This window comes from Notechis scutatus, chromosome 9 (genome assembly GCF_049901735.1).
Source record: "Notechis scutatus isolate UNSWTSFEM ecotype Mainland chromosome 9, rNotScu1.2, whole genome shotgun sequence".
NCBI lineage: Eukaryota > Metazoa > Chordata > Lepidosauria > Squamata > Elapidae > Notechis > Notechis scutatus.
In genome coordinates, this window is record NC_142017.1 from 16,493,011 (window position 1) to 16,637,189 (window position 144,179).

The following is a 144,179-nucleotide window of genomic DNA, read 5'->3' on the forward strand; positions in this document are numbered from 1 at the left end:
TCATCGCTCTGCCAATAGCTGCCCGCAACTTGTGATAGTTTAGCGTCTAATATCATTGGGGCTCATCGTCTATCACCGTTGGCAACTCCGACCCAGTGTCGGTTGGCCGGCAGGTGTTTACTACTGCGGTAGAATACCCAGACGCAGCGGAACGCTCGGTGTCACGGCTCCAGCATGTCACGGGGCTGTGACAGTTCTCTGAAGTGTCTCTGGACACAAGAATGCTCTACTAGATAAACTTTTGCTATCACAAACCCTCACACACACAAAATGTAGGTTGCGCTACCTGCCTCTGATTCTTTTAAAGCAATAAAGTACCACTTATATTCACCTACAAGGAATAAAAGGAAACAGGCAAGGTTTTGTTTCCCTGGAACTACAAAAATCCTAACTACTAGATGGTAGCAAAGAGGCAGAGTTTCCTATATCTCTTTGCTGCCATCTTCTGGATCTTTGCAATGTCTTCTGGATCTTTGCAATGTCCTCTGGATCTTTGCAATGTCTTCTGGATCTTTGCAATGTCTTCTGGATCTTTGCAATGTCTTCTGGATCTTTGCAAGCCAAATTTAATAGCCCTGAGCCACATATCTCTGGAGATTCTCCGTCATCCGGGTCATGGTTGCCCCAACAGTGCTTTTTCAAGAGGCCACTGGAGTTCCTTCATTTTTTCTTTGAAAATGTTTCGCTTCTCATCCAAGAAGCTTCTTCAGAGCTGAGGATGAGAAGCGAAACGTCTTCAAAGAAAAACCAGAGAGTCCAGTTTCCTCTTGAAAAAGCAGCTTTTTGGGATCTTAAGCAACACCTCAAAAACTAACATCACAACTGGAGTTTGTAAACGACGTCGTTTCTGATACTTAAAGTTTGGGAGCCGCAGAGATGCCACAGTAAACCACATCAATAAAAAAGGTTCATTTTAACAGGAGGAGACATTGCCTTCAAGCTAAGGACTTTCAAGGGATGGATGGAGACTTACTGTCGCTACTTACCTCACCCATTTGTGGGCATGATCAGGTCCCCTCCTGATAGTTTAGACTTCAGCTCCCATCCAATGCACCCTGCAGGGCCTGTGGCAAATATTTTTGAGAGTCACGGCCCCACACACCCTTTCCACTGACGTCAATATTCACTAGCCTGTCTTTTTCTCTCCTAGCTCAGTCTCTGTTTTCCATCCTTGGACCTCTGCCAGGGATAAAACATGGAAACCTTTATATTTCCACTGGAAACGTTGCCTGGGCTGCAACCGACCTTTCTCGGTCCATCCTGGTGATGCATGGCTTGTGTCCAGTTTTTTAAATGTCGGTTTCAATTACTCTGCTGCGATTGTGTGCACCGGGGCGGAGATCAGACGCTGAGTGGATCATAAATCTCATGGCACTCAAAGGATAAACGAGCGAGTCTTTTTTCTCCTTTGAGCCTGTGTCACACTTGCCAAAATAAGATGGGCTTGGAATTGTCCCACCCAGTGGTAGGATCAGGATGCGGCTGCTTTCAAAGGCATCTCTTTAATGGAAGACAAAAGAAGCTCTTCAACTAATAATGACCCTGGCAGCAAAAGAGGAAGACCAGCTATTCTGCACCCAACCCTTGTACGTTCTGTCTCCTTTAAGCATCGACCGTGCAGGTAGCCTTCGACTTATGACCTGTTGCTAAGCAAGACAGATGTTAAGTGAGTTCTGCCCCCTTTTATGAGTGCCACAGACTGGACAACCAGTGTGTAAAATCTATCCCAGCCCACAGAAGGAAGGAGGATGTAGGAAGCATTTTCGAAAGGACCGTTCCTAGTTTTCCAAAGACTAAAAAGAAGGAGAAGAGAAAGACTTTCAGTCTGGCAAGATTCTGTTAAGGTGACCTTACAAGAAAGACGGAGCCACGTTAAACATTTTCAGTGTGTGAGTATTTTCACAAAATAGCTGCCATGGTGGGTATTATACCCATCACAGAAAATGAAACCCATCTCGCCCACCTTTTGCTTCCCGGAATAGCCACTTTGTGTATGTTAGGCATTTGTGTGCCTACGTGTCTGTCCGGAGGGAGAGTCACATTTCCCAGGAAAATGCCAAGATGTGACCTCTTGATATTTCTTGAGAATGTTTTTGGGATTAGGCAGACCCTAAAGCATTCTTAGAAATAAAACTGAGGTATCGAGCTGAGGTTTTGTGCTTGCTCTTCATTTTAAACAAAGCACTGGACTATATATAAAAAGACAAACCAGGAAGGACAAGGTACTGGGGGGAAAGGGTGTCAACACCAGCCTCTCCATAGAAAGATTTGGCTTTGCAAAGGAAGATTTATGTCTGCAAGAAGGATTTGCGTTCGCAAGCATTACACTGGGGACATGGAGCATAAGACGCAGCCAGGGACAATGAAAAAGCATTACAGTCCCTGCCATGACATCAGTGAATTGTCTGCGGTCTTGGCCAGCCATCTATCATCCTGGCCAAGAGATCTGGGCTAGCAGATGCAGACAGACAGCAGGTGCCTATCCTTCTATCACCCAAGCTCAGACTCTGTTTTCAACCAGAAAAGGCTGCAGGCAACAAATCAATCAGTTGAGGGAAGGGGAGAGAGGAGAGGAACGGAAGAGCAGCCTAAAAAGCAACTTCAAACCGAAGAGGACAAACACAGCAAGTTAAAAATAACTTTTACCTTTTAGCAAGCTAAACCACCATTTAAGTTAGGCAGAAGTATTCTTGCCAGGGTATTTTATACCACCATGTACCCCAAATGCCATACAGAATAAGAGTTGGAAGGGACTTTGGAGGTCTTCTATTCCAACCCCCTGCCCAAGCAGGAGCCTCTATACCATTCCAAACACATGCATGTCCAGTCTCTTCTTAAAAACTTCCAGTAATGGATCACCCACAACTCCTGAAGGCCAGCTGTTCCACTGGTTAGTTGTTCTCACTGTGAAGAAATTTCTCCTTAGCTCTAGGATGGATCTTGATAAGTTTCCATTTGTTACTACTTGCCCTGCTCTCAGGTGCTTTGGAGACTAGGTCAATTCCCTCTGTGCAACTACCGCTCAAATATTGGAAGACTGATATCAGTCTTTACCACCTTCTTCTTTCTTCTTCTTCTTCTTCTTCTTCTTCTTCTTCTTCTTCTTCTTCTTCTTCTTTCTTCTTCTTCTTCTTCTTCTTCTTCTTCTTCTTCTTCTTCTTCTTCTTCTTCTTCTCCTCCTCCCTCCTTCCTTCTCCTTCTCCTTCTCCTTCTCTTCTTCTCCTTCTTCTTCTCCTCCTCCTCCTCTTCTCCTCCTCCTCCTCCTCCTCCTCCTCTTCCTCCTTCCTCCTTCTCCTTCTTCTTCTTGATTCAAAAAATTTCATTACTGGTTCTGTGTTCATGGCTTGGTGGGCCTGGTTTGGTGGTCATGTGACTGGGTGGGTGTGGGTGAGTGGTCATGTGACTGGGTGGGCGTGGCCAACTTGACATCACTCATGTTAAGGGGCACCTTACCTGGCCTCTCCTTGCCTCAAAGAGATACAATTTCCCTGTTTATTTATTTACTACTACTGAACATCCCAAATACACTATTTAATTCTATGTATATATGCCATATGTGCACATACATATTACATAGTATATAGAGTGTGTATAGACACACAAAAAGATACATTATCTACTATATATACAGATAGATAGATAGATAGATAGATAGATAGATAGATAGATAGACAGACAGACAGACAGACAGACAGACAGACAAGGAGGGAGGGAGGGAGGGAGGTAGTAAGATACATGCACCGTTTCTGTCCAACCAGTTTTATTAAAAATTTGCAGCTTCCTCAGAGGCAATGGCATGGCTAAACTGATGGAGAATGTAAACTGGGATCCAACATGAGAAGACAGGCTGATTAGCAAGATGCATGAAAGCTTTGCCTTTTAATCAAAATTTATTAGCGGGAAGGGGAGGGAAGACACCTCTTGTTTGATGGTCAAATGGATGTTGCTTTTCTTTTGGTTTTAGGGCCAGAAGGAGAGGAGAGCAGGGCTGTTTTCCAGCATTCTCTGTGGGAAGCAGCTTGGAAATAATAGTTGTGTCAGCTGAGGCTGTTATTTTCCCAGTGAGTGTTTTGCATCAGAGCCATTCAAAATTAAAGTTATCAAAGGGGGGGGGGGAAGGTTTCCTTTAGACAGGTTTCATAAGAGGCCCCATCCATTCCAGCAGGTGGGCGAGTCTTTAAACTTCTCTGAGCAGACCAGTACTAAAAGATGTGGCTTTTTAAAAAAAATTCCTATAGGGCCTTTAAGGACCAGTCTTCAGAAGTTGTGGGGTGCTTCGTCACTGAAGGTTTTTAAGAAGAGAGTGGACAGCCACTTGTCTGAAATGACACAGGATCTGCTACTTGAGCAGGAAGCTGGACTAGAACAGGGGTTGCCAATCTTTTGGACCCCAGGGACTACCAAACTCATAATTTTAAATTCCGCAGACCAGAGACCCCGAGAAAATCCCCCCAAAAGTCTGCAGGAAAATTCCCCACCCTGTTTTCCTATCGATCGATCATTCTTTATTTGGGATCAATCATTCTTTATTTGGGATCGTAGGATACCAGCTCCAGCTCCATTCTCGGGGAAGTGGGGAGAGAGAGACTTTTGGCTTCATGCAAGGAAAGCAGCAGAAGTCTTTCTTTCTCTCCCCCAAACTCCACCAGAATGGCGCAGCCTCTTGGAGCAGGATGCCTTGCAGGGTCCCAAAGACTCATTTCTGATGGAGTTGTTAAGTGATTCACTTAACAACTATGGCAAGAAAGGTTGTAAATGGGGCTAAACCCACTTAACCACTCAGCAACAGACATTTTGGATTCACTTGTGGTTTGTAAGCCAAGGACTATCTGTATAGATCAGTGATGGTGAACCTTTTTGTTGTGGTATGCTGAAAGCGCGCGTGTGCTGGCACCCACAATGCAATGTGCCCCCCCCCCGCACACGCAACACTCCCGCCCTACCGTCTTATCTGCACTGCGTGTGCCTCCCAGCTGAGATTCGCCCCGTTTGAGGCCGTTTTTGCCCGCCCCCGGAGGCTCGAGGGAAGCCTCTGCAGCCTTGGGACGCAGAAAAACAGGCCTTCTGGAAATACCAGAAGTGCCGAAACGGGCCCGTTTTTAGCCTCCCAAGGCTGCACAGGCTTCCCTCGAGCCTCTGGGAGGGAGAAAACAGCCTCAAACGAGCCGAAAATCAGCTGGGAGGTGTGCGCATGCACAGTGCAGGTAAGTTTGGCTGGGGCTCGCATGCCCGCACAATTGGCTCTGCATGCCACCCGTGGCACTTGTGCCATAGGTTCGCCATCACGGGTATAGATCCAGAACATTCTTAGCAGAACATTTCATGCATTTGAAAAGCTTTTCCTCTTTTAGCGGGTGCACAACTTAGGAACTGCACTTGTCATAGAACAAGAAGGTTTTTTAATGACCAAAAAAAAGGCTTGATGGTTTGTTTTGTGAATCGCAACCTCTCCCTGCAGATCCATAAAGGGACAATTTTCTCTCAAAATGTACTTGACTCCTACTGAGACTGCAGACCAATAAAAATGGTGTACTTATGAGTCATCACGGTTTTCTGTTCTATTTTATTTCTTAAGGGAAGGTTTTTGAAGAAATAAATCTTTCTGTTTGATAGAATAATGCAGTCTTGTTTCTGAAATTATACAGACAGACAGACAATAAACATATGAGATGCCAGTGAGATGATAGAGAGATGGTAGAGAAGATAGAATAGAGAACGAAAGGAAGAGAAAGAAAGAGGGAGGGATGGAAGGAAGGAAGGAAGGAAGATGTATCTTTCATTCCTAGTGTTTTTCGAAATATGTATACTGTTTATATCCGTGATGGCGAACCTACGGCATGTGTGCCGGAAGTGACATGCAGAGCCATCTCTCCAGGCATGACAGCCATTGCCCATTGCTCTTCTGGGTTCCGGTGCATGCTGGCCACCTGGTCTTCCGGTTTCTAAAGTGCATGTGTGCACAAAGATCAGCTGGCCGGCACACATGCACACAGGAAGACCAGCTGGCCAGCATGCATGCGCGTTAGAAAACGGCCGGCCATCTGGTCTTTCGGTTTCTGATGTGCATGCATGCAAAGACCAGCTGGCTGGCTGGTTTCTAACACTCATGCGTGTGGCAGTCAGCTGGTCTTTGTGGAAGCATGCACATTAGAAGCCAAAAGACCAAGTGACATGCATGCGCACGCCGGGAGTTGCTCTTTCATTTTTCAGTGCGCACACAGGCATGTGTGTTTCGGCACTAGGTTTCTTTGGGGGTGGGTGCTCCTGTTGGTTAACCACCACTGGTACATAGGCTGATGAGAGCAGTGCAGTGATGCTCTCACCTCACAATCAGGAGGCTGTGAATTCGTTCGTAGGTAGCATCAGATATTTCTGGGTGCAATGAGTTATTGTGTGCTGCAAGCTCCACCTAGGCATCAGGGAAGGCATCCAGCCAGTAAATGCTCAAATTCCAATCAGTCACCTGAATGGTTTTTCCTTAACCCATTTACTCTTTTATGGAAAAAAGTATATAATAATTCCAAGATTGTTGTGTTACTTATTGAGTACACTGTCCAGTAGATTCCTACCAAAATGCAAATTTTTCTCATGGTCTTTCTACCTCTGTCCCTCTATGTGTACCTCTGTGTCTGCATGTGAGAGAAAAAGAGTTGTGGTGTCATCTATGAAACAACACCAAGGTTTTTAAAACTAGTCTGTCAAAGAAGCCATTGTAGCATAGTTCAGGCAGGCAATTAAGTCACAATTACATTTTGCAGCAAGTTTACATAAAATAACAATAACATGCATCCAGCTTCTGGATGTACGTCAAGCCTGGACAGTGGTCACTTATTCAGTAAACCACAACAAAACACACACATGCTTAGTAAGATATATGGACCTGGGCATTATACAGAGAACCATCTTTGCTTTCTCCAGGAAATAAATTTGAGAATTAGGTAAGACATGCAAAATAAGTAAAAAATGGACATTGTGGCACCCAAAATAGCCCTGAAATGTCTGAATATGCATCCTTCTGCCACAACTTAAGATAACCTAAGCCAGAGGTCCACAAACTTGGCAACTTTAAGACTTGTGGACTTCAACTCCCAGAATTCCTCAGCCACAGGAATTCTGGGAGTTGAAGTCCACAAGTCTTAAAGTTGCCAAGTTTGGAGACCTCTGACCTAAGCAGCACCACACCCTTGAGGCCTTCTGGCCTCCATGGGGTTAAGCAGACATTTAAGATGTTAACACATACATGTTGCTGCTTAGAGTCTGAATTTGTTCTGTACTATTCTCCCATCTTTCCCCCATGTTGGTGTCACATTGAGCTACTCATGGAATTCTGGGAGTTGTAGTTCCAACACAACCAAGAGACAAGCACCTTGGGGGGAAAAACTCCTAGTAGTCGGAACTCAGTGGTTGCTTAGCAAGCCAGCAGTGCCCTCTGCTGGTGGGGTCCAGAACCCACTCTTTTTTCTAGCAGTTGATTTCCTGGCTATTGCAAGTAGAATTTACTAACGACATTTAACTTCGTTGTACGAGGTGCAATGACAATAAAGTAATGAAAATCACAATGTCATGACATGCATGGTATCACTTCTCCTCCCTCATTTCAATTTGCAGATGTCAGGGACTGTGTTTGTCCCATACTCTGGGTCTTTTCCCACTTCTATTTTTACCTTGATATACCAAGAAGATATTGAGACCCTAGAAAGAATGCAAAGTAGAACAAAGATGATTAGGGGACTGGAAGCTAAAGTGTATGATTAACGGTGATGGGAACTGGGGTATGTTTACTGTAATGAACATAAAGACTAGGGGTTGACATGACAGCAGTCTTCCAATATTTGAGGGGTACCCAAAGTGAGCAGAGGGTCAATCTATTCTTCAAAGCACCTGAAGGCAGAATATGGAGTAACGGGTGGAAGCTTAAGGAAAAGTTCCAACTAGAATTAAGGAGACATTTCCAGACAGTTTAACCAGTTGAACAGATTGTCTCCGGATGTTGTGGGTACCTGGAGATTTTCAAGAAGAGAATGGACAACCATTTGTCTGAAATGGTATAGGTTCTCCTGCTTGAGCAGGGGTGGACGGGGGTGGACTAGAAGACCTCCAAGGTCCCTTCCAACCCCGGCTATTCTATTTATTTATAGTCCACCTTTATTTTTTACAAACAATTCAAGGAGGCGAACATATCCAACACAGCTTTCTCTTCCTAGTGTTGCGTGGATAGAAATATTTATATTAGATTTACATTTATATTTTGTGTATTTTTGTAGTACTATTCTTTTTTTGCTGACTCCAAATTATGACTCATATTTACAAGGGTTGTTGTGTCCCTTGGTCACACAATAACCTTTTGCAACCTTCTGAAGAGCCAAGTCATGGCGAAGCCAGATTCATTCAACAACTGTTACTAACTTAACAACTGCTGTGATTCACAGCTGTGGCGAGAGGTCGTTTAAAAAAATGGGGAAAACTTACTTAACCGTTGTCTCACTTAGCAACAGAAACTGTGGTCGTAAATAGAGGACTACCTGTGTGGAGGCACCAAGATTGACTTTCAAACTTTCCAATAAACTCCAAGGTCAAATACACCACCTCAGTCTTACCCACCACTTAAACTATTAAGCTACGACAAACACAGTTGGTAAAGTCAGGATTTTTTATTAACTTTCTGTTATCTTATCGGCTGCGAGGCAGGAAGACTTAGCTGGAGGTCTCCATGTCTCCAGCCCAACCCTTGTACTTTTGAACCATCTAATCTCTGAGGACTTTCACTAATATCAAAGGCAGCAGGACAGCTTCTGGGAGATGACCAACACCAGACGCCCAGGGAAAAAAATGGGTGGAAAAGAAAAGAAAAGAAAATCTGTACAAATAAAACATAGACGTTGGAATTAAGGCTGTTGCAACCAGCTTCCAGATCTATCTTATTAACCCTCTGGGTTTATTTCAGGAACAAAGCTCATTCTAGCCCAGAGAATTATGGACTTCAAACTTTGGAATTATATTCATCAGGATGGAGGGGGGGGAAGTCGAAACGATTCCTGATGTCCTAAGAGAAGCCACAAACATTTTAATTTACATTTGTGGGCTGCCTTTAACTCAATTGGAAGAAAGGCAGTATTTTTGCCCCCCGTTGAAAATTTCCTCCACCAGCTGCTGTGCCAACTTCTCTTTGTGCCAGTAATTTGGGGCCATCTATGTCAAAGAAAGTAGCTGGGTACTGGCTCAGCTTGCCACCTTCTAGCTATTCTTCCATGGATTTGATGTATTTTTCATACGCATCTTCAGTCAAGAGTTCGTCCAGTTCAGAAGGATTATCCACAGTCATTTTGATAAGCCAACCTGTGAGCCAAAAAAAGACAAATTAGGGCGTGTGTGCACCATGATATCCAGGGCTCTTGTAGTTCTAGTAAATGCTACTCTTAGGTCCAATGGTTTCTAGTCTTAACTCTACAGATTTTTGTTCAGTCATTAAATCAGGTCCAACTCTTCACCATCCCATGGACCATAGCATGCCAGATCTTCCTGTCCTCCATTGTCTCCCAGTTTGCCCAAGTTCACGTTCATTGCATCAATGACACCATCTGTGATGATTGAGGTGTAACACAAAAATAACCAAGTCACAAAAATCCAATAAAATTCCTTTAAAGCCTCCAACTTGGCCTCAATGTCCAATTATCCTCGGCTGGAAATCAAACTCTTAAAGAAAACAGTTTATGGAGAAGTAAAAGTAGTCCACACCCAAAGTAAAGTTAATTCGAACCCAACACAAACCACACTGAAAGAATTACTACGGCAGGCAAGGATGATTAATTGGAGACTTCTACCAGATAATGCAGCAACCACAATTGGGAGGAAGCCAAAACACAGATAAGTTCCAACAAGAATAATGCATGCTTTGCTTCCAGCAGCCTTGCCATGCGCAGTTTGTCCTTTTAACCAGTCCTCCCAGCTGCAGTCCATGAAGGGGATCAGGGCCCCTTCCTCCCCCGTAGACCATGCCACTCACATTTCTCCCTTATCCGTTCCTTCCTGCGTGCCCTAGGATGAAGAGGGGATGGGCCTGGATCTTCCTCTGAATGCCCAGCTGGCCTGTGCCCTTCCCCAGTTTCTTCCACAGCCACCAGAGCCACACTCCTACTCCCTGTCAGCTGTTCCATCTCTCCCTTGGAGTCAGACTCCAACAGGGCATGACACCATCTAACCATCTCCTCTGCCATCCCCTTCTCCTTTCGCCCTCCATCTTTCCCAACATCTGTGTCTTGTCCAAGGAGTCCTCTCTTCTCTTCTCATTAGGTGGCCAAAGTATTTGAGCTTCAGCTTCAGGATCCATCCTTCCAAAGATCTTGACAGGTAATCCTTGCTTAACTTTGCAACCAAACTGACTTTCCCAGAGCTACTTGCAACCCAATTTCAAAGTTCTGGCAGCCTTATACACCCTGTGGTCACATGGTTATATTTTGGGGTTCTTAGCAAATCGGCTGTCAACTCATAAAACATTTCTATGCCCGTTTTATAGTTTCCAACAGAAAGGGGAGGGAGGAAGGAGTTTGAAAGAGCAATTTGGAATCAAAAGTGCATTCCATTCATATTTTTTCAGAGATTGTAACTAGGCGACTGAAGTTTCTGCCATGCAAAGATCTAATTGGAGAACATGATTGATGACTCTTGGCTATGGACATGTTTCATTGGAGAATATGAATTATGATACACTCAGAGGGGTGGGGAAAAACCAGGCTCAAGGGTGACAGCGAATTACATGTCTCAGAGTTGGCCATATCCAGGTCATGCCAACATGTTAACTCCCAATAAATCCTTTGTAGTTTTGGAGATTTGGCTCAAGACTCATGATTTAATTGGGGTAACTGCCGGAATCCTGACATCGGCTTGCATTTAAGGCTCTTTGTAGCACCCCAGACACGTGACTACAAATTTTGGCATTATTATTTTTTTGCCAGTTTCCATTATTTACTTCCAATTCTGGGCCAAAAAACCCCCAAAACCACCCATTGGGGGACAACAGGCTTGCTTAACAACCATCACAAAAAGGTTGCCAAATCAGTCATGTGGTCCCATGGTGATCTGCTTAAAGACCATGAGTTACAATTGTAATTCCGGGTTCAATTACAATTGTTAAGTTGAGGACTGACTACCTGTCGTGTTGATCCCACAACACTCTGTTGGGTAAGTTCCAATATTATCATTGCGATATTCTGCAAGCTACTGTTCAGAATCCTTGGGATCCTTCCTCTTACCATCTTGGTAACAAGATTTGTTGACAAGTCCAGGATTATCAGCAAGGGCGGTGTTAATTTCTGTGACTTCTCCTGTGACGGGAGAGTAGATTTCACTAGCAGCCTTCACACTTTCCAAGGCTCCAAACTCATCTGGAACATTAAATGGGAAAAGGCCTTGGTACAGAAATCCCAGAACGAGAATTTGCATTTGTATGATGTGTCATGCTACAAGTGGCTGCTGGATTGATGGCGTGCGCACACACACACACACACACACACGTTCTCTGCTCTCCACCTGTCCATCTTTCTTTTTTGGTAATCATACAGTTGCATTTCTTTTTCATTGTTTTTTTCTGGATCTATTATCTTCTGTTCACGCTCTTTTCATTTCTTCCTTTTTATTGTTGTAAGCCACCAAGAGTAGCCCCACAAAGCAAGATAGGCATCAAATAAATTTAACAAATTAATAATAGTAATAGTAATAGTAATAGTAATAATAATAATAATAATAATAATAATAATAATAATAATAATAAGAAGAAGAAGAAGAAGAAGAAGACAAAAATGCCAAATCCAGTCTGAACATCTAGCTGACTCTGTGACAAACAGGGGCCTCAGGTGCAGTTCCACTGGAGCATCACTTGAAAGCCACTGGCATTGACAAACTCACAATCTGTCAATTGCCAAAGGCAGTCGCTCAGAACAGCTAACATCCTGCAAGGATTCCTGTAACACTATCAAACGTCCACATCTGAGTATCCCACTCGTCCTTGGAAAGGACTCAACAGGCAGTCAAAAATGCCAAATCCAGTCTTGAACATCTGGCTGACTTTTGCAATGACGCATAATAATAATAATAATAACAACCGTTAATCTGCAGCTATGGAACCAATCTAGTCCTTGCCTACTCCTAGTGCTTTGTCCTATCAACAGAAGCTGGTAGAAGCTTAGCAGGCTGTTCACTCTTTCTCTCTGGAGAAGGTTTAAGAGCTGCATATATTTGGGGGATGGGAGGGTACTCACAGCCTTGCTAAATAAACATAGAGGTCCACCTTTAGTTCTTTCCTTCAAAGACCTTTTGATCTGCCTTCCTGAAGCAGTTATCATTTTGGAAACAGAAGTCTTTCATAACTTGTTTCTCCTCTTGACAGCTTGTAAGACAAGGAACTGGGGGCCAGTTTTTTTTCTTAATGTAAAGAAAAAGAAATATTTGGGGCATACCCTTAAAAAAAGCCTAAAATAACTTTATTCCTCCAAAGTATAATGTTATTGCTGCCTAATCTAACATTTACTTTTGGGTGGGGGGGAGAGACAAGATTGTTTTAAAAATATGAATAATGCTCACCTTGTTTGTTCAGCTTTGTTCCAATTTCTGGAAGACTGCAATAAACAACATCCCCTAACGCTTCCTGAAATGAAAATTTCCTGCATCAGCAATCATCTAGAGAAGTGGAAACCACTATGGAAAGAAAGTTGAGCATCTCATGGTGGAATTTAAGCAGAAAACATATGGAGATTCTCAATCCTCCAGGTCATGGTTGTCCCAAGGTGCTTTTTTCAAGAGGCAACTGGACTTTCTGTTGTTGTTTTTTCTTTGAAGACGTTGAAGCTTCTTCAGCTCCGTTTCAACTTCTTGGATGAGAAGCAAAATGTCTTCAAAGATAAACCAAAAACTCCAGCTGCCTCTTGAAAAAAAACACCTTTGGGACCAGCAGAAAACAAGTTCATACCCCTCCCAGTCAGTTTGTGCCAACTGGCTGACCCTAAATATGAGAAGCTTTCTTACACTTCTCACGTTGTCCTAAAGAAAGAGAGCCAGTGGAGAGCCAGTTTGGTTTAATGGTTAAGGCTCCAGGCTCTAGAGAGCAGGAGGCGGTGAGTTCGAGTCCTGTCTTATCCATGAAAGCCAGCTGGGTGACTTTGGGCCAATCACCAGGAGACGGTGAGTTCAAGTTCTATTTTGGCCTTGAAAGCCAGCTGGTGGATGACTTTGGACTAGTCACTCTCTCTCTCTCTCTCAGGCCAACTCACCTCACAGGATTGTTGTTGTTGTGGAGAAAATAGGAGTAGCACAATTGTGTTGGATATTGTTGCCACCTTGAGTTATTTGCAAAACATAATAAAGGCGGGATACAGAATAGAAGAGAAGAGAAGAGAAGAGAAGAGAAGAGAAGAGAAGAGAGAATAGAATAGTTAGAATAGAATAGAATAGAATAGAATAGAATAGAATAGAATAGAATAGAATAGAATAGAATAGAACAGAACAGAATAGAATAGAATAGAATAGAATCCTTTATTGGCCAAGTGCGATTGGGCACACAAGGAATTTGTCTTTGGTGCATAAGCTCTCAGTGTACATAAAGAAATGATACATTCATTAAGAATCAAGAATCATAATGTACAACACTTAATGATAGTCATAGGGTACAATAAGCAATAAAATCATACTAGGAAACAGTCAATATAAATTGTAAGGATACAAGCAACAAAGTTACAGTCCTACAATCATAAATGGGAGGGGATGGGTAATAAGGAGTGATGAGAAGATTAACAGTAATAGTAGTGCAGACTTTATAATAGTTGAACAGTGTTGAGAGAATTATTTGTTTAGCAGAGTGATGGCTTTCGGGGGAAAACTCCCATCACTTGAGACTTTCAAGAAGAGATTGGATTCTCATCTGTCAGAAATGGTGTAGGGTCTCCTGCTTGGACAGGGGGTTGGACTAGATGACTTACAAGGTCCCTTCCAACTCTGATTATCTGTTTAATCTGTTTAAATAAAGTCTTAAAACACTTCAAGACATACAACTTGGAAAAAATTCCTCACCAATCCAGTGGTCCCCAGCTGAGAGTGTTCAGAGCAAGCACAGCCTGTTGTGTTGTGTTTCACAAAATAACAGCTTTTGACATTAAGAAAGTGCTGCTGACCACTTGGTCAATTTCAGGTTGACTTTGAAAATGCTGACATCATAAAACAGCCTTAGGTTCCTTCTTAGTGAATTCACACCACTTTATCAAATATCCAGAAGAAGAACCACAAGATTGCTAGAATTCCCATCACAAGATGTGCCTTGGCTGCATGGACCCCTCAAATATATCTCTCACACTTTCCAGATACTTGCTCCTTTGACCACAACTGTCAGAAACTATCAGCATCACTGTCACCAGTTTAAGATGAAAGCATGCCAAAAAAAAAAAATCTGCCCAGAAAACCCTAAAATGACATTTGGAGGAAATAATTAGGATATCTTGGCAATATCCATGGATCAGGGACAGCCTCACCTATTTTGGAGCACTGTTTAGCCATCCTCTCCACTAAAATGTTAAGTTACAGGTAGTCCTTGACTTAGAACCACAACTGAGCCCAAAATTTATGTTGCTAAGTGAGACATTTTGCCCCATTTTACGACCTTTCTTGCCACAGTTGTTAAGTGAATCCCTGCAGTTGTTAAGCTGGTGACACAACTGCTAAATGACCATGGCTTCTCCATGGACTTTGCTTGTGCTGTGGCCCGCCAGTGGCTAGCGGAGCTGGCAACAGAGTCAAACAATGAGAGGACATTGGGGAGGAACATGGGCCGGTCCTGGAGGTTGAGGAAGGCTCGGACGAGGGCTCTGCGTCAGAGGCAGAGATGGGGCCAAGGCAGACTGGCAGTTATCAGCTGCCTTCGGAGTTGGACAGCAGTGAGGCTGGGGGAGCAGCTGGAGCCGGTTCCCAGCCTGCCCATGCAAAAGAAAAGAACAATGACGAACTCAGGGTCGACGTGGGAGGAAGGCCACAGGTGGATGGTGAATGGCCCCTCCCATAGGGATTAAAAGAGGAGCAAAAGGGGAGGGGGCTTCTGCAGGAAACCATTCGTTCGTTGCAGCAGCGTGAAGATCTGTCTGTGTATCTCAGAGGCTCTGTGCAGAGTCCTTCCTTGTCAGCACTGCGTTTGGAAATACTTACTTGGCAACTCTCTAAGCTAGGTAAGGTCTGTGCTCCTAATTACAACCTTGAAAGACTGTTTGCCAGGCCTTTGGCTGAAGGTGAATGCAAGAAATTCACCTTCGTTTAATAAAAGGGGTTTTGCTGGGACAAAGAGTCTGCTTAGTGCCTTTTGGGGAAGCCCAGGTCAGAACAGCTTGTCAGATCACAAATGGTGATCGCATCACCCCTAGGACACTGCAACCATACATGCCAGTTGCCAAGCACCTGAATTTTGATCACGTGACCATGGGAATGCTGCAACAGTCGTGAGTATCAAAAGCAGTCCTAAGTTACTTTTTTCAGTGCTGTTGCAACTTGAAAACAAACCGAAGACTGTATTGCTCCTAGTGATCTAAAGGCTACCTGGCCCTCTCTTACGTGACAAATGTATTTTCTCCAACGAACCAAACAGAAACCAACAGAAACTTTGGGGCTCGATTCCCTCTCGGGTTCCTAAGCTTTTTTTGGGACGAGGCCAAGCCAGCGAGGCACAGCCAGGGCTTTCAATCGTGTTTTCCAGGCAGGAAAACACCGCTGAGGTCCAAGTCCACAAACTGGCTTTGCAGGCAGAAACGGCAGTTAGGACAATCAAGAAATCAAAGAGCAAGGCCAACCGACGAGGCCAAGATCACCAGGGAGGGCAGGAACAGTACCTGTGCAAAGTTGCTAATTCCTATCGTTCCAATTCCGTTTTCGACGGCGATCCATTCGTGCTTGTCTGTAAACCGACGAGCTAAAAAAATAATAATAACCCCAAAACAAAACAAATGGGTCAGTTTTAAGGCTCTGTATTTGCATATAGTCCACGAGTCTTAAAGTTACCAAGTTTGGAGATCTCTGTTCTAGTATAAACCCCAAAACTGAAACTCGAGCTAGGAAACTCCTTTTTATGTATGGCGTAAGTGGTAAACGATATTTAAGAATTGTTTTTTTTAATGTATTATGTCACTTATACTTCAATGCTTTCCCTGTCTGATCAAAGTGAAACTTTGTCGAATTTCCAATCTCTGCTGGATCCGGCTTTTGCTTCCTACAATACTCATACTATGATTCCCCTTCTGCATGGAAAGTACGTATCTCCATAACATGCTTCATTATTCTACATGATGATGATGAATATAATTCTTATTCATGTGCAAAGGGCTAGCTCCTTGGGAAGGCTCTAAAGATGGGAAAGGTAGAAAGAGAGACCACCACTGTACTAGCAAAGCCAAGCTATATAAAAGTTTTTGTGGTGCCTCCTTTTGGGCCTGGTGTCCTAAGCACGTGCTTAATGGTTAATACACCACTGATCACGGGCATCTCTGGGCGCATTTTATTGCAAAAATATTAACATAGCAACACTCCATCTAGCTAACCCACAGAATATGTCTGTCTTTATAGAATTACAAGAGTGGAAAGGGGTCATTTTGGTGACTAAGCCCAACCCCCATCAAGGCTGGAATTCAAATGAATTCATCCCGAAGACATTACGACCCAACTTCTCTTTAAACCTGTGCTGAGATGAAGAGATCACCCTAAAAAAATGGTTGGAAGACCAGGTTAGTGACCAAATCCTCGTTTCGGACAATCTATGTGATTGCTAGGGGTCAACAGCAACTTGATGGTACATAACCACTATCACATTGGCCTTATTGCTAGGAATGTTTTTCCAAACTTTAAATAGGAAACTCCCTTCAAAACTTGGAAAGACCTCCAAGCAGGTCTTCTCCCATGACTCATGGCTAAAGCTAAATAGTTCAAATTCTCTGTCCTCTTTACTTTAATCCCACCGGTTTACTGGGCGCCCCACGGAATGCAGGACCCAAAAAAGTATAAAGATGGTTTATGCATTTAGATCTTGCACGAGAGCAAGCCAGCATTGTTTGCAGGTTGCTTTTCAAGAGCCCCATGGAATCCTTTGAAATCTCCTGGCATGCCAATGCCAGAAATCCAAAGAAATTGTTTACGGTTTGATTGTTTAAATTGTTGGTCTGCCTTTCATACTTTATAATCAACTCAGGACCGCCAACATACCTAACACTCCTCCCTCCTCCTATTTTCCCTACAACAACAACCTTGTCAGGTGGGTAGGGCTGAGAAAGAGGAACTGGCCCAAAGTCACCCAGCCGGCTTTCTTGCTCAATTTCTCCCAACAAAATTCTCCGCACCCCTGCGGGATGAGAAGTAGCCTAGAATCCAGAATGATGTATTGGAAAGGGGGGGAGGGGGAATAGGCTACAATGCACTTCATAGTAACGTTTCGCTGGTTGAAAGATTACCAAAAACGACCTTCGCTCAACATCGGAAGCTTAGCCTTGCCTGGAGGGGAGGATCGGTACGTCCTGGGGTTAATTTGTTTTTTCCACCCTGCATTGCAACAACGGGCCTGTCCAGGTCCAGGAAGCCAACTTCCTGGGGGCGCTGCCCATGCGTGGAAGCAAAGGCCCTTGACTTCCAGGAAGCGGGCTTCGCTTCGGATTCCAGGGAAGCCTAATCCAACTCTTGGCATTCCCCCCACCCCAAAACTCCCCGAAGCGTGCAGCTCAGCCCTCGCCAAGCTGAGTTGCACGGATATGCGACCCGGATATGCACGGACTTTCGCTCCAAGTCAGGGCGCACAGAGGCGTACAGGGGCAGCAAGGGGGCTGGCAGCCTTGGAAGCTCTGGAGAGGCCTCCGGCTAAGCGCATCGGTGCCCGGGCTTTGGCTGCGATCCCTCGGCGCGGTTGGAACCGGAGCAGAGCGACGAAGGGGGCTGGGTGACTCCCGCCGCGCTTTGGCGCACGCCTCTCCTTGCAATGGCGCAAAGGAACTCCGGTTCCCCGCCCGCCGCCCCTTCAACCGCGCCCCGGTCGCCACTCACCGGCGAGCAGCAACGCAGGACTGGTGCTGAGCCGCCGGGCCTCGGGGCTGCGTACGATGCTGCTGCTGCTGGGCCAACCCAGCAAGGAACCGCGCGGCCCGGTCCGTGCGCCAAGCCCGACCCTCCGCAACGCTCGCCAAGCCGTCGCCGCCACTGCCATCGCGGGGCCGCTCCACGAAGAGGCGGCCCGGGCCGGAGGGCAAAAGCAGCCGGGGGAGAGGAGGGGAGGGTGGAGGCGGGCCTTCCCGGCCCGAGGGGGCCTGGCCTGGCTCCTCGGCCGGGCGAAGGGAAGGGAAGGGGTGCCGCGCCGGGCGGAATCGCTGCGCGCCGCCGCGGAGAGGGTGGTGTGGTTTTGCCTCCTTTGTCCCGCGCGATGCGCTCTGGAGTGGAGGGACTACAATTCCCCTCTTTCCCGGCCTGCATAAAGGAAGAATCCGGGCAGCCAGGATTAAACCTCCGGCCGGAGAGGTTTTCTGCTGCTTCAAAGAATAGCAACAAAGGAGAGAGAGGCAGTTGCAAAACTGCAGAGGTTCCCATTTTTAGGGGATGGCGACGGCCCCCCAGCTGGGCAAAATCAGGCCTGGTTTATGGACCGGGATGGAAAGCTCAGTAGGCAGGATATAGAGTTGGCCAAACATTTGGGAGTTTAATGGCCAACCAAGTCCAAAGCCCCTTTAGAAAACTGTGCATGGTGTCGACAGTCAAGCTGGACCTGAGAATGCTTTGCTAGTTAGTCTTCAGTGTAAACCTTTTTTTACTTAAATTGTATCTCTTATCGGTTTTTGTTTTTCAAAGCACTTCTCCCCAGTAGTTTGCAACATGTCTGTTTTCCTTAAAAAACCCGAATAAACATCCTCTTTTGTTCTCTGGAAAGTAGGTTGGAATCCCCAGACAAAGAGTGTTGAGGAATTGTTTTGGCTAGAGGAAAAAAATGGGTGAGAGATTTGTGAAGCACCACACGCACGGCTGCAAATCCATTCTCCCAAGAAGCGGTGTTTGGTTTAACCTTTTACATTTTGTAATTATATTTACTAGGCCTTTAGTGGAAAATGTCATATCAAAAGGACTGGTTCAGCTTTTCTTCTCAATCATTTCAATTTTTAAGGCCTTTCACTCACACATGATGACTTTTGAACGCGAGCCAAACATTTCCATGGGGAAATTTTTACAGGAATGTGAGACACGCCAGTTGCAAATTGATAGCAGACTTCTAATTTTAAATAAACTGAGCTACAATTATGCTTTAACACTTAACATTTATTACATCACACTGAGAAATAGTAACAGGAAACAGCCATGTCATACCTGTTCCATATAGCTTAAAGTATTTCTATATCTATAGTGAGAAACCACATTCAATTATTGGAGATCAAATGAAGCTTTTGATTCCTAAAAATGAGCTCACGTTTTCTACCACAGCATTTCACAAACCCCAAAATCACAACATTTACAAGTAATACAACAGCTACAAATTCACAGGAGAAGTAAAATCTTGGCTGAGTCATTAGATGTCATTCCCAGATGCTTGCAGATGCTTGCCACAAACTGGAGTTTGGTCATTTTTATATTTAATTCCAAGAAAACTGCACATTTTCTTCATCATGAGGTCCACTATCTCTTCTTCTTCTGAAGCCTTTAAAAAAGAGAGAGAGAAATGTTATCAGTGTTTTATGATGCTTGATTCCTAGATAGAAAACTGTTTCTCAACCTTAGCAAAATTTAAGATGCGCAGACTTGAACTCCCAGAATTCCCCCAACCAGGCGGCTGATTTGACAGTGAATGGATGCCACAAAATCAAGAAAGGGGAAAGAAATCCATCTTGTAAATCAAAATGTGTTATTTAATGCAGAGCATCCTACCCTGATGTTATCCAGGTGTGTTAAAATTCCAAGCACCCCCAGTCAAGCTGAATCAAGAGTTGGATTTTCCATTTTGGTGGCTTTTTAAAGAATGGTTTTTGACATTTGTGTTTGGGCAACTGCGCTGCATCCATCTTCAGCCATGCATGCTCCCCCCCTCCCCCCTTTTCATTATTTCCTTCAACAAAATGGCAAAAAAAACAAAATACTCAGAGACAGTTCCACCAATCACGCCGGGTGGTGACAGAGTTGCAGAAACTCCAGAGGCCTCTCTCGTGTCTCCTTTAAACGCTGAGATTCGGTGAACAAACCTGATAATGTTTCTGCTCCTCACTAAAAGCCACCAGGATGACAGAAATGAAGAGGTTCAGGACCACAAATGTCATAAAGATTATGCAGGAACCGATTAAGAAGGACCCCAAGATAGGATTGTAATCCAAGACCTGTAATGCGAGAAATATGATTAAGTCTACGGAAAAAAAATAGAAGAAAAAAATGTTTTTATAAAGCTGTTTAAAAACTTTAAGCAGGGCACTAGGTGCTGGATGCATCAGAGCCTCCAATTCTGAACAGGAATCTAGCTATCCTGTGTACATTGAATAGACCTATTTCAATGCTTATGATTTTATTTACCTGTTCAATTTTTACTTTTGACATAAGTGAAACAAGTTTTTTTAAAATTGGCATAATAATAAGTAAAATCTGTTTTTTAAATAGAATAGAATAGAAATTCTTTATTGACCAAGTGATTGGACACACAAGGAATTTGTCTTGGTGCATATGCTCTCAGTGTACATAAAGAGAAAAGATACATTCGTCAAGAGTCAAGAATCATCAGGTACAACACTTAATAATAGTCATAGGGTACAATAAGCAATCAAATCATACTAGGAAACAGTCAATAAAAATCACTAGGATACCAGCAACAAAGTTGCATTCATACAGTCATAAGTGGGAGGAGATGGGTGAAAGGAAGGATGGGAGGAATAATAGTAATAGTAATGCAGACTTTGTAAATAGTTGGACAATGTTGAGGGAATTATTTGTTTAGCAGAGTGATGGCATCAGGGAAAAACTCCTTGTGTCTAGTTGTTCTGGTGTGTAGTGCTGTATAGCGTTGTTTTGAGGGAAGGAGTTGAAACAATTTATGTCTGGGATGTGAGGGGTCTGTAAATATTTTCACAGCCCTCTTTTTAACTCATGCAGTGTACAGGTCCTCAATGGAAGGCAGGTGGGTAGTAATTGTTTTTTCTGCAGTCCTAATTACTCTGAAGTCTGTGTCTGTCTTGTTGGGTTGCAGAACCCAATACATACATACATACATACATACATACATACATACATACATACATACATACATATCATTACCACTATTGTCATAATTTTAGCCATTGTCTATCCACTGTAGACAATGTTTCCAACCCATACGGTCCCAAGATTTCTTTTGCCAATTGGCCCTGCAATACTTGCTAATATTTTCAATCCATTTTGTTTTAGGTCTCTTTCGTGGATTCTTTTGATCAAGTGGGATCCATTCTGTGATCGCTTTGGTCCACCTGCCATCAGTTCTTCTTGCTATGTGACCAATCCGTTTCCATTTCAATTATTTTACTCTCTTGATGATATCGTATACTTTTGTTTGTTCTCTAATCCATCCATCCATCTATCCATCCATCCATCAAACCCATTTTAATAACAAGAAGAAGCTAGCCCAGCTTCCTGTAACCAAATTATTTTCCATGTATGGATTGCAGCTCCCAAAATTCTCAAAGTGGCTAAGATGATTGGGTAACTCCGACTCCAGATAGTTGAAGGATATCAAGTTGGAGAGACTTAAATGCTACACTAGGTACAATCCTTTGCATGTACATGCAAAAATAAGCTTTGTTGTATGTGGTAAGGATGCATAGATTTGCACCCCAAGTTAGTCTATATTTCAGTTTTGATTTTTCCCCGTGATACATTTTTCTCTCTAGATCTAAACCACATGTTTCTGCTCACAAGATCAGTCCAAATTTTTCCATGCTCTAAATAAAATAAACACAGTTTGATCTTTTCATTTGATTGGTCTTATTTAGAAAGTGTCATACCTCTTCGTAGTTGAAGATTCCTAACTGAAGGCTGACCATAGTCTCAGCAGAATCAAACAGAGTCTTGTATGAATTCAGTTTCCAGCCATATATTAGATTTGTCTGCATTTAAAACAAACAAATAATCATCTTAGATGCCAGTCACTTCATTTACTCCATTATATCTACTGCTCATTTTTTATTCTGACAGGAAAATATCTCAGAATACGGAATAAGTTTGAACCACTTTGATAGGAAAATCTTCTGATTAATGGATGGTCAAGGCAAATATAACCTCATAGAATAAATAGTAGATGAAGTGTTTAACCAGTCTTCCCTCAGCTATTGAAGCTCCTTCGTGAAGTTTGAGCCAGCTGCCTTGTCTTAAGAACACAAACAACCTTGTAGTTGCAGAGAAAATTTGGGGGAGAAATGCTACGTGTGACATCTTGAGCTCCTGGAGGAAGGTCATAAAACTAATGAATGGATGAAATTAATGAATAATGAAAAAATGACAGTTTGCGGGCTGGTGAACAAGAAAGTCAAGTAAGATATTTGCTTCCATTAAGTAGCTTACTCATGCCCTCCTGTTGCTCAAAGTTCACGTGGTATGGAGAAAACATAAGAATCAGTGCAATGGCTTGCCTCCAGAATTTGTGGGTGCTCCATGTAAGGGATGTAAGTCACCTAACAGTTATTTGGGTTGGAAATATATAAACTAGGATAGACATTTTAATACTATGTCTTTAAGAGAATACTAAATCTGTAACTGGGTGTGGTTTCGCAAACGGCCACAAGATGGAGCCAGAAACCTGGGTTGTTTAGTCTCAGTCTCTCTGTTCCTTCTGTTGGAGAGTGTTGCAGTTCCTCCTAATGACTGTTACTGATCGTTGATGTAAGTCTGTTACTGAACTGTTTTTTGATTCTGGACTTTGATATTTGGATTACCCCTGAACTGAACACTGACTGCTTTACCTGTGAATGACTTGGACTGCTTATCTTAGAATTTGCTTAAACGTTTATTGGAAGTAAAGCCCTAAATTTACTGTACAGCAGGGGTCCCCAACCACCGGTCCCACCGGTACCGGTCCGTGGAACAAATCCTACCGGGCCGCTGGTTTGCTGGGCGCCGCCATCTTGTTTTGATGAAAAAGTGCTTCCGGTGAGCTTTTCCGGGTAAAAAGCTCACCGGAAGCACTTTTTCATCAAAACAAGATGGCGGCGCCCAGCTGATGCCGATACCGGGCCGCGGCATAAAAAAGGTTGGGGACCACTGCTGTACAGTGTATCTGTGCGCTGTGTGTTTATTATTCAACATTACTCTCACGACGTCTCCCTGTATGCGCTCATTCTCCTCACGGGGAATTACCTCAACACTCCATCACTGAAGGTTTTTCAAGAAGAGATCAGGCAGCCATTTGTCTGAAATGGCATAGGGTCTCTTGCTTTGGTGGGGGTGGACTAGAAGACCTTTAAGGCCCCTTCCAATCCTGTTATTTTGTTGTTCTTTTATTCTGTAGAACATGGACTAATTCTGCCCGTAATAGTCTCAAACCTGATAATCAACAGGAGCTTCTCAATAGGACCAGATTCCTCAACACATTGTCACGGTGTAATTTCCATAATGCTCCAACATCTTATAATCTTGTTTTGTATCATGAAGGATGCTGCAATGGAGCTCCCAAGGTGATTTGGCACCAGTCCTACTTTCCTAAACCAACTCATAGAAACGATGCCCCAGGAATAACTTTTTAGTTCCCAGAATAAAAGTAGACTGGAAATGAGTATTATTGAATACTCATATTTAGGACATTTCCACATAAGGATTGTGAACCAGTTTGAAATCAGTTCCAGTTCAATGTTGGTATTGGAGAACGAAGCTAGTTTATTTCTAAGGTCTAGTCTAAAGTAGAGTTCTTTGCAAAGGCTCAGGATGGGATGCTAATATACAGTTCTGCTCAGGATTTGAAGTTTGGTAAACAAGTGTCCATTTTGCTCTAGAGTTCTCTGCTTTATGAACAACCCATGTAGTAGATGCTCCCTACATTGAATAAACAAACATAGAAGAAGGCTCAGCCTGGTTGAATACAGCCTTCTGGACTACTCACAGCAATGGAATAAGCTAGGAACATGATAATAATCACGGTGGCAAATCCTGATATGTCACCCCAGGCTCTCCGCAAGGTGGAGGTGATCATGTTCAACTTGGGGTTGAGCCTCAATAGGTGCCAAAGTTTCACCGTGGAAAGGAGCACCAGGAATGCAATCAGGTAGCCCAACACTGCATCCACCGTAGCGGTTTGATTGAAGCTCACAAACCTAAGAAGAAGATTCAGGGATTGTAATAAGCTGGCATGCAGCAGTGGGGAAGGCAACCTTGGTGCCTTGCTTGTGGGAACTGCCATCCCAATCCATCGGTCGGAGCATGGGAACTGGAGGGTTGAGCCACGATTGGAGGAACCTAGGTTCAGCTTCTCAATTAGTCACAAGCCACATTAGATGATCCTGAGGGGTGGTGCTCATCTCTGTTTCCTAGGAGAGGAAGCCAGTGTTGTCTGAAGATGCTTCTGTGGTCATGTGGCCAGCATGTCTAGACACTAAGGCACACAGAGCACCGTTACCTTCTTACCAAAGTGGTACCTATTTATCTACTCGCATGCTTTTGAATTGCTAGGCTGTCAAAAGCTGGAGCAAGTAACGGGAGCTCACCCTATCAGGCAGTGCTTGGGTTTTGAACTACCAACCTTCCGGTCAACAAGCTCAGTGTCTTAATCGCTCGGCCACTGACTGCACCTCAAACTATCCTACATCTTTCTAATAAAAGAAAAACTCACTTGATTATTGACTATATCTGGGTCACCTGCATAAGTGCTGCAAAGAACATTTTCCCTGCATTCTCATTGAATCTGACTGGAACAGAAATTACTTTTCTGTTAATTCATTTTTTAACTTCACAAGAGGAAAAACTGTGTGTGTGTGTGTGTGTGTGTGTGTGTGTGTTAATGAGGGCAGGATAAGATTTGACACAGGACAAAGCTGCAGCATTGCTAGCAGGTGTGTATGAACATCCTGTCTTTATGACTAAATTCTCTTTCCAAGAATCTGCAACCTCCCCAGTTTCTCACACTTCAATCAAATCATCATGGCAGACATTTGGAAATAGTTTCTCTGAGGTTTTTTTTTTCCCCAGCCAGGAAGCGAGAATAGCCAAGGAGGATGGTAGAAAGATACCAGCAACAAAGCAAAAATCACCAAGAGAAATCTTCTCTGCCACCTCTTTTGCAAAAGAAAGAAACTGGATGAAATAGTTTAGCTTGTATGTATAAAGCACAAGCAGACAAAAATACTCATTTGTAAATCGTAACAACCCTGACTCTTAAAAGGAAGAGGCTTGCTGTTAGCAAATTCTCCTCCTTTCTATCTTTGGCGGGGCAGTGTATTTAGAAAGTGCCAGAGCATCGAACGTACTCATCCTTATGTTCCTGGTAGTAACAGATGTCCCTTAAGCCCAAGATCATCCGGCGAACGAAAACGGACAGGGCACTCCAGCTGATCAAGATGATGGCCAACTCCAGGAGGTTCCATTTGCTGTGGAAGTAATTCCATTTCAGAGCCCGCAGGATTTTTCCCTGTTGGAAGAAGACATTCATTTTTCAGTAATACAATCTGCGAGCAGTGGGGAGTAAGGCAGCATTTATAACTCACAAGAGTGCAATGCAGTTTCATTTAGTTAGTTAGATGATAGATAGGTAGGTAGGTAGGTAGGTAGGTAGATGATAGATAGATAGATAGATGATAGATAGATAGATAGATAGATAGATAGATAGATAGATAGATAGATAGATAGATAAAGAGAGAGAGATTAACAGAGTTGGAAGGGACCTTATAGGTCATCTAGTCCAACCTCCCACTCAAGCAGGACACCCTACACCATTTCTGACAAATGGCAGTCCAGTCTCTTCTTGAAAGCTTCCAGTGATTATGAAGCTCCCACAACTTCTGAAGGCAACTTCTGTTCCATGGGTTGATTGTTCTCACTGTCAGAAAATTCCTCCTTATTTCCAGGTTGAATCTCTCTTTGATCAGTCTCCATCCATTATTCCTTGTCTGGCCTTCAGGTGCCTTGGAAAATAGCTTGACCCCTTCCTCCTCTCTGTGGCAGCCCCTCAAATATGGGAAGACTGCTATCATGTCTTCCCTGGACTAGACTAGCCATGCCCAGTTCCTGCAACTGTCCATCATATGTTTTAGCCTCCAGTCCCCTCATCATCCTGGTTGCTCTTCTCTGCACTTTTTCTAGAGTCTCAACATCTTTTTTTGTAGCGTGGTGACCAAAACTGGATGCAGGATTCTAGCAGTGGTCTTACTTATGATTACAGGCAAGTGCGGATATTTTGGTCAATTTTATTTATACACTAGGCAACCCATGGCCAGTTGAATCATTGTTTCAGAGATATTTCTTTAACTAAACAGACAAACTGGCAGGCAAAAAAAAAAAAAAAGCAGAGGGGAAGACTAATGTCTGACTTCCTGCTGGCCTTCCCACTGGCAAGGAATGTCAGAAATTACGACCACGTGACCATAGCTGACCTCAGCAGCACTGAATCAAACACAAATTTCAATTCCATGGGAATTATGAATCCCAGATTTTGGGCACATTCGGTAAGTTGGCCCATTTGAAGTACATTCATTCAAAAGCTGTTTTGAAACAGACCTGAGATTTTTTAGTACATTTAGATATTATCCATCTTCATTCTTTTGCAAACAGAACCAATTATCATACTGTTTTTACAAAACAGTTAAAGGATTGGGACTGGATGAGAAGATAGATGGGGAATACAATTCATGGCTTGTGACAACTAGCAACCAGGAAATCACATTCTTCCTTTGCCAGATAGCCCTGAAGCTGAATCCATGATTATTTATCAGTTCAAATTCTTAGCTCAGATCTTCTTTAGATGTGTATGCTATGATGCCGTTGTAGAAGCCCTGCATAGTGACATCACTGACTGTGACCAGCTGTCATAAAAGCACATCTTATCTTTTGCTTACTGGCAAAAATCTGACTAGCCAATCCATCAGGCTTGTTTTCTGCCCATAATTGGCAAATACCAGTCAAGATCAGACTGGCTACAGTCTGTTTTCCTTGCAAGGTATCATTAATTAATTCATGGCCATTGTATCTCTGCTTGAATTTTTTAATAACTTTTTTGGAAATTAGTTTATGCCCATTAGCTTTCCTCTCTATAGACCAGACACCCAGAATCTAGAACTGGCCAGTTTGGTAATAAAACAATTTGCAGGCTGCCTATTCAACCCAGCAAAGTTCTTCTTACCTGCTCCACCATGTAGTATATAACAAAGAGGAAATAAATTATTTCTGCTGCAACAACAAAGATATGCAGACCATCGGTGTATGGATAAAGGCGTATACTTTGCAATTCTGCCCGTGGAAAGAAAGCTCCTAAAAAAATCAAAGCAGGAGTTAGTTGTACATAAATATTTGTTATCTGTAAACAACGGCAAGAGCTGGAAAGCTGGATTAATATTTCTTTATTTATGCATAAACATATCCCATAGATACAAGGTGAGAAGCTCCTTATAAGGATTGGGAATCACTTTATATGCAGTTCAAACTTACTGTGTTTGAAATGTGTTCTTTCATTGGTAAGCATCAATTGACTCATCTGTCATCTAGTAAGCATGCTCAGTAGCTCTAGAATGTACTATGTAATATTTCATATTCTCCCACCACCTTAGCTTGATCTTGTTAATGCCCAATTGCATATTCACTAGGTGTGGTTCTCATATTAGAATGAGTTTTCAGGTTTTCAGCTTTGGGGGGAAATTCTGGTCTCTGGCCAGTTTGAACCAGTTCTTATCTGAATGTCACATTCTTGCTTGTTACTTCAAAGAACTAGACATCTTCATCAAAAGCACTCATGGTTACTGAAAATATTATTCCAAGAGGCCTCCCTTGCTTGCTCCCATTGTAGTTTTGACCTTTAGGGTGGAAATTTGGCCAAAACAAACAAAAACAATTCTCAGATATCCTTTAGATATCTAATTATCAGATATCCTTTAGATAGCTCTTTCTTTAGCTCCCCTGAAATTGCAGCATTTTTTAAAGGTGTGATGACATGACACAGTGATGACAACTCAGAGGGAATTCCCCAGCTGCCTTAAGCAGCTATATAAAAAATGTTTATTTCTTGAGGGATTAAAATCAGGGATGTGAGAACTCACACTGAGCTGAAGTGATAGAAAATAAAAATTGGTATCCAGATCATTCCGTTTCTGCACGAGGTTGATTTGGATGCTCAGTATGAAAGCATGCAAGTGGCATGAATGTACACCATTCCTTTAGCCTTGACTTATTCTACGGTTTTGCTAGAGTTGGAAACTATTTCATTGAACCTGCAAGTCGTCTTGTCATGCAAAAGCAGAGATCAATGGCAGACTCTGGCCTCTTTAACAGCAACGCTCACGTGGACAAAGCCTTTTCCTGCATCCAGATTGCATTCAACTGCAGTCTTATTTCAGTGGATTTGTGTGTTATGCCACCTGCAGACAATAGTTCTAGAGCAGGGCAGCTCAAGTCATGCATAGTATAAGTGTAATTAAATCAACAGGACAGATAAACCTACATAGACCAATGCATAATTACACTTATATGCATGTTTCATCTTGAGAAGGACAAGAAGCAATGGGTGGAAACTAATCACGGACGGAAGCAACCTAGAACTAAGGAGAAATTTTCTGACAGTTAGAACAATTAATCAGTGGAACAATTTGCCTCCAGAAGTTGTGGATGCTCCAATACTGGAAGTTTTTAAGAAGAGATTAGATAACCATTTGTCTGAAATGATATAGGGTTTTCTGCCTAGGCAGGAGGTTGGACTAGAAGACCTCCACGGTCCCTTCTAGCTCTATTATTCTATTCTATTCTATTCTATTCTATTCTATTCTATTCTATTCTATTCTATTCTATTCTATTCTATTCTATATTTGCTGGACTAAAAGCATGGACAATGAGGGGTCCCTGGTTCTCAGGGCTCTCTGAGCTTCGTTGTTTTCAAGAACAACCAAGAGAGCACCAAAGCCCTCTCATTTCAACCCTCAGCTACAAATATACTCCTTTATTGGTAGCACGGACAACTGCCAGGAAGCTCTTTGCATCACACAAGGAGAAGAAAAAGGAGCATAGATTGCATTAGCATTCTGCATGCTTTGGAGAAAGAATCCACAGCGTTGCATAGACCTAGCCTCAAAATCCAAGGAAGACCCTTGAAGGAAGTAAGACATCAGTAATGGAAAAAGGGAAAGATCTTGGGAGACTGGGCAAGGGATACTACCAAGGGAAAGGTCAGGTAAAAGATTAACCCAATCTAGAAGAGACCCTCCTAATTTCTTGGGCTATAAAGGAGATGGGGGAGAAAATTGTACTTTCCATCTTGCAAGATTCTGTCAATCTAGCTTTACAATGAAGTAGAATTAGCTCATCTGGTTGTGATTCCTATCTGGTACATCCCACAAGGCCGCCATCAATTTTGCACATCTGAAAGTACAATTCTCTCCACCCACCCACCCATCTCCTTAACCCCCTGAGAAACTAGGGAGGGTCTCTTCTGAGCCTCTTGCCCTTCCCACTGTCTACCTATAGGGTATGCTTAATGCACTTATTTTCCTTAAGCCTTCCCCCAAGTAGGGAGAGGATAAGAAGCCAGCAGATTCTGCTCGTCTCCTTTCCAATGGCGTAATCAGGAATGTCTTCAGGAGACAGTCCAAAAAGTCAAGATGTGCTGTCCAGACAGTATTTAGTTAATTGGGAATTGGGAGCTGTCCCCTTAAGGGAATGCCTCACGGGAAATGTAGTTAATGCATCTTGGGAAATGTAGTTCATGTCATGTGGCGACATCTGTAATCCTGATTGGGCACTGAATTGACCCTTGGTTGGGTTGGGTGAGTTTCCATCATTCTTGCTTGGACCCCAGCAGCATCGTGCTGCTTTGCTCCATTGTTATGGGATGAAGATAACTGTATTTTCACACTATGAAGTCAGCTATGCAAAGATTTGGACATTAGATGAATCTCAACATAACTGTGGGTTATACCTTGAGGATGCCTTGTGATCCAATAAAGAAACTTTGTATGGAAGCCTTTGTAGAGTTTGCCTGGCTGTCTTTATATTCAGCCAGCAATTTAAAGACAGAACACAAGACGATGTGAAGCTCCATCAGTTTGTTTGTATGTGTTGCAATCCGGCCATAATAGGCACCCAGGAGCTCTCCTAAATTATCATAGATAGATTCTGGTCTAACATCTCCAGCTCTTACCTAAGGCGTTGGTTTCAAACATCAGGCTCACGATGCAGAACAGGTTCACATTTGCATTGTAGACGGTGAACTCGACAAACAAAGCTCTCGTAAAGCTATCCAGCCAGGTGTTATCGAACAAGTATTGGAGAATTCTGGTGGTATAAATCAATGGACGAACAATTAGTTGCTCCTATGACATTGAGACCTTACTCTTGTTAAGACTTGAGCAGTTGGGGCAAGAACTGGCCACGCCCAATCTAAGGCACAGCCAAACCCTTACCCCAGTAATAGGGTCTCCTGCCTAACCAGGGGGCTAGAAGACCTCTAAGGTCCCTTCCAACTTATTCTATTCTATTTCCTCCACAAAGAGGCAGCAGCAAAGAACCCTAAATTTACATTCACTGCCACTTCATTCTTTCCTCTTCAAATCCAGATTGCTGCTTTGCCCTAAGAACCACAGAGCCAACCCAACCCATGTAGCAGCCAGAAGTTACCTGGAGGCATTGGTGGAATCCATCCCCAGGTGAACGATGTAGCCTCCCCCTCTGTAAACAGCCAGTTTGCCCCAGATGGGGTGTCCTCTCAGCCTTGCCTGGCTCTGATATTGCCAAGCCGAATAGAACTCTGAAGAGTTGTCCAAGAAAGAGCCGTTCCAGTTGACGCCATAATCTCCCATCTCCTCTGTGTCAAAGGAATAGGCGGCGTGGCACTCTCTGACTGTCCTATCTAAGCTTGGATCAATGGGGCAGGAGTCGCCCTTGACTCTCACTTGCCGAACCCGAGCACTCCCCACCAGTTTGGAGTTGCCATCTGTGATGAAACCTGGGGAGGATTTGAAAAGGAAGGAGGGTTTGAATATGCCGTTCAACCCGTACGCATTTGCAGAGCTTCAAAGTAATTTTCTCTCTTCTCAGCTGCTTTAGCTTCAAACCAAGGACTGAAAACATGGTTCGTGATTCCTCCAATTGTACGTGGAGATAATATGGTGTGTGTCTGTGTATCCATCAGTGGTGGGATTCATATTTTTTTTACTACCAGTTCTGTGGGCGTGGCTTGGTGGGCTTGGCTTGGCTTGGTGGGCATGACAGGGAAAGGATACTGCAAAATCTCTATTCCCTCCCTACTCCACTAACCTGCTTTCCAGCTCCGTTCTTCTGTGCAGGGCAACCAAAGAAGACCCAGCCAATCAGCTGGGACTCAGGAGACAGGGAATAGATGGGGGCGGGGCCAGTCAGAGGTGGTATTTGCCGGTTCTCCGTAAAAAAAAATTCAAAATTTCTGCAGAACTGGTCAGAACCTGCTGAATACCACCACTGGTATCCATGTATGCGTCTATGTATTTTGAAATCCCCAAAATCTTCTGAGATCTGTCTGATGATCTCACAAGGCTTGGGTTGCATGACAACAATTAATTGAACTCAGTTATTAGAGTTTGAATTGCATTTTGGCCATTTAAATGTATTTTGGCTCCTTCCTTCCTTCTCCCCTTCTTTCCTTCCTTCCCCCATTATTGAATGATAATGCTCAGCACCCCAAAAGTTTGGTGACCTGTAGCATAAACACTGTAGCATAAACACTGAGTTACCCTACCAACAAAAAGTATCTGCAAAATAATTCAAGACACCCTTGCTGCCTCCTGCCTCCTTGCTGTATATTATGATGTCAGTTAGAGAGAAAATCCATTTAAAGGTACATTAGGGTAAAGGTTGGTGCTGTGGTTAAGGCATCAGGCTAGGAACTAGGTGATGGTGAGTTCTAGTCCTGCCTTGGGTATAAAAGCCGGCTGGGTGACTTTGGCCCAATCACTCTTCATTTCACAGGGTTGCTGTTGTGGAGAAAATAGGAAGAGGAAGATGTGGATATGTTTGCTGCTTTGATTTTTTTGTAAAAATAATAAAGGTAGGATATAAGTGAACAAACGAAGAAATAATTCAGTTATTAGAAGTTTTGTAACCCCGGCCCACGCATCTCAATATATTTTCTTAACAAAGAACTCTGTGAGAATGATACTACATTCAGTTTGGTTTGAGACAGCTGTCATAGGCCCCTATATCACCGTACCTTCATAGGGCCCGTATAAGTTGCTGATTAAGATGGTTCTAGCCCACTTGAAGAAGTCCTGATAACTTAAAACCTCTTCAAATCCTTCTGTGAAACTGTTCTCAATATGTTTGTTGAGATAATAGGAGTTTGGATCACGCTGTCCGTAGGCAACCAAGAGCAACATCCATAAGAATCCCAAGTAGGCTGAAGAAAAGATGCCAAACATAGAAAACAAGTTATATTCCCGAGTCCCAGACTGATGCTGGGAGAACCGTTGCATGATTTTTATCATGGTGCAGGTTGATTCTGTTGCCTAAGGCTTGCTAACGCATTCAAATCAGGGATCCTGACCAATCTTACTTCCTAATCTTTCATGCACCTTCCCACACCCCAAACACTTGGTCAACCAGATGTCAAAGATAGTTCAGGAGGTGGGCAGATTGAGCCCCAGGGGAGGAGTCATGCATGTCATCAGTTTGGAGTCCCTTCACGCTCACAATAGATTTAAGTCCAGCCCTCTTTGAGTTCCTTTGACTCTTATCTACCACCAATTTCACCTGACTGTCAGTCGTTCAGATTCTTGTAGAGCTAGCATGGATTAAACTTGCACTCATTTGAATAACCTTGGTGCCTGATTTCTTGTGCCTGACAGTTCAACAGCGAAAAGAATCACAGCTCCTGGTGCGAATTTTCAAAATAAATGGGAAATGACGCGGATGACATACAAGAGGCCAAAGGCTTGCTAGCCTTACAAAGCCAGGCTTTAATCTGAAGCTTCCTTTCCTTCAACAGTTTTTCAGAGTACAGGCATAAAACATACCCAATATTTCCCGAATCAGGGCAAAGGCTTTCTGCTCCTTGATGTGGTCCATCTTCATTTTCTCAATGTCAGTAGCGGGAGGAGGCTGGTAGACGTTATTTCCACTATCTCTGCTCACCCCAAAGATAGGAGTTAGATCACCTGCCCCACAAAAACACCCAAGCAGACTATTAACTGTTATAAAATGTACTAGTTGGAACCGTGAAGTTTATTTTTAGAAGCCCTATATGTAATAGCATATGTAGACACCAAGAGACATCCAATCACACGATTCTTTAGCGGCGAACTTTGCAATCTCACTTAATAGCATTGAATAGAATGGAAGTTCGTCTCCCTGCTCAAGTCCAACTCCCTGCTCAAACAGACAAGTGATTATTTACAATTATTTCAGACAAGTGACTGTCCAGTCTCTTCTTAAAAAAACCTCCAGTGATGGGGCACCCATGATTTCTGGAGACAAGTTGTTCCGCTGGTTAATTGTCCTCACTCTTAGGAAATTTCTCCCTAATTCCAGGTTGCTTCTCTCCTTGAGAATAGTTTCCATCCATTGTTTCTTATTCTGCCTTCTGATACTTTGGAAAATAAGTTGACCCTCTCTTCTTTGTGGCATATCAAAACTTATCAAAAAGTATATCAAAATTATAAATGTATAGATAAGACCGAATTCCTTTCAGTTACTAAACTGAATGGAACTACTTCCAGGTAAATATGTAGATTATTCTTAAATATACAGTACATGCAATGGAATGTATAAGATATTCTTTTGAATTAATACGTTATTGACCTGGATACCTAATATTTGAAACAATATTAATCAACCACCGATTTTTATTCTTCTTCTTGACTGCCTATTTGAAGCCAAGACTTTCCTTGGATGCCCTTATTTGATGCTGAATTCAGTTTGCATGCAACTTGTTTTATGCTCTTATTGAAAAGGAAAGCAATATTAAAATACACGTTCAGAAGAGAGCTCAAAAGCTCACGTTCAAAAGCTCAACAGAAAAGCTAAATGTTTAGATAAGCAAAATAATGAGACTTACCTAACACTCAGACCCAAAAAATGAAAGAAGAAAATAGATACCAAGCAAAACAAATGATCCTGTGCTCATCATAGCCATCGAAAGGGATAAGAAGAGAGAAAATATTCAACTTAAAGAGGAGATAAAAATAGATAATCAGGAAGAAAAGACGCATAAATGGTGCAGTACTTGCTCTTCAAAGACATTAGGAGAACTGGCAGATGTCCAAAATAGTTGGAAATGTACTCATTCTCTAACAAAACCAAAGTTTTTTGTTTTTTTTAAAACCAACTTCTCATGGAAAAATAGACTTTCCGGAATCATATTTTTAGGATGTGCTCACCCAAGGAATAATCTTATCCTCACTCTTAGAATAATTATTGTGGTACTAAGGTTGAAAGAGACCTTTATTATGTTTTCAGGGTGTCATGATAGCAGTGTTCCAGTATCTCAGGGGGTGCCACAAAGAAGAGCGGGGTCAAGCTATTCTCCAAAGCACCTGAGGGCAGGACAAGAAGCAATGGGTAGAAACTGAACAAAGAGAAAAGCAACTTAGAACTAAGAAGAAATTTCTTGACTGTTAGAACAATTAATCAGTGGAACAATTTGCCTCCAGAAGTTGTGAATGCTTCAACACTGGAAGTTTTTAAATAAGAGATTGGATAACTATTTGTCTGAAGTGGTGTAGGGTTTCCTGCCTAGGCAGGGGGTTGGACTAGAAGACCTCCAAGGTCCCTTCCAACTCAGTTATTCTATATTCATCTAGCTGTAAACTGATCTTCTATTCAAACTCAGTTATCTTTTCACATGCACTCTGTGAAAGTTTGCACTAACCCCAAAATATGGACATGGGGAAAGTCTGCACAAAGATGTGTATATTCATGCATTTCATGTGCAAGTATTTATTCTGGTAAGAAATGGTTGAAAACTGTACAGCTACACAAATCCAAATGGAAGTGATGTGTACAATATTTGGAGAAACATACACAAGAATTTATAATATTTCTGTGCATTTTAAAAAAAATCGGTTTCCGTTGTCTCAGTGTGATAGCCCAAATCTGTAAATGGCAGAATGAGTAACGAAGGAACCAAATTTGACAAATTTAGAAAAACGAGATGACAGAAGCTAAAACTGATGGAATCATCCTTTCCACCCAACCGCTTACCACTACTGCTTGCGGGCATAATTCAAAACATCAAGAATTACTTCTAAAACCACAGCAACACAATTTAGGGGACAGCCACCTGTTATTCTCCAGATGTTTTGGAGTTTAGTTCCCATGAGCACCAGAAAGTATGACAAATAGCAAAATATAAGAAACATAATCTGATTGTCTGTCCATGGCTTGGATGCAGGAAAGCTCAGAGATTATACTTGTAGTAGTGGCCACTACTAAAAACCCGAATGATAGACTATTTTCTGTGTTCCACTTTTGATGGAAATACCATATAGTTGGATAGAATAAGGAAGACCTTTTGCTGATCATATTCAGATTGCGAGGCATCTTATCCCAATAGCATATCGCAGGATCTTCCATGCTGTTTTTCGTTAGTCATTTGAGATTTTTTTTTTTGTTCTAGCAAACTTCTCCTTTGTGAAACAGACATTTTTATTCTCTGGTTTAATTACTGGCATCTTTTTTTATCAATTGATTTTATTTTTTGCCTTGTTCAGGTATATACTACCTCCCCATATATTACTAAACTAGTAATCCCTCAGCAGGGCCTACGACAGTATGTTCAGCTCAACCTGGAAAGACACAGATACTGTGCTCCAGGTCTCAATGAGTTAAATAGATTACCTGTGACCGACAAAGGACCGTCAATAGATGCGTTCTCCTCATCTTCCTCTTCTACCTTTTTCAGAACCAGAGCAAAGAAAGCAGCAAACCCAAGAACCTAGAAAAGAACAGTACATAGTCAACTTTGACTGAGATGTTTGTGCCCACGTCCACAGACTTACCTTTTGATATCCTACAGTCCCTTTTGAAAATTATTTTTAAAAAATACAACATCCATTTTGTTTTCCAAGTGAAGACAGAAAGTTAGTCTACTGTAGTTACTGAATTAATCCACTTTTCTTGTTTTGTCCAGTACAATGAGTAATAAATTAATCAAATTGTCAGGATGTCCAGAATGTACTAACTCACAAAAAAATTATCAAAGTTGAAACTAGCCAGGCTTGGCATGTTATAAGAATGCATTTGCTATGTCTTTGTTACATGAGGTCAAGCATGATACCTGAAGACAACCATATAGTACAACCTTGTGTCCATATTGCAATTGTCTTCTTCTCATATTGTGGATTATATTAAAAATGTTTAGGTTCTGTCTTCCATAGAGAAACATGACATTTTTGGTCTATCCACTTCATAGCCAATCGAAACACACCTTCTTGCACCTTTCCCCTGTGCTTGTCAGCATTTTGTTGAATGACCACCTGTTCCGAACTTCAAAACACATCTTTGGAAGCCAAGCAAGATTAGGGAAAGCTTAGTGGCAATAAAGCACTTTGAAGGCAACTTTCAAATCAAACTGCATTTTCCTAACTAGGGTTGGAGACTTCATAGAGGAGACATACATAACAAAAAAGATACCTTTAATGGCTGGGTGATGAAGAGGCTCTCAAAGAAAGAGATGGCCATGGAAATCAGCCACTTGATGGAATTATCCTTGCCATAATGCAGTCCATACAGCATGGTGAAAAAACCAGAGACTCCACTGGTCAGGACCACCAAGAACCAGCCGACAAATACGAACCACCAAGGTAAACCTTTAGATGTCAATTCTTTCTTGTTATCTCCAGGAAGGGTTGGAGTCGGTGAGTTCCTAGAGTAACAAAGAACATGGGTGGCACCAGGGCCGGATACCACTTGCAATCAATCAATTCCACACCGTGAAAAAAAAAATAGAGAAGGAACAAAAAATAGAGAAGGAGCTGAGCCGGAAGGAAGGAAGGAAGACCAAGACTATCGTACAATGAGAACTTCAACCATTCCTCTCTATGGGTCTTATGGATGAGTCTGATGTGAAGTAGCATTCTGTGGTGCTTAAAGGGCCAATTATTGAGAAATGTATCCCACATTTTCTTTAGGTTGTCAAGGATTATTTTTTTAATTTATCCAGTAAGAACCAGGCTATCTGAGGGGACGTCTCTTGACGGTCACATCTACCCAACCCATTAGAGTGGGGAGGCAGGGAATGTTTCAGGTCCCATCCTTGAGGGAGATACACCTGGTGGGACCCAGAAGAAGGGCCTTCCCTGTGGTGGCTCCCTCCCTCTGGAACATCATTCCCCCAGAGATTACAATGGCCTCCCCTCTGACTCTCTTCCAGAAGGCGTTGAAGACCTGGTTCTGCCAACGAGCCTGGGGAACCCAGAGCGGGATGGAGCCCATTAAATGGCTCGGGTGATCTGCTGTCGCTGGGGTGGGGGAGGTGGGGGGTGATTTTACTATATTAATTTATTTGATTTTACAAGTTTCATTGTTTTACATTGGGGTTTTATATGCTGCAAAGCCGCCTTGAGTCACCATGGTGAATAGGCGGCAGTTCAAATCAAATAAACAAACAAGCACACAAACAAACAAACTCTGGGAGTAGGCTGAGCTAAGAAGAGGCAACTGGCTCAAAGTCCTCCAGGATGTTTCCATGGCTGTTCAGGGAGATCGGAAGCTGTCCCTCATCCAGCATCTCCACTTGCTAAACCATGCTGTATGCTTTGTGGAGTTGTCTATCTGCTTTATACATTCAGTCAGTAATTATAGGGGACAGAATAGTAAAAAGATGGTGCTATCTTCGAATTCCCAAGACTAGTAAAAGGATAAATCTGGACTCCCTCAGTAAAAAGACAGTTAATTTGGACTCCTAAAAGTAAAGAATTATTGTTATATCGGAATCCCTGTGAAGATTAATAGCAATTTGATTTCCTGTGATAAAGAGAAAGATTTATTGAAGCCAGGAGTGAATGTGGAATGCTAAGTTCTCTGTGCCTTGTTGTCTCTTTGAAGCAATTTCCTATGAAACAGGAGCAGTGCTAAAGTTCTGGGTGTAAGTGCACTGTTTCTACCTTTCGCTGTCAGGCGTGGCGGAGCAGAGCTGACTTTCCAAAAAGCGCTTCATGTGTCGCACTTGTCGAACCGCCTGGGAGTAGCTATGCGGGTCCTGGAAGCGCTGAGGCCCCAGAAGCTCCAGTTCAAGCTCCATGTGCTGTAGCTGGGCATGGAGGCAACGCTTGTAATCCCGGTGCTTCAGCTTTTCCTCCATCCCTCTCTCTGGGCTTGGCGTCCTTCTCTTTTCTGGGAGGAAAGAGGCGGAGGACGGAAGGAAATAATGTAAATATATATGTCAGACAAGAGAAGGTGAGGAGAAGAGAGGAGAGGAAGGAAGGAAATGTAAATATATATGTCAGATGAGAGAAGGAAGGAAAGGAAGGAAGGAAGGAAGGAAGGAAGGAAGGAAGGAAGGAAGGAAGGAAGGAAGGAAGGAAGGAAGGAAGGAAGGAAATAAATGTTATGTCAGATGAGAGAAGGAGAGGAGGGAAGGAAGGAAGGAAATGTAAATATATATCAGACAAGAGAAGGAAGGAAGGAAGGAAGGAAGGAAGGAAGGAAAGGAAAGGAAAGGAAAGGAAAGGAAAGGAAGGAAGGAAGGAAGGAAGGAAGGAAGGAAGGAAGGAAGGAAGGAAGGAAGGAAGGAAATAAATGTAAATATATATGTCAGATGAGAGAGGGAGAGGAGGGAAGGACGGAAGGAAATAATGTAAATATATATGTCAGACAAGAGAAGGTGAGGAGAGGAGAGGAGAGGAGAGGAGAGGAGAGGAGAGGAGAGGAGAGGAAGGAAATAATGTAAATATATATGTCAGACGAGAAGGTGAGGAGAGGAGAGGAGAGGAAAGGAGAGGAGAGGAAGGAAGGAAATGTAAATATATATGACAGATGAGAGAAGGAGAGGAGGGAATGAAGGAAGGGAATGTAAATATATATCAGACGAGAGAAGGAGGGAAGAGGAGAGGAGGGAAGAAAGGAAGGAAGGAAATGTAAATATATATGTCAGACGAGAGGAGAGGAGAGAAGGAAGAAAGGAAGGAAATAATGTAGATATATATATGTCAGACAAGAGAAGAGAGGAGTGGAGAGAAGGAAGGAAGGAAATAATATAGATATGAATGTCAGATGAGAAAAGGAGAGAATAGAAGAGGAGAAAAAGAAAGGAGGAAGGGGGAGAGGGAGGGAGGAAGGAAGGAAATAATGTAGATATATATTTCAGATGAGAGAAGGAGGGAAGAGGAGAGAAGGGAGAGAAGGAAGGAAGGAAAGAAATAATGTAGATATATATATGTCAGACAAGAGAGGAGAGGAGAGAAGGAAGGAAGGAAATAATATAGATATGAATGTCAGATGAGAAAAGGAGAGAATAGAAGAGGAGAAAAAGAAAGGAGGAGGGGGAGAGGGAGGGAGGAAGGAAGGAAATAATGTAGATATATATTTCAGATGAGAGAAGGAGGGAAGAGGAGAGAAGGGAGAGAAGAAAGGAAGGAAAGAAATAATGTAGATATATATATGTCAGACAAGAGAGGAGAGGAGAGAAGGAAGGAAGGAAATAATATAGATATGAATGTCAGATGAGAAAAGGAGAGAATAGAAGAGGAGAAAAAGAAAGGAGGAAGGGGGAGAGGGAGGGAGGAAGGAAGGAAATAATGTAGATATATATTTCAGATGAGAGAAGGAGGGAAGAGGAGAGAAGGGAGGGAGGGAGGAAGGAAGGAAGTAGGTTATTTGAGAATTATAAAAAACGTATCACTGTTCTGAAATTTTATATAAAAATGTGCTTAGGGACAAACTTAATTTTGCATTCAACACATGTAATAATATGGTCCAGAACTGTGAAAATCTACGTTCATTTATAGAGAGAGAGGAGGTAGTGCTAACAGCCAATTTAAACACACCTGCCTGTGTGAGACAAGTGGGAAGAATAACCAGCTTAATTACCACCACAACTGAAGGAGATTTTAATTGGCTAATTAAGATTCAGTTTTGAGGTCACCCTCTCCTTCACTTATGGGACTCCTGCCACAAATGACTTACCTTCTAGATCCACCAGCCCGAGACTAATGATAATTGGGTCATCTTTCTTTTTGCTCTCATCGTAAAATTCCTCTCCCACCCTGTTCTGCTGACAGATAATGTCCTCCACCAAGGCCAGCAGTTTGTTGATATCAGTCGATTTACTAAAATCTGGATCCGAGGAAGGTAAAGGGGCCTTCAAGGTTTTGAACAGGGAATTGGCAATCCGCCTAATATCCTGGATAAAATGGTCACAAGAATGATAGTTAAAAAGAAAAAAGAAATTGGACAGAATCACTGGGATGCCCTTTGCGTTCCTTCCACACCGATAACAAACCACATGTTGTGGTTTTTCTTCTAAAGCAAGATTAGGCGACCTATTCTGGATGAGAGTTTTGATCTTTCAGTGTTGTGTTGGGGAACACAGACAGGAGGGGGGAAAAAAATCCCAAAATTCCCTCCAAAATTCAATCCCTGAGGAAAAAAGAAATCCAACTTTTTTTCTAAAATTATTCAGGGGCTTTAAAAAAATATATCAAGCTTTTAAAAGGCCAATCTTTCTGAAACCACAGTTTTCCTGACTTTTGAGGGCCAAAAATGAACCTCACATTTTGGCGGGAATGGAAATGGAAGATCAAGGAGTCACACAAGACAGGAGAAGACAAAGAGAAACGAGGGGTCCTTGATGCTCTCTGAACTTGGTTGTTCAATTTTGCAGACGTTTCATTACCCAACTAGGTAATATCACTGAGTTTGAATACTGAAGCGTCTGCAGGAAAACAACAAAGCTCAGAGAACACTGAGAAGCCTTCATTTCAACTCTGAGCTACGAATAGTCTCCTTTTTAAGGAGAAATGGACAGCCTCTCCATCCCAGATGGTCTAATCTGACCAAAGCAAAACTTATTTTCATGAAAATAATTTAGGGCCTTTTCCTGGTTTTTAAAAATTAATGTATTAGATGCATAGCCCGTTTTTTCCCCCAGAAGCTCAAGAGACTATATATAGCGCTCTTCCAGTTTTTCTCCCAAAATTTCCAAAGGGCAGGTTGGGCTGAAAGAAACTAGCCCAAAGTCACCTAATGAACTTCTATATAGTGGGGTGGATTTGAATCTGGGTCTCAAAGTTCCTCATCCAACACCAAATTCTACTTTCCTCCAATGGGAAGAAATGCAAGTTGAAAAATGCCAGAGAAAGAGCTACCTGAGACTCTTCCACTGAGAAACTGTGTCACTGGGTCAGATAGGCAACCAGGGGTACATGATGCTCCCCTAGAGTAGACTATCTGAGTTACGGAATCTCTGAGATCTCTATGGGCTGAGTGCCCATAGAGGTCAGCACTGTCTGCTCTGACTAACAGAGCTTTCCAGACAGAGGTCTTGCTCTTCAATAGCACTACCTTACTTTTCAGAAGTCTATAAGACAACTGTCTAAGTTCTAATCAAGTCATATGGGCATTCAGCTCCTTGTTTTATTTTATTATAAGTTATTTATATATATTTATATAAGTTATATATTTGAAAGATACTTGTGGGATGGATGCCTTCCTGGGGTTTGGGTACTTAGATGCACCTGAGCCTCATTTTCTGTTTTGCCATAGAAAGCAATATGTCTTAGGCCAGGGGTCTCCAACCTTGGCAACATTAAGACTTGTGGACTTCAACTCCCAGAATTCTGGGAGTTGAAGTCCACAAGTCTTAATGTTGCCAAGGTTGGAGACCCCTGTCTTAGGCTGTTCTTACGCATCATTTGCTACTTGAGCTTCCTATCTGAGATGGCATATCTTGTGTGAATCAAACCAACTGTCTCACTCGCCATAAATAGCTACAATCACTTGCCTTGATCACAGCCTCAGCGGTGAGGGACACATTTGAGGGAGATTGTTGGGGAAGAGAAGGCAAGTCAGGGGATACACGCCCACTTTTCCCTGTTTTCTGTTCTTTCTTAAACTGAGAACGAATATTCCTGAAGATCTGGACGATGAGCAAGTTGATGGGGAACATCAGGATGGAACTTTCAAAACCAATCATCGCTTCTTGCCACGTGAACTCTATCTTGCCTGGTGAGAGCAAGCGAAAAAGAAGAGTCATGTGCTTGACCAGTTTTGTCAATCTATTTTTTTTTTTTTTTGCAAAGCCAGTTTTAATGATTTGGAAGCCGTGGTTTAGCATAATGTGTGAGTCTTACTTTAAATAATGCCAATAAGAAACCAAGTGAACCCCATTCAAGTGCACCAGATGATGACTAATATTGACATTAACGAAGCATTTGGCCATGCTGCATAGGAGTCATATGAGTTACAATTAACACAGGTAGATGGTTGGAAGAAAACTAGAGTATTGTTCCAACAGAAGTGTGTGGCTTTGAGTCTTTAAATAAGGGTTCTATTGACAAATGTTTGAGGCTAACAAAAGTTCCTTTGAAGATGATACATAGCTACGCTGGGACACCAGCTTCCTTGACCTTTGACTGTAATGCCTGATAATTTGGCATTTGTAGTTCCAATCTATCTGGAAGGTGCAAGAGTTAGGATGAATGATCCCAACCCATCTTCCCCTACTCTTCTCTCTTTCCCCCCCCCCCCCAATAATAATTGGGAACATCCATCTCACCATCTTCCCTAACTGTCATTCCCTGTTCTTTTCTATTTCTCTTTTTCTTTTCATATGCCAGACTCCTCTTGGTCATCTCCAAATACAAACCACAAACAGGATTCAGTACTCAAAACATGTTTCACCTACCAATGGCAGACTCAATAGCTCTTACTCTATCTGTCCCAGCAAAGCATTTATGCAGCAGGTTTCATACAGATTAAGCATTCTGTAAGTTTTCCTCCAACTTCTTTATAACAGTCATTTAGCATACTGTAGGTCAGTATGGTTTTTGATAAGGGGAGAAATCAAGAAAACATTCTCAAAGTGCCACCAACTTCAAAGCAAAAAGCATCAGATCTAGAATTTGTTCTCTGTGGCTAGATTTCATACTTGGATAGTCCTCTTAACTCCTCTTAGTTGTCCTTCCTACTGTACTCCAAAGCAATAAAGCCATGATGCTATTACCTAAATCCATTTTTTGGTCTGCTGGATCCTTGGGCACTCCCCAAAACATGATGCTGGTCAACATAGTGCACAGAAGAAGCGAGAAGCAACAAGACACTCTCTGGGCTCGTGTAAAAGAGCTGCGTGGACAACGGTTGAAAATGGAGTACCAGATATGGCTGTCACGGAAACCTTTGGAGGTCTTCATGAAAAAGAGATTGCTGAAGAGAAATGAAAGAGACAAGATGAGACTATGAGGAACCAAAGCAAAGACTGTTGCTTTTTGTTTGCCAATTAATTACCTCTAGAGACCATTTTTAAAAATACGAGTAGAATTCCGGAAACTTGACCAAACTTTTTATTTTTTTGAGCCTTTGTTGGGAAGAAAAATATACTGTGTGCTAGACACACCACTCTCCAAAACAAACAAAAATACACACCTGAACTGCTTCATGTCTTGTTCAGTGGCCACAGGGAAGACTTTATCTAGGACGCAATCTCCAACGTCAATGGCCAGCCAAGAGTTACAAAGAAAATACCTCTTCTGATCAGTGGCCACATCATGGACGAGAACACGATTCACATACCTTTGAATAAAAAATATAAAAGAAAGGACACAATGAAGTTCATGCATTATTTTAAGCAATGGCATAGTTAGATGGTTAGCAAGGCAAAGTTATCTGGCTTCCACACCACACAACACAGAGAGCCAGTTTGGTCTAGTAATTAAGGCACCAGACAAGAAACTGGGAGACAGTGAATTCTAGCCCCGCCTTAGTCATAGAATAGCTAGGTTGATAGAAAGGGTGAACCTAGCCTACAAATCTGGGACATTTTTTACTCACCCGGTCCCCACAAAAAAAAAATCACTTGAAGCTGCCTTGCAGTCTTATTCTTGATGGAGTAGATTGGCAACTGGCCAACACGTTCTGGACACAAGCTATTTTTAGACTGGCTTAGTAAAAAAGCAGTAATATTTCATGTCTCACACTGAGGACGCTCTCAACACCAAACTACATTAATTTTTCAACTGGACGCCTTTCAGAAGTCATGGTCTGCCACTCCCACGGATGTCTCCAATCTATAAAGGTTAATCTAACAAGGGCTAGAATTGTAACCCAATGTGTTTGAGGGCCCCTTTAAATTGGGGTGGGTGGGAATCGTGAATTAAAATAGAAGACCCCTTCCTTCAACCTTCAGGAAAGAGAACAATTTTATTTCTTTATTCATGTCTTTATTTCTTAAATGGGTATGGCTGCCCAGCTCACACCCATCATTACAAGTTAAAGGTAAAGGTAAAGGTTCCCCTCGCACATACATGCTTGTCATTTCCTGCCTCTAGGGGGCGCTGCTCATCTCCGTTACAAAGCCGAAGAGCCAGCGCTGCCCGAAGACATCTCCGTGGTCATGTGGCCGGCAGGACTAAACACTGAAGGCGCACGGAACGCTGTTCCCTTCCCACCAAAGGGGTCCCTATTTTTCTACTTGCATTTTTACATGTTTTCGAACTGCTAGGTTGGCAGAAGCTGGGACAAATACTTGTATTTGTCCCAGCTTCTGCCAACCTAGCAATTTTGCATTACTTCAATGCAAAACCATGGGGAAAAAAACTTAACCAGAAAGTAAAGTATTAACTTAACCAATAAAGAATTATTTCAGAAGATGTCCTCTTTACAAAAGGAGGATAAAAGGACATCTTTACTTCTGTTCTCTCTCTTACATACCAGGCAGGGCTCGTTCCTGAATTGTCATGCCACAGTCTGATACTCTGTAGTTCCCCAAGAGGAAAGAGGGTGCATAAGAGAAAGATATCCACACCCCCTCGCTCAAAAACTGGGGTGTCGGGGTCCATCAAATGATGCGGCTCACTCTCTCCTTCCTGGCCATACAAGGTGAGAGTCACCTGGAATAGAAAGGATGCTTAAGAATTGCTTCACTTCCTCATGTATTTCATTTGCATATGGGTAGTCCTCAATTTACAATTTGAGCCCAACATTTCTGTTAAGGGAGACATTTGTTAAGTGGATTTTGCCCCATTTTATGACCTTTTCTTGCCACAGTTGTTAAGTGAATCACTGCAGTTGATATGTCAGATAACATGGTTTTTAAGTGAATCTGGCTTCCCCGTTGATTTTGCTTGCAAAGGGGGATCACAGGACCTTCGGACACAGCAACGGTCATAACTATGAACCAGTTGCATCTGAATTTTGATCACATGACCATGGGAATGCTACAACCTATAGAGCTATAGGGCTCTGCACATCAGAACAACTAGACACAAGGACAGTTTATTCCTGAACGCCATCCCTCTGCTAAACAAATAATTCCCTCAACACTGTTCAACTATTACAAAGTCTGCATTACTATTACTATTAATCTTCTCATCACTCCTTATCACCCATCCCCTCCCACTTGTGACTGTATGACTGTAACTTTGTCGCTTGTATCCTTATGATTTATATTGACCGTTTCTTAGTATGATTTGATTGCTTATTGTACTCCATGACTATCATTAAGTGTTGGACCTGATGATTCTTGACTGTTGACAAATGTATCTTTTCTTTGATGTACACTGAGAGCATTTGCACCAAGACAAATTCCTTGTGTGTCCAATCACACTTGGCCAATAAAGAATTCTATTCTATTCTATTCTATTCTATTCTATTCTATTCTATTCTATTCTATTCTATTCTATTCTATTCTATTCTATTCCATTCCATTCCATTCCATTCCATTCTATTCTAATTCTTTTCTAATTCTTTTCTATTTTATTCTAGTCTATTCTATTTCTGCAAAGGTCATAAGTGTGAAAAGTGGTCATAAGTCACTTTTCTTCAGTGCCATTGTAAATTTGAACAGTCACTACATGAACTGCTTTATGTCGAGAACGATCTGTACATGCCAGTTGTCAGGTGCCCAAACTTTGATCCTGTAACAATGGGGGATGCTGCCACAGTCAAAAGTGTGAAAAACGTTCATAAGTAACTTTTTTCCATCCCGTTGTAACTTTGAACGGTCACTAAACAAATTGAGGACTACTTGTGCTATATGCAGGGCTCCTATTTGTCTATCACTACTTCCCGTCTGTCTTTCTTCTAGCAAATACCAAGGCATGAGTGTCTGAGGATCAAAGAAGAGTATACTATGCAGATAGTTATCATTTTTATTTTTATTAATTAAAGATTGGGCCGTGCGCATGCCATGCTGAGTGGGGAATGCAATGAGGAGGAAAGGAAGTCTTAGTTTTGTCACCTATTCCCATCAGAAAGACGTCCTCCAGCAGTCTATGGCTTTGGTGATTTAGGAGAACATTCTCTTCGGCACTTATTTAGACTCAGGATAAAATAAGTGCTGTGGCTCTTTTAAGCCACAAGATGAGGGACTCCATTTGTCATTCGTTCATTCGTTCATTCGTTCATTCGTTCGTTCGTTCATTCGTTCATTCGTTCGTTCGTTTGTTTGTTTATTGGTTCATTCGTTCATTCATTCATTCATTCGTTCATTCGTTCATTCGTTCGTTCGTTTGTTCATTCGTTTGTTCATTCGTTCGTTCGTTCATTCATTCATTCGTTCATTCATTTATTTGTTTATTCATTTATTCATTTATTTTATATTTCCACCTATTTGCCCATGGCGACTCGAGGTGACTTACCGAATATAAAAACCATATTTAAAATAATAAAAACTACCAAAAGAATCAAATAAATTAATATAGTACAATATAACAAAATTACACCCCCCAACTCCACACCCTGATGAGAGATCACACGAACTATTCAATGGCCTCCATCCCACTCTGGGTTCCTCGGGCCCGCTGGCAGAACCAGATCTTCTGTGCCTTCCAAAAGAGTATTAGAGAGGGGACCATTCCAATCTCTGGGGGACTGATGTTCCAGAGAGAGGGAGCCACAATGGAGAAGGCCCTTCTTCTGGGTCCCACCAGGTGTATCTCTCTTGGGGATGGGACCTGCAACGTTCCCTGCCTCCCTGATCTAATGGGTCGGGTAGATGTGACTGGCAAGAGGCAGTCCCTCAGATAACCCAGTCCCAAGGCATGAAGGGCTTTAAAGGAGACAACCTTGAATTGCACCTTGAATTGCACCCAGAAGCAAATTGGCAACCAATGCAGCTCCCGCAGGAGAGATGATACATGGGGACACCGGGGTCTGCATAAAACCACTGCTACCTTAGAGGTCGTAGCTGCACCTCGGCGATGTCCAGTATAAACCGTCACTAGATAACGATATTGAGCAAAAGGATCATTGTCTTCTAGGAGGGTTATCTTCACCTAGAGAGAAGTAATGCAACTTCAGGAGATGAGGAATAGAAATATGTCAATAAACAAGGAAAGATTCCTTGCTAGATCGGTGCCGGCAGGTTTAAAAACTGTACACTGTTCAAGATCTACAGAATTGAAAACGGGACAATCTTCCACGATGGCTTCTTGGATGGGAAGCGAAACGTCTTCAAAAGAAAAAAAACAACAGGAAGTTCAAGCTGCCTCTTGAAAAAGCACCTTTGGGACAACCATGATTACCTGGATGACTGAGAATCTCCATAGTTTTCATGAATGGTAAATAAACCACAGAACCCATCTTGCAGGTCCCGTAAGAAGCTCAGCCTCTCTTTACAAGCAAAATAAAACTCTTTGCGTTGCAAAAGAAATAAAAGCCAGGCAGAAACCATGTGCAACTTACTTTGTGAAAATATTTCACAAGAAGAGTTCTCCACTCTTCTACTCGTTGTAGAATACCTTATGCCACCAGACTTGAAATTCTAGAACTAGAAAACCTTGAATTACGCCGTCTTCGGTCTGACTTAAGCATGGTATATAAAATCATACATTGCAATGTCCTACCTGTCAATGAATACTTCAGCTTCAACCATAACAACACAAGAGCACACAATAGATACAAACTCAAAGTTAACCGCACCAAACTTGATTGCAGGAAATACGACTTCAGCAATAGAGTGGTCAATGTCTGGAATACTCTACCCGACTCTGTAGTCTCTTCCCCAAACCCCAAAAACTTTAACCTTAGACTGTCTACTATTGACCTCACCCCTTTCCTAAGAGGTCTGTAGGGGCGTGCATAAGCGCACCAACGTGCCTACCGTCCCTGTCCTATTGTTTCTCTTATTCTTTTATTTTTCTTATATGTACCCATTTCATGTATACACAACTATGTATACACTTATACTTATTATCTTGTAAACAATTGGCAAATCAAATAAATAAATAAAACTTACTTTGGCATCATCTTGGATGTCTTTTCTTCTGGCCCAGATCAGAACCAGAAGGTAGACGAGGAAGATGCAGCCTACTGTCGTCACCACAATAGGGTTGTCCACAAAAGTGGCAAACAGCTCCACAGTTTTGCTGACATCAATGCTGTTTGGCATGACAAAGAAAGAGCTACCAAAGAAGGTCAGGTGGTTACAGAGACACTGCGTATCCCCAGGAGTAGATTTGGGACCAACCTAGAAGCCAAAGAAGAGGTGTCATTTTGATGTCTATCTCTGTTTCATCTGTACAGTCACAGACTTCACACAGATGTTTGGGGCCTTTGTTTCCACATCTGTCAGTGTGTGGTTCTGACCCAAACCTGGTTCCAAGGAAGCAAACAGAGACAAAGGTAACAGCACAACCTTTTAATGTTTCTTAACGAATCCTGTTCCTTCATGGGTAAAAGGCTACTTCAAACCAATTAGCTCCGATAAGAAAGAGCCTTGCCAACGTTTTGCAAGGCTGCCAAGAACACCATATAAAGTTACTAAGCAATAATTCCAACACAAAGAGTCTCCGAACACCAACCAAGATATTCTGAATGTCCACCAGGCTCGAGTGTAAAACTTCTATGCTTTCTGCAAAGAATTGGGTTTCTCAGCTGGCTTTTATCTCCTCAGGGAGGGGCCATTACCTTGCAGCCTTATTCCCAAGTCTCTTGTGCTGCTGCAGCTGCTCTTTCCTTCAAGCAGCCCTGCGCATGTGCCCTGGGCACGGGCTTCTCGGGAACCTCTCCATCGCTGCTGCCACCCTCCACAATCTCCGAAGGCAGCCTTCCACTCCCTGATGGTCCTGGCCTCATCCCTACATCACACCCAGGCCCCTCGTCTGAGTTCTCGCTCTCCGAGACCTCAGCCGTCCGCACCTGCTGCCGGTGAACCACAACAGTTTAGTAGGTGAAGTGCCCAATGGAAGAAAAGGGTTGGATCTGGGCCAGGGTCATGGATTGTTTTTAGGGAAGGCTGATAGTTCAGCGCAAAACAAAACAAAAAACACATGAGCAGAAAAGCAGAAGATGCTAAGAATGCCTCTGTAAAGGGGCACATACATGCCATAGATATGGAATATAAAAATAGAAAGGAAAAGCAGAGAAGAAAGGGTATTTCAGATGCTGCAAGATATGTTTTATGTGGAATGGAATGGAGCAAGGTCCCAGCCTGTCACATTTAGAGATTCCAAGCTGGGACATGAAAAAAGATCGGGAGAAAAAGCTTGGAATGTCTTGTGAAAGTGTGAAAAAAACAGTGTAGTGGGACTGAGTTGTGTGTATGGAGATTTTGGAACATTGTGACTTGAAGGCCTTGTTTAGAAGCAGGGCTACTGGGGGGAAAAGAAACTCAGAGACATTCCAATATCAGTAATTGAGATAAGGAGCAGGAGATGAAGCCATAATAAATTGCTTATTATTCAGGGAAAGTGTCATTAGGTGGAGAAACACTAATTATTTTCTTGCTTTGACTTTCTATTATAGAAAGCAGGCAGACCTGGAGGGTGGAACAAAAGGCGTCATCAGTTTAGAATCCTTGCATTGCCCACAGGAGACTCAAGTACAGCCCTCCTTGAATTCAGTTGGCCCTTATCTAGCACCAATGTAGTGTTGACCATTTGTTGACCAGATTTTTGTATTTAGAGCAATAAATCTTTCTGAGCTACAATTTAACTTATGGCCCTGATTCTTTGTGTCTGACAATAAAGGACTACACCTGTTTCTCTTTTAGGCAAAAGAAACACTTCCCATTTAGTCCTAGTTTCAATAACATCTGCATTTAAAATCAGGTTATTTACTTTTGACTGAGAGGAAACTAAGTCTTAAAATAAAATAGCTGTCCATAGCCTGCATTCTCCAGAAATGTTAGTAATATAACTCCCAATATTCAAAACTTGCAGTCCCAGTATATCTAAAAGGTTTTACATCAGAGAAAAATGTTGCCCAGCAATAAATCTCCATTAAGTATTCCAATATTTCTACTTCTCTCTACTTACGCGGCATCCATAGCTATTCCAACTCTTTTGGTGCTCATCCCAGAATACACATTGGGACACAAAGCAAGTGATGGAGATATTCATTTCATTGGAAGCAAGGAGGTCTAGTTCTGTGTCTGGTCTCACTACAAAATAATACATTCCTTCTCCAAATATCAGATCTTCCGAGTGAAGTACCCAGGAATATACCTCATCTGAGTTGCAAAAAACAAACCAACAAAAAACAACAACAGTAAGTATTTGTTAGCTGTTTTTTTCCCCCCACAAATTCAGGTTCTACATTAAATATCATTATGGCCGCACAACAGTTACAAAATAATTGACACTCATTACAAAATCATTTACCCGTTTTTGAATTCTAGAGGGATCAAATTTGAGTTGACTTCATCAAAATCAGATAAAGCCATGTAGAGATCAGATAAATAGTTGAATAAATCTGGGATTTAAACCATGAATAAATACAGTCACCAGTTTATAAATGCAGATCAATTTCAGCCAGAGTGTTATCTGATTAGGAAACCAGTCTTAGAACATGCAGAATTGTTTTTGAAGTCTCTTGTGTATTTATACAAAAAATATTGGGCAAAAACAAATGTTTTTGCCTCACTTCAAAAAGGAATTTCCAAACAAAAATAAAACACTGAAAGTTAACTATTTTATTTTCAGAATGCTAATTTTCTATTTTTAATTAATCACGAAAACAATAGGCAGGTTAGGAAGACAGGTGGATTCAAAGTACACAATGACATCGTCAAACTCAAACCCCATGCTGAGGACCACCAAATGATGTCATAATGTTGTTAAAGATGGAGTTTTAGGTCTGATCCAAGCCATTATGGGTAATCATTACGGCTTACTCAACAAAACATGATTGACTGAGCTTTAAAAATGTGTAAGAGTATTTTATTTTACCTCTGGTATTTGTGTGGTGAGGAAGATGTGCCATCAGTTCATGATCAGTCTCGTTGGGAAGATAATCATATCCCAAATAAAGGATAAGTGGAATATTTTGATCCATCTCCAGGTAAATCACCAGAGACGAGTCTGCTGAAGTCACGTTGACTTGGACAGCTGTGAAATTTCCCAGGTTCAATATATTCTTGTCTTCTTGAGTCGCAGGGCTCCTGGGTAACCTTATCTATGGTTAAAGTTAACCAATTAGCTCTGGAGATCTATTGATACCTTGAGAGCCTTAAAAATAAATCATAAGCATTTACACGTGAAAGGATAGCGCTAACTATAGTCTTGCTCTGTGATTTACGCCAACTTTTTACAAACTTAAGGATGATGGGATAAATAGAGAAGGTGTTTCTGTCTCCTAAATATTGAAGATGGGAGGAGAGAGTGAATAACTTGAAAGAAAACGGAGAGATATAGAATGCTAGTAGAATATTTAGTATTTTCCATTCTGATCTTCCTCAACTCTGGTATTACCAGTTTAATAGAGGGACTACAAATGTAGAAGAAGAAAAAACAAAACCATCAGGACACAGGACAAATTTGTCTTCAGCAAACCCCCTAAGGCAAGGTTATCAAACTCAATTTCATTGAGGGCCGCATCAGGTTATGTTTGACCTCAGAGGGCCAGGGAGAGGGCATGGCCAAGGTGAGTATGGCCAGATCATTGAGACCAGGGGTAGGATTCAAATTTTTTAACAGCCGGTTCTGGGGCCGTCTTTGTGGTTGTGCTTGGTGGTCATGTGACTGGTGGACATGGTTGTGGCTAGGCGTGGCCAACTCAATATCACTCACATCAAGGCCTTGCCTCTCATTACTGTGGGGATGCTGCAACAGTCGTAAGCGTGAAAAATGGTCATAAGTCACTTTTTTCAGTGCCATTGTAACTTTGAATGGTCACTCCACACAAGCAAAGCACCAGCAAAGGAGGGGGAAAAAAACTCCAGAGACGTTCCTAAGACAGGAAGTCTAATCCTGCCAAGAATGTAATAAGGGTTAACAGAGAGGCAGTTTCTGTAAGCAACACCAGAATGTTTCCTTCCTGCCTTCCTTACAGGATTAGGCCAGTAATTTCTTCTAACAACTGATTCTCCGAACTGCTTAGAATGTTAACAACCAGTTCTAGCGAATAGGTGCGAACTGGTAGAATTCCATCCCTGATTGAGACTCTGTTTTCGACTGTGATGGCCTCCTGAAGCCCTCTGCCAGCGAAAACAGAGACCGAGTGGGCCACACGTGGCCCTCCCAAGCTCTGTTTTCACTGGCAGAAGCACCGCGGGCCAGTCCTTCATTGTTTCTAGGGCAGGCCTGCGGGCTAGATCTAAGCACTCTGTGGGCTGGATGTGGTCCACGGGCCTTGAAGAGTTTGACACCCCTGCTCTAAGGGGTGGAAAGCACACAGAGGAGAAAAATTACCTCAATATCTTCTGACAGGTCAAACACTGGAATGACCAGTCCATCTAGGCTGGTGAGAGTCAGTCCTCCAACAGCTCCATTGATATCAAATGAGTCACTTGAGGAAAAGGGATTCACCGAGAAGCTCACCATCTGCAAGAAGGGAAAGTTAATGGTCAAAATTTCTTCAGATAAGGGCCAGTCCCTGTCTCTCAGCCCTTGGAAGGATGCAATGGCAAATGCGATGTCCAAAAGCAACACAGTCAGATAATCAATAAGAGTCCCTTTATTATCTCCAACTCTGTCCCCAATGTCCAGGTTATCTTCTGGCTGGACAAAAACTCTCCCAGGAACAGCCTTTGACTGCAGAAAATTAAGTTCAAAACATGGTCAACACAAACTGTAACTTAAAGTCCAAACAAGCCAAACTGAAGTAATTAGTTAGGCAGGGCAGGAGCAAGAATTTCAGACTTGAAGGCACGGCAAAACTCACACGGTTGGGAAGATGTCAGGAACACAGATAAGCAACGACAACACAAGATAAAGTCACGTTTGCTCCCAGCAGCCTGCAGAACGCAGACTGCCTTTCTTATCAACTGTCTTCCCAGCTGCGGCTAATGAAGGGAATCAAGGCCCTTTCCTCCCCGTAAGCCACACAACTCACATTGCTCTCTTTTCTGTTCCTCCCTGCGTGCCCTAGGATGAAGAGGGAGTGGGCTTGGTTCTTCCTCTGAGCTCCCTCTCCCTTGTTCTATCTCTTCCCTGCTCTGCCCAGCCAGACTTTGCCCTTCCCCAGCCTCCTCCACAGCCAATGGAGCCACACTCCCCCTCCCTGTCAGCTGTCCGGCCTCCTTCTTGGATTCAGACTCTGACAGGGGCATGACAGCAAATCACTTCTGAGATCTTGCCAAGAAACCTGCAGAGACTTTTCCAAAATGGTTGCCAGAAGTCAATCTTGATTTGAATGCACCAAAAGTAAGAAATAAAAGGAGGAGAGATGGTCATATGGCCCATCACTGCTACTTCAACATTTAAACTCTGATTAAAAATGAAGAAACATTTCAAGACCAGAAGAAAACCCATTCCCAGAGCAAAGAAACCCCCCATAAAAGTGCAGGCTTGCCCTAATGTCCACCATCTCATCGCTGTCTCCAGAGATGCTGAGAGAAGAAGCAGAAGGGAGCGTGAAAGCAGCGGAACTGGAGTTGGAGATTTTAATCGCTGTGCTGTTGACATTCTCGGTCTGCAACCTTGACACAAAAGGGTCGGAAAACAAAGACAGGTGAGAAGACAAGGCGGAAAAGCAAACACACAGATCCTCAGTGGCATGATGCACTGGGTGAAAAGGATCAATTTATGAGTAATGGCTCCTCCCTTGATCTTCTTTTATGCTCTCTTAAGAGGAGAAATAAGAAACAAGTGAGAAACCGACTTCGTAACACTCTGTAAGTAAGAATGTGGCTGTTTGACTTTGAGTTATGTTTAGTACATTGTAGGGATCTGGATAATGTTAACCATGGTTTATGATTTAACGTGCCCTGCAATGATGGAAGGGAAGGGAAGGGCTATCAGGTGAGACCAGAAATGAGCAGAAAGGACGAGATAAACCTTGGTTTGTTCCTGGCATCTCCATCTTAAGGAGCCTAAACAGAAGATCTAGGAAATGGAAATCATTCTGAGAAGCTACTTCTAAGAAAATAAAAAAATGCTAAGTGAAATCAGTTTATTTTGGGTATAACACAATGCATAAACTCAGAAATGCACTTTATGAAACAAACTAGGATCCTTCCTTCCTTCCTCCCACCCTTCCTCTCTCCCTTCTTTTCCCTGGTGGTCATAAGAAAGTTTGCAACCCAGGATAACAATGATATAATATGTCTTTCCTAAACAGAAATGGAAAACAGTTGAGATGGATTACCTGTTGATATACATAGCTGCAGAAGGAGCTGTTAGCACCAAAGGCTCGTTGTCGGGCAATTTTCCAAAAAGGAGAGCACTCTGAAGATTTTCAACTGTGGTTATGAGTTCTTGAGAAACTGAATTCTATGGCAGAAGAAATAAACTAGATTCTGTAAGAGTCCTTTAAGTCAGGTAGAACGGAGTCCCCTAAAGATATTTCAATGGATACCAGTGTCCCCACCTGTTGTGCCTCCGAGGTTTGAACCAGGTCAGTCAGCAGATGTAGGCTCGAGTGAGGAGGAAGATCTGGCATTGAGATTCGAGCCTGCATTGCTGAGCGACATTGAGAGGAGTCTGGGGGAAGAGGAGGAGTTGAATCTGAGAGATGAGCCTGATTTATTAGAAGTTTCAGAGGCGTCTTCCTCTTCTGGAACTCCCTCCCTGATTGCACCTCAGGTGTTAACTGTTAATCAGGAAAGTGTATCAGAAGATTCCAGCTGTGATGAAACTGCCGGATGCTGGCTTGATGCTAGGACTAGGAGAAGATTGAGACGTCTCAATTAGAAAAGAGACGTCCAGCCAAGGATTAATTAATGAGACTGACACGCCCCTTCAGGGGATATATAAGGAGCGTGTTAACACCTTTCCCCCGCTCGAAGCAAAGTGGATTTTTAGTGCTTTTTTGGATTCGGAAGAATACGTTTGAAGCAGCCGTCGTGATTTATGGACAATTAAGATTTGCCAGACAGATTCCAGGAAGACTGCCAAGGACTGTGAAAACAGAGCAGTTAACTCTTTTGGGTCTGGTTTTGTTTTGCTTGAATATTTGAACTCTGGAACTTTGTATTCTCACCTGTGGATACAGGTGAGACATAACACCACCTATGATATCCATCAAACGGTTATCTAATGGAACACTGTTTTAAATTTTGGATGCCTCTAACCATTTACCAAGTAGGAAATGGGAAAATCACACCATAAATTGCTACCCTGCAATGTGACTGAAGATCTCTTAAAAAGTACATGCAGCCTGCTAATGATAACTGTGGGTGAAAAGACAAGCACCTATTTTAGGAGAGTATCCAGAACATGCCGTACATCACTTGGGACCATAAATGGAGAACGAAGATACCAACAAAGTTTGCAGAGGCATGTAAATGCAAGGCAACGCACCTGATTCATCACACCCTCACCTGTACCATTTCGCGGACAGAGGCTTCTTCTGTTCCATTCTGCACAGTAGCTTCCAGGACGTTGCTTACTGCACTGAAAAGATAGCTGGCAGCTTCCTTGCGCTTTAGATGATCTTCTCCATCTTCTGTGTCCACCATCAGTAAGGATTCACTAACACTCTTCAGAGTGTGACTAGCTTCCACCTAGATAGGAGAAAAAGAGGTTTCTGGAGATGACCATACTGAGGCTGAGGGAGAGGTCAAGTGTGTTATCAGTCTCAAGTCCCTTCACTCCCAGAAAAGATCTTAAGCCTAGCCCACCTTGAATCCTGTTGACTCTTATCTAGTGCCAATTTGCTTTGACTGTTAATAGTTCCCAATAAAGGAGAATATTTGTAGCTCAGGATTGAAATGAGGGGTCCTCAAAGCACCAATAATATTACCTAACTAGCTCGATACTTGTGCTTCGCTACGAAACTGTGTGATCGGGTTTAGTTTTGGGGGAGGAAAATAAAGGAAAAAATTCCGCCTTTGCCTGCCAGCATCTATTATCGGTATTCATCTGGCTAGTGTCCTGTCAGTGTGTGAGAGAGTTGAGGGCTGTTTGGAAACCAAAGCAGTATTTGCTGTGTGAGCAAGAAGGAGAAAGAAAGAAGCCTGGGCGTAGCTTAGCTCAACTCTTCTGTGCTAAAGCTGCTTGGTGCTCTGAAACTGAAACCGAAACTCCTCTCCTCTGCTTGTGTTTTGCATTTGGAACAGATTTCTTTTCAGGTGGGGAGGGAGAGTAGAACTCCTTAGCATCAGAGCGTGTTAATAATAATATATGAAATGCTAATGCTCTGATGGTCATTTCAAAAAATCCTTTCTTAATGAGCACCCATAAGCCAAAAGGAACATATGTGCCAAATTTCAAGTTTGTAGGCTTTACGGTTCTGGAGATTTTGTGATGATGCGTGAGTGGTATTTCACTTTTATATATATATATATATAAAATATATATATATTGGGTAATGAAACATCTGCAAGAAAACAACCAAGCTCAGAGAGCACCAAGGACCCTTCGTTAATAGTTCAGATTCTTTCACAGAATACAGAAAGTCCTCGATTTACAGCAGTTCATTTAATGACTGTTCAAAATTACAACAGAACTGGAAAATGTGACTTATGATTGTTTTTCACAGTTACGACCTTTGCAGCATTCCCCATGATCACGTGATCAAAATTTTGATGCTTGGCAACCAACTCATATTTACGATGGCTGCAATGTTCCGGGATCGTGTGATCTCCTTTTGCGATCTTCTCACAAGCAAAGCCAATGGGGGAAGCTAGATTCACTTAACAGGTGGGTTACTAACTTATCAACTGCAGTGACTCACTTAACAACTGTGGCAAGAAAGGATGTAAAATGGGGGCAAACTCACTTCACCAATGTCTCACTTAAGAACCGCAATTTTGGGCCTGGCTATTATCATCCAATCTTGCCATGTTGGCAGCTGGTTAATGCTTTGCTCTACTTCTAAAAGACAAATAAATGAAATGGTTCCTATCCATTTCCTCTTTGTGACCCCCCTCTTTTTAATTCCCACCCACCGACCCCTTTTGCAGGCTGTGGACTATTTTCTGAAGTGACCCACATTCAGCTTCCGACCTCCTTGTTACAGTCTGGGTTGCTTTATCTAGAGGTCAGAAGCAGTGGAGGGATTAAAACTTTTTTACTTACAGTTCTGTGGCCATGGCTTGGTGGACATGGCTTGGTGGGCATGGCAGGGGAAGGATAGTGCAAAATCTCCATTCCCTCCCCACCCCACTAACCTGCTTTCCAGCTCTGTTCTCCTGTGCAGGGCATTGAAAGAAGACCCAGCCGATCAGCTGGGACTCAATGGGAGGCAGAGAATAGAGGGGGTTGGCGGGGCCAGTCAGAGGTGGCATTTTCCGGTTCTCCGAACCACTCAAAATTCCAGCTACTGGTTCTCCAGAACTGGTCAGAACCTGCTGAATATCACCTCTAGTCAGAAGGCACCTTCTCAGCTGCCTGCTCACCTGTGCAGAAGAAGAGAGCTCTTCGCTCCTGTACGTGATTTCCTTGAGGACTTCTGACATTTTGAGGGCCGTCTGCATCGATGTGACATTAACCACGGAGAGGGTTGTCAGCATTAGCTCTCTAAGCTTGAGAGACAAGGAGAGGCCGTGAAAGGAAGGACACAGAACAACTGAATAACTGTGATGACCCAGGGTGAGATACAAAACAAACACAGTCACAGAAAACAGGTGAAGCCCCTTTTATTCCTTCACTTTGTTTCCAAGCTCCAAATATCTTTGACAGAAGACAAAAACACTCCCACACAAACAGTTACATGAAGAAGGAAAAAAGCAACACAAACCAGGCAAGATCAGGGCTGGAGGATGTCCCCAGATAACACACACTGGGAAGGATGCCAAACTCAGGGAGGAACCATAAACTAGAGATATTTACACAATTTGTTTCCAGCATTTGCCAGTACGCAGGTGCAAACTCTTATTCAGTTGTCACAGCTGCAGCCCATGAAGAGGATCAAGGCCCTCTCCTCCCGAATAGACCATGTCTCTTCCTTTATCCTCTCCTCCCTGTGTGCCCTAGGATGGAGAGGGGATGGGCCTTGGTCCTCCTCTGACTGCCCAGCTGGCCTCTGCCCTTCCCCAGCCTCCTCCACAACCTCCAGAGCCACACCTTCCACTCCCTGTCGGCTGTTCCTCAGAGTCAGTCTCCACTCGGGGCATGACAATAACATTCCATTGATTAGTTGTTCTCACCGTCAGGAAATTTCTTTCAACCTAGTTCTAGGCTGGATCTCTCTTTAATGATCTTCCACCCGTTATTTCTTGTCCTGCCCTCTGGTGCTTTGGAGAGAATAGCTGAACCCTCTTTTGAAAGAGAAGCTCAAAAGACAAACCTCTTTCCGCGTATCTGTCTGCAGAGATGAATTAAAAGTGGCCTTTTTCGTGTCTTGGTTAAGAACAGAAGAAACCGACTTATACAGCTGAAAGAGGGACATGCTGTTATTCTGTCCTTTCAGGATGCTGCTTGATTTTTCCAAAATCATGGCCTGCAAAGTTTGGTTCCCACTGTTTAGATCTTCAGGTTGAACCTGGCAAAACAAGATGGTTTAGGGCAGGGGTGGCTAACCTTTTCAGCACCGGGTGCCCAAAGCGTGTGCATGCGCTTCGCCAAAATGCAACGTGCATGTACCTCCCGTGCATGATACACATGGGCTGATGGATGGAAATGTTGTCAATGCACACGTTTTCTAAGTGCTGTCCAATGTTTATTGCTTATTATTGTTACCGACATACTTACTTAGGTTCTAACTCAGTATGCTCATGAAACCAATTGTGAGTTTATTCAACTATTATAGGTACCCCTCATTTAGCGTCGACGCTAGGGGCTGGCAATAACTGTGAATGGTTGTTAAAAGAGGCAGTCACTAAACAAGGACTGCTTGTATTAAACAGACCTCCTGTCTCTGTTGGGGAACTTTTCTCAGGCAATACAATATGCTTCCTGGACATGAAGGCATTGTTGACTTTCAGAGATCATTAAAAGCAGAGTCAAGACTGCAGTAGAAGTAATGGACTTTTGCTGATTTGTTACGAGATAAGATACAGGAAGAAAATATAGGAAGAAATCATATTGTTGTGTTTTTAAGAGCAGGTAATAAGTTAGTAAAAAATTATACCCATACCTGTGGTGAAAGAGAAAGTTATTTTCTGTATATATTTTTTCTTTTTCTTTACTATTTACTTTTTTCTTTTCTGTTTTTTCTATTTTTCATTCTATAATTTTCTTTTTTGCACTTTTCTTTTTTTCTTTTTTTTACTTTGTATTGGTTTTTATTACTGCAATTGTAATTTCTTTATATATAAAATAACTATTAAAAAGAAGAGCTGACAATGTTGAAGTTTAAATGATGAATGGCCATTTTTTTTTTAAAAAAACTATCTTTTTGTGAACATGAAGGCACTAGGAAGGTTAAAAAAAAGTGTCAATTTGGGGGATAAAATCTTAGAAAGTTGGTTTAAATCATTTATTTCTCCTTGTCCTAGATGATGAAGTCTATGGACATGAAAGCAAAAAGCTGGGAAGATAACCAAGGTCATCACTCACCCTTACGGTGGCATTTGAATAAACAATATGGCCATAATTATTGGTCACTGAAATTTTAATCTGTAGAACAAAGTCATTGTCTTCTTCTCCCAATGGAAGGTAGACCAAGGGTAGGGCTAGAACTTGCCCACAGTGAAGGAGAGAATCTGTAAAGAACAAGAAAGAAGGAAGTGGACTCAGATGCAAGATTGGACTCACCAAATGAAAAAGGAAATTTCCTTAAGCAATTAAGGAAGGGCTAATGAACCAATCTAAGCTGTCTGAACTCTCCTCCTCCCTCCCACACAAATTATCTAAACTTTGCTGTCTCTTGTTCCTCTGGAACGCACTCCCTTCCCACCTGGGAATCCAGACTACATTCCATCACAGTTCTTTAGTTAAAGAAGGACCTTGAGGTATCAACCCAATAACTGATTCTCACTTGGTTCCAGGTAGAAGCAATATGTGAATGAAGAGCTGTCAGTTGGAAGGCACTGGCCCAATAGGCAGGAAGACTGGCAGGAGATGGAGAAGCTCTTGAGCACTGATCCTTGAGGAGGAGAAACAGAACATTCTGGAGCTACTGGAGGAGGCACTGAGCTGACAATGTAGGTTTCTTCTCCATATTTGTTCTCACTCACAACTGAAATTTTGAAACAAAAATTGGTTTACTGTGATGTACATCATGACTGGGCACTAAAATGTACCCTGGCTCTTTTTAAATCAAACACATGTATCTTTACTAAAGAACAGGTTATTTTATTACTATTCCCATCTACAATTCCTTTCTCAACCTTTTTTTACATGTTATTACTTAGAACAGAATAGAAATGTTATTGATATAGTACGTTAGGACTTACTTCAGCTGAATTGCAAGGTTTATGGAGTTAACGCAAAGCTACTTAAAATGTTGGTGTCAACTTTTGAAAAAAGAACTTGGGATTTGAAAGTACCTTTAAAAGGTAATCTCCAAGTTAGCAGGGAAAAAATCGATTTTTGCTCAGAATTGGAAGAACAATAGGATTCCGATAATATCTGTTTGGAAACTTATACCTGGAGAATTTGCAACTACGGCAAATATATATACACAAAAGAAGTTTAATCAGAATTAAACAAGGATGGTTCCCATACATACTACATGTTACACAGCATAATAAATATAATCACTCGCAGTCTCTAATGGAGGCTACAAATATTGCTAATTTAGCAGATGTATAAAAAGGGAGAAGCCAGAAATCCAATAATTCAATTTTTATTTCCTTTCATATCAGCTGAAATTGCTTTCAGATGAACATGTGATTTTTACACAAAACAAATGTTGGCCATTCTCTATTCCAAGGAGGAGTTTAAAATATGGTATTTTCATAATAAAAGGTTAATATAATTTTAGTATCTATGTTACAATTTAATATAGACTGGGCCTCACTTATAGATGTTGGGTGGGTTGTTTTATAAACATATTTAAACATTGTCTTAAACTTTATTTATCATCTCCCAAGATAGATTTTATATATACAGTATATATTCACAGAGCACTCTGCTTGTGCTGGTCTAGGACTACAGTAAACTGGATTGAAATTGAATTACTAATAAGAGCAAGACAGTTGATCTTGTAATTGATCCCAGAATTATGGTCATAAGTTATTTCAGTCATTGAGTGTCACTGTGTCAGATTTTATGACTTTTTTGTGGCAGTTGTTAAGTGAAGAGCATGGTTGTTAAGCAAATTCAATGGGCAAAACAAATCAAGGTCATATGACCACATGCAAACAGCTATAAAGGCAAGATAGATGACAAGCAATCGTTGACTAGATCTAGTCTACAATGGTCACATTCTAGATAGTTGATAGAATGTGATCGTGTGATCTGAATCAAAACTTCAAAATTGGATTATGAGTATCTTTGGAGGGGCCCATCATAACTCTGAATAATCCACTAAGCAGCTTGTTGTAAGTCAAGGAGCACTTGTAAATACTTGGAGAGTTCATGTCCAAAACTAGCCATTAACATAACAATTAACAATTATCAGCGCAACACTAAAAACTGCCAGTTTTAAAAAAAACAACCACTAAATTTTAGTGACCAATACCTGTTGCTTTGACTTGAAAGGCTTCGCCATGTGATTGCAAGAACGAGCTGTTCAGGACAAGAACTTCAGTATCATTCTGAAGAAAAGTGAGTGAGCTTTGTGGGAAACCATTTAAGTTGCATCCTGGAGGAAGCAGATTAGACTGAGAAAAGAAATCAAATGAAAGTCGAAGAAAAACAGGAATTAAAAAATATCCAATTTTTAGTAGCCATCATCTCTTCTAAACATGCTACTGTATGTCCACTAGGCAGGACTATTTGCTTCACCTCATTCTCAAATGGTGAAATTAAACTCTTCTTTTTAAAATGTTCTTTTGGAAAGAACATAATCAGCATTTCTTTGGCTCATGTATATATTTGAATAGCAAGTATGTTTAGGAACAATAGCTTTGGGTTTCTAAAAGAGGGACCTTTTTGTTTAGCTAGCCAAATTTCACACCAACAAAAATGAAGCCTCCAGAGGAAGAAAAACACAGAGTTAAAAGAAAAAGGAAATCACATACAGCCAGGTCATTCCAGGAAATGCTGCCAAGAAGTAGCTGCCTTCAAGGAACTTTCCACACATCCGTGAACACATGATTCATTTTTGTTGAGAGAAGGGAGGAGCTAAGACCCCCCACCTCTCCATTCTGAATATTTTCCAAAACGAGATTGATAATTTCTCTAGAAAGGCGAAAACTAGATGCACTATCTCAGAGTAATAGAATATTAGAGTTGGAAGGCACCTTGGAGGTCTTATAGTTCTGCTCAAGCAAGAGACCCTATACCATGGCCCAAACTCTTCTTGATAACCTCCAGTGATGGGGCACCCACAACTTCTGGAGGCAAGCTGTTCCACTGGTTAACATTTTCACTGTCAGCAAATTTCTCCTTAGTTCTAGCTAGACTTTAGTTCTACCTTCCTACTCATAATCACACCATCATGAATTTGCTATAAGTGAAGATCTGGAATCTGCTCCTGGAAAAATTACGCAGTATAGTTCTTTATAACCAGGGGTGGGATTCTACCAGTTCACACCTATTCACTAGAACCGGTTGTTAACATTCCAAGCAGTTCGGAGAACCGGTTGTTAGAAGAAATTACTGGCCTAATCCTGTAAGGAAGGCAGGAAGGAAACATTCTGGTGTTGCTTACAGAAACTGACTCTCTGTTAACCCTTATTACATTCTTGGCAGGAGTAGAGTTCCTATCTCAGGAACTTCTTTGGAGTTTTCTTCCCTCCTTTGCTGGTACTTTGCTGGTGTGGAGTGACCATTGAAAAAAGTGATTTATGACCATTTTTCACACTTACGACTGTTGCAGCATCCCCACAGTCACGAGAGGCCAGACGAGGAGATGCGTGCCTCGATGTGAGTGATGTTGAGTTGGCCACGCCCACCCAGTCACATGACCACCAAGCCATGTCCACCCAGTCACATGACCACCAAGCCACGCCCACCAACTAAGCCACACCCGCAGACCCGGTTGTTAAAAAATTTGAATCCCACCCCTGTTTATAACCCTACTTTGCTCATCCAATATGTCCATATCTCTTGAATGTTGTTTGTTCTCAGAGGGAACGTTATTCTCTACAAAATATTCTTTTTCAAAGAGTGTAGGAACATATGGAATTTCTGAGGTGGTCATAAACTTACCTTTCTTTCAAAGGTGTGGTCTAAATACCACTTGTAAAGTACAGGCTTTGCATCTTCCCTCATTGAGACTTTAAGGATAACATCTTCACTGATATTCACAGGATTGCAATTCCTCTCACAACTAGGAGGAGCCAAAGAAAATGGCATTTAGTGAACTAAAAATAAGCACCTGCTGAGAAAATTAACCAATCCTACCAAAATGGCACAAGGATAATCTCAAGATGACCACAGGGTTCTCTAGCTCTTTTTCTGCTGAGCACTGTTTCCCCAGTGGTAGCATATCAGCTGATCTCTCTTAGCAACATACAAATTCAATTTTTTTCACTATAGCTAGCTTTTAGTGGTTCACAGCCTAAATATGGTTTGGTTTTACAAGCATAAAATTAAAAAAAATAGAGCTGGTGTGTTAATAGTCTGACTGGAGGTATAGCAGCAGAGAATTTTGATCAATATACTGGGTTACTTATAGTGAGAAGACAGCATATAAACTTAGTAAATAAATACATATTGTGACCTATAGTTCAGAGAGAAGTTCATACCACTCTTAATATAAAGGTATTTCAAATGACTGCACCAGTACTTGTTTGACAGTCTCAAACCGTAGTCAGTTCAGGCATTGGTTTAGACACCTTGTTCATCTATAATTTTTCATAACCATGGTTTGTTGAATAGGTCACAATGGCTAGGTCCATGTATCGCTATCATAAACTTTAAAATTGTAAGCCATTCACCATCACTTGCTTGAGTTAAGAGGCTATAGAAATTAATTGATTGAATGGTTAAAATAAATTAAATTAAAAAATTAAAAGAAAGAAAACAAAAAGAAAATAATGGGACAATAAGATATGCTCAGTAGCAGATTGGCACATCAACCATGTGTTTCAATATAACAATATAACAACTAGACACAAGGACAGTTTTTTCCCGAATGCCATCATTCTGCTAAACAAATAATTCCCTCAACGCTGTCCAACTAATTACAAAGTCTGCATTACTATGACTATTAATTTTCTCATCACTCCTTATCAGCCATTCCCTCCCACTTGTGATTGTATGACTGTAATTTTGTCCTACGATTTATATTGACTGTTTCCTAGTATGATTTGATTGCTTATTGTACCCTATGACTATTATTAAGTGTTGTACCTTATGATTCTTGATGAATGTATCTTTTCTTTTATGTACAATGAGAGCAAATGCACCAAGACAAATTCCTTGTGTGTACAATCACACTTGGCCAATAAAGAATTCTATTCTATTCTATTCTATTCTATTCTATTCTATTCTATTCTATTCTATTCTATTCTATTTAGGTCTTGTGCAACAGAACAGCAAACAATGTGCCTTAGTGAGATTTGTGAAGCGAAAAAGAGACATTATAATTCATAAATATCAGGGCCTTTATTCACAACAGTAACTGGGGGATTAGAAAGATGTCCCTTTTTTTTTTTTTTTTTTACAATCAAATGGATTAACTTTCTAAAGAGTTAATCCATCCATCCTCCCCATCCACCTTAAAGAACAATAATGCAAGGTTGCCACACCTGATCCTCAGGCTCAAATCTTGCTTTGCTGTGACGTACAAACATTGTTCATCCTGCTTCTCCTCTTTCTCTGGGGTTTTCACCACAACCTTCACTGTCACTGCAGAGCTGGGAGGAGGCAAGCAGTTGGGCGGTATCCGGATCTCTCTTTGTGCAGTGTCGATAGATTGCTGCTGCACACATTCATCCCACTGAGGCCAGCAGAACCCTGCAAAGGCGGTTTTTCAGTCAACATATTTGCACTTTCTCATCTACCCCAGAACCAGGATATATATGATGGTCCTGAGTTATCTCAGAGTTGAAGTCATTTGTGTGTGTTTGTGTTTGAAAAAAGATAGAATTTTCCCAACACAATTGTGATAGAATGTGCACCTATAAAAGCAGGAGGAGAGTTTTTTGACAACACAGTGCTGTCCCAAAAGGAAACTAGGATTAAGAAATTGCTGGATGTGGAACAAAAGAAGTAGTTCAGGGTAATCATACCCTAGAATCTCATAGGTTGTATCTAGAAGCTTAGAAATTTATAGCTTTAATCTGGCAAGATTCTGTCCATTAGGTGTAAGCAAATAAAGGATTGGTCACTATTGGATCTTGCTGTCCCATTTCTGGGTTTGAGCTTGAGAAAACTTAGAGGAGGACAAGGCCAGATGAAGGTCACCTGATTTCCTAAGCACAGCCCAACAATGATGTCTTGGCCCTCCTGTTACTTAATTGACAAGACCTTAAGACTTGACAACTGCTAAAAAGTCTTGTGTGTCAGTGAAAGTGTTAAGGATAAGGGGGAAAATTCTAGGGTTCCCCCTTACTTTGGTTCACTAAACATGGGCTTATCTTGTTCTGGGCTGGAGAAGGATGGATTTCTCCTTTCAAAATTCAGAATGTTCTACTTGCAAAAACTGTAAAGCATCACACCACCATTCCACTTCTCAGAGCTTCATGCTCAGCTCATTACAGATCTCCACTTTTCTGGCTCTTCTTTTCTTCAGATATTTGCAACTGTAATAGTTTATGAGAATGACCTTGAGAAACCCAGGAAAGAGATGCCACCAGGGCATGGTTAGATAAGAGAGGTATTATACCCATAGCTGCATAATGGGTAGAGAAAGAGGATCAGAAAAAATCTTTCTTAACTTGTCAGGTTGTAAAGGAGATGATGTGAGATTTTTACTATCAAACTTGCAAGATTGATGTCAGCCTTCACAGATAGATCAGCAGGAAACACAATCAGCTGAGCTAATTCTATTTTATGGTCAGGCTACGTTAAGAGAATCTTGCCTGAGAAATAAGGCAAGGAAGCACACTGAGAGGCACACACTTACCACAAGACCAACTATAGAGTGAATTGTTGCTGTCAATCTCAGGCCAACCCAAGATAATTGTTGCAAAGACACTGGCATGGCGGCTGGGTGAAATGTATATCCTATTTTTCCCCTTGTCATCCTAAAGCCACAGAAATGTGAGGAATTAGGCACAAATATATCTCTGCAAAGTATTTACAGTAGACAGACGCTTCCAAACTTCCTTACTTAACAGGCATAACTGATAAATAGCATAACTTTATAAATAATATAATTTATTTTGCAGCCTGGATTGAACTGCCTCTGTGAGTTAAATGACTAACAAGTAGTCTCAGAGGTGCTTTTTTCAAGAGGCAACTGGACTTTCTGGTTTTCTTTGAAGATGTTTCACTTCTCATCCAAGAAGCTTCTTCAGCTCTTGTTGACTAACAAGTACTTCTCCCACCTGTTGGCTGTATGTGTCTAATATTCCATTATATTCCCATGATGTTTCACAGAGGAATACATTTGGATAAATTGGATTAGGTTTTTCTAAATAAACCAGTAGAGGATAGAAGACTGCATATCTGATTTAAATCATTTAAAGGATTTGGATTCATCACAATTAAAAAAAATTATGGATGCTTAGAAATTATCTCAGTAGGTCAACATGGTTTTTGCAGGGGTCCCCAACCTTGGCAACTTTAAGATTTGCAGACTTATTAGAACAGTGTTTTTCAACTTTAAAATATGTGGACCAACTCCCAGAATTCCCCAGCTAGTATACTGGCTGGGAAATTCTGGGAGTTGATGTCCATACATCTTAAAGTTGCCAAGTTGAGAAACACTAGATTAGAACAACACTTGCAATATTACATTGTTCACTGCACAATTCATCTGTCTTAATATGACACACAAATAGCTAAGATACATTTCTCAGCAATCCATCTCCTCTATACACTAGTTTATGCACTTCCTTTTCTTCCATATTTTCCCAGTACTCACAAGTCTTCTTTTCCCATTTGTGCTGGGTTTTTCTTCGTTCGCTACAGGATCTGTTTGTGCCAAGAACACAGTAGAAGATTTAAACTTTATCATTCAAGATAGGCTTGAATTTCTCTCAGCAAAACATGAATGTTTCTCCTTTGTTCTCTTGGGTTGAGTAGAGTCTACCCATTCTTTTTATATGAAAGACAACTAAAAATGGTTTCTAGAAAGACTGACTTTAGATAAGTTAAGAAGGAAAAGTTTTAATTCGACAGTTGCTAAATCTGGATTTCTTCTGCCCTAAACATTTTTCATCACCAGTCTTGGGATCACAGAACAGTATATACAACAGCAATCTACCCACTGAAGTTGATCCTGAGAGATCACATTGCTTTGTTGAAACCATTTTATTATAGGATCCAATCTGAGTCGGTCATGGAGACCGCAGGTTTAATCTTCTGAGCTTTTGGACACATGCTGGAGCCCATCTTCAGAGAAGTTCTCTCTCACCAGAATGTCCAAAAGCTTGGAAGACTCAACTTCTGCTCTCAGTGACCGACCCAACTTGTATCCTGTAACATTATCCTGGTTAGTTGCTTTCATGCGTGAGTTTTATCCTACCCATTTCCTGCACCATTACAATCAAGGGTTACCTTTTTTGTGAGAACTGTTAGACACCGTGACCGTTCCAACATCAACACTCATGTTTGAGAAGGCGTTGATCACGAACACTTTGACCAGAAAAGTACCTGAGAAGAGCACATGGCAAAAAAAAACCAAAAATGAAATAGAATAAATGAAACAGATTCAACAATTAAAAAATGAATCTTGAAGGTTCAAAGGTGAGCTGGGCTGGGCAGAAAGGTCTTGGTGATTCAGAGAATTCGAGAGAATGGATGGCAGAGACCATGGCAAAGCAAGCAAAGCCTGATGAATAAAAAGTTTAATCTGACAGCAAAACTTTGAGATTATGGTATGGCTCGGAAGAACTCGAAAGAATGAACTTTTCATCCCCAATACTGATGATTTGACAACCAAGCAGACTGCATATTTTGGGCAACTCTCTACTCTCCGCAAGCCACCTTTTTATCCTGTCATTACTGAATTCCTTGTATTTTCTGCTTCTTCTTTTCAGTTCCATCTCATGGTTTAGCAATGGGGGGGTGGGGGGGGCAGACATTAATAAAGCTCAAAAATATTAGTATTTGTTAATGTTCTCTTTGCCAACTGTGAGTCTTGGCTATTGGCCAACAATGCCAAACCAAGAGTCTTTTTTTCCTGAAAATACTATAAATCTGGTAAAATGCTGATTAGTTGGATATGCCGAATAGAAAATGAAATAAGATTTTTATATTTTGATTTAGATACTTCAGAGTTTGCTTTCTTTTTTAACCCTAACCTTCACTTAATCTGTTTGTATATATTATTTACCAGGCAGGGTTTAGAAATGGATAAGTCTAGGTTAATTATTATTATTATTATTATTATTATTATTATTATTATTATTATTATTATTATTATTATTATTATTATTATTATTATTTAGCCTTTAGGCCATGTCATAGTGCAGAGTTCCAGAAAGAAATTATTACTGAAATTTGATAAAAGCAATTTAAAATGGAATTGGATAAAATACAGTTTAAAATGAAATTGGAATAAAATAGGATCTAAGATGAAAATAGAATAAAATATAATAATATTATAGATACAATATGATAAAATTATATTTCGATATCATCTCTACAATCTACCTCAATCAGTCCTGAATATGCGGATGTCAACGGAACCATTTTGCTTAAGTTATGTGCTGTGTTAAATGTTATTTTCAGATTCTGACCGCATATATGTTGTTTTGATATGGGGATCCCAATGGGTCATTCATTTGGTATATAGACCAAGGTACCTGTCTTTCACCCTCTTATACAGGCAATTCATGAAATCCCCTCACTGCTAGATCTAACTTTCAGAGAGAAAAATGGGGAGCATTGTGTTTGGTGTCTCGGATGAATACTTGGAGGAAAGATAGCATGTAAACCAGCTGGATATAAATAATTAGAATCTTTGCATTACAATACCTTCAGAATTCATTGGGATTGTATAAATTTCAGACTTCCCTTCAACGAAGTCTTTCGGGTAAGAAAATGTTTCATTCATCCCCGTCACTTCAAATCTCACTTTTTCAGGGGCGCCATGACGTACAGAGACCTTGATTTCCAGGTCTTCTCCTAATTCTAAGGAGTCGGAGGTTAACATGGCTTGGAGACCAGAAATCGGCTCTACTAAATGAACTGTCAGGATTTCTATGACCTCTGAATCTGTGGTGTTGCTGGTGGCAACTATTTTCAGGGAATGGACCCCAGGGCCAATCAGCCGTTGAAGGACTCCATCCAAAGTCAGATTATGAGGGACAGTTCCTATTTTTGTGCTGGTCTCCATCACGGTCTTGTTATCACTTAATACAGTATAGGTTACGCCAGTCCCTGCAAAAGAAAACAACAACCAAAAATCCAAAATAGCTTAAAAGTGATATAATAAATGCTGTATGCCTTCATTATTATAAATGTATTTGTTTATTTAGCATATTTATCCCAGTGTTTATTATACACATCCAGGGGTCTTCAGACTTGACAGCTTTAAGACTTGTGGACTTCAACTCCCAGAATTCCTCCTGCAGTCATGTTAGCTCAGGAATTCTGGGAGTTGAAGTCCACAAGTCTTAAACTTGCCAAGTTTGAAGATCCTTGAGTCATCGACAAATACTATGCAGTATACATTAAATAAACAAATGCACTTGGATGGATGGATGGATGGACAGACAATAGCCAGGCTGACTGAAGATAAAGGGAATTGCAACATATTTAGAAGCCTCTGTTTTAGAAAAAACAGCTTTACAATCTAAAATAGGGATTCTAACATTCCTTAGAGAATGCAACCTTTTTCAATGAGTGTATGGTTTATTTTCTCCCCATCCTTCCCCCCCACCTTTTGTTATGCTGTATGTTTCATTTGTAAACCTGACAATAGGGTCCCAAGGTAGACAGACTCAATTCCAGTGACAATGTGTGCACAATTGGAACACCTGTAAGATCAGATAGTTAAAATCTATCTATGTAGTTGCTAAGAACTGAAAACAATCAATCAAGTAGCCATTAAGTTCTGATTCCATTTTGAAATATGCAGGATGCAAATACAGCACTCTGTTCGCAGCTCTTTAAAGCAACCACATCTTTTCTGTGTTTCTGGCACCCACCTTGCTAGTGAAGGCTAAGCACAGCATTCTAAACCATAACTATGTAAGAATTTTCTCTCTTTTCTTTTTTCCTTTCTAATTACCTATTTGCCTCCCTTCCTGCGGAAAGCTGATACATACACAAACATACACAGCCTTTATGTTTGTCACCAGGTCTTTCTTTAAAAATCTTAATAAGAAAAGTTGTTGCCAGTAGCCAAAGTCCCAAAATGGCTGTTCCTCCTTCCGGTCCATGAATAAACTTAGTTAGCAATTTATTCTCCTGCTCTCAGAATGTGTTGCAGGAGACACAATCTGTCCAATTTTTCCTATTGGGAGTTTTGGCCCTGATTTCAAAATCATACACTTTTCTTTCAGGATGATTTGTTTATAGAAAAGTTTTGGATATTTTAAGGAATAGTTCAGATTAGCAGAGATCGACTTTATGTACAGAGAATATATACTGTTTGAATGGCAATTGGAAGAGAGTAGAGACACCATACTAACCTCCATCAAGTTCTACTTGAATCCACAGGGATTCCTCATAAAGGCCCCTACAATGAGAGCTGTTCCCCACTTCATATTTGCTGAAGCACCCGGTCACGGTGAGCTTATCCATTTTATCTCGAACAGTGACGAGTTTTTGAGCCGTCACGTGCCACTCACTTGTAGTGCACTCCACAAAAACTGTGAACTCTCCTGGTTCGATGTAACAATGAGTCACATTGCTGTGCAAGCTGTAAACACAAAACTAGGAAAATTATCGGCGGATCGGTCAAGCCCCAAATCAAGAATAACACTTGGTAATTCTTCCAAGCTGAGATCTTTATTGCTTGACAAACTCTGAGATCTTTATTGCTAGACAAACTCTTGCCAGACTGAAGACTGTCCTATCTGCATCTGTAATATATTCTAGGAACTATGAAGTCTTCACCCCCTTTCTGTCACAAATTGCCTGTTATTCTCTGGAATGCGCCCCTCCCTCCTGGAAATCCACCTCCTTAGTGTCACAGGTTCTAAGCTGACACTTCATACATTCCATCCCAAGATCACCAGATCTACAGCAAGGCATTGAAAAGTGTAAGATATTGGCTGTAGGTCCAAATTGACCAAGCATCCCTTCTTAGAGGACATTACATTTAGGGATGAGGTAAAGGTTCCCCTCACACATACATGCTAGTCGTTTCCAGCTCTAGGGGGCGGTGCTCATCTCCATTACAAAGCCGAAGAGCCAGCGCTGTCCGAAGACGTCTCCATAGTCATGTGGCCGGCATGACTAAACGCCTTTGAAGGCACACGGAACGCTGTTCCCTTCCCACCAAAGATGGTTCCTATTTTTCTACTTGCATTTTTACATGCTTTCAAACTGCTAGGTTGGCTGGGACAAGTAATTTGAGCTCACTCTGTTATGCTGCGCTATGTATTCAAACCGCCGAACTACCGACCTTTCTGATCGACAAAGCTCAGCATCTTAGCTTCTGAGCCACTGCGTCCCTTAGGGATGAGGTAGGGGTCAAAAAGGTTAAGACAGTGACTGTGACTCTGTAATCAAAGCTGTGTCCTTTTTTTATATGGGGCATGGAGTTGCATTGATGGGGAAGATGGGGATGGTTATCAAAACATAGTCTAGCAAAGTCCACTCTTGAATCTCACTGACTCTAAGATGCAGCTGCAATCTCTTTAAAGCCTCTGCCTCATTTTTCTCCCCAAGCTTTCTCTGACCTTGAAGGGTAGTAGGGATCCACACTGTTTCCATCTCCAGTGGTGATTATGCAGGAGAGGTTTCCAGTGTATGGTGAGAGCAGCCATTTCAAGGAAATGGTGACATTTTCCAACACAAACGTGGTTTCTGTCACCGCCAAGCTCAAGCCTGTAAAAGAGTAGAGTGTCAGCATTCCGAGTAATGCACCCATTGAAAGCATCACTTCAGGGTAGATAGATTCCTCAAAGGATATGTTTATTGGATATATCATATTGGCACAGCTGGTGAAAAACAACTCTGACAGTTCCCCGTGGTTTTCACCTCATTAAAAGAATCAAACTCCACTCCCTCCTAGATGTCACTGGTCATATTGTCCAATGAAGATGGACGGCAGGCTCCTCTCCACTTTCAGTGGCCACCTGTTTCAGTGACCTTGGTTCCCTCAAGAAAGTATTTTGTTTTGGCTGGAGCCTAGCTATCTACTCCCCGCCTCCCTTCTCCCTTTCTGGCTTCATGGCAACTATGAGGCAGCACAAAATGGCTTCAGCTGGGTTTGCTTCAGAGTTGCCATAGAGAGAATACATCCTCTTTTGCATTCAGAGACAACTCTGAGCCTCGTCAAATCTATATTCCACAAACAGACAAAATATCCTCCATAAAATTTGCAACCATTTCATTCATCGCCATGGAACCTGGGAAACAAAAGCTAACAATATCAACACAATACTCTCGTCTTGAAGCTCCAAGATCTTTACAGAAGAGTCCTCAGTGTTAAGACCAAGCTTGTGAGCAAAACAGTAAAACTATAATAGAATATGAAATAGAAAATCCTAACAGCCAAATGATTAATTTTAATATGAGTGTACTGCAATGCTAAAGTTTTTGAATAGACTCCAATAATATAAGTATTATAAAAAGTATTATATAAAAATGTCCTCGTCTAACCCTGAATTTGTTTACTTCTGATCACAGATCAGGTAGAAATAAAATATAAATCCTACACTGCTAAGTGCACAATTAACCTTTTCAGCTGGAATAATTTCCTGCTCAATAGAGATCAAGGTCAGAGAAGAAATAGGTTTACTTGTCTGTTTGTTTTATTAAATGTGTTGGCCGCTCATCTTGCCACCAGGGCTACAGAGATGTATGGTAAAGGGATTTATTTGGTTGTAGCTTCAGAGTCTAATTAAGGTGATTCTGGAAAAAAAAAATGAAAATCCAGCTTCTTCACCATTAGAAATAATCCCCAGCTAGGAGTGCAGCATTTGCAAGAATCTAAATGATTCTGCAAACTATTACAGGCTGGCACCAAGCTGATAAGTCTCTGAATCTCAGACATCGCATTGTTGTTTCTGGGGGAACAGACTGCTGGTTGGCTATTTTTAAACAGGGTTTCTATGCAGATGTCACTAACCAATCTCTGCCTCCATGGATGGTGTGTAGAAACGGCGACTGCTTACCTTCCATGCAATGGTATTGGACGGAGAGGTAGCTTCCTAAACCTGGACAAGGCTCTCCGAAAAAAGTTCCATCCGCTGCAACTTGGCACGCCTGGAGCCCGTGACATTGCCCTGCGAAGATTAAAATGGCCGTCTGAGCTATGATTTCAGTTGATTTCAGTTTCTCATTTCTGTAGATGGATGGATGAATAGGTAGATAAAAGATTGGGTGGATGGATGGATGGATGGATGGATGGATGGATGGATGGATGGATAGATAGATAGATAGATAGATAGATAGATAGATAGATAGATAGATAGATAGATAGATAGATAGATAGATAGATAGATAGATAATGGATGGATGGAGAGATGGTAGATAGATAATGGAGAGATAGATAGATAGATAGATAGATAGATAGATAGATAGATAGATAGATAGATAGATAGATAGATAGATAGATAGATAGATAGATAGATAGATAGATAGATAGATAGATAGATAGATAGATAGATAGATAGATAGATAGACAGACATATAGATAATTCTGGTTGTGATTCCTGTCTGGATTGCCCCTTGAGGCTTTCCAAGAAGCTAAGCAGAATTGGATTTGTTAGCATCTGAATATGATTAGAAACCATTAAGAAATGTTTGAACTGTAGGATAAACCAGACAGCACCAGGCTGAATATAAGGGAATTTGCCTATTGCTGTCAAGAAAACTACCTGGACATGTTCATGTGGTTACAGTAAGTGAAACGTGACTGAAGGTAATCTTTATTATTACCTTTGGAGGCTTCTAATGTGAGGGGCCACATAGGGTGGACTTTCTAACACTTGCAATATGAATGTTGAGGCTTACCTGCAACTTCATCTTTCACGCTAATCCAACTGCACTCTTCTTCATCGTCAAACTGCAGAGGAGTCTCAAGGAGACAGTAGTGAGGAGTTTTCCGCCCATAGAAACTCTCTCCGATTTGAATGACTTCTCCTGATCCACACTGCACAGTGGCATTCGAGTTGTCACAAGCAATGCTGTGGCCTGATTCTGGACAGTAAGGAATAATGAAAACGTCTTTATCTTCTTAATGCAGCTTCTCTAATGAGGTACTCTCCAGATATGTTGGACTTGAATATGTGAATTTCCAAAGACAGCCAAAGGCAAAATACCTGGGAATTATGGGAGCTGAATTCCAGAACATCTGGTGAGACAATCTGGGAAAGCTTTCCTGAAGTGCTCCAATGAGGAACAGATAGGGCTACTGAGAAACTAGAAGACATGGTCTGTGCCAGCCTTGTGCTGTTTGGTGGCACAGATTCCCATAGTTATATGGCTATAGTTGACATGGTTAAGAAACACTGGTCCTGGTCAGGGGTCCCCAAATTTGGCAACTTTAAGACTTTTGGACTTCAACTCCCAGAATTCTGGGAAGTCCACAAGTCTTAAAAGTTGCCAAGTTTGGAGACCTCTGGTCTAGGTGGTCATATCTGTGCATTTTAAAGGCATGGGTTTGGGCGTAATTTCTTACCAAATTCACAAATAAAGTCAAACTCCTGGCTACAATTCTCAGTTACTCCCCACTGGTAGTCAGCATTCTTCAGGATATAGCCACAGGACGAGGCAAAGACTGAGGGTGGATCTTGGAACCACTTGGTGTAGGTGATGTTCGAAGTATCTAGCCAAATCATAGATCCTGCATGGAAAGAAATTGATATAGCGTATGGACGCACCACAAAATATTTTACGGCTACAAAGAGAAGTGTCCATCAAGATCTCCTTCCTTGGCCACTGACCAACTGGATAGATATCCCTTCAACCAGAGGATCTCTCAGGTTATCCCCCAGAAAGTAGTGGGTGATCAGGTAGCAAACAAGCTAGTGTTGATCCCCTGGCTTCCATGGCAAAGTATACTCATTGGGTTGCTGTTTTATGCCACAGCACCTTTTTAAGAAGAGAATTTAGCAAGATGATTCAGATGCTCTTCCATCAATCCTTTAATCATTCATGGACCGTAATTGTTATTTAAATATTTTAAACTTGGCATTTTTGCTTTCAAATTTGTGAGTCATCTTAGGTGCTTATGTAAATAGAAAGGTGGCTCTTGGTGCATTCTGTCAATAATCAGAACATGCCCGGTAAATTGCTTCAAAGGCCATGCCCTCTCCTGCATTTTGGCCACTCATTAATTGGCCAATATTTAAGAAGTCCATAGGCATGGACAGAGCCTGATGACTTCTTTCTCCCCCACACCTTATTGCTGATATTTAAGAGTGCTGTTTATATGGCACATTTGAATACAATTTATTGAGGATTGGCATCCTACATAGAAAACATGGAAAGGAGGGATGGACAGATGGAAGGAAGGAAGGAAGGAAGGAAGGAAGGAAGGAAGGAAGGAAGGAAGGAAGGAAGGAAGGAAGGAAGGAAGGAAGGAAGGAAGGAAGGAAGGAAGGAAGGAGGGAGGGAGGGAGGGAATGATAGAGATGGATGGGAAGAAAGGAAGGAAGGAAGGAAGGAAAGAAAGAAGGAAGGAAGGAAAAGATAGAGATGGAAGGGAGGAAGTAGAGGAAGGGAGAAGGAAGGAAGGAGGGAGGAAAAGAAGGAAGAAAAATATAGAAATGAAAGGGAGGAAATAGAGGGAAGGAGGGAGAAGGAAGGAAGGGAATGATAGAGATGAATGGAGGAAAAGGGAGAGAGAAGGAAGGAAGGAAAAGATAGAGATGGAAGGGAGGAAGTAGAGGAAGGGAGAAGGAAGGAAGAGGGAGGGAAGCAAAGAGTGACAAACTTATTTAGCATTGTCAAGAAAATTACATAGATATGTTCATAAATGCATCAGAAGCTGAGCTTCTCATTCCCTTTACAATTTACCTCTCACATTTGTATCTAGGATTCCAACCACAACTTTCTGCACACACAACTGTCCTCAGTTCTTCTTACCTTCACTGGTTTCATTTGAAGAGGTGTAGGTTATTCCGATCCACCACTCCTTGTCCTCAGAGATGTGTTCCTCCAAGAATGTTTGAGTCCCTTCATTCCCAATAAAGGCCAAATGCCCACCTCCTCTCTCACACCAGCTCTGGGCACTTGTGAACGTGCGTTGGAGTCTCACAAATTCATAGCATGAGTGATTGAAAGCCACTTGATACTTTGAACAAGGGATCTCTTCTGCCAGGGATAAGTCCTCTCCTGTAGACCAGGAAATTATGAGTATAAAAATTATGCTAAGGAAATACATGACTGGATCAACAGTTGATGCAGTTCCTGCATTGAGAAAGAGAGAGATAAATAGACAGAGAGCCCATCACCAATTCTCTACACTTTCTGACTTGGTTTTGTAAACCAATTCTCTTTTCTACCTCTTCTCCTATTGCCTGTAGCAGCCTACTAAACCCTTTGCTTCCAATTTAAATAAAAAAGAAGCTTCTTTGAATGATCATTAAAAAAACACACGACCTGGTGCTATTGATGTACCAATGGATTTGAAAAAGGCCATTGTGCAAATGTCTGTTACAAATCAAGAAGAATAAACAGCAAGCTTTAATGGACAAATTTCCATGTGAGCCGAAAAGATTACATTGATAAATAAGCACACTTCGCTGTATGGCAGCCACAGATAAAAGAGGCAATAAAAGGAGCTATTGTATTTTTTAAGGTGTTGGGCATTTTATTCCCAAAAAAGAATTTTAAAACCTTGAACATTTGATTCATCACTGTTTTCAGTTAAAAATTCAGTATCCATAGTGAGATGTTGACATACACTATGTGTATCTTGTGAGGAATATATGTGACAATTTCAGCAATCCTTAAAAATTGTGAACAAAGAAAATAGGTGGAAATTAAATGTATATCCATAGAAAGAAACAGCACACATCAAATTTCTGGAGAGTTAGGAATAAGAAGAAACCTTCGTTCGTCACTTCCTTGCATCTCATCAACCTGCAAATGCATTGGCCAGTCTAAGAATTGCCGGGATGAAAGACGTGGACATTTTGAATAATAGTATTATCTCAAAACTGGTAAAAAAAACCTTTCTGTAAGATCCAGTCCAGTGATGGTGAACAGTTTTTAACCAATTCTTCTTTTTCTTTTTCTTTTTCTTTTTCTTCTTCTTCTTCTTCTTCTTCTTCTTCTTCTTCTTCTTCTTCTTCTTCTTCTTCTTCTTCTTCTTCTTCTTCTTCTTCTTCTTCTTCTTCTTCTTCTTCTTCTTCTTCTTCTTCTTCTTCTTCTTCTTCTTCTTCTTCTTCTTCTCTGATTCTATCATCGTCACATTGCCCTGTTCTAGGAAAACTACATTCTAGCTTGCTTATGGTCCTTTCTGACATGTCCACCTCTCAGTTCAGATGCGGAAGAACCAAGCTTTAGAGACAAAGGAGACCTCTTTGTAGGAAGAGGTTCTTGACAGAAGGTGAAGCTTTGCAGAATATGACCTTATCAAACCAAAGCTGTTTAGCTTCAGCTGTGCATAGTGGACGGGGAATAGGGGCCTTGGGTTGGCTATGTAAAGCTCCTGGGGAAATATATTTTCTTTCTGGAACAGCTTGAAGATAGACCTCTCCTGTGGTGGTGAGTACTTGCAATGGTCCTTGATCCAATACTGAAGCCTGCATAATTTACTTGAAGACCTATACACAGATCCTCACCTGTGACCCATGCAATATACAAGATAATTGAGGACCTGTATACTGCATGGGGCAGAAAGGGGGCTGAGAAAGTATCTAGAGATCCCTCACATCCCTCACATAAACTGTTTCAACTGCTGCCCTGCATGCCAAAACACATAGACACAGTTTTACCCCATGCCATCATTCCGCTGAACATCAAATGATCATAGTATTGTCTTATGTCTAAGGATATTTACCCATGAATTACTGAATTACTATTATCCTTCTCATCTTTTCTACTACCTTCTCATATTGGTATCTTATGATTATATTATTTTGTTGTTTGTATGTACAGTGAGAGCTTATGCAATCAGAGACAACTTCCCTGTGTGTCCAATCACACTTGGCCAATAAAAGTATTCTATTGTTGTTGATTCTCAGGCTTATGAATAGCTGTTGCTGACTTCCTTCAACCCAACGAAAACTAGCTCTTGGCTTAGTACATTACACACAATATTATTGTGAGTTTGATTATTAGTTTGAATATTCTTCAAGAGCTTTGCTAGATTGTAAAATCTGGATATGTTTTGGCATATGGGCTACAGGGATGATAGTTGAGAAAGCTTGGAATATCTTCAATGACCACAAGATGGAGAGAGATCATTAGGGATGGGTTGAGTAGCATGTCTTTAGAAAAGAATAGAAACTTTCTCCCACTAGATGGCGGGTTAGTAAGTTTATTTGTGGAAATCCAACACCAGTTAATGGCACCTGTTTGTGAGGGCCTGACCTAAGCACTTACATGCTGGTGTTATTTACTACTATCTCTATCCTGGTTTTTATATTTATGCCAAAGGCTGAATACTGGAGACAAAATACTTGGCTGTATATATGATTGTCTGGACCAGGTTGATCTTGATCTGAGATCAAGATTTAGATCTGTCTTTGGATCAGACTGAAGGTCAACTGTTGGATTTTCAGAAATTCTTTTAATTGCATTTGTTTCTTTTAACCATTTCAGTTATCTGTCAAACCATTTCAATTTTGCTATTATCAATTTTGTTACTATTCTTCTCATCTTTCCTATTATCTTCTATTGATATCTTAAAATTTATCACTTTGCTGTTTGTATGTACATGGAGAGCTTATGTTTGTATGTACAGTCTATGTTTGTATGTACACTGAGAGTTTATGCACTAGAGACAAATTCCTTGGGTGTCCAATCCAATCCAATCTTTATTTGACCAATAAAGAATTCTGTATTATTTTCTTCCAATCAATCCAACTGTATCTATAGAACATATTCAGCCACATTAGTTACTAACCTAGTAATTATGGGCACCCGATGAGCTGAGTTTAGTTAGTTTTAATTTTAATTAATAGAAATAACCTCTCCTCTCCATATTCCATGCAGAAGGCCTATAGTTATAGCTGCCTTTTGCAAGATTGTGCTTTCTATATTGGAATAAACATCTGGAGCCATGTTGGGGATTAACACTTGTAGAGCCCTTCAGGTGGAAAAAACAAGGACTCCCAAATTTACGCTAGACCAACAATCAAGTAAACAACACCCCAATCAAGAAGAAACTGCCAAAGAAGCCAACAGTAAACAGCCCAGAGGTGGTATTCAGCAAGTTCCTACCAGTTCTGGAGATTTGGTAGCGGAAATTTTGAGTTCGGAGAACCAGCAAATACCACCTCTGACTGGAGTTTTTACAGTATCCTTCCCCTGCCACGCCCACCAAGCCACGCCCATAGAACTGGTAGTAAAAAAAATGAATCCCACCACTGAAATAGCCCAACCTTCTAAGACCATCCCCACTAACACTGATAGGGCAAGCCACTAGAACAAGGGTCTCTAACCCCAGGTCCGTGTACCCCCACCGGGCTGTGGCATACCAGAAACAGGGCCATGGAAACAAGCGAAGCCCCATCACACAAAACCAAGCTCCCTTCGGTCCCTAGTGCCCTGAAGGTTGGGGGCTGCTGCACTAGAATAACAACTGACAGCAAACCACACTCTATACTAGCACTGATGACATTACCTAGTTTGAGTAATGAAAGGTCTGCAAGAAAACAACAAAGCTCAGAGACCACCAAGAGCCCCTCAAAACCTTTGCTACCCAATATTAGTCTTCATCCCATCTGTTCTAGCTTTATTCCCAAGTCATAAATGATGGTTTAAAGACCAGAATGGGCTGATTGTGTACACTCTGCCAAGGCAGAACAAAACGGATCCATTTATGGTTTTGAGTAGCTCATAACGTCCTCTCAAATTCACCTTACTTTGTACTTACAAAAATACCTCTATTTGTAAAAACCTTAGGCTGAAATAGAAAGAATTAAAATTAAATCAATTTTTCAGAAGAAACCAAATACCACGAAGACTACTGTTTTTCTCTGGTAATATCACACTACTAACCAGAGCATACAAAACATTGCTAGACCAATACTCGAATACAGTTCATCAGTCTGGAACCCACACTACGTATCTGATATTAGCACAATTGAGAAAGTCCAGAAATATTTCACAAGAAGAGTTCTCCACTCCTCTACTCGTTGTAGAATACCTTATGCCACCAGACTTGAAATTCTAGAACTAGAAAACCTTGAATTACGCCGTCTTCGGTCTGATTTAAGCATGGTATATAAAATCATACATTGCAATGTCCTACCTGTCAATGAATACTTCAGCTTCAACCATAACAACACAAGAGCACACAATAGATACAAACTCAAAGTTAACCGCACCAAACTTGATTGCAGGAAATACGACTTCAGCAATAGAGTGGTCAATGTCTGGAATACTCTACCCGACTCTGTAGTTTCTTCCCCAAACCCCAAAAACTTTAACCTTAACTTATACTTATTATCTTGTAAACAATTGGCAAATCAAATAAATAAAATAAAATAAAATACTACTCAGGATTGGTATGTTTTCATTCATTCAATTGGTTGATTTGGGCAATGTCAGCTTGTTATTGACATTATTGCCTTTCCTTTGGCATTTTTTACTAGCAGGGGATGATTTACATCAGTTCCAGCACTGATTTCAACAAACGCTCCTTTTCTCTAAGGAAGACTCCAAGGTTTCTGTTTGAAGCCAGGATGAAAAGTAGGCCAGTGAGACAAGGAGGCCTGTGGAACAGGTTTTACCCAATTCCTTGGAATGGCCTCAGTTGAGGGCCATAAACAGCTTCAGGATCCGCCTGGGGCAGGAACCTCATGTGATGCTTCCTCTCTTGCTTTATCTCCGAACTTTGCCATAGATTAAAATGCTTGGAAAAGCCTGGGCCTGGCTCTTGGCTTCAACATCTTTCCAAGAGTTTTCTTCACCATTTTTTCCCCAGAAAATATATTTTCTGCCTGAAATGGAAACTTTAAGTGATGCAACCTCTGCTTTTGTTGTAGAGTGCTTGGAAAACTTGGAAATATGTGCTCTAAGATACAATCCAAGCTGTTATCAGAGCAACAGTTTGAAAAATTGCATCCTTATTTTAAAAAAAAGAAAAAAAAACACCCATCCACAATGGAAATATTCAAGAGTAGCCTAGAGCTATTGAATGAACTGGTCTTTGTCCCTCAACCTCTATAAAAATGGCAAGATTTAAGTTTAGGGTATTTGGGCTAAGTATTGTGAATTTTCTGCAACTGCTGATTGTGGCATTCTTATTTGGTTCTCTGTGTACATAATTATTTACTTGATCATTTCCTTTAAAATTCCATACTTTCTATTTAAATTTTGTGTGTCTAACCTAAATATGATTGTTTACAATTTACAGGGTAGCTCATAAGGATTCGCTAGTGGTTATACCATGCTCTCCCAAGAACTCTTGGCAAAGCAAGCTCACTTTGACCAAAACATGAAATGTTTACTGCTCAGGGTTTGGAAATGTTTGCAGGTCTGTTTCATTGGCCCTAACAAATATAGTTTCCCTTTTGTTTGTACTGAAACAATAGTTGTGATCAAAGAACCAAAGCAATGTGGCTCAGCTTTTCAATAGCAACTGGAACATGTGTCCTAAAATCACAAGGATTTGGGAGTCAAACTCCAGGTTATTTTAAACTCATAGCTAATTATTGACTTGCTGGCCTTCTGTGACGAGCAAGACTGCCCATGTAAAATCATTGCTGCATTGTATCTAACCCTAGGGCTGAAGATAAGTCCTGCATTGTCCCATCCTAATGAAGATCAAATGGGGGAAGAAGAAGAAAAACGGAGATTTTTCTGCTGGAAAATATATTTGTATAGCAAATTAAACAGAGAAATGGCAAGTTCTGATTTTGCAAACAAGTTCTTTGTGTAGATGCTTCTAAATTTTTATGATTCAGTTGCAGAACCAGGAAAAAAATATCTTTGCTACTCATTCTGCTTCTGTGTTGGATTACATATGTTTTTTTTAGCTCAATCCCCCAGATGACTATTGTTTACATTTACTAGCAAGAACTAGTCTGATAAATGACAATTAACTATTGTGAGTGCTCCCACAATTTTATAGAAAAGATTGGACAACGATTTGTCTGAAATGGTACAGGGTCTCCTGGTTAAGCAAGGGGTTGGATTAGAACAGGGGTTGCCAACTGTTAAGTATGGTCGGTGGGTCCCATGAATAGACGAGGCTTGAGTAGTGAACAACAGCTCTTTATTTAACAGATAGATTCTGAGACCAAAACCCATGCGCGGCAGCTCTTCTTATAGAACTGGGCAGCGTAAGCTGGGCAGCCAATGACAACCCTTTGAGTTTGCTGCGCTTGGTTTGCAGCCAATCATTGTCAGCGGCATGAACCCTGTATGAAGCCAATCAGGAATGTTCAAGCCATCCAATCACAATCCGGCTTTTCCGGACCAATAGGAACCTCAGGGTTTAAGCCTGCTAATATGGGAACACCAACCTTTTGGACCTCAGGGACCACCAAACTCATAATTTTAAATCCCGTGGACCAGAGACCCTGGGAAAATCCCCCCAAAAAAGTATGCAGGGAAATTCCCCACCCAGTTTTCCTACCGATCGATCATTCTTTATTTGGGGTCGCAGGATACCATCTCCAGCTCTGTTCTTAGGAGGAGAGAGAGACTTTTGGCTTCATGCAAGGAAAGCAGCAGAAGCAGCAGAAGTCTTTCTTTCTCTCCCCCAAACTCTGCCAGAATGGCACAGCCTCTTAAAGTAGGATGCCTTGCAAGGGTCCCAAAGACTCATTTCTGGTGGAGTTTGGAGGAGAAAAAGAAAGACTTTTGCTGCTTTCCTTGCATGCAGCCAAAAGCAGAAGAAGAAGAAAGCAGAAAGAAGCAGCCCGGTGGCCAGGCGAGGCACTTGGGGCAAGTGGGGCAAGTTCCCCCCTCTGCCCTTTCCTCTCTCCCCTCACTGCCTTGTGTTGTTCGCAATGCAAGCGATGCAAGCCTTGTGTTCCCGCGTAGCCTGGATTAATTGCTTTGGGGGGTGCTTTGGGGGAGACATTTCTCTGAGGACCACCCCAATTTTCTCACAGACCACCAGTGGCCCCTGGTCCACTGGTTGGCAACCACTGAACTAGAAGACTTCCAAGAACCCTTCCAACTTGGTTTTGTATTCTGGTTATCTGGATATCTTGGTCACTACTCAAGTATATTAAATGATTCCCCCCCCTCCCCCATTCTTAAGTAAGTTACATATTGGACTGGGTGTTGTGGCCAGGTTTTGGCATTTGTCATAGACAATTCTATCACTTTGACATTGAATGAACTTCTTTCTGTTTCTCAGGTAGCCTGCTCTGATGCTTACCTTCCTGTATATTAGATCTAACTCTACTATTATGGATTTTTAAAACTGTTTCTAAGCTGAGGATGAGATGGGTAGATAGTGTCATTAATGCATTGAACAAAAATTGGGGCAAACTCTGGGAGACACTGGAGGACAGGGGACGCTGGCATGCTATGGTCCATGGAGTCATGAAGAGTCACGCTTAGCAACTGAACCACAGCACACACAAAAATACAAGTTTCATAAAGCTGTACCATCATAGCCCTTTTCACATTCATGATATTGCCTTACCTGTTTTGCACCATTGACCTCCCCGCTGAGGTCCTTCCCCCTCTCCCATTTTAAACATGTTCCCCAGGGGTAGAATGAGGTTTGCCATCCTAGAATGAAGACGCCATTATATCATGGCTCGGGCCTAGCTGAGTTTTGAACCAAGGACTTTCCAATCCTATAAAAAGGGCATCTGTTATACAAGGTTGGTAGGGTGGGACTCTTTTAACAAAGGTGTCTGATGCAAGTTGAAAGCATTTATGGTTTTCGAAGTTGCCCTGTCCTGGCTTATTTTACATTGTCATTGAAAGGGTGGGATTTATTTACCTAGATTTCAGCCTTTTACCCGTCTAACAAGTTTAAGCCTGCCATGCTGCGATGTTTGTCATGCTTTCAAAATACTGATTTATGAATGCTTTTGAATGTCTATGGAGATTCTCAGTAACCCAGGTCATAGTGGTCTCAAAGGTGTGTGTGTTTGTTTTGTTTGTTTTTTTCTTTCAAAAGGCAACTGGATTGTTTTTATTTTATTTGAAGGAGAATAGGAAGACGTTTCTCTTCCTATCCAAGAAGCTTCATCAGTTAAAATTGGATGGTGGGGGGATGGAAGAGTAGGTTGTGACAGTATGAGGTGGGTGGGAATGAAAGGATTGTATTTCTTTGCGGTCATCTGATCATTAGCTCTCTCTCTCTGAGGGCTTTTGAGGCCACTTGGAGGTTTATCTGTGTCCTCAGGGTCACCTGAATCAGAGTTCAAATGAGGCGGAATAGCAATAGCAATAGATTTATATACCGTTTTATAGTGCTTTACAACCCTCTCTAAGCCCTCTTGCCTCCAACAATCTGGGTCCTCATTTTATCGACCTTGGAAGGCTGGAAGGCTGAGTCAACCTTGAGTCGGTCAGGATCAAACTGTTGGCAGTGGACAGAGTCAGCCTGCAATACCGGGTGAATAGATGGGTGGGTGGGTGGGTGGGTGGGTGGGTGGGTGGGTGGAAGGAAGGAAGGAAGGAAGGAAGGAAGGAAGGAAGGAAGGAAGGAAGGAAGGAAGGAAGGAAGGGCAATAGCTATAGCCCTTAGACTTATATACCACTTTACAGTGCTTTTATAACCCTCTCTAAGCGGTTTACAGAGTCAGACTCTTGCCCCCAACAATCTGGGTCCTCATTTTACCTACCTCAGAAGGATGGAAGGCTGAGTCAACCTTGAGCCTGGTGAGATTTGAACTGCTAAACTGCAGGCAGACAGCTGTCAGCAGAAGTTACCTGCAGTACTGCACTTTACCACTGCGCCGAGAATCCTCTGCAATATAGACAGGAGATCCCTCCCTCTCTGTTGAGAGGGGGCTGCTCAGTGTTAACATAAATGGCCTCTTTTACCCTTCTTTCAAACCAACAATCTTCTCTATCCAAAATGTGGACATTGCTTCACTTCAAAAGAGTGACCTTTGTCTTTCAAATGCAGATGGACTGCTGAATCTTCTCCTGGTAGGTTTGTTCTCCTATGTTGTGCCATGCATTTGTGAAATGATTGTTTTGTTTCTCCAATATATAGATCTGCATGAGCTGCGCAGCAGTGGTGGGATTCAAATTTTTTTTACTACAGGTTCTGTGGGCGTGGCTTGGTGGGCGTGGCAGGGGAAGGATACTGTAAAATCTCCAGTCAGAGGTGGTATTTGCCAGTTTTCTGAACTACTCAAAATTTCTGATACCGGTTCTCCAGAACTGGTCAGAACCTGCTGAATACCACCTCTGGAGCAGCGGTGGTGCAGTGATTAGAGTGCAGTACTTCAGGTTACTTCTGCTGACTACCAGCTGCCTGCAATTTGGCAGTTTAAATCTCACCAGGCTCAAGGTTGACTCAGCCTTTCCATCCTTCCAAGGTGGATAAAATGAGGAGCCAGATTGCTGGGGGCAATATGCTGACTCTGTATACCGCATAGAGAGAGCTGTAAAGCACTGTAAAGCAGTGTATAAGTCTAAGTGCCATTGCTATTGCATACGTCTCAGTGCATTGTACTGCGTCTATCATATTGCTCAGTTTGTGTCTGGGTCTTTTATCCATAAAACTTAATGTAGCTTGGAATGAATTTGCAGAAATTGCACCGATAGGCTCCTCCTCTCCCATTTTTCTCCTTTCCAGATTGAGTAGTTTTAAGAGTTCAGGAGGCATTTTCAAGAAAACAAATGCAATTTTCTGCTTCTCCTACTATGCTTTTAGTCTTGGCATTAACAGAAGCTTTCCACATCAGTGTAGAGTCAGTAAGTCATTGTAAACAAATAGCAGCTACACAAAAGCAATGCAGAACCGAGGGGAAAGGCCTTGCAATGTACATAGGGAACAGCACAACAGATAAGAGGAAATGTCTGAGCAGCATTCTGATCTGACAATATAAATGGCATGAAGAAATGACATCAAAGTGTTGTTAAAGATCTTGGCAGAATGAAAAAAAAATCAGCTGCCAAAAGGAATCAATGGGATTGTGCAGACAGGCGGTGCCAATGTTGTAGAGGCTCAAACTCTGCCTGTCTTGTCTTATTGGGCATCTGGAGAACGTCTATGTTTTGTTTCTCTTCCATTTGTGATACTTTTAGGGTAGTGCAGAGAAATGGCTTTCTATCCTGTGTCGGTTGTTGCGTTTCTTCAAATTGTTCTGTTTCAGTGGCCCACAGTTCATTTTCTTTCCTTGGAAGTTGCCTGCATTGGTTTCACTAATATTTGCAACCAATGATTAAAATCCACAGGGTCCTTTGCTGCCCTCTGACCTTCAAAATAAGAGAAATAGCCAGAACTATTATAGGAAGGAAAAAACTCTGTAGACCAACTTGTTATAGGAAAGACTACAGATTATTCTTCCCAATACCTGGCTAGATTCACACAACCAGTTAGGCTAAAGTGGGCACTCTAGGAATTCAGCTCTAGATCTAAAATGTAGCATGAATTACTAGCTGATCATGCTAATCTATGATCATTTGTAATGAAGCATGTAATGTGAAGGGTGTTGGGAGAACCCAGTCTTCCATTAATCTAGTTACATCTCCTTGCTAATCAGTTACCCTTTCATTTCAGTTTCTTTACTCATAGGAGTAGGAATGATAGCAGACTAAGTTTACATAACCTAGTTATGACTAAGTTTAGCCTTCCTACAAGATAGTGGAGTAAAGTTAGTTTAACCCTGGATGGACTTCCTGGAGGTTAAATAGAACAGCATTGGATTAGTGGACTGAGTCATTTAACTCTTTTTATGCAATATGCCCATTACATTGAACCGTCCTACTTAACTTGTTATAAAAGCAAGGTCTATGGTTGAATAGCAATTGAAGCAGTTTCTCCCCAATACCATAATCTCTATCTAATCTCCCAGTTGAGCAGCTTCTATTCAATTTAGAAGGACCACACAGCCAATAATTCTACTTGAATTAATATTTGGTCGTTCATATTTATTGTCAGTCTCTTTGTATCCAAGGGGTGTGTGTGTATGTGTGCGTGTGGTGTGTGTGTGTGTGTGATATTCATTTGCCCTTGTCATAGTCAATGGAAGGGAGTTCCATTCTTGGAATTGAAAAATTTGGATGTATGTTGTATATGTGTATCCGTGGTGGGATTCCACATTTTTTCCTAACGGTTCCATGAGAGAGTGCTTTGCATGCACACACAGTGCTCAAAAACTGCACTCTGTGTCAGTGCTGGTGAGTGGAGCTGTTTTTTTAGCTCAGCTGAGGCACGGCAATCTGCTCTGCTCTGCGAATCAGCTGCACTAAAAAACAAGGGAATATAGGAGAAGAAACGGAGGGGGCAGAATGGGAGGAGCCAGCCAGAGGTGGTATTTGCCAATTCTCTCAACTACTCAAATTTTCCATTACCGGTACGCCAGAACCAGTCCGGACCGGCTGAATACCACCTCTGATGTGCGTGTCTATAAACACAAGTCCATATGTACACAAACACATATACACATTTTTCAATTCTAGGAACAGAAGTCCCTTCCACTGACTATGGTACAGGCAAATGTAGGAAGCAATCTCTCCCTAGCTATTAAATGAGAGTTTCTAATAAAAAGAACAAAAATCCACTGCAAAAGTGAAAACGTTTCTTTTTCCTAGCCCTTCCATCAAGAGGAAGTTCCTGTAGACAGGAAGGAGATTGGTGTGTTTTCTGACCATTACCATATTCTGGTTGGCGAAGCCAACTAGAAAACACAGTGGTGGCTGCTAACTAAGTTTAGAGGCAGACTACAGTCTGCGAGACTCAAAAGCAGCATAATAGAGACCTTGTTTATGATGTACATTATTTGTTATATTACTCACTGGCGCAACAAGCTTGGCAGGTTTGTTATAGGCTTCTGCAAAATCTGATTCTATTGACTGAGTGCTCCAGTGAAATAAGAATTGAGAAGATGTGCAATGACGATCTTACATAATTCTGTATGTGCCAGGGATTTGCATGTGCAGATCAACAACTCAGTTATGTTGAGCTTGAGTTACTTGTGTGTACAGGCCAACAAATAGTCTATGTCAGACAGGAGGTAGACAGGCTGTGAACAAGAATGTCAACTTTGTGTTGATAGGTTAAGTTAAACACAGGCAATTTGTAATCCTGTGGTACCCCATAAGGCTGAAAATTACCATTCTATTTTTCAGATATTAGATGGTTTAAAGGTGGGAATAAGAGCACTTTTCCTCGGGGCAAGTGGGGCTGCTGCTCTCCTTTCTTCATAAACATTTTGCCAAGCCAAACATGATTTTTTTTAAAAAAAAAAAATAGCCATACTATCTCTTCCAATGATGATGATGCATCTCTGGCAACCTGCTACAGTTGGTCAAAAGGAGTCTAAGCTTCAGCTGTTGCTTCTCCAGCGTTATCCAGTTCTAGCTTAATGGCTTGTTCAGCAACCATGACTTGGAGGGGGAAGGACGGATGGATGAAGTCAAAATATTAGGATTATGTGGGGTCCCTGTGCTCTCTGAGCTTAGTTTTTTTCTTGCAGATGTTTCATTACCCAACTAGTTAACATCATCAGTGCTAGAAAGGAATGGAACTTCTAGCATTGATGGAATGACCTAGTTGGGTAATGAAACGTTTGCAAGAAAGCAACCAAGCTTACAGAGCACCAAAGGACCCTGCAGTTTAACCCTGAGCAACAAATAAACTCTTGCATTATTAGATTTATGCTAAAGTTGATCAGAAGCTTTCAGCCCAGGAGTTATGTATGGCCCAAATAATAACTCGAATCATGCCAGTGATCAATTAGAATTAATTACCTGCTCTGTCTCTGGTGGCTTACTACTGGGAGGCACAAAGGGGGGCTTGCAATTCAGAGGGGGGGAGTTGATGACCCTGAGAAAATAGGACTTGGAACCGAAAAGAAATTTGCCTATTCTTAAATAGGAGACAACATGGTGGAACAAACTTAGGGCTGCAATTTGCAATCCAAACTTTTGGCTGTGTATAGTTTTAAACCTGAATATCTGAAGGACCTCATCATGGGGATAAGCCTGGAAACTGGAAATATTAATCAGGAGTCCAGCTTTGCTGAAGACATGTTTCTTGTACTCTAAGCTATATGAAGATACTCGTAGCCCACATCACCCCTAAGCCAGGGGTGTCAAACTCAAGAGTCCATGAGGTGCTTAGATCTGGCCCATGCAGCTGCCCTGGAAACAGCAGTGCCTCTGCCAGCAAAAACTTGGAGGGTTACATGCAGATCTCCCAGGCCCTGTTTTTTGCTGCAACGGCCTCCTGCCAACTGTTTTTCCTTCCAGAGGGCTGCAGGAGGCTGTTATGGCTGAAACAGAGGCCTGGAGGGCATGCACAGCCCAACCTAAGTTCCATTTTCACTTGCAGAGGGCTGCAGGAGGCTGTCGTGGCTGAAAACAGAGATCGGGGGGCCCGTTTTCACCCGCAGAATGCTTGGGCCACCACAAGCGCCCCCGACAAGAGTGATACCAAGCTGGCCACACCCACCCTGGCCACACCCACCCTGGACCCTAAGGTCAAACACAACCCTGGTGCATCCTCAATGAAATAGAGTCTGACACCTCTGTGATGACCTGGGGCGTGGCCCAAAGGCAACACAGTCAGATAATCAGTTGGAGTCCCTTTATTATCTCCAACTTTGCCCCCAATGTCCAGGTTACCTTCAGCTGGAGAAAAAACTCTCCCAGGAACAGCCTTTAACCGGAGAAAATTCAGTCCAAAAAGAAAGTACATACAAACTGTAACTAAAAATCCAAACAAACAAAGCTGCAGTAATTAACTTGACAGGGCAGGAGAAGGAATTGCAAACTTGAAAGCACAGCAAAATAAACACAGTTGGGAAGACGCCTGGAGCACAGATAAGCCTCCACGATACCAGATAAATTCACGATTTGCTCCCAACAGCTTGCTGCAGGCAGCTTCCCTTTTTAAAACACTGTTCCCAGCTGCAACTAATGAAGGGAATCAGGGCCCTTTCCTCCCCCGTAAGTGATGCAATTCATGTTGCTCCCTTCTCTGTTCCTCCCTGTGTGCCCTAGGATGAAGAGGGAGTGGGCCTGGGTCTTCCTCCGAATTCCCTCTCCCTTGCTCTATCTCCTCCCTGCTCTGCCCATCCAGACTTTGCCCTTCCCCAGTTTCTTCCACAGCAAACGGAGCTGCACTCCCCTTCCCTGTCAGCTGTTTGCCCCCACCTCCGAATCAGATTCTGACAGGGGCATGACACCCTGCCCTAAGCTATCAATCACTGTTTGCAAACTCCAGTGGTGGCTACATACTCAAACCAGGCACAGCAGGCTTGATGAGGTTTTAGTCTAAAGTCAGCATGCATTTGTAATTATACCATCTGGGTTTAGATTACAGCCTCTGTTATCAGCTGATGTGAAAAACCCACCTGTTATTAGCAGCGTTGGAAGATAATTTCTGCTGGATTTTTATTGACTAACTTGCTGTCAAGCTTCCTTTGGAAACAGTTGTCAACCAAACCATGCAGGCATCACTGTTTGCTAAGTGATTAAGCCAGGCAAAGAACCACGCAAAGCTTCTACTGGTCTTGAGATCTCTTGGTTATCTTCAAAGAGTCTGTACTGGAAATTAAATAGAGCCCTTGAGATGAAGAGATTTATCAAAGGAAAGATGCAGAATCAGCATATTCTACATTTCAAGATTTGCCACCTGTTTTTTTTTTTTTTTTAAAGGTTTGGCAGAGCTACAGAAGTCAAAAGAAGATATAAGTGGTATGATCGGGACTTAATTTAGGAGATGCATTTTAATTGATTTAATAACTACTTTTCAACCTATTGATGAATATCTTTACATTAGGATACATTACCTCAACACAGGTGTGTTCTTAATTGCAAATATGTTGATGGCATCTTGAGATCTTCCACAATTTTAGCATTATTTTAACATGTTGGAAAATCTCAAGATGCCATCTACGTAGTTAGAACAAATAAAGCACCCATGTGAAGTTTCTATTAATATGAACATTATTTTAAAATTGGGGGGGGAAAACTCAGAGGTGACAAATTGTTGTTGTTTTTACATGGCTGTTTTCACAATGGCCCTCAGGAGCTCAAAAATATGATAAAGTGCCGTAGTCCTAGCAATGTTAATGGACAAAACCCTGGTTTTTAGATGCCTTGGATGTTGTAAAATGACAACAAATGGATAGTTTAATTATCATTCCTTGCAGGGATAAATTTTTGAAAGTTCTGTGTATCTCAGCTGGGAGAAAAGGTGTTTTTTCTTGCTCATTGTAAACTTCAAGATATTTCAGGTCAGGCCAGCTGGCAGTAGTTAGAATATTATTGCAGAATCACAACAGAAGCTTAAGGAAATCAAAAATATAATTTCATTTTTCTCTATTTTCAGCAAAATGACCATAAAAAGTTTTCGGTTTTTAAAAAAAGGATCTTATTGTTTGTCCCTGAACAGACTTCAGTACCATTTTATAATGTACTGCATTGGTAAAATCCATACAGAATATGCCTCCAGTTTTGCCATGATATAAAATATATGTCTCTAAAAAGAATGCAGAGAAAAAAAACAAAGATGATTAGAGGACTGGAGGTTGCTGGAATTGGGTATGTGTAGTCTAATGAAAAGAAGGACTAGGGTTGACATAATAGCGGTATTCCAATATTTGAGACAGAAGAGAGGGTCAACCTATTCGCCAAAGCACCTGAAGGCAGGACAAGAAGTGATGGATGGAAACTAATCAAAGAGAGATCCAAGATAGAACTAAGTAGAAATTTCCAAAAATTAACCAGTGGAACAGCTTGTGTGATGACCCAGAGTGTCACACAAACATAACAAAATCCAAAATGTACATAAATGTCCTTTAATGCCTCCAACTTGGCCCCACTGTTCAATAATTCTCAATTGGAGATAAAACATACTCAAAAACAGTCTTCAAAAGAAAGCAATACAGTCCAAACTTAATGAGCAGATAGAGGTGAAATAAAAAACCAAACTACAATGAAGAAATTTCCACAACGGACTAGGATAAGTAATTACCAACTTCAAGGAGATAACAAGGCACAGACTGTTGGAAGGACACCAACCAAGACAACTTCACCTCAAAATAAAACACACTTTGCTTCTGGCAACGCTGTGTTGTAACAGTCTCTCTTATATATTATTCTCCCCAGCTGCCACCAATGAGGGGGATCATGGCCGCTTCCTCTCTCATAAGCCAAGTTGTTTCTTTCTCCATTCCTCCCTGTGTGTCCTAGGCTGCAGAGGGGATAGGCCTGATTCTTCTTCTGACTGCCCAGTGGCCTCTGCCCCCCCCCAGCCTCCTCCACAACCTCCAGAGCCACCCCTCCATTCCCTGTCGGCTGTTCCTCCTCTCCCTCAGAGTCCGACTCTACCAAGGGCATGACAGCTTGTGTCCAGAAGTTGTGAGTGCTCCATCACTGGAGATTTTTAAGGAGAGATTGGACAGCCATTTTTCTGAGGGTCTTCTGTCTGAACAGGAGATTGGACTGGAAGATCTTCAAATTCCCTTCCAGCCTGTTATTCTGTTAAGTAGCTAATTGGAACTTCCAGCTCCTGATGGGCATTGACAAGATGTCATAGAGTAGGGCTGTCAAACATGCGGCCCACAGGCCAGATGTGTCACACGCTGGACATGCCCATGCCAGTTTAGTGAAGGGGGGGAAGTCCCGATATGTCACATGATATATCGTCATGACATGAGTCATGACATGAGTTTGTCATGACATGAGTTTGACACCCCTGTCATAGTGTGTCTATACAGCAAGGTGTATAGATGGAAAACACCATTTTAATAGCACAACAACTACAGAATTTAACTTGCCTTCACAGATGAAGCAGAGGTGACATCTCAAGAACACAACAATAGGCGGTGTGGCATTTTTGTGCTGTTGACATGAGGGGAAAGTCCTGAATCTGTTTATAGGCCAGGCCACGCCACATTCTTAGTTCAGGATGTGCATAATCTTTGCACACCTGTGACTGTTCCTTCTTAGTAGTGTGGGTTGGAGGTGTTGCCATCTTTACGTTTCATCTTTAGACGTGTGTCACTTTCTTTTGTCACCAAGTCCTGTTGCATCAATTTACCACAACTGTGTCTTAATCTCCTCCTGAAAAAAAAGAAAAATTGGGAGGTGTTCCTCAGATCTTCTGTTTTATCTCAGCTATAAAAATTCTTTGGGTGATGTAAGTTAGACTATGAAGAGTAAGAATGTCTAAGATTTAGGCAAGAGAAGGTAGGTGGTTTCCTCAATTATAGCTGACGCAGCATAGGATTTTAAAAATAATCCTTTGTAATGCCTTTCTCAAAAAAGGAAGAGCACGTGCATAACATTAAGTACCAACCAATAGCACCATCTTTGTATATGAGCCCTTTAGGTATTTTTTTAGAAAATGCAAAAAGGTATTTGGTCAGAAGTCAGTCTGTTGTTTGGAAGCGCACAAAATGCAGTGGTGGGATTCAAAAATGTTTACTACTGGTTCTCTGGGTGTGGCTTGGTGGGCGAGGCTTGGTGGGTGTGGCAAGGAAAGGATACTGCAAAATCTCCATTCCCTCCCCACTCCAGGGGGAAGGTTACCACCGGTTCTCCAAACTACTCAAAATTTCTCTTACCGGTTCTCCAGAACTGGTCGGAACCTGCTGAAGACCACCTCTGGTGTGAACTTGCTTCCAGTGAAAAATACAGAAGTAAAATGGAAAATATAAGGGACATCTTGAGAGGAGGAGGTGGTGGTGTGCCCCCCTCATCTGGATATTTATTTGGTGATCACTCAGGAGTCCTCCTAGCACAGCTATTTTGGATAAAAACAATATGCAATCAGGACAACCGTCTCCAGTCAAATCAAGTTTATTACAACCGAAGACCAAAGACCAGAACAAATAATTCATTTGATTTGATTCATCTCCAGTCTCAATTGTCCCACCCAGTGTGGCCATGGTCATCCAAGGAAAAAAATCCTGCTTCTTCTACTCCACTTCCATGAAGCGAGTGGGGCTGAAGCACAGAGCCACTGTTGGTAGTCCTTGTGGTACAACCACAGCTGGGGCCAGAATCTCCATTGCTAAGCAAGGGAGGTGTTATATGAATCATGCCCGATTTTACAGCCTTTTTGGACAGTCATTAAACGAATCATTGCAGTTAAGTGAGTGACTCCGGCTTCCCCTGTTGACTTTGCTTGTTGTATATGGGTGGGAATCATATTAAGAGCAACTGCGTTCTTTTCGCTGATGATGTAAAGCTGTTCAAGACCACAGACAATACTGCTACCCTTCAAAAAGACCTTGACTATGTATCAGAATGGTCAAACAAATGGCAACTTCAAATCTCAACAAATAAATGCTCTGTCTTACATATTGGCAAAAAAAATCAGAAAATAAAATACAAGCTGAATAGTCAAGATCTTGTTGATGATCCAAGCTCTGTAAAGGACCTTGGAATACTCACCTCTAATGATCTAAGTGCTAGAGCCCACTGCAACTACATAGCCAAAAAGGCATTAAGAGTTGTTAACCTAATCCTACATAGCTTTTTCTCTGGTAATATCACACTACTAACTAGAGCATACAAAACATTTGCTAGACCAATACTCGAATACAGCTCATCAGTATGGAACCCACATTACGTATCTGATATTAGCACAGTTGAGAAAGTCCAGAAATATTTCACAAGAAGAGTTCTCCACTCCTCTACTCGTTGTAGAATACCTTATGCCACCAGACTTGAAATTCTAGAACTAGAAAACCTTGAATTATGCCGTCTTCGGTCTGATCTAAGTATGGTATATAAAATCATACATTGCAATGTCCTACCTGTCAATGAATACTTCAGCTTCAACCATAACAACACAGGAGCACACAATAGATACAAACTCAAGGTTAACCGCACCAAACTTGATTGCAGGAAATACGACTTCAGCAACAGAGTGGTCAATGTCTGGAATACTCTACCTGACTCTGTAGTTTCTTCCCCAAACCCCAAAAACTTTAACCTTAGACTGTCTACTATTGACCTCACCCCTTTCCTAAGAGGTCTGTAGGGGGCGTGCATAAGCGCACCAACGTGCCTACCGTCCCTGTCCTATTGTTTCTTTTTTATTTTTCTTATATGTACCCATTTCATGTATTCATAACTATGTATATACTTATACTTATTATCTTGTAAACAATTGACAAATCAAATAAGTAAATAAATTAAAAAAAGATCACAAATGGTGATCCCAGGATGTTGCAACTGTCATAAATTTACGCCGGTTGCCAAGAGCCCAAATTTTGATCACATGACCATGGGAATGCTGCGATGGTTGTGAAGTGCAAGGACTGGTTGTAGGTCACCTTTTTCGGTGCCATTGTAACTTTGGTGATAAACAAATAGTTGTAAGTGAAGGAATTGCCTGTTCTTTTGAGCATCAATGCATTGAGGTAAGGCTTGTTCTCTCCTTGATTTCATTTAGGGAAATGCTCAAAACTGAGTGGTATAACATGTAGAATTGATCCTCTCTAGTTGGGTGAATGAATGAATGTTTTTGTTCTGAAATAATTATTTTGTTTCTTAGCGTGGAGATGTTCTGTATCTTGTTATTGAGATTACCCCTGGATCTGTACAACACCATTAATTGTTGGAAATATTTGGGGATTTGGTAACTGAAAATTGAATAAATATTCTAAGACTGTCCACCAAACCAACGGGCATAGCCTTGCTCCGATGGGATTGGCCTCTCCAATGGGATCCTGTTGGTCAAGGAATTTTGGCTAGCAGAATCAAGGAGAAGAAGCCCTTCCCCATCCTCTGGAACATCTTGGCTCCAGAGGTGAGATCTCCCTCCACCTTTCTGGTCTTCTAGAAGGGCCTTACAACCTGGTTTTGCTAGTTGGCTTGGGACCATGATGGGATGTCCTACGTTGGAGGTGGTTGGTTAAATGAGAGTCAAAAGTCCCTCCAATACCATCCATGTACTTGGTTTTAAAACTGTGCTTCATTGTTTACTTTAATGCTTTAATGTTTTTTACGTTTTATGTCATTGTAAGTTACTCAGAATGTCTTTGAATAGAGAGATGGGTGACACATACATTTAATAAATAAATAAATAAATAAATAGGGTTTCCTCTTCCACAAACAACAATAGCTGGGTCATAGATCCCAAATTACATTATGATTTAGGGTAACATATGAAGTGGTGTGGAAGTATTATTAACTCATTTAGTTGCTTTCATCTTGTGTCTGAATGATCTGCAAATGTCTTTTGGTTAATTAGAATTTTTAGGACTGAGCTTTTAACCAGTCAAATATTCTAGATATAATTGCTATCCATTCCTGCAGTGTGTTTATTAAATAAAGTAGTAAATCAAAATGTCACACTATGCGAAAGATACAAACTGACATGGATGTATGAAATAATAAAAGCATACTCATCTCAATTATGTTGAGATAAGGGTAAATATAATTTACCAACATAACATTTTGTGTATAAGAAAAGTGGGCGGTCCAGAGAAATCAAGATTTGTTTCTATCAAAAGCTACCTGGCTAACTACTACCTAACTCAAAAGCTACCTGGCTAAGCTACCTGGCTAACTACCTACCTAGCTAACTAAGGATGCAATCAATTTTGCAATGCAATATGGGCCAGGACAACAGAAGAAATCATAGTACTGCCCTAAACAATAATCGTTTACATCACTGGGATTTAGTAAATCTCACTGAGCTGACATATAATTAAAGCTAAACTCAAGCAACAAATAAATTCATCACAATCCATGAACATTTCTCCTTTGTTCTAAATTGGATCTCTCTTTAACAATCTTCTCCCGCTTACTTCCTATTCTGCCGTCAGGTGCTTTGGATTCTGTCTTCTATCACATCCCCTCAGATATTGGAAGACAGCTATCATACCACCCCGGTCCATCTCTCCATTAGACTAGACATACCTAATACCCACAACCATTCATCCTATGATTTAGCCTCCACACCAAGGAAGAAACTTTTTTTAAAAAAAATCATTTTAGTTTACTTCAGATTTATATCCTGTTTTTCCTCCAAAGCTCTTAAGGAAGCTCTAAGTTCTTCCGTGGTTCTAGAACAATTCACTTCTAAGCTGCACTGAGGGGAAGAGTTAAAATAAAAGGCATATAATGGCATCCTGTTGTTGAACTCAAATGCCCCATAAACAGTCTTCAATCAGAAACACTTAAAACCAACAGTAGTTTGATGAAGTATCTTTTCAAAAGTGTTGTGGCAGCCAAATTGCTTCTCTTGTGGCCAGAAGTCAACAACTACCCTCAACAACATACAGGAATTGGAGAGGCTTAATAGGTAATCTTGAGCAAGTGTGTTCACCCAGTCTTTGCACAACACTTTATTGTAATCAACACAGATGATCACAGAACTGTGTGCAATCAACCAAACAACCCATATCTTTATATGATCTGTCAGAATTGCAATTAGAGTTATCTGTTTATTGTTTTGATGCTTAACTTCCTAAATCTGATAACCAAAGTGAAACATTAAAAATATTGAAATACTTTTAATGTATGTGTAACAAACATTTATCAACAGACTTTTATTTAAAAAATTGTGTTTCATTATGGGACCTCACATTCCCTCAGCTCTGTTCTTGTCCTAAACAGAATTGTTAATTATCATTTCAAATTCAGCAGGATTTTAATTTATTTCCAATGCTATTTTGTTATTACGTTATTTCTAACAAATTTGTTTTCTTTCAACTGGACCTACCTATGTTCAGGAATGCCAAGTATCAGTTCAATTGGATTACAGTCTCAAGAATACGTAATATTTGGCTGATTTAACAGAAGTGAGATGGATCAGTTTTCTCCATTTCAATAAACAACCTGCTCAAGTAAAATTCTCACTTAAATACAAGCTTTGCATCTAGTAAACCTGACAATTAGCAGTGGCCAACCAATTTTGATTTGACCCAGAATAAACTAAAAAGTCTCTCACATGATATTCTTTAAGGCAAGTAAGGCAAAATATTTCAATAAAACTACAGTACACTTCAAAAGGGACGAAGTGGCTCAGTGGCTAAGACGCTGAGCTTGTCGATCAGAAAGGGCAGCGGTTAGAATCCCTAGCACCACGGAACAGAGTGAGCTCCCATTACTTGTCCCAGCTTCTGCCAACCTAGCAGTTCGAAAGCATGTAAAAAAATGCAAAAAATAAGGACCACTTTGGTGGGGAGGTAACAGTGTTCTGTGCGCTTTGGCATTTAGTCATGCCAGTCACATGACCACGGAGAAGTCTTCGGACAGCGCTGGCTCTTTGGCTTTGTAACGGAGATGAGCGCTGCCCCCTAGAGTCAGAAACGACTAGCACGTATGTACGAGGGGAACCTTTACCTTTACCTTATAGTACTCTTCATTGAAACAGTCATGTTATATATACTGGTAGTCCTTGACATATGACCACAACTGGGCCAGAATTTCCATCATAAGTCATTGCAGTCATCATGTGCCTGGACCTGATTTTATGACCATTTTATGACGGTCAGAAGTTGAGCCACTATGTTCACCCAAATGCAATCACGTGAGAGAGGGGACTGTTACAATCATTGCAAGTGCGAATTTAGATTATGATTTTTTGGGGGAGGCCACTTTAGCTTTGGGCCATAGTTAAATGAAGTTATAAGTCAAGGACTATTTGTATTTTAAGATGTCTAATCCAGCAAGCAGTTGAAAACACAATATTTGGTAAGACTGGAATGCCTAATTAAAGATCAAAGATACTCGTATAATTTTTGCAGTCGCATGGTAAAGTTCAGAAGCAAAGTTATATTGGATAGGTTAGAGTAGCATGCTGTATTCACCAGTATCATCATTGCCTATCTGTTACCAATGAATAGACCCACTGAAATTCATTGCATTTCTATTGCAAGTAAATTGGTTTTTTTTTTTAATAAAAAAATCAGTGGGTTTATCCTAAGTTTTGATTCACAGGAATTAAACCACGATGTAGGTTACCTGTTGCACAGATCTATTTACAATGGTTAAAGTTCAGAAAGGTTTGCTAAAGTAATCTAAGGATGACTCTGATTCATATTAAATGTTTGTTTATTTTAAATGTTGCTTGCTGTATGAGGCAACTGCCATGCTTTATAAAGCTTGTTTTTATAGCTCATTGCGATATAAAAACCTCTTTTATGACTCTGTCTGAATTCAGCTAATATTTTGATATCGTCCTATCCTACAGAGAGAAATCAAACCTGGTTTTCCTTTGACAAGGAACTTGATATAATGCAAAGGGATTATAATCAGCCTGTCATAGCTTAATCATTCCTTTGGATTTTAATTTTGCTTTGTGTTCTGCTTCATCTAGAACATAGATGGTTTTTGACTTAATGCTTGAAGGGAAAGTGTCTGAACTGCTGTCATGTTTATCAATTTAGATTTGCCTAGAATTCTGGGAGTTGAAGTCCACAAGCCTTAAACTTGCCAAGTTTGAAGACCCTTGATCTAGGTTTACCACAAGCCTTCCTGTTTTTTTTAGATCAGCCTCCTCAACTTGATCATCTCCAGATGTTTGGGAGTAGAAGTCCTTCAACTAGTTTGGTCAGGGTGGTTGGGGTTACAGGAGCTGTATACACCTGAAAGGCACCAGATTTGCCTTTGAGATGATCAGCCAACGTAGAATCAACTCTGTCTCTGGCCAACACATGCTCGGTTATGTTTTTAAAGCTTGTCCATGGTAACATTGATAAACATATTCATCGTTAAACACCATGTTCATTAAACTTGAAGGTTATCAATGGCAACATATAGGCTAGGCTTCCTCATTGCCTAACCTCTACTTTGTTTAGATATTGTTTTGAATTTTAGAAAACTAGATTTGTACAACTCTAATAAAAGTAAACCATAAACAAAGGATGCATATACCTTTTTTTTCAGGTCAACTATCTTTGGCCTTTGAGAAAGGGAATGGTTGTTGTACTTCAAAAAGTAGAAGGGGCTGGATAAATAAGTAAGCAAGCTCAGGAATAAATATACATTTGATTTAACATTAATTAAGGTGGTATTAATTTCACTGAATGTGCTTTCCCACATGTTTAATCATTTCCTTCTTTCATCATTAAAATCAGTTTGCTGGGAACTTCTTCAGTGTTTCTCAAACTTGGGCCACTTTTAAGATGTGTGAGCTCAACCCTTGAGTGGGGAATTCTGGATTTTGAAGCCCACACAACTTAAAGTGTGAGAAACACTCTTCAACAAAGTTAATCTCAAATGTGCTATATAGTGGTGTACTGTGGGAAATTACAACGTCAGCTCTCAGCCCAACCTTATTAACATAAACTGATTCAATGCAAGATCCTGTTTTAGGATTAGGTTTATCCTGAAGAAAATCCCAGCAACAATCTGAGTCACGTCAAAATGCCTTTATTTCAGGAACACCCTGTTTCTCCTGGACATTTATGTCTGACCATCTTGATTCGGATCAGTTTTGGCACCTTGTTTCCATTTCCATCGCCCTCTCCTAAGTTTCAGGGCCGAAGGCTTAAGCTTCAAAGGATGTGAGTCAGGATGTGGCTTGAATTCAAATCAATGAAACCTTCTCCAGAAGTTGTACCAGACACCAATATCCTGGAAGAAATTGACTGCAGATTATAATCAGGGTGAAGTTGGCAATGCATTGTCACTTGTATAAAAGGGTGTAGGTGTGTTTGTGAAGCAAGGCAAGGCTCTCTAATTTCCCTGTTGGGTTAATCTGTTTAACCCCACATCTGTGCTATTGTGTTGACTGAGCCGGAGTCAGCCAGTAACACAGCCATTAACCTGCATGAATAAAACAGGAAGATTTGATTCTCCTCCTGACCCAAATACCAGCCTGCCTTTCCATTAGAAGTAATTTTATGTGTGATGTTTTTCTGCTCTGCAAAAACAAAAACACAACCATCAACCCTTCCCACGTGCGATGCCGGTGTTTATAATGGACATTGGCTCTGTTTTGTGGGTAATGATAAACTGGAATTCTTGGCCCTGCTGGCTAAAACTTTGCAAAATGATAACAATGTATTGGTCATCCTTCCAAATTTTCTCCCTGCTTTCTTCACCCAGAAATTTGGGGGCATGGAAAAGCAAAGTGTATTTTATTACAGATACGGTCTTGTTGATGCCAGAAAACATGCCAGTTACTTCCTACTGTATCCAGTGATGGGATCTGAACAGAGAAGCCACTGGCCAAAAAACGGTTGAGAAACGTTGCTATGAAGTGTGAAAGTCTGAATTCAATTCCCATAGTCACCAAACCGGTAGTAACACTGGTTGAATCCCACCCCTGCCTAGATGACTGAGAATCTTCATAGAAGAGTAGAAGTTCTAAGCATATCTACCTAGTAGGAAGAGTAGGGCTTATGACCGTGATGGCAAACTATGACACGTGTGCCACAAGTGGCACGCAGAGCCATTTGTGCTGGCATGGGAGCCTCAGGCAAACTTACCTCCCTGCGCATGTGCACACCTCCCAGCTGATTTTTAACCCGTTTGAGGCCTTTTTCAGCCTCTCAGAGGCTTGAGGAAAGCCTCTGCAGCCTCTGCAGGCTGAAAAATAGGCCCGTTTCATCACTTCTTGTATTTCCAGGAATACCGGAAGTGACAAAATGGGCCCATTTTTAGGCCTGCAAAGGCTGCAGAGGCTTTCTTCAAGCCTCTGGGAGGCCGAAAATCAGCTGGGAGGTGCAGTTCAGGTAAGGGGTGGTGTGGGGGGAGATTGCGTGCCCATGCGTAGGGGGCATGGGGGGGGCATGCGGATTGTCTTCTGGGTGCTGGCACAATTTTTGGCACAGGAGCCCAAAAAGGTTAGCCACCACTGGCTTATGACATTAGAAGCATCCATAGATTTTAACCTCGGGAAAAGAATTTTCTGTTAAACACTCCCTTTTTGCAAACAGCTCAATGTCCCAATGATCTCCTCAGATTTCACCCTGACTTATACAGGATAAACCAGGCAAGCCAAGATACCTGCTGTTTATACGTTCTCAGAAGTTAAAGCCATTGAACTCAATGGGCCATATTCCAGAGGAGGCACCCCCATCTTCAGCTGGGATGGGGCTAGATTTCCCTGCAGTCTATTTGTGTCCTTGTGTGTGAATGACTGGTTTGTGTGTGTACCTATGCAAATGGAGGAGGAATTAATTTTGCAAATGGGATACTAATTTGGAGAGCCAATTTGAGTCAGTTGTCATTAAAGCAATTAATATTAATTTATGTGTTTCTTGTGGCACTACCCTTTACTGGAATGTAGCCTCTGGCCAGTGCATCTATACATACATAGAATGCATTTGTGCAACTTTGCTTGTCACATGCACACAATTTTCGGAAAACAAAACAAAAATCTCCAGTATTGTTTTCAGTGGGAATTAGCCAATGTAGTTAAATAAGGCAGAAAAGCATTATATAGAGTGCATGTATATGTTTTTTTTAAAATAAACAACCTTATTTCATTAGTCTAATATTGCAGGGAGAGTTTATTTTCAATTCACCTTCCTTTGGGATAAATAGAGATTTGGTAACCAAGATGGATTTTCTATTGCAGTGTTTTTCAAACTTGACAAGTTGAACCATAGCTGGCTGGGGAATCCTGGGAGTTGGAAGCCCACCTATCTTCAAGTTATCATGTTTGAAAAGCACAACTCTGCTGTGTTTAAAATTGGGGATAAGGTTGGAAAAGGTTAAGGAGGATGAGCTTGCTCTTCTGTTTTTCCCGTTGGGACAAGAGCCAGAAGACAGATGGGAAAAGAGAGGTGGTGCCATTTCCTGTTTTAGTTTCAGCAGGTGGCTTTCAACTTTTCTGCATTCAAGCCTGCCCTTCCTGGTTTTGTCTGTTACATCATCTGCTGCTTCTGTTGACCTGAAGAGGCTGTTTGCGGAAACGGAGTCATTGTTTGCAAGGCTAAACCAAAAGGACATTTCTCCTCTGTGCCGTATCCATGCGCAGATGGCAGCAAAATTAAGCCAATTACTCCTCTTGAAATAATTGAGTTGCTTAATTGTTGGTTTGCACATGATTTTAGAGTTAAAGAGCATTTCCTTTGGCTACGAAGCCGCTGTAAGAACAGGCAAAAAGCGCTGAGTGCTTTCTTCCTGCACGTTCTCAGCAACCAAGAAAGATACTATAAATCCTTTTTTTCACCCCTTCGGATCAGCTGGAAATAGACTATCCTGAAAGTCTGTGTTGGCACAAACACAGTCAACCTGGTGAGTGAGTGAACCCATGTTTCTGGGTTATGCTATATAACAGTGACCTCTAACCAAACTTTCCAGATTCTAGACTGACTGGTCATTGGATCTATAAAAGATCATAACAGTTGGATTCCGGGCAATAGGGAAATACGCCGCCTACGGTTGGACTTAGGCATAGTGCAGAGGTGGGATGCTACCGGTTTGGTCCGGTTCTATAGAACCGGTAGCTCTGAAGAACAGCAGACACCGAACTGGTTCGCTGTGGCAACTTTTTGGTCATCTGTTTTTCCTATCCGCCCGCCCAGGCTCTTGGCTGTCCTTTATTTCCTGCTTTTTCAATCTCAACTGCTTTGCGCGGCACAGCTGAGGTTGAAAAAGCAGGAAAGAAGAGGATTAACCTCAAACTATCCACTATTGACCTCACCCCATTCCTAAGACATCTGTAAGGGGCATGCATAAATGCACCATCGTGCCTCCCATCCCTGTCCCCATTTATTTGTAGCTATTTCCTGTATTTTTACTCATGTTTATTCTTATACCTATTATCTTGTAAGCAATTGACAAATCAAATAAATAGAAATAAAATAAATAGAATGTTCCTTGCATATGGTTAGCAGATTTCATCTATTGAAGCTGACCTTGAGAATTGTATACCTGTCCTTTATTTAGGGGTTCAGGATGTGTAAAAACCCATATAAATAGTTCTTGCTTTTGTGATGGACCCATTTCGTTTTTACCACCCTTGGTTCATCGTTCCAACTCCTAGTTCTGCTCAGCTAACCTCTTGGCCTCCAAGCCTGGGAGAACTTTCCAGGAGACCAATAAAGTTGGGGATAGTCTAATCTTGGGTGGCCTGGTATTCCAAAAGGCCTGGGTCCAGCTAGATGACACTTTTTAATAGATCATGGACCCCAGATATGCCCCTTCTGCCAGATTGGATCAATCTATTATTATGATTGGTCACATAGTCAACTAGATGCTTTGATGGGATTTAGCATTTTTGTCCGTATTATTGAGTCCTTCCCAAAGACCTCAGATAGGCAGACGTTGCTGTTTGATGGTGTCAAAGCTATCATTGCTTGACCAATAGACTGATGGGAGGTTTTTTTTCTTCAATATTTTTGTTGTTGTTACTTGCAAAGTCATGTCCAACCCATTGCGACCCCATGGACAACATTCCTCCAGGCCTTCCTGTCCTCTACCATCTTCTGGAGTCCATTTAAGCTCACGCCGACTGCTCCAGTGTCTCTATCCAGCCACCTCATTCTCTGCCTTCCCCTTCTTCTTCTATTGCCCTCAGTTGTTCCCAGCATTAGGTCCTTCTCCAGTGAGTCCTTCCTTCAATATGGATGAGGTTAAAATGGCGGTCCAGTTGTTTCAGGATTGCACCCAAGGCGTTATTATTATTAGTACCACCTTTGCTTTCTTTTGCCACAGTCATTCCACTCCTGTTCGGAGATCTTTGTATTTTATGATTTTCTCTATTTCTTTTTCTTCTATTCCACTTTCTCCAGGTACTGCCACGACCACGATGCAGATTTTTCTGTCTTTCTTATTGACAATTGATAAGTCATATTTATTTAATTGCACAGTCAGCCAGATGTCCAGATTGGATTTGGCATTTTTGTCCTCCTATTGGTTCCTTCCCAGGAACCTGAGGTAGACAGATGTGGATATTTAATGAAGTTACAGATATCATTGCAGGATGTAAACTGTCCAAGTAAAGCTAATGACAATTTTTTGATTGAAGGTGTTTTTTTTTACAAAGTAAAACAATGCAAGTTTAATGAAAAAAACTAAATAAAAGTGATAATAGGAAAGAAATGAAAATAAAAAAACACACAAAGCAAAAGAAAGAAAAAAGATACAAAGAAGTGGTCCTAAGTTTACAGCAGGTTAAATCTATATATATAAAAGTGAAATACCACTCACGCATCATCACAAAATCTCCAGAACCGTAAACCCTACAAACTTGACATTTGGTACGTATGTTCCTCTTGGATTCTAAGCACTCACTAAAAAGGATTTTTCAAAATGACCATCAGAGCATTAGTATTTTGTATATTATTATTATTAACACGCTCTGATGCTAAGGAGTTCTACTCTCCCTCCCCACCTGAAAAGAAATCTGTTCCAAATGCAAAACACAAGCAGAGGAGAGGAGTTTCAGTTTTAATTTCACAGCACCAAGCAGCTTTAGTACAGAACAGTTCAGCTAAGCCACGCCCAGGCTCCTTGCTGTCTACTTCTTGCTCACACAGCAAATACTGTTTCAGTTTCCATACAGCCTTCAACTCTCTCACACACTGACAGGACACTAGCCAGTTGAATACCGATGGATGCTCGTAGGCAGAATTTTTTTCTCCTTATTTTCCTTCCCAAAAACTAAGCCCGACCACATAGTTTTGTAGCGAAGCACAGTATTGAGCTAGTACATTTATATTTTATCCCTTCTCACTCTAAGGTTATATCTTGACTCCCTTTTTGCCCCATAGTCTACTCTTTCTAATTGCCAAACTCATCGATCATGAGTTATTTCTTGCGTATGTGTCTTCTTCAGCCCAAAGTCCATAAAGACACTGAGCTGAGTTCATTCTTAAAACGAATAGCCACAAGGACTGTGGCTGGTTACAAAGCCCCAAATTTTGTCTTCTGCGCTGGATGGCAACAAGTCACAGATTTTGTAATATTGCTTATGGATCCTACACGAGGCCCAGAGGCACTCCAGGAGACAAAATCAATGTTGATTACTGGTGCTTTACTTTGCAACATGGCACTTCCCTGTGTATTAATTAAAAAAGAATACTAGAATTTGTGCCAAGGGAGGTGCGTACAAAAATACATTGGGCTCCCTATCCTTCGTCTAGACAATAATCAACACATAGAACAGTGTTTCTCAACCTTGAGCAAACTTTAAGATGTGTGAACTTCAATTCCCAGAATTCCCTAGCCAGTCCAGGCTGGCTGGAGAATTCTGGGAATTGAAGTTCACACATCTTAAAGTTTGCTCAAGGTTGAGAAACACTGTCTTAGAATGATGTGGCCAACCATACTTTTTACAGAAATGGGTCATGCGACAAATAATTGCAACATAAAAAAAGCTGCTTCTGTGTAGCAAATTTGGGCACATTGGACTGAATTTCATTGGACTGAATTCCAGCCATCTTTCACCATCGCTTTCTCTCTTCTCTTCTTGCTGCTGTTCAAAATAACTTCACAGAGTGAACCAGGAAGTGACCAGAGCAACAACAAAATGGTTTTATCAACCTACAGGTAGTCCTTGACCAATGACTACAATGGCGAGCAGTATTGCCATTGCTAAGCAAGACAGTTGTTAGTCACAACCAATTTTAGGATGTTTTTCCCCACCATTGACTTTACTTGTTGGAAACTGGCAGGGAAAAGTCACAGATAATAATCACGTGACCCCAGGATGCTGCAACTGTTTGTAAATACAGATGCCTGAATTTTGAGCACGTGACTACAGGAACTACGACAGTCATAAGTGCAAGGATCAGTTGTAAGTCACTTTTTTCAGCAACATCATACCTTTGAAGGTTAATTCAACAAATGATTGTAAGCTGAGGACTACCTATATGCTACTGAACTATGACTGCTGCTTAGGTCTTCATCTTTGCTGTTTATGGCATTTCACTGCCAAAAGAACAACAGGATAATACAGTTATCTTGAAGGGTTCTTGGAGGTTTTCTAGTCCAACCCCCCTGCTCAAGCAGATCTTACATCCGGGGTGGGATTCTACCAGTTCACATCTATTTTCTAGAACCGGTTGTTAACATTCTAAGCAGTTCGGAGAACCGGTTGTTAGAAGAAATTACTGGCCTAATCCTGTAAGGAAGGCAGGAAGGAAACATTCTGGTGTTGCTTACAGAAACTGCCTCTCCGTTGACCCTGATTACATTCTTGGCAGGACTAGACTTCCTGTCTCTGGAACATCTCTGGAGTTTTTTCCCCCTCCTTTGCTGGTACTTTGCTTGTGTGAAGTGACCATTCAAAGTTACAATGGCACTGAAAAAAGTGACTTATGACCATTTTTCACACTTACGACTGTTGCAGCATCCCCACAGTCATGAGAGGCCAGGCGAGGAGATGCGTGCCTCAATGTGAGTGATATTGAGTTGGCCACACCCAACCAATAACATGACCACCAAGCCATGTCCACCCAGTCACATGACCCCCAAGCCATGCCCACCACCTAAGCCACGCCCACAGAACCGGTTGTTAAAATTTTTGAATCCCACCCCTGCTTAGATCATTCCAGACAAATGGCTGTCCTGTCTCTACTTAAAAACCTCCAGTGTTGGAGCACCCACAACTTCTGAGGGCAAGCTGTTCCACTGATTAATTGTTCTCACTACTGGAAAATTTCTCCTTTAATTCTAGGTTGGATCTCTCTTTGATAAGTGTGTCTCCAAACCCCTACCGGATGGCGAGGTTTGGCTCTGCTCTCGGACAGCAGAAAGGCTCAAATCTGCACTAGTTCGAATCTCTTGTTTCTCTTCTAATCCATGTAGTATGGAAATATCCAGATATATTCCACCAGCTGAACGCTCTTTTTCCACACCAAGGCAACCTTTCCAGTTTGGGCACCTCTTTATTAAAGCGAGCAGCTCAAATCCAAGCTAAGTGCTTGAGTATAGCTTTAAGTCAAATCAACATGTAACGCTTATGCCTGAAGCAGGGGCGCAGAATGGATTACCAAATCTTATTTCTCTTTCCTTTCTTCCCAACTTGTTATTTTCCAGGCTGGCCTTACCCTTAGACAGAGAAGAGGGTGAATCTGTAACCATTGCTGATGAGGGTGGCGAGGGAGAGAACAGATGGAAAGGCAGAATGCCCCTCCCCAGGAATTCTCTCTAAATTCTTGGACTATTCCCATTTTCTTGAATAAAGGTGTGTCAAAAAATAAAGATGGTGCCCATGATAATGCTCCACCCCGGTGTTTGTTTATTGCTAGTCCTGGTTGCATCATCTGGTTCTTTTCTTCCAAAATACCACAAAATCTAGAGCAATGTTTCCCAATGTTTACCATTTTAAAATGTGTTGACTTCAACTCCCAGCATACTTCAGCCAACAACGCTGTCTGGGATATTCTGGGATTTGAAGTCCAGACATCTTAAAATGGCTAAGGTTGGGGAAAAACAAACACTGCTCTAATCTCGGACCCTTATAAAGAATTAATCTGTTCTGTTCTTGGTCACAAATGGAATAACTGGGGGGAAAAAATCTCAGGCTAAGAATTTGGCAGAAGGACTAGGAATGGTTCTCATCTTGCACCAAGCCATGAAGTTGGGCTTCTTGTGGTTGAACCATTCAGTGGCGCAGTGTTTACAGTGCTGTATTGCAGACCACTTCTGCTGACTACCGGCTGCCTGCAATTTGGCAGTTCAAATCCCTCCAGACTCAAGGTTGATCCAGCCTTTCCATCCTTCCGAGGTGGGTAAAATAAGGAAAATTGTTGGGGGCAAGAGGCCGCCTCTGTAAACCGCCTAGAGAGGGCTGTAAAGCACTGTAAAGTGATATATAAGTCTAAGTGCTATTGCTATTGTTGGTAAGTTACGGTAGGAAACTGTAAGTGGTAAATCATAGCTGAATTCACCCCGTGTGCTAAGCTTCACCCATTCTGGCATAATACAAGTGAGCCTTGTCTGACTCAGCGGTTTATTATAGCAGTGGGATGTGGGAGAAGTTGTCAGCCTATCTGATGAAGCCACAACTGGACACCTGGAGGAGGATGTGGAGGTGGTATTAGATCAATTGTGAATTCCCCCTTTGATGCTGAAAACAATTTCTAAGCCAAGCATTGAATCAGACATTCCCTTGTAATTCGAGATTCACTAGAACGTACCTCAAATAGACACTAATAACACAGAGAAGAAAGGCTACAGAGTCTTGCTTCTGGGCAGAGAAGCCAAGATAAAGTCACATGTGCCATGATATCATCATGCAAATTGTGTGATGGTTGACAACCTTTGCATAATTTATGTCCTCTGCAATTATTCCATGCCTACCCAATACACTTTCCCCTGTTCACTGTAGACGTCTGTGTATTCAAATAGTGTTGATCAACAGACCTTGTAGTGTTAGCTTCACAAATATCACAAGCCACTTTGTCACCTCCAAAATTGTTTTTGTCCTAATATTATTTTCTACAAGGCTCCGGGTGGCCGAGGTTTTCCAAAAAAGCCATTCTTAAAATTAATTCTTGTTTTGTAAAAGCTTGATAACTGGTCACAAATTTATGTAGGTTTACCATGATCTATATTAAGATAATATAGATAAAATAAAATAAAAATCTAAGCCAAAGCCATAAAAGCATGAGGGGGAAAAGACAAGGAAAAGTAGGATTGAAAAAATAAATCTAGAAAAAGAAAGACAACTCTGCAATCTCTCAAAATTGTTCAAGATTTAGCAGTCCGGAAATGGGCTATATTCTGAAAATTAGGCTTATCTCTCCGGCTTTAGTTTAAATTAATGTTTTATTTTTAAACACTGTTTCAAACACTTTCAAACACAGTTGGCTGGAGAATTCTGGGAATTAAAATCTACACATCTTTAAGTTGCCACGTTTGAAAAAGACTAGTTGAAATTCAATAGTGGATTTTATGCAATGTTTTTTTTTCCGGATAGCTTCTGTGTTTTGGTAATGGTTTTATTGTATGCCACCTGAAGTCAATCTAGAGTTGGAAAGCCTTACATGTTTAATAAAATAAATACATTTATGATGTCAGCTTTGTTTGGGCTTGGAAAGTAAACATGTGTGCACCTTATAAGAGGCCATTGGCAAATCCAGGGCGTAAACTAGAAATTGCAGTCGAAAAACTTCTGGAGAAGAGAATCCTGGCCAACTATCATCATATTATTGCCAAGAATTGATTGTGTGCTTGTTTGGCTAGAACTAAAGACCACATGGGAAAATGGGGGCTTCTTCCAAATGCCAAAGATATTTATTGCAATTATGGCACTATTCCAACAACTATCCATCTTTTACAATGTCCCCTGGGACAAATACACACACACAATGACTTGCAGATCAGAAATATCCCTTTCATCAATGTGACCCAGCTTTGGGCTAGAACTATATAAATTTATGTTTTTATTAATGTTTTTTAAATTTTTTAAAATTTAAATTAATACTTTCCCCCTTTCTAGTTCCTGCATTTATGACGCGAGAGAAGACTGCTAAGAAAATCACACCATCCATATAAGCACCAAACTCAAGGATGATTTTCTCTTTTTTATCACACTGTTGTTTTTTTCTTTTTTCTTTTAAATAGCCAGTCTTCTTTTGCATTTATTTTAGAATAATTGATTTATTGTTGACAATTTTATTTAAGGACATTCTGTCCGTTCACTTCTAAACTACTCTCGGCTCTTCCAAAAATAAAGAGCCTTATCAAACTAAAATTAGACAGAATAAAATAGAAAGTTGAAAGAATGGCATACAAATAACCCTAACTGGCTTGGTGGAATCCTGTTTTAGAGGGCTAATTAATAGATCCCCATCTATGATTGGTTCTTTTTATCCGCTTGAATATTAATGTTTTAACTTTAAGGTCCCAATGCTTTAGTGTTTTTAATCTTTTATTTGTTTTAATGCGTTTTTATCTTTTATTTGTTTTACAATGCTACATTAAAAAAAAAAATCCATGAGTAGCCAATACTTTTCTTAGGAGCAACAAACTTGTTTAGGATCTCTCTCTATTTTCATCAAATAAGAGAAGGGGAAAAGCAATAAAAAATTGGAAGTTTCTGCTATCAGGAAGAGAACAGATTGGCTTGCTTCTCAAGAATACAAATCTGGAAACTTTAGTATCTTATAGGCTGATCATTGTCTGTTGCAATAGTCTGATGCAACTATGCTACCAAAGACTTTTTGTGACACTTAGCGATGACAGATTTCTGGACATTTTGTGGAGTGCATGGGGTAATGGGGCTCATTCTGATTTTTGTGGAGACATTTGCAAACATCGATGCTGTCCAAGGCTGTCCTTGGATTAAATGTCCTAAATATTAGAATAAATCCGAATGAGGAGCAACTCCTGAAAACTCTTCAGCTGTTTAATTTGGGCTTAGTGTTGTGACGTATTATTTTCTTCTCAGCCTGTGGTCAAAAGAGTCTTCCCAAAAGTCCTTGCTGTAAGTTAAGTGGCGGTGAAATGCCCATCTTTTTGGGCAGAACTCCTGAAGAATAAAAAGTTAAAGGTGTCCCCATCATAGGGCACTGTGCTCATCTCCATTTCTTAGCCAAGGGAGCCAACATTGTCCAAAGACAATGTCCATTGCCAATGTAGCCATCACGGTTATTCCCCAAAGGCACACAGAACGCTGTTACCTACCCTTTGAAGTGCTACCTATTTATCTGCTCACATTTTGCTTGCTTGCTTTTTTTGGGTGGGTCAGCCTTTTTTTTTTTTTCTTGCACTCTTTTTTGAACTATTACCATGTGGCAGACGGTACAGGACAATAAAAGCAAGGACAAATAGGCTGAAAAACAGCTTCTGTCCCAGAGCAGTAGCTGTTGAATTCTACTATATAGTGCAATATTAATGCAATATCAGGGGTTTCCAATTCAATTGTGTAGAGTGCGATGCATGTGCTTGTGTTTTTATTGTTATAGTTTTAATGTAGACCGAAGATGGCATTTAATTTCATTGTAGGAGGTGCAATGCCAATAAAGTAAACTTTCGAACTTGCTAGGTGAGCAGGAATGACAGTGGGATCTTAAAACCCAGGCTGTCCGATCTCCAGCTGACAAAATCAGGATCTTTGCAACATCCCCCTTGAGAAGAATAACCTTCTCAAAAACTCCAACTTTGGGCATTTTTTAGCCTGAAAAATCCACATTTGGTGCGATTTATCACACCTGTCTCTGCGCACAGAACATCACCGCTCCTTTGCACATGGTCAAATCTTCCTTAATTGGGTGTCCTCCAGAGGAAGTAAAGCCCTAAAACCAGAGACCCTATTTTTTGGCTGGGAAGCTTGGGAACTGTAGTCCTCATTTGGAAGGCTGGGCTGGAAACTCAACGCGGCAGCCCCTGCCTTCCTTCTGAGCATGTCCAGAAAGCCAAGCCCTTCCAGTCATTATAAACAACGCCGAAAGGCGGAAAAGTCACGCCAGCCTCCCGCCTCCCGGCTGGGAACGACGGGCATTGTAGTCGGGGAAAGCGGCTTCCGCCTTTTTGTTTTGTTTTGCCCCCCACCCCATCCTTGCAGCCGCTCAGCACGTGCTAGGCGCGGCGGGAGCTCCGCCCTCGCGAGGGGCGGGGCGCGCCCCCTCCCCTCGCGGGGGCGGCGTCACCCTCGCGGCGCCGCCCCCCCTCGGGTGGGCGTGACCGTCGCGCAGAGATGAGGTCAGGCGGCGCCGGCGCGGCGCGGCAGGAGGATGGTAGTTCCCGGCCGGCGGTGAGGTCGAGTGGAGTCGAGTCGCAGCGGGGTCGTTGGAGCAGCGGCGAGGCCGCCATGTCGAGCGGGGCGCCGGGCAGCTCCGTCTCCGACCCGCAGCACGCGGCGCGGCTGCTGCGGGCGTTGAGCTCCTTCCGGCAGGAGGGCCGCTTCTGCGACGCCAACCTGGTTCTGGACGGGCAGGAGATCCCGGTGCAGACCAACATCCTGGCCGCCGCCAGCCCCTACGTGCGGTGAGCGGAGCCCGGGCCCGGCGGGGAGGGGACCCTCCCGGTGGTTGCCGTTGCTGCTTCTATGGGCTTGGGGGTGTTGGGCTTGGTCTGTTTCCCCTGTGTTGTTTCCCTGGGTCGTATAACATCTGCGGGCCTGGATTTGGGTTTGTTTTGCCCCGTTTATGCCGTGTCTATGGGGGGGAGGGTGACCCTTTGAGAGCTGAAGGCGGCGGGATTTCCTTTTAATGCCCGCCGATGAGTGTCCATTCAAAGTGACAATAAAGTCGATCCATCTCTCTCTATTTCTCTGTCAGCTATTTCTCTTTCTCTATCAATCATCTATCTCCACTTATATCTATCTATCTATAATAGCTATCAGTTTATCTATCATTTTTATTCTCCATCTCTACGAATGGAATTCTTTTATTAAATAATTTTTATTAATTTTCCTTTTTTACATTGTAAAACATCACGGTATCAACAACGTTCTTGGCCTCTAGACATGATTTTGATTTAAATATCCTAATACATTATATTGCGTTTATCTACTATTAAATAATATCTGTAGGTATAATTACTATTCTTATATCTTTGTATAGTTTACAAAATTTTATTTCTACTTTCTTAAGGGTTGTTTCAATTAACATTTTTGTCTCCCTTCTTGGTTCTGCTTTTTAGCCATTTATGCCAATTGTTCCAAATTGTAAAAGAATTCAGAGATGAATAGAATTCTTTATGGGCCTTGTTGATTGGACACACAGGGAATTTGCCTTTGGTGCAGAAGCTCTCAGTGTATGTAAAGAAAAAATAAAATACATTCCTCAAGAATCATCAGGTGCAACACTTAATAACAGTCATAGGGTACAATAAACAAATCATACTAGGAAACTGAATATAAATCGTTAGGATACAAGCGACAAGGTTACAGTCATACAGTCACAAGTGGGAGGAGATGGGTGAAAGGAAGGATGGGAGGATTAATAGTAATAGTAATGCAGACTTTGTAGATAGTTTGACAGGGTTGAGGGAATTTGTTTAGCAGCGTGATGGCGTTCGGGGGAAAACTGTCCTTATGTCTAGTTGTCTCCTTCCCTCTCTGTCTCTATCTCTACTTATATCTATTTACCTTTATCTAATAGCTATCAATTTAACTGTCATTCTCATTTCCTATCTATATTTTTCCTCACCTCTTGGTTGTGGTGTGGGGCAGCAGCTGGAAGGTCCCCTGAACTGTTGCAGAGCCCCTTCCTCTGAAGGAGCCCTTCTCAACCTCTGCCTTTCCTAGACAGGTAGATTGCAGGTCCCAGAATTGCCCCTTCCATCTTGATGGAAGTCTTTGCAATAATGCAAATTATTGCTAAATACATGCATTTAGTCCCTAACTAAATAAAGCCTTCTGGACATCTGGGCTGAGGTTGAGAAATGAGACTCTTAAGCCTGTCTCTTCTTGGTTTGTCTCTTCCATGCACTGCATTGCCTGGGTTTTCTGTCAGGAGTTGAAGGTAGCTTGTCTCCCTTGTTTCCTGCCACAACAACCCTGTGAGGGAGGCTTAGAGAAGGTTAAAAGCCTAAAGTCTGCCACCGAGTTTCTAATATTTTAGAAGACAGATTTCCAGCACTTTAACCAGCATCGCACTCTGGCTGTCACAGAATGCGATGAAAGGCTGTTTGTTTTTTGCTCCTCCTGCAAAATGGGATATTATTGCATATATTTTTCCATAATTTTTTCCCCATAACCAGAAGATATGAAACATAGGACCCAAAGTACAGTAAAATCAGGCAGAGTTAGAAGATAATGAATATGGGAGCAATAGGGTTAGGGTTATGTATAAAACGTTCACTGGCTCATTTGTTTAATATTAAATCTAGCTATATAGGCCATCTATTGCTCTATCTTCTCAGTTGTAATACAATAAGCTATTTTAGTTACAATGATAATTGTACAATGTGCCTAAATTCTTAATATTCTATTCATGCTATATTCTATAGTCTTAGAGGATTAAATGGAAGCGAGTTTGTTTTTTTATTTATAAGTCATCTATAGCAGCCTATCTTATACACTAATCTTAGATGACTCACCACAGAGTCAATAAACAATGACATAAAAACATGTCATACCCTTCTCACCACGGTATCGTGCCAAACCTTGTTCCATTTCTACTGGCTCATCCCCATCAGGATATCTTGATGCAGATGTAACCCAGTGTGCTGAGAGGTTCAGAAATCTAGTCTTTTATGGCTGATCCCAAATTCAGTTCCCAAGGATCCACCATTCAAGATGAATGTAAATTACCCAATGGAGTAGTTGGTTCTTACACCTAGCAGAATGTGTGTAAGGACCAAATAGCCAACTAGGCTGCCTGGAGCTCCTTGATAGTGGATTAAATAGCCATACGTTAAATTAGTAGCAAAGATGATGCAAGGGACAGGGTAAACCTTCTGTTTCTTTGTGATCCCTACCTGGCTTGTGATAGCCATAAAGAGATGTTGCAGAGATGCCAGCTTGGGAAAAATCAGTATTACTTTTATCATTCAGATTGCCTCCACACACACACACATTTTCTATAGGAGCTTGTGTTTGTTTAAATTCATTTAGGTTTGTGGGATGAGAGTTTTCAGTTAAATCGGCATGGTTTTTAAGGGTGCCAGAAGAGTAGCATCATAATACATTACTGGTAAACAGGCCAATCAGATATGTTTGAGAAACTCCCTGAGTGACTTGTTGGTAAATGAGAAGCGGGATTAAATGATCTTACTTCACGTCCTCCCACAGGATTTGCGGTGTTTCCAGTTGGTCAGTAAAGGCACCGGTGGTTAGAGAGACTGTGCCAGGATTTAGTTTTCCAGTTCAGATAATCTTTTATAACTATTATAAAAGGGTTGAGAGATGCCCAGCGAAGAAGCCTTCAACTCCCTAACAGGATTGGCATGATCTGGGTGTCAACAGAATGGCATTTGGGCAGGGGGATCCTGGAGAAGTCCTCTTCTTTGTGGAACACCCCTTTCATCTAGTTGTGATCCAGTTATCCTTTCAGGACAGATGGCTTCAGGGTGCAGCATTAATGTTGAAATCCAGGGATCAGTTAAAAGTTAGCCATTATTGGACATGGAGTGGAATAATCCTGTGACCTGCTTAAGCAGGCTATTTAGATATGCTGAGTAAGCTTTGGCTGAACTGGCAGCCTTACAGCAGGCCTTGGATTCTGTTTTTTTTTTTTTTTTTTTAACAAGTTCCTGCCTGTGATTGTGAAAGAGTTGCATGGCTTCTTGACAATTGTTGACAACATTTTTCCATGACTTGCCTGCTAGGTGGTGTCTGGCTTTGCATGTAACCTTCACTTGTTGAACTGTATGCCGAACAAGCCAGAACTGCTTGGCTTACTCACACTGCTAAACTATAAGAAATAATTTTGAAAGTAGGGTGGCTGAATCTATGCTTTCACAGATTTTTGAACCCAGCAAATAAGACAATCATTTTTGATGCTGGTGTAGCCTTTATATAATGTCTTAAATAATTCGCCTAAACTAGGAAGTTGTCTCTGAGCATGTGCAGAATCTCCTCCTCCCTGTAATGCTGCCCTGTCTCTTCTCATTGAAAAAGTAAGCCTATTATTGCCTCAGTTCTTCAACTAAGGAACTTAGTGAACTCAATGAGAAAGTATGAAGCCATGTCAGGGGAAAGAGATTGTTGAAATTAGCTTTCAGTTCATTTTGTATCTTAGCTTCTAATATGAAACTGATAGTTGCTCACCTGGCCATCTCTGTAGGACCGTTCATCCAGGCCTGATTAACATCAAGAAAATATTTATCTTGTGTGCCTTCAAACCATGAGATCAGACTAGCTCTAAGAACAACCAGATGAGAAGTCTCATATTGCTCAATTTAAAATTTGTAGCAAAGGTAAAATTATGTATGAGCAACCACATTATGGATTCTGAGGTTTTTTCTTTTTCTGTTCTTTTGATTTCTTTTTTACTTCTTGCTTGCCCAGCTAGTTACCAACCCCCCTTCTTTTCCTTTGTCCTGCCATTTCCTGCTTCTCTACATACATACTTCTCCAGCACAAGAAAGGCAATACCATAGATTAAAAAGTGTAAACAAACCTCTGGCTGCTCTCAGATAGATAATAGGAGATTCCTATGTTGATCTCTTTTCATGGGCAACCCTTCTGTTAATTGTCGGAGACCCTTAAAAACCAGTCCTTTTCTTGTGCTGTGAACAGAAGGAAATTGCTGGCTTCCTCATTAAGACAGGTAGGGTGAAGTTTAGAATATGCCTCTTGCATCTGGATGAATGGGTGGGGTGGTGGGAAAATTACTGACAAATTCAGATGTATCATTCATGCAGAAAGAGGGGGAGCTCCTGTTGTTTACCAAGACTTCAGTGGGTAATATTGGTAATTACAGCTATCAGCTCCTTTGTGAAAATCAAAAAGGCATTCTTCATGGTGAAGAAGAGTGATGAAACTGCTGACTGTCAGGTAATTAAAGAGGCCTTTCTGGGAGGATTTATGGTCTAGAAAGCATGTTAACACTGGGAATAGAGAATGGCAGTAAGCAACTGAGACAGGACTTTCACAATTGATTACATAAATATTTCTCAGATATGAAGCTGAAGATGTGTCACATATAATTTAAACGGTGTAGTTCTTTTTCCCTTCCTCTAGTCTAAATACATTATTTAAATATGCATTTTAAATAAAGCCACAGAACACTTCAGTCTAAAAGATGCCTGGGTATTTCAAGGTCCTTATTACAGGATACAATTAGAGTTTTCATAATGTTGTGACACCCTTGGAAAGAGAGCGGTGATTTATTATACTATTTTTTCCATGTGAAGACCTGGTTCTCCACTGTGTAGGATAAGTTCAAAAATCAAGGTAACTTGGAATAATGTGTGACTTTTACAAGCACTGTAATAAATATGTTAAACAGCAGTACAGCTGTCATTTCCCCACCTGGAGGTATGTAGATTAATCCTTTTTTATTAGTTTCCATATAAAATATGCTGAGATATGTGTGTGTGCATACACACATACAAAAAACTGCTGCTTAAGAGCTCTGAAATGGATTGTCAGCCATAGTTACAATTCAGATGTTTTTAACATCTGTTTTCATGTAGTCTTACATGTCTTGTAAGTAGCTGAACTAGTTTTATCATTTTAGCATATAGTTTAGGTCCATTGGAACTTTTTTATATCCTTGGAACAGGTAGTCTTCAATGGATGGAATGTTTTCAATAATATGAATATTCGCATACATTTAATCCATAACAGGTAAAACAAAGAGTTTAGAGGGTAAAATACAGAGTTTAGAGATAGATGCAAACATATATTTCTATCTGTCCTTGAAGATTAACAGTAGATGAAAAATAATTCAATTCATTTCTGTATGGAGATGACAGTGCATGGAACTGACTCATACAATTTTATCAGATGAAAGGTAATTAGAGAAAGAGTGAGAGCGTAGATCTTCATTATTATTATTAAGACTGAATATACTTTCTTCTAAGCTGCTATCTAAGCTAGCACTGGTCATATGTGCATAGTATCCAAATCCTCAATCTTGAATGAATAGAGTAGAAATGGTATTTACAAGCCATTCCACCATTTCTAATTTTCTTTCCTGCAGTTGCTATTTCCCTTGAAAAGATATAGCAAATAATTGCAGAGTTCTTTTTTTTAGCTTGAAAACATTGTGGGGTTGTTGATGGGTAGAATTAATCTGAAGTCCCCTGTGGCCAACCCCAGATTTGGACTCTTTTTGCTTACATCCCCAAAAGAAAAAATCTGAGAACTCAGAACTTAGAATTCAGGAGGTGATTCATTTTTATTCATTTTCCCATCCAATAGTATGTTGGGAATAAAACTTGATGATATCACTGGGCTTAGAACTCTTTGACTGTCTCTCCTTGTCCATCAGCAAGGGATAGCTCTGCAAAACACAACAAAACTTTGATGGGAAGGGAACAGCAAAGCAAAGAGAGATCAAGCTTGAATTTGGGGCCAGGTGGGATAAAAAGGAAAAACGCTAGGAATAATTCCCACAGTACATTTCTACGGGAGAGAAAATTGGGCAACAACGCCCCGTGGAAGCTTCTCCTCTTCTCCTTTCTGGTCACCCGAACCAGAATGGAACTGCAGTTAAGAAGGTTGGAGGAAACTTCAGAAGCCATGCATGCTATCCTAGCTTGCTTACTTTGTGTCCTGCAACATGATTATGTATTTACAATATAGAATATTTGCACGCCATCCACGTAACAACAACAACAAAAAATCTACCCTAAGTTCATTTAGATACTATGTTACTGACTTATTTGCTGTGTTTGTGTTAATATTTTAAAATCCTCCTTTTGTTACTTTGTAAGTAACTCAGGGAAGCAAACGTACATAATACTCCTTCTGGCCTCCTGTTTTCCCTGCAATATCAACCCCGTGAAATGGGTTGAGCTGAGAGAGCGACTGGCCCAAAGTCACCCTGGCCAAGGTTCAGTAGTTGACTTACATACACTTTGGAAACCAAGAGAAGAGCAGTGCTCCAGATTTGGTTCTGAAAATGGTTTCCCCAAGTAAAGCATGTGCTCAAAGTTACAATGTGCGCATGAGTCCAAAAAGATAAATAAATTATCAGAGAAAGCAAACCAAAACATAGACTTAACGTATTTTTTCGGAGTATAAGATGTAACACCCCCCAAAAAAAGTGGGTGGAAATGTCTGTGTGTCTTATACAACAAATGTTGCCAAAGCCCCGCCTGCCCACCCCGCCCCCACCCTTCAGCCTCTGACTCCCAGCAATTTGCCTCCTTGCAGCAAACAGCCTGACCACTTCAGCACAGCCTGATGAGCACAAGCAGCTGATGGTTGGATCGGCCTCCCAATGATTAGCTGTTTCAGGCTGCAGGGATTGCCATCGCCTATTGCTGCCTCTGCACGCCCCATTTTTGGCCTCCACATCCTGTTTTTGGCCACCGCGCCCCCCATTTTCTGCCCATTCCGGGTGGGAAGAATCTGAACAAGTGGAAAACGGGGTGCGCGGAGGCCAAAAAGGGGGCACAGAGAAGTGGCAATAGGCGATGGCAATCCCTGCAGCCCGAAACAGCTGATCCAACTCATAATCAGCTGCTTGTACTGATCAGGCTGGGCTGAAGCTGAACAGGCTGTTTGCTGCAAGGAGGCAAATTGGTGGGAGGCCGAGGCAGGTTTTTTTTTTTCCTCCTTGTTTTCCTCCTCAAAAGCTTGGTGCGTCTTATACTTCAGAGTGTCTTATGCTCCGAAAAATACGGTATGTTAATCTTCCATGTGTGTCTATTGTATATACAAGAGCTGGGTGTTATGCAGTAATTAAGTTGTTGCCAGACCAAATGCAAAGAGGCCCATCTTCTAATCCTCCCCAGGCACGGAAAGTGGCTGGGTGACTTTGGGCTAAGTGCTAACTCTCAGCTGCAGACTTGGAAGTTGAAAAACATCTATCTACCAACATCTGTCTGTCTGTGGACCAGTATAACTTTCCATAAAGAGGCCTTCACCCTGCAGCTGGATCAGTTTGGGCTGGTGCACATACAACATTTCAGAAGTGCAATATGTCTTACCAGAAATAGGGAGACCATACCCAACTATCTTGTGTTGCTACTTCATCTCCTGTTCAGCTGCTATCTCCTAATAGGGATTTTACATCCCCGTTTTCTTACCTCTAAATCAGCTTTGAAGTTCACATAGAAGTTACTTTCCAACAGAAGATTCTCCTCTGGCAGGCCTTTTAAGAGAACTGGTCCAGTTTTTAGGATACCACTGACCTACTAATGCACTTAGGAGAGAATATGTGAGTGGATAGGGAAATAGAAATAGTTCATGAAGTTTAAGTATAAATATTGTAGTAGCTCCTTCTGCAAATGGAAGGGTAGAGTCCCTTTGGTTTTTTACACAGAGTGTGTGTTTTTGTTTTAAGTGGTTCTTGTGTAGAGCACCTGAAAAGAAAACATACAACCATAACTTTCAGAAAATTGGCAGTGGGAACAGGGTGTGGTTAAAGCTTACCATATATCTTCTAATTTGTGCTGCCAAAGGGCCTAAGGTATGACATGCAGAAAAAGAATAAACCTTTGTTTGTTTTTTGGGGGACAGGAACTGATCTTAGAGTGGCATGTCTGTTTCATGGTCTCAACTCTGTTAAGATAAAGCCCCTAAAATGCATTTTAATGAAATCAAATTAGAAAAACAAGGGGATAACATTACAGCTATAGAGTGAAAACACACCACATTAAAGCCGCCTTACATATTACATAATTAAGCAAGATTTAATTGGGGTGAACATGGGGAACTCATTCTGGCAGCCCACAAATTTTCATGTAGGATTTAGCTAGGAAAAAAATATACAACTACTGTGTTGCTTTGGATCAGTAGCTGTAGGTGAGATTTAGGAAGTAATGAAATCTAGACGGTTGCTTCCACAGGGCAAAGAGGCTATATGCGCCTCTTTAAACACTGATTCACCCCAGACACATCTCCAGGGAATTATAAAAGGCTGGAAGAATGCATAAGCAGGGAGGAGCATAGACCCTTGGTTCTCCCTGCAGCCCTTTTCCCATTTGAGGATCTTTGCTTTGATGTCAGTTCCCTTCCAGTATGTGGGGGGGGGAGGAAAACAAATAAGGAAAAGCACCTTCCTTCTTATCTGCATAATGAGTAACTCAAGGGCAGAGAGGCTCAAGAAACTTTCCATTATGTTATGTCTTGAATTTAATAAAATGAGTGCTGGATTGAAACTTCCGTAAACCTGAACAAAAGCTCGCTCTCCCTCCCTCCCTCTCTCTGTCTCTCTCTCCCTCTCTCTCTCTCTTGGTCTCTCCCTCCTCTGTGTCTCTCTCCCTGTCTCTATCTTCCTGTCTTTCTCTCTTTCTCCCTCTCTCTCTCTCCCTTCTCGGTCTCTGTCTATCCCCCTGTCTCTCTCTGTGTGTCTGCTATCCATATCAGCAGTGATCCTGACTTTGACTACAGGGAAGGGATTGGAATCAGGTGTTTGCTGGAAAAAAAAATCCCCTTTTCTGCCACCTTTAATAAAAGCTTAATGCTGACTCAGGGTTCTGAGAAAGGTGTCCTGAGTTAGATTTGCTGTGTGGTTTCTGTAGATTAAACTCTGTGTGTTTTATGTTTCTCAGTGAATCCGCTATAGATTCATCTACCTGTGCACACAAGTAGATAAATAAAGAGATAAATTGTCTAAACAAACCTTTTAGCAGCTTACAGCTCTGTATATATAATCAAATCACCAAATAGTTAACAGGCTAATACATGGATGTAATAAAAGTCGGAGGTTGAAAGAGGGCCGTTATTGATGGGGAGCAAGCCTTTAAATTCCATTAAATTGATGTCACTGGATGAATTTATGGCTCTCCCTCTGCATCCTGCATAACTGATGCTCAATGATTTTTTTATGCTTAGGAGCTTATTGCATATTTCATGCATGTAAATGTATACCTCGAAACAAGTCCTGGGAATAGCTGTGTTAATCTGCATTTTATTTCTAATAACTTCTCACCAAGGATTCACTTCTAGCTGATAGTTGAGAATTACGTTTTCCCATCTTCCTTCTCTCTGAATAATCCTTGCCAATCTGTATGTTATCTCCTTGCAAATTTGCTGCTTGGAAAAGCATATGGTGAGTCGAGCGACGCAGCAGTAAATTTTCTCACCTACATTTTAAAGCCTTAAAACTTTTAAACCCTTTAAAGAAAAAGGTTGATAGCAAATTAGATCCATTTCTGTCCTAAACGAAACCAAAATAAATAAGGACATCTATTTCTACGGCATTTTTGCTTCACTTGCTGACTTTCCCTTGTCTATTCTGAAGGAAAGAGTATGTTTCTAATTGGAAGTCCCAAAGGTGCTTTTTCAGGAGGCAACTGGATTTTCTTGTTTTTTTTTCTTTTGAAAACGTTTTGCTTCTCATCCAAGAAGCTTCTTCAGCTCTGAGAGGATACTGGGGAATGGAAGGGAATGAAAAATCCTGCCAGAGCTGAAGAAGCTTCTTGAATGAGAAGCGAAATGTTTTCAAAAGAAAAAAACAAGAAAGTCCAGTTGACTCCTGAAAAAAAGCACCTTTGGAACAGCCATGACATCCTGGATGGCTGAAAATCTCTACAGACTTTCTAATTGGAAGTTTCTTCGGTGCTGTGTGTAAGTTCAAGTTTTTAAGTGGAAAATTACATAGACTGAACCAGAAAGCTGAACCAGAAAAGGCTAGTCTGTATAAAATACTCATAAGAACTGCTATGTAACACATCCTTTGTAATCTTGCACACAAAAGCTGTTTCCTGGTTGCGTGTGTGTGCATGTATGTGGCAAAGGGAACAATTCTGCTGGGGCTCCCATCAGGAAGGATTATATGTGCCTGCCCAATCACCCAGGCTTCAAGTCAGCTAGTTGGTTTGCAGGAAGAGAGTTTCCCACATGCTGACATGTTTTGCATGTTATCCTTTTTTTTCAATGAAGGCCACAGCAAAGTTATGTCAAGATTTCATTGACAAGACAGAACAAACAGCATGGCCTTTTGACCAATTCTTAACAGAGACGTGACTATAACATTAACCTCGTCTAGCTTAAGTAGTGGCTAGCAAGACAAGACCCAGTCAGTGTCCAGGGTTTCGTACGAATCTAGCTGTCAAATAATTCAAATTTTGCTTGATTGACTCTATTGTTTCTGCCATTGTAATACTTAACAATAGCTTCTACTATTCTTGTGATTCTGACAAATTGCGAGTCCCTGAAGTTTAAAAATTTATGTGGGGCATTTCTTTAATTATGTGGCTTAATTGGACAATTCATGCAATTCCTGATAAAGGGCCACGACGTGTCACCCGGGCCTTGTTTTGCAGTCATAGACTGACTTATATTTGTTGCATTTGGAGAAATGTATCATTACATAATTTGGAATTATTCTGTACAAATGTTCAGATATCCATATGGACCTGACAGATGTACAACTTATCTGAGATTTGAGAAATAAAATGAAAAAGAGTGGTTTTTTTTTTTTTTCATTTAGTGGAATACTAAAATGCCACGAGACAGCACTGAACATCATGAAGTGTTCACTTAGTCCTAAGGATTTTCTACTTGTGTATTGGAATTTTTGAGAACAACCACAGAAGATGATATAATTGAAAACACTCTGGAAGCTGTTTCTCATGTGTAATTTTGTGAGACATTTGCCCTATTCGTATTGCTTTTTTAAAATTAAAGTCTGTCTTTTACAGAACAAAGCTGAACTATAACTCTCCCAAGGATGATGGATCTGTGTATAAAATTGAACTTGAAGGGATATCTGTGGATACCATGAAAGAGATTCTGGACTACATCTTCAGTGGTCAGGTATGTGTTACTAATACTATTCCTCCATATATCTTCAGGAATATTGTGTATGCACATATGTGTATCCAGTCACAATTCTGTCCATGTCTGCTCAAAAGTTAGTCTACAGCTGTAAGTTAAATCTCTTAGGAAATACGTTCATAAAGCAGAAGTATTTCACAATGAATCCTGGCCAGTTTCTGATGGATCTCCTGGTGGATCACTGAAAACTTTGTGAAGCTAAAGTAGACTTGGCCCCAATTTGTCAAATAAATACTCCTTTCGTTCTTAAGCATCAGTGTGATCGTTCAAAGAGATCATGCTTTTATCTATTGAATTCTGCATATACTCTAGCATCCATTAAGAAAATGCAGCTGGAGGAAATTGGAGGTCCAAGTGGGGAACCTCACTTCTGCAACAGCCAACCAAACACTTTGCCGAAAGTTGCAAACCCTATGGGACATCTGCTATGTGTTCTGTGACTCTGAAAGCCAACTTAGAAATAGAATAACAGAGTTGGATGGGACCTTGGAGGTCTTCTAGTCCAGTCCCCTGCTTAGGCAGGAAACACTACACCACTTCAGACAAGTGGTTATCCAATCTCTTCTTTAAAACTTCCAGTGTTGGAAGCATTTACAACTAACTTCTGGAGGCAAGTTGTTCCACTGATTAATTGTTCTAACTGTCAGGAAATTTCTCCTTAGTTCTTAGTTGCTTCTCTCCTTGATTAGTTTCCATCCATTACTTCTTACCTCAGGTGCTTTGGAGAATAGCTTGATTCCCTCTTCTTTGTGGCAGCCCCTGAGATATTGGAACATTGCTGTCATGTCTCCCCTAATTCTTCTTTTCATTAAACTAGACCTACCCAGTTCCTGCAACTGTTCTTCATATGTTTTAGCCTCCAGTCCCCTAATCATCTTCGTTGCTCTTCTCTGCTCCTGTATTTCATGACCTAGCCAGTAAAAATGTGGGTCTACTGGAGAAGAAGAAAGTCTATGGGTCTTGCTACAACAGGTTCACATGTCCTTTTGTATTTTTCTAGCACTCCACTTTTACCTGTTTATTAATCTAAAAGTAAACCAGGAAAAATCAGCTAGGTCAGTGATAGCGAACCTTTTTGTTGTGATGTGCCAAAAGCACACTCCTGCCAGCACCCTCAATGCAATGCACTCCACACATGCGTGTGCAACACCCCTGTCCTGTCCCCTTACCTGCATTGTGTATGCATGCGCCTCCCAGTTGATTTTTGGCCCATTTGAGTCCGTTTTCGCCCTCCCAGAGGCTCAAGGGAAGCCTCCGCAGCCTCGGGAGGCCAAAAAATGAGGCTTCCAGAAATACCGGAAGTGCCCGTTTTCAGCCTCCAGGGAGCCTCTGGAACCCAGGGGAGGCTGTTTTTGCCCTATCGGAGACCCGAGGGAAGCCTTTGGAGCCTTGGGAGGCTGAAAACAGGGCCGTTTCGGCACTTCCAGTATTTCTGGAAGGCCTATTTTTCAGCCTCCCAAGGCTCCAAAGGCTTCCCTCGAGCCTCCAATAGGGCGAAAACAGCCTCAAATGGGCCGAAAATCAGCTGGGAGGTGCGCACATGCGCAGTGCAGGTAAGTTTGGCTGGGGCTCGCGTGCCCGCACAAATGGCTCTGCATGCCACCTGTGGCGCACGTGCGATAGGTTCGCCATCACGGAGTTAGGCGCTTATGTAGGAAGCTATCTGGCATTTGACTCAAGCCTTCGTCATAACCGGCCGCACTTTTCTGCCTTGACCCCTAGATCAAGCTAAGCGAAGAGACCATCCAGGATGTGGTACAAGCTGCTGACCTGTTGCTGCTTACCGACCTAAAGAAGCTGTGTTGTGAGTTTCTGGAGGGTTGCATTGCTGCGGAAAACTGCATTGGCATTCGGGACTTTGCGCTACACTACTGTCTACTCCACGTTCACTACCTGGCCTCGGAGTACCTTGAAACGCACTTCCGGGACGTCAGCAGCACGGAAGAATTCCTAGAACTCACTCCTCAAAGACTCAAAGAAGTGCTGTCTTTGGAGAAGTTGAACGTTGGGGATGAAAAACATATTTTTGAAGCAGTCATTCGGTGGATTTCCCATGATCCTGAATTAAGAAAGGTACAGGGCTCAAAAGTTACCTTTAAGAGGTTTGGATAAAACATACAGCATTTGCTCCTGTTGGTTTATTTGGATGCTTCTAATGTGGGGTGTTTGGCTCCCTGCTTTGGAACATGGTCATGTCATGTTTGCTCTGCTTTGAGTTTCCTTGCTCCTGTAGTTCAGTGGTCACCAACCGGTGGGCCGGGGACCACTGGTGGCCCATGAGAAAACTTTGGTGGTCCGCAGAGAAATGTCACCCCCAAAGCAATTAGTCCAGGCTGAGCGGGGACACGAGGCTGCGCCGCCCACATGGCCCATCGGAACACAAGGCTTGCGTCGCTTGCATTGCGAACAACATGAGGTAGTGAGGGGAGGGGGGAAAGGGCAGAGGGGGGAACTTGCCCCACTCACCCCACGCGCCTGGTTTGGCCACCAGGCTGCTTCTCTCCGCTTCTTTCTTCTTCTGCTTTTGGCTGCACGCAAGGAAAGCAGCAAAAGTCTTTCTTTTTCTGCCCCAAACTCCACCAGAAATTAATCTTTGGGACCTTTCAAGGCATCCTGCTCCAAGAGGCTGTGCCATTCTGGCAGAGTTTGGGGGAAAGAAAGAAAGACTTCTGCTGCTTCTGCTGCTTTCCTTGCATGAAGCCAAAAGTCTCTCTCTCCCCCTGAGAACAGAGCTGGAGATGGTATTCTGTGATCCCGAATAAAGAATGATTGATCAGTAGGAAAATGGGGTGGAGAATTTTCCTGCAGACGTTTTTGGGGATTTTCCCAGCGTCTCTGGTCCGGGAGATTTAAAATTATGAGTTTGGTGGTCACTGAAGTCCAAAGGGTTGGCGACCCCTGCTGTAGTTCATACATCATCCTCTACAGGTAGTCGACCTACGAACAGAATTGAGCCCCAAATTTCTGTTGCTAAGCGAGACATTTGTGAAGTGAGGTTTGCCCCATTCTGCGACCTTTCTTGCCACAGTCATTAAGTGAATCACTGCAGTTGTGATGTTAGCAGCACAGTGGTTAAGTAAATCTGAGGTCTCCGTTGACTTTTCTTGTCAGAAGATTGCAAAAAGGTGATCGCATAACCCTGGGACACTCTTACCCGTTGTAAGTATGAGTCAGCTGCCAAGCGTCTGAATTTTGATCATGTGACCATGGGGAAGCTGCAATGGTTGTAAGTGTGAAAAACAGGTGTAAGTCACTTTTTTCAGTGCCATTGTATCTTTGAACAGTCACTAAAACGAACTGTTTTTAAGTTGAGGACTACCTGACCTCCAGGATGTCAGCAGGCTTTATTCACTCACTGTCAAATATATCTTCTTAGCTACAAAACCAAGACTCTTATCTAAAGACTGAACAGTAGGAATACAAGAAAGCTGAATTTTGTCATAAAGTCATATTCTCCAGTTTAGCAGGATCTGAGATTTTTACAACCATTCAACTCATAAATAGACTCTACTATTTCTTGTCTTCTTTCTTTTTTTCTTTTGGCACATCCCTGCCCCCCATTGTCTCCATTCTGTTCTGACCAAGGCTTCCCGAGACTGTAATTAAGCACACGCTTAGTCCAAACAACTTTTGTTTTATTTCAACACTGGGAATTATGTTCATTCCCAACCAGTAATGAGTCCCAAACAATCCCTTGAGATAAGCACCCACCTTTCTCTCCTTTGAATTGTTGCCAACAACTAAGGGCCAAATTAACTGTAAAAAAACAAACGAAGTTCAAAGTCGACACAGAGCTTCCAGCTTTAATCCGAACAGAGCGAATGACTTTGCTTCCTGCAAAGGTTTCTCTACCTTTGCACTTTTAACTCTTAGGAGAGGGGCAATCACCTCCAATCCTTACTCCCGAATCGCCTCTTTTGTCTCCGCTGCTCCTCTAGCGGCTCTGCGCACACGCACACTGGGAAGAGGCTCCCCTTGTTCCTCTGCCTTGCTGCTGCCAGACTCTGGAAGCTCCAGAGTCAGCACGCCACTCCCAGATGGTCCTGGCCCCATCTCTGCATTGGATGCAGGTCCTCTCCAGACTCCTGGACTGTTCCCTGTTCTTCCCCGTTGTCCGATTCCGCTGCCATCTGCACAGGCTGCTGGCAAACGACAGCACATTCATTACAAGAGCTAGTAGTTGGAACCATTTGTTCTCTACTTTGGACAAGGCCCCTGCTTTGGCCTACAATTGCTAAAACTTGGTGTAGAATTTCCTACCATTTTGAGATAGCTCGAAGCTGCCTCTCTTCCTGCGAAAGTCTAATTAACAGCGAATTTTAAGCACAAACTTTAAAGCTCAGGATCATTTTGTGAACTTCCGTTATCTTTGTGGCTCTCCAGGTTCATATGAAGGATGTTATGTCGGCTGTGTGGGTCACTGGATTGGACTCTACTTACTTGCGTGAACAAATGATGAATGAGCCATTGGTTCGGGAGATTGTCAAAGAATGTAACAACATTCCACTCACCCCACCCCAGCAAGAAGAGGCGATGCTGGCTTCTTTTAAACCCCGAGGATACTCGGAGTGCATCGTGACTGTCGGAGGTGAAGAAAGAGTGTAAGTCATTCAGGGAAGCGGCGGCGGCTGGTCTCATTGGCAAGGGAAGGAGTCAGAAAGACAAAAGAAGACATAAATTTGACATAAAGGTCAAACACTCCATCAAAGAAACGTTTGACATTGATGTAGCAGAGAATAAACAGATCTTAAGGGTTGAATGGTTGGGTTGTCGCTGACCTGACCTTACTTTTCTTGCAAAAATGTTTCATTATCAAGCTAAGTCCATCATCGGGTAGACTATTGATGTCACCTGGCTTGGTAACCAAACATCTGCAAGAAGAAAAGCAAGGCTAGAAAAGAGCAAGAACCCAATGAGCTTGAGAATTATGGGTTGTTTTGAGACACTTATCACTCAACGCGGGGTTAGCTCCATGTCTACCGTCAAGCCAAAGTCTGGGAAAGTCTTGGCAGCTGCCGGTCAAGCTGACTCGTCTCGCCTTTTTATATTGAAATAATGTTTAGAAATGGTGAAATGCCACGTTGTAGACAAAGTGTCCATATTTTACTTCCAGAAAAGCTTTTGGGTCTAAACCTTTGTAGAAAACTATAAAGGATCATATTTATGGGTTATATTTAATGATCAAGATGCATTAGGTGAATTGTAATCTACCATATCCTTCCCTTCCCCCCCCCCCCAAAAAAAAATTGGTTAATTTTCTAACCAAAATGATAAGGTGGAATAATTTCATATCAAAATAACTGAGTTCTTCTCCTGGATTTTCTTTCTCTATTCCCTCCATCCCAAATAAAAGTGTTGTGTTCTGATTGAGATTTGTTTTATAGCCAGGAATCAATTATTTCCCCCCCAAAAAATAAAGCTTTATTTGGGAGTGGTTTATCTCAGCTTCTTACTGTCTTTCCCAGTACTGATTAATCTGTGAATCGTATTGGAGGCCAAGTCTTTCTGAAATATTTAAGAGAGAGAGAGAGAGAGAGAGAGCATTTTTAAAATTGTTTAGCAATGAATTGTCCAATAAAGATGAGTTAATTTCTGCTTTTTCTTTCTATTCAGCTCCAGGAAGCCTTCAGCTGCAGTGCGATGCATGTGCCCTTTGTATGACCGTCACAGACAATTGTGGATAGAGCTGGCTCCTATGAGTACACCCAGGATAAACCACAGTGTGCTTTCTGCAGGTAGGAAATCTGGTCCCCTCCTTCCCTTGAATGAAAAAGGGTACAAAAGTTTTAAATATTTGCAAAGTCAAATAATCTTTTAGCTACTGTCAGTCAGATCCTGGGCAAGTATTAACCTGTGAATAATTAACTTATCTCTCGTTTAGAGGAAAAACCATAGAGGGAGGGAGGGAGGAGGAGGAAATGCCAGACACATGTGGTATATCAAATAAATATTTGATGAGGTGACCAGTTTTTGACTAATAAATACAAGCCACTGTTCAAAAGAGATCAGTGGAAAATGTTACGTATTTATAGCTTTTCTGAAGTTTATCTATCCTTTTGCTATTGTATTCTAACAGGTATGATAGGTTTTCACCAAAATACATTTTTTTGCTTCCATTTCCTCTAGCAGCCTCTCCAGAGGGTGCATACTTGTGGAAGTTAGAACAGGCAAGATTGTAGACACAGCATCACAATTGGATTCCTGACATTTTGTATGCACATATGATGTAGGTACAAGTATAAAAAAAGGTTGCGGCTTAGAATTGCAATATTGTGGACTATCTGGCCATTTTGGAGATGCTGTCATTTCCCACTCAGACATTGTATACAAGGAAGTGCTATAAAGATGTACATCCTTGTCTTAGAGGAACTCAGTCACATTGTATGTATTTTACTATTTTTTAAAATTCTTCGTTGACTATGAATATAGTCAGAATACAGCATAACAGAGTTGGAAGGGACCTTGGAGGTCGTCTAGTCCAACCCCCTGCTCAAGCAGGAGACCCTAGACCATTTCAGAAAAAAACGACTGTCCAGTCTCTTCTTAAAAGCCTCCAGTGATGGAGCTCCCACAATTTCTGAAGGCAAGCTGTTCCACTGGTTAATTATTGTAACTATCAAGAAATTTCTCCTTAATTCTAGGTTGAATCTTTTCTTGATTAATTTCCATCCATTGCTTCTTATCCCACTCTCAGGTACTTTGGAGAATAGGTTAACCCCCTCTTCTTTGTGGCAGCCCCTCAATTGCAACACTGCTACCTTGTCAGCCCCTCAATGTCTTTTTCACTAGACTTAGACACACCCAGTTGCTGCAACCGTTCTTTGTATGTTTTAGCCTCCAGTCCCCTAATCATCTTTGTTGCTCTTCTCTGCACTCTTTCTAGAATCTAAACGTCTTTTTAATAACACACCCTTTCTTTCCTGCCTTTTTTTATATGTAACTCAAGACAGCAAGTATCCCTAATACTCCTTGTTCCTCCTATTTTCCTCTGGAGTCGCCCAGCCAGCATTCATGCTTAAGGGAGGCTTAGAACTGAGTTTACTAGGCCAGCTCATCATTACTACACTAAACTGGTTCTTTTACTCTTTTGATGTAATCCTTTTGTCCTTGTACATTTTCTTTACTGCCTAACAGAAACTCGTTAAACATCTTAGAGCCAGTAATTAGGTATATACATTATATCCAACCATAGTTTTCTTAACTACGTTTAACAAACTACAGTGGCTACGTTCACAAAACATACTAAGCCAAACTCAAGAAGATAAATGAATAGTTTAGTCTGATGTTCAGTTAGGTGCCCACTACATCTGCTGGGTTATTATTCACTCATGCCTATTGAAATAGTTGCAGATGTAGTCCAGCATACCAATTTTCACGCTCATGAGAAGAAGATCTGGGCAGAAATGTTCTGGAATGGTGCAGCTTGATTAGGCTGTAAAGTCGGGCTCTCTTCTCATACCCAACGTGGTTTGGCTGGGCAGGAATCATATTGCCGGCTAGGAAGAAGAGCGCCTGAAGATAGGACAAGAAGTAATGGATGGAATCTTACCAAGAGAAATTCAACTTAGAATTAAGGAGAAATTTTCTGTCAGTGAGAACAATTAATTAGTGGAATGACTCGCCTCTAAGAGGTTGTAAGTGCTTCTTCACTGGTGGTTTTTCAGAAGAGATTGGTCAGCCATTTGTTTCCTGCTGAGCAAGGGGGTAGGACGAGGAGATATCTCTGGTTTCTTCCAATTCTGTTATTAAAACCTGAAGATGTAGTCCTTTCAATAGTTTCTGTGATTTAATTCCAACGCTTCTTTCCCTCACCAGTTGTTGATCGTTCTTATAAAATGCATGTTATAGCTTGATGTGCCACCATTATGACCTGTGTTTTGAAATATCTCTTTATGGCTTGTTTCTCAGAGGGGTTCCTGTTTGTCCTGGGAGGTCAAGATGAAAACAAAACTACCTTGAATTCGGGCGAAAAGTACGATCCAGATGCAAATACGTGGAGCCCCTTGCCACCGATGACTGAGGTAGCTTTCGGTTTCTGCGAACGGTGTAACTGTAGCTGCTGATGCGCTTCATCGCTTGTATTGTAACCTCACGAAATTTGCGGAACTGTATGATTAAGAGTTGGTTCTTACACCTCTTATTTCCAATAGGCCCGGCACAATTTTGGTCTGGTCGAGATTGATGGGGTGCTGTACGTTTTGGGAGGTGAGGATGGAGAACAGGTGCTCACTTCCATGGAGTCCTATGACATTTACAATAGGACATGGACAAAGCAACCGGACTTAACAATGATTAGGAAGGTAAGAGGCAAGCAAAAGATAAAAAGCAAGCTGGTCGTATTTCTTTCTGAAATTACTGTACCGTATCTCTTTTTTTTTTCCCCACCCCTTTTTTCTATGTGTTTTTTTTAAAATAAAAGAATACTACCAATTATAAGTATGAAACAATAAGCTCTGGTTTTCTCAGTTTCCCTTTCTGTGCCGTTCCCCAATCCTCAAGAGTCTATTTCAAAAAAAAAAAAAAAAGATGCACTTGAATTAAGAGGTTTTAAATCTCTTTGGGGCTTAGTGCCAAATTTCTCTTAAAAGAGACCATAAGGTACTCATTGCCATTACACAGATTGAAAACCAAATGAAGCAATTGCTTCTGCAGGAATTACAGCATCTAATAAACAAGGGACAAGAGAAGGTAAGTGAGGAAGAAATAAAGGAAAATTAAGTACTGATTTAGGAATTTATAAGTCAGTCATAAAGTTTCCCAGAGTTGTTGTGAGTTGGCTGTCCTCACAAATATATAAATCTTTAAAGTTGTCTTGCTACAACTTTAGTTCAGGGGCTAGCAATACCAATTGGGGTTTGGTCTCAATCAGCTCCTCGAATAGAGCAACCTATGGCCATCTAGATGTTGTTGGATTTCAATACATCTCACCCATAACCACTAATATTCAAAGATGAAAGTTGACTCAACCTTCCAAGGTCAGTAAAAATGAGGACCCAGATTGTTGGGGGCAATAGGCTGACTCTGTAAGTTGTTTACAGAGGGCTGTAAAAGCACTGTGAAGTGGTATATAAGTCTAAATCCTATTACTGTGATGAGAATAATTCTCTAGTTGTGTTTCCAAAGGTCTGCAGATTCTCAATTCCTGATAGGACAATACTCGTTCACTTGTCTCAGAAACCCCAGAACTTTCCCTGACTTTATACTGTAAAACTGTGCATATTGGCATCATATGATGGACTCAGAATAACTAGTATTTTTTTCTTAGCAACCCTTTCAGCTAGCTAGCTGATGGCTTGTCTGTGAGAATCAAGTCAGTGTTGACTCCTTTACTGGTTCCTGCAGTTTTCTTGTCAAGGTTGCAGAAGTGGTTTGTTGATGTAGTTGCTGCAGCTGCCAATAGGATTGACACCACGTATTAATATTGTAAAAGGATGTTTCGGTTGTTGGTTGTGGTGCTGAAAACAGTGGGGCCAGATCTTCAGATAACTTCTAGGTAGTTCCTGCTTCAGAAGATGGACTTTCTAAGCAATTTATGCCGTTGCTTATTTCGAGATGGTTATCGAGATGGTTATCCAAAGCCCAACAGGAGAAATCATGTCAGTATTCAATATTTCAGTATAATTTCAGATACAGATCTGCTCCTACCATCTAAATCAGAAGTCCCCAAACTTGACAATTTTAAGACATTTTAAGACATAGCTGGCTGGAGAATTCTGGTCCACAAGTCTTAGAGTTGCCAAGTTTGGGGACTCCTGATCTAAATAGCCATGTGAGGTTTTATAACATCTTTTGAAAAGCTTCATATGGAAGATCTCATCCACAGCCAGTTAGAAAAAAAATACGGTTATTTTGTTCATTTCATGTTGTTCTTCCCTGTTCCTCAACCTCAGAACCAGATCTATGTGCTTCTCAGAAGTGCTTTTAAAAAGTTAGTGAAGATTCTCAGTCTTCCAAGTAAACATAGCTGGAAGTTGAGGCATGGCAACTGGACCTCTTTCCCTTTTGGTTTGAAATGTTTCACTGCTTATCTGAGTCGCTTCTTCGGTCAAGAGTGAACTAAAGAAGCTACTTGCATAAGCAGCAGAAGGTTTCAAGCCAAAATTGGGGGAAAAAGAAAATCCAGTTGCCAAGACTCGACTTCTGAACTACTTTTAAAAAGCCACTAAAAGGGCAGTGAAACCAAAGAAGCATGCAGGCTCTTAAGAAATGGCCTCAGAACTACCAATTGCAACAAAAAGGTCATCTCAAAAGCTCCTTTGGTGGTTATAGAAGAATTCTTACACATTGATACTAAGATGGATTCCCAGAGAGTAAGCTTCCTCACTGACCACCCTGTCATGTTCTCTCAACAGACAGACAGACACAATCCAATCTTATATATATAAAAGCGAAAGACCGCTCATGCGTCATCACAAAATCTCCAGAACCGTAAAGCCTACAGACTTGAAATTTGGCACGTATGCTCCTCTTGGTTTCTAGGTGCTCACTAAGAAAGGATTTTTGGAAGTGACCATTGGAGCATTAGTATTTCCTATATTATTATTAACATGCTCTGATGCTAAGGAGTTCTACTCCCCCTCCCCACCTGAAAAGAAATCTGTCCCAAATACAAAACACAAGCAGAGGAGAGGAGTTTCAATTTCAGTTTCACAGCACCAAGCAGCTTTAGTGCAGAACAGTTGAGTTAAGCCATGCCCAGGCTCCTTGCTGTCTCCTCCTTGCTCACACAGCAAATACTGCTTCAGTTTCCAAACAGCCCTCAACTCTCTCATACACTGACACTGACGCAAGCCAGATGAATACCGATGGATGCTGGTAGGCAGAGCCAGAAATCCCCCCCTCCATTTTCCTCCCCAAAAACTAAGCCCGACCACATAGTTTCATGGCGAACCATGAGTACCCAGCAGTCTCATATAAAAAAAACCAAAAGCTTTAAAAATGGGGAAAAAACCAGTATGCAAGGGCTGTCTCCCGAAAGGTAGTCAGGCCAAGAAATCCACTTGATTTCATTGATATTTTAAATTAAACGGTGTCCCTGTTAATGATTCCTGTCTCAAGCCTTTACTAGCCTTGTCCTGCAAAACTTTAAAGCTTTATGTTGGCAACCCATTTTGAAGACCTTTTGAGGCAGCACTTGAGGTCTCGCAATTCAAGGAACTTTGGTTGTTCCCTTTGAATATAAAATGTCTTTAACCGTCAAAAGCAGGAAGTTGAATTGTTCTGGAAAGCTTGAATGGAGCCTGATGAAGGGGTAATTAAAGAACTTTTAATGCTGAGCCGGACCAAGTCTTGCTGACTTTGATGAGCTACACAGATTGTTACCATCTCTTCAAATATGCAACCTTGGTCTCTATCATCTTGTATCACTCTTAATAAAATAATGTGGGAGAAAAAAGAAATAATAGAAAGGCCCTTTTTAATTGGTTGGTTGTCTCAAGATATACTATTTGAACGGTTTAGGGAATTCTAATTCTTCAGGAGGAAACACCTGCTTATTTCTTTTATCAAAGCAACACCTGCCTCTTGCTTTCATGTATTTAAAGCAGAAATACTACTTCTACCTCTCTTGCAGGTTTGACAATTGGTTTATGGCACCTTTTTCTCTGATTTCTGCCAACTTGGCTTCAAGGTGGCCTCAGAGTCAGATACAATCAATCCAAAGATCAAGACTGTTCAAAACATTAAAAGGTTTTCATTACAAGGAATAAAATTCTGGTCATAATTTAGCATGGTTACGTTCTTTTATGTTGATCACAAGATAATTTTTTCTGCAGTTCCCTTCCCTTTCCACTTCTCCTTCCTGTTCCTCTTCCCCCTCTCCTCTTCCGCCTCTTCCTCCTCCACCTTCCTCTTTTCATGGTATGGGAAGGTAAAATCTTTTGTGAATCTAGCATAATACAAGATGCAAGTGTTAAGGTACAAGTGGCCTTTAGAAAGCTGATAGAGCTGATTAAGAAGAGAAACAATTCTTAAACTCATGTAGAGAAACGTTGAATCTCATTAGAGCCATCCTGTTGGAATTGCCTTCCTATGTTCCAAATAGGGATCCAAATTTTAAAGCACTCCATCTTCTGGACTCTTTTGTTTTTATTTTGAATTGTATCAGGCGTGGGATCTTCTTTTAACCAGCTGTCAATTAATGCACGAGGGGACTTCCCCTTTTAAGAGTTCATCATTTGTGTTACTGTTGTGTCGCTGCCTTTCGTCGGGACATTGTGGTGGATTGACTCACACCTTGCTCTGTGTAACAGATGTTGTGCATTTTCATTTTTAAGATTGGTTGCTATGCAGCTATGAAGAAGAAGATCTACGCGATGGGCGGGGGTTCCTATGGAAAGCTGTTTGAGTCTGTGGAATGTTACGACCCAAGGACTCAGCAGTGGACAGCCATCTGCCCACTGAAAGAGAGGAGGTGAGTAAGATATTAAGATTTATTTGGTGGCGCAGTGGTTAGAATGCAGTACTGCAGGCTACCTCTGCTGACTGCCGGCTGACTGCAATTTGGCAGTTCAGATCTCACCAGGCTCAGCCTTCCTTACTTCCGAGGTCAGTAAATGAGGACAATATGCTGACTCTGTAAACTGTTTAGTGAGGGCTGTAAAAGCACTGTGAAGTGGTATATAAGTGTATTGCTATTAAGATTTACGGCCAGGTGACTAGATCCATCCACCATTTCCCTACTCTCACAAGCCGTTCAACGTTTCACAGACTAAACCTGGAATCTTCTTTATCAATCTTAGATTTAAGCATTAACCTGGCCGTCATAGGTGTTGAAATTTTTGTTCAGACGAGAAAGAAGTCTGTTGCAGGGAGGTGACCTTAGCAAAAGGTATTTTCACCTCTGGCCAGGCAATAGACTAGCCGCCTGCATTTCTTTTCAGACTATGGAGAGGGAATGAGTGGTATCGAGGCTCTTTGGCTAGGATTTTTTTTGGTTCTATTCCTTTTTAAAAGCCACGTTTCCAAATTTTTTAAAAAGTAAAGGTTTCCATTCACTCTAATTACTGAATTATTTTCTTTACCTGCTCTAAGTAATTGACCATAATGATATTGTTTTCGAGAACAATGAATTCGTTAGCAATTTACATGCACTCAAATGTAAATGGGTCCCTGTTTTGTGTGAAGTAGGATGGGAAAACCTTTTCTACTGTTTTTAAAGGCTGCCAATGAGTAGAATTAAAGTGTTCGGCCTCTAATGGAAATTGACTTCCATGCCATTGTGAAAGTGTATAAATTAATCCATGGCCAGAAACCTTCTTAACGGACATAAAGAAGAATGGATAGCCTGTTTAGTGAGATTCCTTAAAGTCCTTTGTTTGTGAGATGGTCAGCCATAAAAATTTAGCAAAGAAAGAAAGAAAGAAAGACAAGGATGAGCTAGCATCCCCAATAAGCAAAGGATTCTCATCCTTTAGACTTCACCTGAGCTGTGCAGGGGAATAAGAGGCAGGAATACTAAGGCAGCAGCTTACGCCAAAGAAATATACCTACCCAAGCCTGGATGAGGTTGGATGAAATCGCTAAGACAACACGGGAAGGGGTTAGTAACATGTATGCTGAGTTAATGTACATGCTTACATGTCTCATCTTCCACTATTTTTCAGGTTTGGGGCTGTGGCGTGTGGTGTGGCTTCAGAGCTCTATGTCTTTGGTGGAGTGAGAAGCCGTGATGACAATCAAACCAGTGAGATGGTGACGTGCAAATCGGAATTCTACCACGATGAATTTAAAAGGTAAATCTTTGCTCTCTAACGGAGTCTCATCAACTCTACAATCAGTTGGCTGTTGCCTTGTGTGGCCCTTGGCAACTTCACTGAAGAGCATTTATAAGAGCTGCACCTGGGGAATTCTCAATTGCTCTCCCTCTAGCCAATAAAGTCGACTTTGATTGATTATCTCTGCAGATAATCCTTCTCGGTCTTGTCACTTGGTATCTTCGGTTGGCTTGAAACCTGGATCTTTGGCAGTGGGGGCAAATCATTGCTAAAGCTCTTTCCCTTCAAAGGAAATGCACCTTGCGGCATTCGTGAGTACATTTGAGTGCAGCCTGCCCTTGTAGATAGAAAGTGGGTAGGAGTGTCAATATAGACCAACCAGCTCAATTTTTGGCCTGAATCTACAATGATTTATATATTCCATGGTTTCCAATGCTTACTTCTATAGGGTTGTGCAAAACATTATTCAGTAGCTTCCCAGAACAGCAATCAATCAAATCTTTATTCAGTTGTAGACCAGCATGTAGAATACAGAAATCAGAGTTAATTAAAATGAAATGTAAAAGAAATGTGCAGATAAACAGAGAGATGAATGGGTGGGTTGGTGGGTGGGTGGAGATAGATGATAGATAGATAGATAGATAGATAGATAGATAGATAGATAGATAGATAGATAGATAGATAGATAGATAGATTAGATGATAGTTAGAGGATATATAGATGATAGATAGATGATAGATTGATAATGGATGGATAGATAGATAGATAGATAGATAGATAGATAGATAGATAGATAGATAGATAGATAGATAGATAGATGGATAGATATTCTAAACTAAGAAGGATTGAAATTAATCCTACAGCATAAAGGGCAGAATGTTGAGGAATACATAACTGTAGACAGAGCATGAAGCATGGAAGCTGCTGCAACCTTTGGAGGGCTCATCGCCACTTTGAAAGGTATCCCTAATTTTCTGAGGATGCAAGGACAAGCCGCCTTCTGCATCAGCCAGGTTAAGAAGCAAACCCCACAGGGATCCCTGGAATGCCACTACATTATTGTAAGAACAATGTTCTTCAACTTGGTTACTTTGTGGATTTCAACCCCCAGAATTCCCCAGCCATGTGGTAAGGTATAATAGCAGAATCGTAGCCCATCCATGTTTCTTTATACTAAATAACATCAATGCAAAGTTTATTTTGAATACTTCCTCATCTTCCCTTTTACTTTGGAACAGTGCAACCTCCGCATTACCTTCTGTTTGAGACCCCGTGGTCAGGTCTAAATTCTTTTACACCCTTGAACGTGTTACGAGAAATGAAGGTGTGCGTCAACACACACCTGAAGACAGCCAGAGACAGTCAGGTCTCTGCTGCTTTCTATTCTTCCAGAGGAATGCATCACTTGCTCTAATGCAGGGCTGTCCAACCTTGGCCCCTTGAAGCCTGGCGGACTTCAACTCCCAGAATTCCCTTTGCTGGCTGGGGAATTCTGGGAGTTGAAGTCCGCCAGGCTTCAAGGGGCCAAGGTTGGACAACCCTGCTCTAATGCCTTGTGCAAAGAGCTCTTCTGAATTCTTTGCTTCACAACCCTTAGTAGGTTATACTTGACATGATAAATATTGAATATAGGAGCAGTGGCACTATAAGCATGTAATTGTAGCTTTTTGTGCTTTGTGTGTGTTTGTGATCATTACAATACAGGTAGTCCTTGACTTACCACAGTTCGTTCAGAGACCATTTGAAGTTAGCAATGACGCTTGAAAAAGAGACTTACGACCCTTTCCCCCACTTAACAACCGTTGCAGCAACTCCATGGTCAGATGAGCAATTGACTCACGTTTATGACAACTGCATTGTCCCAGGGTCATGCGATCACCTTTTGTGACCTTCTGACAGGCAAAGTCAACGGAGAAACCAGTCACTTAACAACCGTGTTATTAACTTAGCAATGATTCACTTAACAACCCTGGCAAGAAAGCTAGCAAAACAGGGCAAAACTCAACTTCATAAATGCCTCAACTAACAACAGAAATTTTGGGCTCGGTTGTGGTTGTAACTCAAGGGCTACCTGTGTATCTGCAGTGCAATATGTCTTATACTGCTGTTAACCAGAAGAGGGTGCTATTGGAGTATAAAAAAGGCTGTGAAGGGCTTCAGGAAATGGCTTCTAAGCTTATTAGAAAGGATCTATTCCTGTTGGTTGCCGTGGATTGTTCAGTCGACTTTTTGTGTTGTGACTCTTGTGCTTCACAGTACAGTCGTTGAATTCCAAACTTTTGCGTGTGTTTGTGTGTGTAAAACTCCTGAAACTTTGCACCAGGACCATACATTTTCTTCCTTCACAGCACAGGGTCCCAAATTGAAATATTGAAGAATTGATCTGCCTGAAATTGGGGGAGCAGAGAATCGAACCCCTTGCAGTTTCCACCCTTTTAGTTCAAGGCTTGAAATATTCAGGTCCAGACCAACAGAGGCAACAGACGGTGCCAACAAGGACTGCTTCCCATAAAATATATAGCAGCAACAAATAACAATTTGCAGTCATCTGATACCGATCCAAATTCTCGGCCTGGGGTGGTAAGGCCCATCCTATCTCATGATTGGTCTGGCCTTCGGATGAATATTCTGTTCTTCAAAAGAATCGTGTTCAGGCTCTGTAGATACAGCTAGTTCTCAAATTACAGCCATATGTTTAGCAACCATTCAAAGTTAAAATTTGGAAGATCAAAATTTGGACGCTTGGCAACCAACATGTATTTATCGACGGTTGCCTTGTCCTGGGGTCATATGATCACCATTTGCAACGAATACACTCATCAAGAATCATAAGAATACAACACTTAGTGATGTGTCCCAGTTAATCACAACACTTAGTGAATAATAACGGCACGATTCACTTAACAGCTGTGCCCAAAATGTCATAAAATGGGGGCAAAACCTTGTCTTGGGGGTTAACCCTGCCTTGTTTAGCCAGGTTAACTTGGGACTCCAATGTGATTGTAAGCCGAGATCTACCCGTAATTGTGGTAAGAAAATAACAACAGCGAATGAAAAAGTAAGGAAAACAAATAACACAGCATTCTTGTATTAAACTGCCTTCGTGCTGCTACTGCCAAGCTTGGTCTAGCCCTGTTTATTGTACCTGACGGGGATTCTTTGAGATTCAAACTAGAAATATTTCCCGGAGATGCTTCCTGGAATACTTAGATGCCAAGTTGAATGCCAAACCCACTGTGTACAGAACTTGTATTCTGTCACTGATTCTCCCAGCATATGAATGTCGGCAGCTATTAAATAAAAAGTCAAGTGCAGCATTGACCAAAACAGGAAGCATGTCATCTATTTCCGGTGCTTTCGGCTACAAATTCTATAAAAGCCACGTCCACCTGCTTCTGCAGTGTGAAATGACTTTTTCCTGCAACAAAGAGCGTGGCATTTCGAGAATATTGAGAATATCTGAGAACGGGATAGGTCACCTCGGAGGGAAGTATGGCATCAGTTTTAAAATCCTTCAAAGGATTTTAGTGCACTGCGGAAAAGCCATTTTCAAATAGATGCTTTCTTTCTAGATCTTTCTTTAAAGACTACTGATTAATGAACAAATTTTCACCCCCTAAAATATGTTGCCTTTCTATGCAGATGGATCTATCTGAGTGATCAGAATTTATGCATCCCAGCCAGTTCCTCATTTGTGTACGGAGCTGTGCCCATTGGTGCCAGCATATATGTGATTGGCGATCTGGATACAGGTTAGTGGCTATAAACCACATGATTGTTGTTTTTCTAATCAAACATCACATTGCTACAAGATAGGCGTGTCAAACTTCTCATCTTGTTTATTTATTTATCAAGTTTAGAAACTGCCCGTCTTCCTCATAGAGTAACTCTGGGTGGTGTTCAAATAAGACATAAAAACAGTATAAATATTATAACACAAGGCAGATTTTAAACAATGTTTAAAATTCAGAATTAAAAAGCGGGGGGGCTTGAGTTTAGTAACACTGCTGGATATGTGAAAAACAAATATTTTCTTGTTTAAAAATGTGAGTTTCTCTTCTGCAATCAAGCTGCAAATATATCCTGGGTCACAAGAAGGTTGTTACTACCCCAACTACTCTGTTTAAGCATCCTTTGGAAAGCTACACTGATCTATGGGTGCTGTCTTTAATATGTTAAATATTCCCCCTTTACAACCAAGTTGGTATATTTTTGTTGGAGACATTACAGTAAGCCACAATCTCATTCACCTGTTCTGGGTTTAGCCTGGTAGCATACCCATTATGGTTTATATGATATGATAGTCAAGCCACTATGGTTCAAAAAAAACACACAGAGAGAGGGGGGGGGGGGGGGTAGGGGGTGTGGTTTTTTTTTTTTTTTTTTGTTTAAAGTGGGGGGGGGGGGGGAGGGGTTGTTTATTTTTTTTTTGTTTCATCCTGTTGTGGCCTTTCTGGTAATGCACCAAAACTGCTTAATCCGGTTGAATGCAATATGATTTGGGTTATCAAAAAGCTAAACCAAACCGCTAAAGGAGTTCTTTGTGGAGGAGGAAGCCATGACAATACTTGGAAACCAAGCAAATTCTTTACTTGAGCTTCATTCTGGAAGGAGGCAACTAAATGAAAGCTCTTACCCTGATAATCTCATTTGTATCAATTATAGAAGCTGGACATGCCATTGGACTGGCATACTTTTTTATGTTCATTATCATTGTTGGTCCATATCGATTTGCATTCTCAGAGCAGATACTTCTGCCAATGGACGATGGGCTTCTGGCATTCTTCTTCTGGCTCTTGGCCCAGATTGCTAACAGACTCTTAAAAACCTTTCCCGGAGTCCATGCAGTGTGTGTTTCTCTTTATTTTCATAAACAGGATCATTAGGAATGATGTCATCAAACAGCGCCTCCTAGTCTTCCATTACTAACCATGCAATTTGGCATCTTCCCCAAAAACTGATTCAGATGCTTCAACACCAGTCATTTCACAAGAGACCAAGCAATTCACATCCTGTTCCTTAATTATTCTCTAAACTTTTAAACAGTTTAAAAGCTGATAACATAATTACCAGAGTAACAGAGTTGGAAGGGACCTTGGAGGTCTTCTAGTCCAGCCCTCTGGTCAAGCAGGAGACCCTGTACGCTTGTGAATACTTCACTTGGCAGGAGGTTTTTTTTTT

The 144,179-nt window shown here is 41.4% G+C and overlaps 3 protein-coding genes and 1 long non-coding RNA gene across 7 annotated transcripts in view; 2 read left to right on the forward strand and 2 right to left on the reverse strand.

The window, feature by feature from the left end:
- Positions 1-8,636: 8,636 nt before the first annotated feature.
- Positions 8,637-18,239, reverse strand: GCSH (glycine cleavage system protein H). Its single transcript, XM_026672064.2, has 5 exons — positions 18,046-18,239; positions 15,855-15,934; positions 12,577-12,640; positions 11,250-11,381; positions 8,637-9,336 (listed from the first exon to the last, which is right to left on the reverse strand). The coding sequence occupies exons 1-5, from the start codon at positions 18,203-18,205 to the stop codon at positions 9,239-9,241; spliced, it is 534 nt and encodes a 177-aa protein (XP_026527849.1). The 5' UTR covers positions 18,206-18,239; the 3' UTR covers positions 8,637-9,238.
- A 1,153-nt stretch (positions 18,240-19,392) lies between these two features.
- PKD1L3 (polycystin 1 like 3, transient receptor potential channel interacting) lies at positions 19,393-78,797 on the reverse strand. The gene is made up of 42 exons (XM_087971780.1): positions 78,788-78,797; positions 76,932-77,180; positions 75,523-75,687; positions 74,856-75,041; positions 74,015-74,125; positions 72,575-72,722; positions 71,360-71,580; positions 69,684-70,103; positions 68,277-68,393; positions 65,360-65,567; positions 63,816-63,936; positions 62,182-62,323; positions 60,517-60,735; positions 60,071-60,331; positions 58,903-59,084; positions 58,013-58,138; positions 55,994-56,176; positions 54,820-54,944; positions 54,025-54,151; positions 52,923-53,054; positions 51,462-51,687; positions 50,550-50,743; positions 48,530-48,760; positions 47,466-47,567; positions 45,004-45,182; positions 43,720-43,866; positions 43,301-43,500; positions 42,080-42,300; positions 40,264-40,480; positions 38,244-38,472; positions 36,772-37,003; positions 35,977-36,073; positions 33,156-33,296; positions 32,354-32,539; positions 30,787-31,114; positions 30,311-30,444; positions 27,311-27,438; positions 25,443-25,603; positions 24,083-24,293; positions 21,996-22,097; positions 20,217-20,348; positions 19,393-19,678 (listed from the first exon to the last, which is right to left on the reverse strand). The coding sequence occupies exons 1-42, from the start codon at positions 78,795-78,797 to the stop codon at positions 19,550-19,552; spliced, it is 7,380 nt and encodes a 2,459-aa protein (XP_087827906.1). The 3' UTR covers positions 19,393-19,549.
- Positions 78,798-103,875: 25,078 nt separating this feature from the next.
- LOC148129842 (uncharacterized) lies at positions 103,876-109,212 on the forward strand. The gene is made up of 2 exons (XR_015750649.1): positions 103,876-104,276; positions 109,026-109,212. It is a non-coding gene; the product is annotated as an uncharacterized LOC148129842 (long non-coding RNA).
- Positions 109,213-113,630: 4,418 nt separating this feature from the next.
- GAN (gigaxonin) overlaps positions 113,631-144,179 on the forward strand; it is a 52,797-nt gene continuing 22,248 nt past the window's right edge. For 3 of the 4 annotated variants that reach the window (XM_087971642.1, XM_087971641.1, XM_087971640.1), the window contains exons 1-10: positions 113,631-113,921; positions 125,148-125,262; positions 127,006-127,356; positions 129,667-129,884; positions 130,897-131,018; positions 133,192-133,304; positions 133,434-133,583; positions 137,559-137,695; positions 138,888-139,016; positions 142,641-142,750. In XM_087971642.1, the coding sequence (XP_087827768.1) occupies positions 113,632-113,921; positions 125,148-125,262; positions 127,006-127,356; positions 129,667-129,884; positions 130,897-131,018; positions 133,192-133,304; positions 133,434-133,583; positions 137,559-137,695; positions 138,888-139,016; positions 142,641-142,750 (1,735 nt within the window). In that variant the 5' untranslated portion in view covers position 113,631. Of the gene's footprint in view, positions 113,922-125,147; positions 125,263-127,005; positions 127,357-129,666; positions 129,885-130,896; positions 131,019-133,191; positions 133,305-133,433; positions 133,584-137,558; positions 137,696-138,887; positions 139,017-139,187; positions 139,259-142,640; positions 142,751-144,179 lie in introns of those variants that run through there. The other variant, XM_087971643.1, reaches the window with a different exon arrangement.

Coding starts and splice junctions, on each gene's coding strand:
- PKD1L3 (XM_087971780.1), bottom strand. Junction 60,332..60,516: donor AAGTGAGAATCAGTTATTGG/GTTGATACCTCA, acceptor TAATTGCTTAAG/GAAATTTCCTTTTTCATTTG. Junction 48,761..50,549: donor GGAATAGCTATGGATGCCGC/GTAAGTAGAGAG, acceptor TTTGGCTTCTAG/GTTGGTCCCAAATCTACTCC.
- GCSH (XM_026672064.2), bottom strand. CDS start 18,205: ATGGCAGTGGCGGCGACGGCTTGGCGAGCGTTGCGGAGGGTCGGGCTT. Junction 15,935..18,045: donor TCCTGCGTTGCTGCTCGCCG/GTGAGTGGCGAC, acceptor TTATTTTTTTAG/CTCGTCGGTTTACAGACAAG. Junction 9,337..11,249: donor CAAATCTTGTTACCAAGATG/GTAAGAGGAAGG, acceptor TTTGGCTCACAG/GTTGGCTTATCAAAATGACT.